The 121160-nt window shown below is 32.3% G+C and overlaps 18 protein-coding genes and 1 pseudogene across 25 annotated transcripts in view; 7 read left to right on the plus strand and 12 right to left on the minus strand.

The window, feature by feature from the left end:
• LOC114393390 (oligopeptide transporter 3-like) overlaps positions 1-73 on the minus strand; it is a 4317-nt gene extending 4244 nt beyond the window's left edge. The window contains exon 1 of the mRNA XM_028354718.1: positions 1-73. This exon is cut by the window's left edge and continues 558 nt beyond it. The gene's annotated coding sequence lies outside the window, so the exon portion shown is untranslated.
• A 16203-nt stretch (positions 74-16276) lies between these two features.
• On the minus strand, positions 16277-19785 carry LOC114391442 (heavy metal-associated isoprenylated plant protein 7-like). Its single transcript, XM_028352453.1, has 5 exons — positions 19586-19785; positions 19262-19415; positions 18751-18950; positions 17451-17541; positions 16277-16908 (listed from the first exon to the last, which is right to left on the minus strand). The coding sequence occupies exons 1-5, from the start codon at positions 19592-19594 to the stop codon at positions 16574-16576; spliced, it is 789 nt and encodes a 262-aa protein (XP_028208254.1). The 5' UTR covers positions 19595-19785; the 3' UTR covers positions 16277-16573.
• A 5665-nt stretch (positions 19786-25450) lies between these two features.
• Positions 25451-27328, plus strand: LOC114393943 (protein PYRICULARIA ORYZAE RESISTANCE 21). 2 transcript variants are annotated; one of them, XM_028355460.1, is made up of 4 exons: positions 25451-25598; positions 25773-25811; positions 26051-26132; positions 26313-27328. In XM_028355460.1, the coding sequence occupies exons 2-4, from the start codon at positions 25800-25802 to the stop codon at positions 26996-26998; spliced, it is 780 nt and encodes a 259-aa protein (XP_028211261.1). In that variant the 5' UTR covers positions 25451-25598; positions 25773-25799; the 3' UTR covers positions 26999-27328. The 2 variants fall into 2 exon arrangements, with proteins under 2 accessions (XP_028211261.1, XP_028211260.1); XM_028355459.1 differs by lacking the exon at positions 25451-25598 and having other exon boundaries at positions 25660-25811.
• Positions 27329-33593: 6265 nt separating this feature from the next.
• Positions 33594-36223, plus strand: LOC114393810 (pentatricopeptide repeat-containing protein At4g16390, chloroplastic-like). Its single transcript, XM_028355268.1, has one exon. The coding sequence runs from the start codon at positions 33640-33642 to the stop codon at positions 35776-35778; it is 2139 nt and encodes a 712-aa protein (XP_028211069.1). The 5' UTR covers positions 33594-33639; the 3' UTR covers positions 35779-36223.
• Positions 36224-37920: 1697 nt separating this feature from the next.
• Positions 37921-41993, minus strand: LOC114392971 (microtubule-associated protein 70-5-like). Its single transcript, XM_028354231.1, has 11 exons — positions 41542-41993; positions 41069-41154; positions 40733-40798; positions 40455-40625; positions 40172-40342; positions 39930-40085; positions 39688-39834; positions 39294-39365; positions 38616-39206; positions 38388-38536; positions 37921-38282 (listed from the first exon to the last, which is right to left on the minus strand). The coding sequence occupies exons 1-11, from the start codon at positions 41636-41638 to the stop codon at positions 38273-38275; spliced, it is 1716 nt and encodes a 571-aa protein (XP_028210032.1). The 5' UTR covers positions 41639-41993; the 3' UTR covers positions 37921-38272.
• A 4591-nt stretch (positions 41994-46584) lies between these two features.
• LOC114392412 (two-pore potassium channel 1-like) lies at positions 46585-49289 on the minus strand. Of its 4 annotated transcripts, none has more exons than XM_028353543.1 (3): positions 49081-49289; positions 47050-47988; positions 46585-46902 (listed from the first exon to the last, which is right to left on the minus strand). In XM_028353543.1, exons 2-3 carry the CDS (start codon positions 47949-47951, stop codon positions 46746-46748), a joined length of 1059 nt encoding a protein of 352 aa, XP_028209344.1. In that variant the 5' UTR covers positions 47952-47988; positions 49081-49289; the 3' UTR covers positions 46585-46745. The 4 variants fall into 4 exon arrangements, with proteins under 4 accessions (XP_028209344.1, XP_028209340.1, XP_028209343.1 ...); XM_028353539.1 differs by having other exon boundaries at positions 47050-48071; XM_028353542.1 differs by lacking the exon at positions 49081-49289 and adding an exon at positions 48166-49073 and having other exon boundaries at positions 47050-48071.
• Positions 49290-51472: 2183 nt separating this feature from the next.
• On the minus strand, positions 51473-52418 carry LOC114391824. Its single transcript, XM_028352806.1, has one exon. It carries the CDS (start codon positions 52399-52401, stop codon positions 51769-51771), a length of 633 nt encoding a protein of 210 aa, XP_028208607.1. The 5' UTR covers positions 52402-52418; the 3' UTR covers positions 51473-51768.
• Positions 52419-56281: 3863 nt separating this feature from the next.
• On the minus strand, positions 56282-56885 carry LOC114392816. The gene has a single exon (XM_028354041.1). It carries the CDS (start codon positions 56848-56850, stop codon positions 56347-56349), a length of 504 nt encoding a protein of 167 aa, XP_028209842.1. The 5' UTR covers positions 56851-56885; the 3' UTR covers positions 56282-56346.
• Positions 56886-58445: 1560 nt separating this feature from the next.
• On the plus strand, positions 58446-60365 carry LOC114393532 (cytochrome P450 71D8-like). The gene is made up of 2 exons (XM_028354885.1): positions 58446-59420; positions 59574-60365. The coding sequence occupies exons 1-2, from the start codon at positions 58536-58538 to the stop codon at positions 60207-60209; spliced, it is 1521 nt and encodes a 506-aa protein (XP_028210686.1). The 5' UTR covers positions 58446-58535; the 3' UTR covers positions 60210-60365.
• A 595-nt stretch (positions 60366-60960) lies between these two features.
• On the minus strand, positions 60961-67115 carry LOC114393533 (protein NAR1-like). The gene is made up of 11 exons (XM_028354886.1): positions 66682-67115; positions 66526-66596; positions 66136-66289; positions 64770-64956; positions 64208-64334; positions 63828-64005; positions 63677-63726; positions 63422-63593; positions 62191-62317; positions 61973-62064; positions 60961-61534 (listed from the first exon to the last, which is right to left on the minus strand). The coding sequence occupies exons 1-11, from the start codon at positions 66793-66795 to the stop codon at positions 61382-61384; spliced, it is 1425 nt and encodes a 474-aa protein (XP_028210687.1). The 5' UTR covers positions 66796-67115; the 3' UTR covers positions 60961-61381.
• Positions 67116-69400: 2285 nt separating this feature from the next.
• On the minus strand, positions 69401-71893 carry LOC114391915 (CASP-like protein 2B1). Its single transcript, XM_028352928.1, has 3 exons — positions 71406-71893; positions 71197-71329; positions 69401-69813 (listed from the first exon to the last, which is right to left on the minus strand). The coding sequence occupies exons 1-3, from the start codon at positions 71627-71629 to the stop codon at positions 69565-69567; spliced, it is 606 nt and encodes a 201-aa protein (XP_028208729.1). The 5' UTR covers positions 71630-71893; the 3' UTR covers positions 69401-69564.
• A 72-nt stretch (positions 71894-71965) lies between these two features.
• On the minus strand, positions 71966-74586 carry LOC114391916 (PLASMODESMATA CALLOSE-BINDING PROTEIN 5-like). Of its 2 annotated transcripts, none has more exons than XM_028352929.1 (3): positions 74241-74457; positions 73825-74073; positions 71966-72098 (listed from the first exon to the last, which is right to left on the minus strand). In XM_028352929.1, the coding sequence occupies exons 1-3, from the start codon at positions 74305-74307 to the stop codon at positions 72088-72090; spliced, it is 327 nt and encodes a 108-aa protein (XP_028208730.1). In that variant the 5' UTR covers positions 74308-74457; the 3' UTR covers positions 71966-72087. The 2 variants fall into 2 exon arrangements, with proteins under 2 accessions (XP_028208730.1, XP_028208731.1); XM_028352930.1 differs by lacking the exon at positions 71966-72098 and adding an exon at positions 73366-73638 and having other exon boundaries at positions 74241-74586.
• A 2126-nt stretch (positions 74587-76712) lies between these two features.
• On the minus strand, positions 76713-77123 carry LOC114393452. The gene has a single exon (XM_028354810.1). It carries the CDS (start codon positions 77121-77123, stop codon positions 76713-76715), a length of 411 nt encoding a protein of 136 aa, XP_028210611.1.
• A 9298-nt stretch (positions 77124-86421) lies between these two features.
• LOC114394008 (scarecrow-like protein 13) lies at positions 86422-89793 on the plus strand. The gene is made up of 2 exons (XM_028355547.1): positions 86422-86538; positions 87680-89793. Exon 2 carries the CDS (start codon positions 87864-87866, stop codon positions 89499-89501), a length of 1638 nt encoding a protein of 545 aa, XP_028211348.1. The 5' UTR covers positions 86422-86538; positions 87680-87863; the 3' UTR covers positions 89502-89793.
• A 3808-nt stretch (positions 89794-93601) lies between these two features.
• LOC114392272 lies at positions 93602-95569 on the plus strand. The gene is made up of 4 exons (XM_028353334.1): positions 93602-93824; positions 93916-94077; positions 94166-94273; positions 95346-95569. Exons 1-4 carry the CDS (start codon positions 93623-93625, stop codon positions 95375-95377), a joined length of 504 nt encoding a protein of 167 aa, XP_028209135.1. The 5' UTR covers positions 93602-93622; the 3' UTR covers positions 95378-95569.
• Positions 95570-97445: 1876 nt separating this feature from the next.
• On the plus strand, positions 97446-100734 carry LOC114393454 (annotated as a pseudogene).
• Positions 100735-102041: 1307 nt separating this feature from the next.
• Positions 102042-105020, minus strand: LOC114392198 (U-box domain-containing protein 4-like). 3 transcript variants are annotated; one of them, XR_003662261.1, is made up of 4 exons: positions 103686-105020; positions 103532-103594; positions 102612-102747; positions 102042-102386 (listed from the first exon to the last, which is right to left on the minus strand). XR_003662261.1 is itself a non-coding variant. In XM_028353249.1 (2 exons), the coding sequence occupies exons 1-2, from the start codon at positions 104898-104900 to the stop codon at positions 103532-103534; spliced, it is 1278 nt and encodes a 425-aa protein (XP_028209050.1). In that variant the 5' UTR covers positions 104901-105020; the 3' UTR covers positions 102042-103531. The 3 variants fall into 3 exon arrangements, 1 of the variants encoding a protein (XP_028209050.1); XR_003662262.1 differs by having other exon boundaries at positions 102612-102840; XM_028353249.1 differs by having other exon boundaries at positions 102042-103594.
• Positions 105021-109942: 4922 nt separating this feature from the next.
• LOC114394221 (cytochrome b561 and DOMON domain-containing protein At5g47530-like) lies at positions 109943-112183 on the plus strand. Its single transcript, XM_028355882.1, has 3 exons — positions 109943-110825; positions 111251-111505; positions 111590-112183. Exons 1-3 carry the CDS (start codon positions 110205-110207, stop codon positions 111914-111916), a joined length of 1203 nt encoding a protein of 400 aa, XP_028211683.1. The 5' UTR covers positions 109943-110204; the 3' UTR covers positions 111917-112183.
• A 2544-nt stretch (positions 112184-114727) lies between these two features.
• LOC114393930 (putative MO25-like protein At5g47540) lies at positions 114728-118791 on the minus strand. The gene is made up of 10 exons (XM_028355436.1): positions 118247-118791; positions 118026-118144; positions 117733-117807; positions 117269-117362; positions 117137-117196; positions 116249-116317; positions 115804-115902; positions 115416-115460; positions 115214-115316; positions 114728-115123 (listed from the first exon to the last, which is right to left on the minus strand). Exons 1-10 carry the CDS (start codon positions 118505-118507, stop codon positions 115047-115049), a joined length of 1002 nt encoding a protein of 333 aa, XP_028211237.1. The 5' UTR covers positions 118508-118791; the 3' UTR covers positions 114728-115046.
• Positions 118792-121160: the final 2369 nt, after the last annotated feature.

Raw genomic sequence — 121160 nt, forward strand, 5'->3', positions numbered from 1 at the left:
GCTCTGTTTCTGAGAGTGAGAGTTACTCTGTTTTTGTTTGTCTCTCCTGCTTCGTCGCTAACACATGGACAAAATGTCCCTCCGCGGTGCTTATAAAGGAATGAGGGATTTTCTGTGAAATCCCCAAAGTGTCCCTCATAAGGGAGAAGCTATTTATGTAAATTTTAATTCAAAAAATGGAATAACCTATATTTTTAGTCTTTAGAAATGTATAATGTTCTTGCATTGGTCTCTAAAAAATTAAATAAGTCTTTAAATAAAGCATACCTTTTTTTTCATTCCAAATATTACTAAATTTATTATACATAATAATTTACAATTAAATGATAATATAAAACTATCGATATGTAATTTTTTTCTCTCATATTTTTAGGACAAAATAGTAGTTTGCTCCTAAAAATATGAAGTTAATAAAATGGTAACACTGTTTATACTGTTGAGTATTTTACGAATTGAGATTCTCGAATTGAACTTTCAGCAGAATTCCTTAAATGCAGTTTCTATATATATGCATGCGTTTCCCAACTATGCTTGACCGCTGCTGCTGTGTGCAGTCTGCAGACTTCCTTGGCAGACATTACGATAAACTATTTTATCCTCCTATTTTAGAAATACAGATTAAAACTAGCTCAAGAGACTAGGAATTTTTATTTATTTATTTTAGTTAAATGTAAAAAAATCATAAATTAAATACTTGTGAGTTTAATTGTCATACCGCATAAAAAAATTACATTATTAATTAATACGAAATTAATTTTTAGATAATTTTTTACATACTATAAATGTTAATAAACTTACAATAAAAGTATGGATTTTTATAGACAATAATCGTGAATAACGTACGAATTTTGTCAATAAAAAATTAGATTTATTTAAGCATTATAAAAAAAATTCAAAAGTAAAAAGTGCTTCAAAATAAGAAATTGTTGCAATTAAATTTCTAATATTTCTCACACTGGATTAATTGCAGAAATAGTGCATATTAAATTTAATGCATTCATTAATTGCAGTAAAAAAAAATACATTTAATATTTTTCTAGTTAACTACAGGGGAGCAATGAATGCATTAATGTAGTGAAGATTTGATGCAGCGTGTGAATGACAGGTGCAGAGAAGAGTGTCACATGCTTACCTTCTAATCTCCGTCCTAAAGGAAGCTACCACGTTAGCTGAGTAGGGCCCACATGCCAACGTTGGCGCCAAATCAGACAACACTTCGAACTCCACGTTGGCACAATGCACCAAAGCTCGTGCTGGCCTCACGTTAAACGTTAGTGTTAGTGGGTTAAGTCCATGCTATTGTCCATTTATTTATTAAGAATGTTAAAGAACCCCCTAAGTCAAAACAATGGATATGATTTTGGTTTGGGACTTGAAATATATTATGATCAGCACCTACGTTTTACAGTTACAAATGTTTCAAAGATTTATTCCATTTATATACCGCGTCTTTTATTTTTTTGGGCTATTTTAGCTACTAAGGCATGTTTTAATAGTCTAAGGATAAGGATTTTGGAACTAAGTGAAGACTTTTGCCTATTTCCTCATTTCTATTAATTAAAAAAATTCACGGAGGAAAGTTTTCAAATCGTTAATTGTTTCTTTTTGCTTGAATTTGCTCGTAACAATTACAAGTGTATGGCGATGAAACATAAAGTTTATCATGTTCCAATCATTTGCGATATATGTGCCGTGCTCTCAAAACTCTTGATTTAGTCAAAAAGGTTACACTCCTAACTATTATAATAAAATAAATTTTATCTTGTGTTATGTAATTTCACGAGACATGTCTCTCTAAAAACAATTAAGTTTTTTTTAGTATGATTATTAGAAGTGTTTGTTATTTATTCAAACTCGATGAATTTAATAAACCAATCCCTTACTATTTTACTTAGTTTTTTCGTAAAAAAATATCTTTATTAATTCATATGGCTAGGTTTAAAATTAAATTGCTAAAATAATGATTCTCTCGCACTTATTAGCGTGGATAAAAAATAATTAAAAAATAAAAAGATATAATATTTGGTGTCAACAAAAAATATATAAAAAAAAATTATGTATGATAAATATAAAAGAAGAGGTTGTGAAAAAATTAAATTTATTTAAAATCATGTGTTTTTAGTGTATATTTTTTTCTTACACTTTTAATCAATAAAAAATTATCTTTTGTACAACTTTTAAAATACTCTTTCTATTTTAAAATACGTAACGACAACATATTGAATTAAGAAAACAATAAACCAATTAATGAATGAAACAATTTTAAAAGATAAAATCAATAAAGCGTAATTTGATATGTCTCCTCGATGATAACTTGCATAAAATTATTAACTTCATATTATTAAAACTTGAAGTTAGAAACTTTATATTTATAAATATAAAAGGCAAGTTAATATTGAGTAAATTTAATGAGTGGTACTTGAAAAATAAGAGAAAAAAAGACAAAAAAAATTATTTGGGGGACGAGAAATCATGTAGCGTATTAAAATAAAATAAATATAATTTTGATTTGCAATTAAAATTAATCCAGCATCCATTCTAATGCAGGTCTTTATGCTTTGCCAAAATTACTTTTACCTTAAAGATAATTTTTTACCAATTTCCAAATATATACTAAATTAATTAAGAGAAGTCATTATCATTCATCTCTTTATCGTCAATCACACAACTCGACTAGTTTGAAGTGTAACTATAAAAATGCACAAGCTCTAAATTTTAATCACGGCATTCGAGATTCAATGCAACTCAATCTAAACATATGAAATTAATATTCGATATTCTTAATTTATTTAAAATTTTAAAAAGTAACTTTAAAATAACCGTTTTTGATATAAATATTTATTTTTTAAAAAATAAACATAAATTTACTTTTTCTTTAAACTGAAATAATTTAAACAAACACACTAAAGAATAAAAAAAAATTATTTTTATTAAAAAAATATTTCTTTTAATAAATAAATTTAAATGAACTCAATATGTTCCAATTAAAAGAAAACTGGCTTATATGTGTTTCTCTCCGTGTAAATATGATTTAATTTAATTTTATTCTTTCAATTTTTTCTTTGTTGTCCGTTTTAGTCCTTGGTTTACTTTAAAATGTTTGAGAACTGCAAACTCAATCGTGACTTAGTGATGACATAATGGGGTGAGGTTGTTTAAATTTTTTAAAAATAAATTTAAAATAAATATATTTTTCTGTAAGTATTTTTTTTAAGAAGTAAATGAAATTTATTTCTTAAAATAAATAGAAAACTGTTTTTTTTATAGGATAAGCAGTCAAATAAACATACTAAAAAAACATAAAATTATTATTTTTTTAAATAAATATTTATTTCAACAAATAAGTTTAAACAAACTGATTTAATAGATTGTATTATTATTAATAATTATAAGATATATAAATACATATTAGCTAATTATCAATATAAAATTATTTAAATTTCTATTAATATCCATAATATATTTATACATATTGATATACAAAGCTACAACGATTATATTTGATAATGTATTTTAACTGATTTTTAATTATTTTTATTAACTATACTTATTTGGTTGTTGGATAAATAATCTTTTTTAATATTTTACGGGTAATTTTTAACATTTTTTGAAGCAGAACTTAAAAGTTAACTAATATTTTTTAAAAGTTGGCTTCTAGCGTATAAATTTTTATATTTTTTTCTTTTATCTTTAATATATTTATCAAATTTAATTTCATACTTAACCTTTTCATGTGTTTATTATTTTTAATCATTTTTATACTTTTTAATTATTTTAATATTTAATTTTATCAAACATTTATAATTTAATAAATTAATTTTTTTAACTGATTTTATTGAACATAACCTAATAATTTTTTTTGTTGAACTAAAAACTATTTTTTAATAAAAATAAAAATTAATTAAGAAATACATTATAATAATATAAAATTTTAATTTAATACTTATGCAAGATACGAATTATTACACTAGTTTATCTTAAAGGTTAAAAACACACTAATTATTAAGAGCATCTCCAGTACAAATGCTTAAATGAGTTGCTTAAAATTAAACAATGTAACTTAATAAAATTTTCTATTAGAACTAGTGACTTGCCAATGCGTTATTTAAGTGATTATTAAAAAGAGAATTTTTTTTTAATTTAAAATTTAATATGGTTCAAGTTAAATATTTGGTCAAACAAATTTCATTGAAGTAATTTTTTATATTAAATTCTTAAATCTATCTGTCACACTCACAAATTTAAAATAAATAACTTAAGTAAATAATCATGCATTTTTATATGCTCTAATATGGAATTTAAAAATATTTAATTATTCATCAGTATTATAAAATGATCATTAAAAAAATTGTTAAGAAAATAAAGAAGTCTCTTTTAGTCGGAGTTGTTAAAAAACAATATGTATACTCGGCTTAATGATTTTTACAAGAAATTATTGCTAAACTTCCAGCCACTTACAAGAAAAAATAATAAATAAATGCTAAATGTAAAAACTGGATATCAGTCGAACGTCATCAAAGAATCACCGATCCTGTTTCCAACGAAGGATAAGAAATGGTGTGTGCATTATATTATGCATGATATTAAAAAGGTATATACAAATTTATTTTCTTGCTTTTAATTAAAGAAATAAAAAAATTAATAGAACATTATTTTTAAATAATTAAAAATTTTAACACGTTCTCTCAGTAACTTTCAAAGACTGATCTAGTGTTTTGCAGCAGAAGAAATCGATGGTGTAATTAAGAAATAGATACAACGAGCTTTTTTTGCTGAATGAGATAGAACGAGTTGATCACGAATCATGGTTTCTGAGAGATTTTTTATGTCAATGTAATTTTTTTTTAAAAAAAATCCAACGGCAGCAACAATGATTTCCAATGGCATCAATGGTGGAGATTTATTTGTAAGGATTAGAAAAAAAAATAGTAGCTAGAGTCAAATATGAGAAATCAAAATAAATACATATCTCGCAGTAATATTATTGCATTCAGAGTTTATATTTTTTTTTATCTGTATGTCATTCAAAGTTTATATAGCTCAACTACCGTATCATTTGATGGAAAATGCAATTACAATTGTAACACACTAACACTTTCCACTGTCTTCACAATGTTCAAAGAAATGTTAAAAAAATATAAAATGGTTCAAATAGTTGAGAAACAATTGTCTAATATTCACTAGCCTGCTATTCAAGAAGGCATGCCGTAATATATAAAATACTAGTTAAGAAACAATTGTCTAATGTTCAATTTTTTAATTAAATACTTTTTATATCATTTCCTAATCATAATTAGAGTTTATCCTTCATAATTTAGGTTGACTTTCATTGTAAATTTTTATTGTACAAAGATAAAATTTCATTTTTAATTGAAAAAAATTAAATGACTTAAGAAACTGCATGTAATTTTTCAGTAAAATATATGAACATGTTTTTTTTTTAGAATAATATATATTACCATATTTAACTACTTATTTAAACAAAAAATTAATGAAAAATGTAATTTGAACGACTATCTATCAAGTATAAAGCGTGTCAGAGTGTGAGTTTCACCTGCTTGAATGCTTATATTATACATGTCATGGCCACGTAGGTTAAAAGGCTCGTGTGATGTCCTCATATCCAACTAAAAATGGTATCCATAAAAAATAAAAACTAAAAATGGTTACAACAACAACAAAATACTAATATGTGGTGAGACACTGGTATTGTGGTTGATGATTGCATCATCTTTACATTGAATTTGTATGATTTAATTTTGGATAAATAATCATATTTATCCTTAAAAAGTATGAGATATTAATAAATTGGTCATTAAAAAATAAAATATTTAAATTTAGTCTTTAAATATTTAAAATATGTGATAAATTAATCTTACAAACAATTTAATAATAAATTATTTTTTAAATTTTATAATTTAATGTAAAATTGATTTAAAAAAATTATAGCTTAATTATTGTCAAATTAATTTTGAACATTATAATTTAATGAAAAAATGATCTTACAGATTTAATAACAATATTAATTTATTATATTTTTTACACATTTAAAACTAAATTTATATTTTTTATTTTTCAGGATCAATTTATCACCACATCATACTTTCAATGACAAATTTGATTATTTATCCTTTAATTTTTACTTCTTTTGTAAACTTTAGCATATATAATTAAATTGAGATAGAGGGTCAATAGCTGAATTATCGACATCATTTGTACAAGTGAGTGCTACCATAGGGAAAAAAGACTGAAAATTGTAATTGAAACGCTCATTTTCTCTAAATTAAAATATTTGCATTGTAAACTTGACTTTAGTTTTGCTTTTCATTACAAGGGTAATTAATAAGAGACAGGAGTTTCTCTTATTATCAATATTTTTTTATTCATATAATACATCAGAGTTTTGAAGTCAACAATTAAAATAGATTTTAAAATATTTACAGGTTCGAAAAGTGAGATAAAAGTAATTTTTATTCAAAACTTTTTAATATATTTAATTTGTTTCACAAATAAAACATTTGCTTACCATTTTTAGTAATACTGTAAAATTGTTTTTCCTAATAATATGTTACAATTAAAAAGGTTAAATATAGTATTGGTCAATATAAAATAAATAAAAAATTGATTTTGGTCTTTTAAAATATAATTTCTTTTGTTTTCGTCACTTCAAGATTTAAAATTATTTTTAGTCCATATAAAATAAGTAAATTATAATTTTATTCTTGTTATTTTTTTTTCTTTAGTTTTCATATCTCTAAATTTTGAATTTGTGGCTCAGTTTTTATTTTTTTGGAGAAATATGTTTGCATGACATCACATGCACTTTATTTGGACTAACTCCAAATACACATATTTTCTAAATTTTAAATAATTCTATTATATTTTACTTGATAATTGCATTAAGGAATTAGTTTTCAAGATAAATATTCAGGCAATTATCTTAATACTCTAATAATTTTTAACTTTAATGGGTATTTTTGTTAGTGAGTTTGTAAATATATTAGAAGTTATAATTAGTCAACTAAGTAAGGTTGTTTTAATTTTGAATTCTGGTTAATTTCATGTAAAAAAAAAAAAAAAAAGGATCGGTGAATTTAAAAGTCCAACTCACGCTTAAGCACTTGTTCTTAAGCAGCAACATCAAAAGTTCCTCAATTCAAAGACAATGTGCACTTAAGCGGGCCATCTAGTATGCTTAAGCAAGAATTCTAGAAAGCATCACTTAACCACGCTTAAGCGTAGACTGCGTAGTTTCATTCTCACTTAAGTGTGGTAGTTCAAATTCTAGAAAAAAATCTCCGCTCACGCTTAGGCGTAATTCCTCCTACGCTTAAGTGCAACCAATGCTGTCAGCAAATTCTTCTTAGGTTTCGGTGCTTAAGTGAGATATAAGATGTAAATATGGAGATTTGTCATGGGACCTTCATCCATCTTTACCATCTCTTAATCAATTTTCTTCCTTGTTCTTGTTATGAGTAGCTAATTCCTCATGGTGCTTGCTTGGGGGTTGAAATGTAATTATACTAAACCTTATGTATTATCTTTGACTATTAATCTAAGTTTCATATTCCTTAATCATCTATCTTATTTTATGCTTTAATGTTCATTGTGGAGTGATCAACTACATATTGTGGATGCTGTTACATTGGGAAGTGTTGCTAAATCCATACATAAAATAAGGTAACTAAGGGTTTTTTTTCACTAGGAATAGTTTATAAACACTTAGCCTTCCTTTGACTATGAGATTTATGCAAATATCATCATAAATTACTAAGGAATTGGGACTTGATAATTACGTTTAGGACTAAATCACCATGGCACATTAGGATTTAGAAACTTTCATAGTGAGGATTGATTGTATGGAATGTGTTGCTTGTTTAATTGTCATTGACACACTTAGGTAAAGTTGGAATGAATTCCAACCCCAAACACTTTCTTTTATCCATTCTTAAGTTCATATAAGAAGAGGAAAAAAGCAAAAGAAGTTTCAGTTTATGTTATATTTCAATAGTTGTTGGTCTTAAATGCAAATTATTGATTCGTTCTCCTTAGTTAGCAATTAGTGTTTCAATTGATTTAATATTACGGAAGTTTCTTGGGAGATGAAAATCTCATAATACTTCGATACTTGTGCCATTGGTATATTTACCAAATCCCTAACAACACTCTATATTATCAATTAAGTTTTGTAAAATTCATCAATCCGGGCATTCTAGGAGTGGCCATTGAATTGTTGATATTACAAAATAAGCTCTGTTATTCTTTGTAAATTTTTTTCTTCATTGTCAGACCTTTGGCTCGGACAGACGGACATGCAGGCTGCTATAGCATGCATTTTCTCTCTCGCTCTTTGTTTTTCTTTGCCACGTCAACATAAGTGAAATTCTTAATATTCAGTGTTTTTTTAATCTTAGCTCTAAACATAGTGAAGTATAAATTATAATTTTTACACAAAAATATAGGAACAAAGAACTATGAAATACGAAGAAATAAAGGCATGCTTGTTTATTTTGGAGCAAAAAATTCCATTCCACATTTCCACGTGAATGAAAAAAGAGAGAGACAAAAATAACACATTGGAAAAGTCTTTTCTCATTTGTTTTCTTGGTCTTTACATATATAAATAAATATGAAGTGGAATGTCGAGAAAGTGATGAGCTTATTGATACAAGATAGATGTATATATATTTTTTAATATTCCACTAAAGGAACAGAAAGAGAAGACAAATTAATTAAATTTCTCAAGAAATAGCTGGGGCTAAAAGAAAAAAGAGAAAGGAACGTTTTAGAAAAGGGAGAAATTTGAGGAGAGCTGGTTGAAGGAGACTAAGGACTGCGTTAGAACCGAACGTTGATGCCTTGAATGTGAAGTGGTGGGTCCCAGGAAAGTTCAAACTAGATAGATAGGATAGAGATGGAAGAAGCTACTTATTTTGCGATCTTTAAATTAATTAACAAAGTTATTTTATTTTTCATCTCATTTTACTGGATAATTTATCATTTTCTCTCTCTTTTTGTTTTCACCTCCTATTGAAGCATAGAAACATAATAACTAATTTCTTACTTTCTCGAAAGATTAAGATCATGACTTTTACTTATGAAAATATATTAATTTCAGAAGAAGAAAAAAGAAATATCATAAGTTTAAAATTGAAGCTGCTAGGGAAATGCTCAACTCAAGTTTGAAGACAAATACGATCCCAATTCCAATAGTGAAGAGATTGCGTTGACATATTCTGATGCCGCGATCTAGCTAAAGTATGCCTAGGCCATCCAATGTGGGTATGGTCACACTTCTTCTTGTACCTCCACATAATGCATCCATCGTTTTTGCCTCCAAACCAAATTGGACAGACACCATCCTCTTCCTTTCACAACTAAAATATTACCTATATGTTATTCTTATTATTATACTCTGCTTATATCATTTTCTAATAAATATCAACATTTTTTTTTAAGAAAACAGTCCCGTTATTAAATCAATAAATATCCCTGTATCAGTAATTAATATAGACTTGATTACACTTTTTACTTCCAACATATCACTTATTTACTTCTTCTTCTTCTTTTTTACGAATTTTGTCCCCATTTTTTTTTATTTGTGCATTTTGTTCAACTTTTAACAATGTTGTGAATTTTGTCTTTCCGCCATATGCCTGTTAAATCCCAAATCACATTAACCTTTTTTTTACGTTTTTGAATCAGTACTAAGCTTATGCATTTAAAATAATTAATTTTGACATGGTGATGATTTTTAATTTTCACTATTGATGAATTTTAGTTTATTTTTGCTTGGCACCCGTACACTTACCGTTACATTTAGATTTTGAGCAAGAGTTTAATCATCTTTTGTTGACATGTTTGTCCTTGACGACTAAGACATGAATCATGTGGGAATCCTTAGACAATACATAATCAAAGGAAACGAGATTTCAATGGTTCCCTAAATAAATATATTAGATTTAGAATTTAGTAGACCAAAATAAATAAAATAAAAAAAATCATGCAAAAATTGAAGATTGGGCTTAACTTCTATATATGTTTTTTAAAAAATGGAACTAAGATTGCAATAAAAAAATAAAGTGACTAAAATTATGGATTAAAAATTAAAGAAACACTAAAATTGTAATTTAACCAAAACAATAAAATTCATAGAAATGGAACTAGAAATCAAGTCCCGTCAACACAAGTCTAACTTACATAAGGAAACTCACAAAATTTTAAAAATCACAAGACTAAAATTCTGAATTAAAAATTATAAGGGGTCAAAATATGTAATTTAGTCTATTATTTTTAATGTTAATAAAATATATGCACTTTTTAATCTTTACATATTATCATTGTAAATAATATATTATTTTTATACATACATTAAATAAGTTAAGTGTTTTAGGAACTTTCATCAGAGTTTTAAAACAAAAGATCTTGTGTTCAAATCCTATATTGAGGAGCATTTTTCATGATGTTCTAAATCATACATGATGGAAGGACTTCACTGAAAGTTGCGAGAGAAAAAAAATGGCGATGCAGTTCTTTTCGGTGAAATGATGGGGAAAACTCCGATAAACATTACAACCGGCGATAAAAATGAGTGATCAAAACTACACATTAAAAGCACTTTTTTTTAATAATAAAAATGTTAGGAAGAATGTACGTGATAGTAGTAAGGAAGAAACAAGATAGGGCTAGCTTCGGATGTACGGCCAAGAGTGGAATCTTGTTTTGCAGCTCTATGACCAGTTTGGTTTATTCACCACAGGAAGGAGAAATGGAAGATGGAAACACTTGCTATGGCATGCTACGTGTTGGTGTATGTGGAATGCTAGGAACAACATCGATATCATTTGTCCGGACCAACAGTTTGATGGCTCACAGATTTTAGAAAAAAGATCAAAGTTATTTCGTGGCAGTGATTTTTATACAAAAGGAAACACAAGTCTCTTATTTTCTTTTCCACTTGGTGCAACAATCATTTGTTCTGTCTTAACACATAGCACAACCAAACGGTTCTTTTTGGTATATATGATCTCACTTCTCACCTATATGAGATAGACACTTTTTGATGTAATTATGCATCGGTACTTCTTACCATATATATATCCCTTTAAAAAAATGATTTAAACTTAATTAGCAAATAATATTTATCGATAAAAAAATTATTTTCTTCCAATAATATTAAAGCATGTTTTTTTCTAATTAGTTTCTATTATCTACTCAACATATCAAATCAGAATTTGAATTTAATTAAATAAGAGTTGTTAAATAAGGAAATACTTGTCCTACTATTAAGGGATTTTTATATATGCGCTGAATCCTCTGAGAATTCGTTATATATTTAACTTGATTTTTTTGATGCAGATATTTAACTTGATTAGTTGCGCTTTCTGCAGATATAGACAAACATCATGAATTTGTTTTCATTAACGGAACTTTTTTTTTCCTTAGTATTTTAATAAATTTAAGAGAAGAGTGTCAAATTGAGTCAATGTCCCGTGACTCATGAGTTAACTGTGGGTGGGATAGTTTAAAAGAATAGCTCACCTAAGACCTCATATTAACTTAGTTCAACTCGATCATTTACATGGACTCAAGTCCGTTTATTAAATCAAGGCATTTTTTTAAATAGCTCAAAATAATTTCACTCCCTAACTTTCTTATCACGTGTGAAGTAAAAAGGTTTAAACAAATAATCTTTAATTTTCACTTTCATTTTCTTAATTTTTTGAGTTTGGTGAGTTAACTTGTTTAGTCATTAATTTGAGTGGATTGCCATAGGTTAACTTATTCTGTCATTATTAGTAACGAGTTTTTTTTTTTTTTTTAATGAGGATTATTTGTAACGAGGTTGCAGTCAATATGCTTTACAAAATTTCATTTCTATGTGGGAAAAAAATAAGAGGTCATATTCGATTCTTCTCTACTCTTCATCAAAGTAATGCCTTCGCAACATAATTAATAGTCAAGTGGGGTTAAAGAAAAAAATTATTTTTCTTTTATATGTCAAACACTGTAATAGTACACTGTAATAGTTTCAACACGTAGAGGACCAATTGATGTTGGACATCAATATATCTTCCACAGATTGCACTTCCAATCATTTGATTTGGGTACTTGGTTCGTGGGATTTTTTTTTTTTTTGTAGAATCCAATCCTCGAATTGTTGTCATTAAATAATACTAATGTTTAATTACTTTTATAAAAAAAATCTATGAGGTTCTTGTAATGTATTTGACTTAGACACGACATTCTTTAGAATATTTGTCATTTTCCCCCCTCCTAGATATCTATATATAGCCAAATTAGTTTGATGGAAAAAGTTGCGAAGATTAGATTTGCTTAGCATCTATTAGTGGTTTGATTTGGTAGAGTAATGATAACAACAAAGTAATGAATATTATTTTGAGTATGAAAATACATTTTTACAATAAATAAATGATCAAAATTAAATTGAAGAAAATAAATTACAAATAATACTGAGCATATTATAAAATTTTAAAAATCTAAATTGTTTACCAAGTTGCTAAATGTTTTCCAATAACCAAACAGGTTAAAGGATACATATATTCACCAAAGAAAATGATAAAACGAAGACAAATTAACGGAATTCAATACTAGTGTGATGTGGCATGTAATTGACTCAAACATCCCTGGAAATTTGACTGTGTCTCGGATGTGAATTAGATTCTTACTCTCAATGATTGAAATAAAAAATTTCCATGGTTTCACACCAATGGCCAAAAACTGTCCTAATCCCGAAGGCATATGACCTTGCACCAACCATACCAAAGGAGAACTTGTGGGCTCATTCACGGGGTCCCCTTTTAGACTTTTGTAAATTCATTATTATAAGTATAATTGTCTGTATAAGTTCATGAAGTACATTTTGCTGTTAAATTAATTATTAAATACATCATAAGATATATTTTAAATTTTGTTAAAAATATTTTTTAACTTGTTATGATATATTTAAGAGTAGATGATAAAAATTCCATTATATTATCGGAGAACAACCTAAAATTTAAAGTTGTTTTCAAGTCAAACAAAACAAATTTGTTATCGTTATCTAACAAGCAAATCTTGGGATAAATAGGTAGATAAATAGATTTTTTTCATACAAAACCCATCCCTAACTAAGTATGTTTCGGATATGGGTATCCTCACTAACATGCCTATTATTTTGAAAATGAAACTTGTGGTTGTTTTGATCACCTTGTGCATGCAGTGGCGGACCTACATTACTTTGAGGGTGTGCACTTGTACTCTCTCATTTATTAAAATTCATCAAATTTTTAAATAAAATCTTATATTTTTATATTATTTTATTTATATTTATATAATTGAATCTATTTATTTTATTTTTTATAATGTGCATCCACTGATTTAGGATCTTGAATCTGCCGGTGCTTGCATGTATGGACTGATGCACAACTTACAAGACTAGACAGTTGTTAACACCAGCTGTTCGACTACATCTTACTCCCTATATTTGTTTTAAATTCTTCAAGTTGAGTTATTGTTCTTTCACTAATGTTGTGATCCTGAAGTTTCAAATGGATGGATTAATTGACACAAGTTGTTTTAATTTAATTAGTTGTCTTGATTTTGAACTTATGTCATTCTCTATTGTTGATAATAATTTTATTTAGTTTGAACAAGATTATCTGGTATAAAAATATATCTATCAAAAACTAAAAAATATTATATTACAAGTTTACAACTTCTAGGGGTACTTTATGAGAGTCAACTTTGAGTCTACGAGGGACGATGAATTATTCGGCAAGGGACAAAAAGAACACATTAGTTATTACTAGATGCATTTCCACCAGAATAGATTATTGAAGGTTGAAGGCTCACGGCCTATTAGGGCATCCTGGCTTCGGCCCTTTTCTAAGATACAATGACGATGCACAACTTTATCAACTGGCCCACGCTTATAAATATTTTTTAAATTTTGGTTACATCACATTGGAAGGCACCTACGAATTGAAGAGACCCACATCTTAAAATCAATACGCAATCAGAAATAATTCTACATCACTTTTGCCCCTTCCTTTTTATTTACTGTGCCTGATATCAAGGTGATATTCCTACTATTCTGAGTTGTAGAAGTGGGCTCGACAACAACGGTTAGATGTATTATGAATGAAGCTAAATAACCTTTTTAAGTGCATGGATTCGAAACGTTCTGCAAAATACTTTTTAGCCACACCAAGCAAAGCTCATGCAAGTATTGCTTTTATACTCCAAAAAGTCTGTATTGGGAAATATAAATCCATAAAGGAGGTGAGAGGCACATTCTAAAAATCATTGTAATTTTTTTCCCTTGATTTTATTTGAATTTTTTTTTGCAGATTTTAAAGATATCTGAGTCGTAGTACTGGGATATATTTCATATCATAGAAATCTACTTTCATTTAAAATATTTTGTCTTTTTTAATAGATAACCAGTTCATTTTCTTTTATTATTCCTATAAATTTATTTAAGTGTAGGATATATATGTTGATTTATTTATTTTAAAAAATTAGTACATAATCTAAATATACTATGGAAATTTTCATGTATTCATAATGTTACTATATGTAAATAAGCTAAATTAAATATGTAAAAAAGTGAATGAGTTTCTCCAACTATAGTAAAAAAGATAAAGTTGAATTTTGATTTTTCATTCCCCATCTCTTTCTAAACAAACCCCTCCCCCCTCTTGATGAAAGTAATATTGGCCTATGTGATTTTTGATTGGGCCATACAATTTTGTTCTTAGAAAAAATTTTGGTGAATTAAAAGATGAGTGTTTATAAATATTTTTAGTCTCAATTTCTAAGCAATGTAAGATTTTTTTAGCATATCAAAACATATAAAAAAAGTATATAAACATGATAAGATAGATAGATTATCTTGATCTTGGATTACCCCCAATGATCATTGACCATTGACCATTTTGACTGATAACTTCTGCAGATTGCACCTATCATGCACGCAACTGCTTCATTAAAATGTGTGATTAATGGTTAGATCTAATGAACCCAAATCTATGTCATCCCCAGAGCACTAGGAATTCGAGAAGGATATATAGTGGGTTTCTTTTCAAAGGAAAATCTTCAAGTGAGATAATGCTTCAAGTTTGGACACAAAGGAAAGGCCATTAAGATGTGCATAGCACCTAGTCTGCCTTTGGCATTATTCTGTTCTGTTTTGTCTTGAGTCACGCACGGACACGGTACCACAACTCCAATATCAGTGTGATTAGGACCTGAATCGAACCAGTCTCCTTCACCTTTTTCCTTTTGTATGCCTGTGCTTGTCCCAGACTTCATTGTCTACTGTGTAAAATGTAAATGTAGTTCAACAATTGCCCTGTGGTCCAAGTACAAACATTTACCCAAAACCAAGAGATAAGGTTGCACTATTTCCTCTGATGTTATCAGCCTATATTATATATTCATTTGTACCACGCACTACATAAGCCTCTGCACTGTATCTTAAGTAAGCTGAGCAGTGAGTCTAGTATATGAAATCTGAAATTGTGATCACCAAGGTTTAGCTACAGGGTTGGTGTTAGTGTTTGCCTATAAGGACTGAAAAAAGTGTCAGTTCCTGAGGTTATCTCAATCTAGAGCAGGACTTAAGTTGCTAGGTCAACATGCAAGCAAGAGCCTCACTAGTCATTTCTTTAGGTGAGAAAGTGGATTTGGAATCTCAGGCTACTGACAGAAACATGGTAAGCCTTTTAACATTTTGTGTCAAGTCTTAATTAACCTGTAATGGTATGAGTTAATGGGCCACAACAAGAAGGGAATGTGATGATTCGGAAATTGGGACTAAGCCAAGCCACATGTTCTAAGCCTTCCAAATTCTGCCAATTATGTGTCAACATTTTGAACGCCTATAGCTTAAGTGTCTAGTCAAATCTCATCCAAATCAACTTGGCAGAAGTCAACATGGAACATTATGTGAAGGAGCCATGTCTTGTCTCTGGATAGCCTACCAAACCTTCCCTTTTGATCCCCCGTGTGATCCTTATTTAATGATTGCACAAATCACACAATACCTTTCGAGTTCCAAAACTAAAAACCTGTGGTATTCCTTTGTCACTTTGCAACATTCACCTATGAGTGAACCAACCCTATTCAACCAATGATAGAGTTATTGTGATTGAAAAGAGTTCTGAGATGAGAAGGTAATTCCAATTCCAACGAAGCCTATAATTTGAAGACTGAAATTTTGTATTGTAAACACAGGTACTTGCTAAAGGGAACCAATGACTATTTCGGAAAATTCTTAAAGAGAGACCATTGCATGCAATTTTCAACGTCAACATTCATGGGCAAAGAGATTTTAGGCCAAAATTCACTGAAGCATGTTAACACTTACACAAACTGATATGGCAACGAATATACTACTTGAAACCTCAAAAGCACAAGAAATAAGACATCTAACTTTGAGGGACGCTATGTAAAGGAACCAATATACCCTTAACATACTCACACTGGTACATATTCTTAGAAAAACATTGAAAAGAAAACTACTTCAGCTAATTACTGTTCCAACTGAAATACGGAATTACTTGCTGGTTTACATAACAGAGCAGGCATTTGGGTTCTCGTCGCTGAAAATCTCGGGGTCATAAGCATAGTCGATGTAGTTTTTGGATGGCCAGTATTCACTTCGTTTGATTTCAGTTTTGTTATCTTCTCCTCCCTTGTTTTCTTCTTCACCTCTTTTCTCTTCTTCTTTCTCTTCCTTTTTCTCCTCTTCTTTCTTTTCTTCTTCCTTCTTTTCTCCGTCCTTCACAATAGAGGCTTGCTTTTTGGTCCTCTTATATACATGATCAACAAGCTTGGCAGGGTCGACCACACCTTTTACTATAACTTGATCATTTGCCAAGTCTGTTTCCACTGATTCTACTCCTGCACATACAATTATTACTACACATTATTAGTATGACTCATATCACGTAGCAATTATTGATGTATCATTTATGGATTATGGATGTCAGTTTTTAGAGTGTTAAAGAGTAGGGCTTGGAATGTAATATCATTATGTATTTCTCACAAAGTTCAGAAACTTTCCATGAAGAAGTTCAGAAACTCTATCAAATAATAAAAAAGTGTTAAAAAAATGAAGTACCGAAAAGTATATTATCAGCTTTTTTCTTGTGATTTTAATATTCCATGTTAAACTTTTTTTTGGTGGGCGATTCCATGGTAAACTTGAACAAAGAAAGGTGTAAATCAAATTAAAGGGCAATTAATCATGCACTGCTGTTTTTTTTTTGGGATTCTCGTTAGTCATTACTATTTACTAGTAATTAGTAGTCATGATAATAAATAATGATTGGAGGACACAAACTCATGTAGGGCCTGGAATTTAGCATAATTGATCCAAACCGGGGTTGTTGTACTTGTAAGTGGCCGAGTGAAATAGAGAGAAAGAGGATGAATATTTGTACCTTTAATCTTGCGGATTCGCTTCTGTATAACTTGAGCACATGCTTCACAATGCATTCGAACTTTTAGGACAACTGTTACCACAGGAGGAGGCTGACGAGCAATTCAAGCAATCACAAGATAGGAATTAGATTACTGTCAAGTAATCAAGTGTCAACTTTGGTTTCACATGGATTATTTTACTTAATGATCGAGAATATCTTAAGCAGGAGCATTATTTAAAACTTAAAACCACAGCAGGAAAACACAACACAAGAAACACTCAGTACAAAATAATTAAAAGACCTTGTCTTGAATTTTATGTCTAAACCAAACCATGTTGTCACACAATAGAATAGACTATCTTATAATTTTTCAATTCAGGAACGAGCCATGGCATGGGGTTTCCAACTTCCATTTCAAGTGTTAACTAAAAAAATCCTAAAAGCAAACATTATCCACCTATGGGCTACGTATGGCCATTCCCCCGATTCACCCCAATTTGAAAATTCTCGAATACAACCCAATATACTATTGATCATGATATATTATTAAGAATGTATCAAAAATTTATTACTCTAATGCGCGAGTATTTGAAATTCTTTTCCCACCCTATCATTAGAGTACCAGCAGAGCAGAATAGTATTAATTGGATCAGACAAGTTAGTCTTACCATGTGAATCTCATCCATTGTATTATAATAAATAAATGGAATGAAGAGCGCCTGTAGTTTTAACATTTAACCTCCATAGCATACATACGTCACATGGTTATGTGGTGTGAAAGATTTACCGATGTGTGGAAGTGAATGTTATGAAAGTGGGACACGGTAAAACCAGGGGTACTGCACCCGTGAATCCAATTTTGCAGTGTCAAGTTGCAATTTGCAAAAAGGAGTGGGGTCAAACCCCTCTCATTTGTCACCGCCGTTCCCCTCGTTACGTGTGCCTTTCGGAGGGACATCACTTTGTTTCGTTACTTTCATGTCAGCACTCACCCTGGATTGGATTGCAATGCAAAACTGCACTGCACCAACAATACAATACAATACACCAAAATTGCAAAAAGCTAGCTACCCACTCACACTGCAACTGCAAGCAGGCAATGTGCCTCTTAATCTCCAAGTTAAATAAATAAATTATATAATTAACCAAACTTTTTTGGTATTTGTAACTTTAAGACTATGTTCTTATTTCTTGGGCCGGGGTTTGAAAGTTTTTTAATGAGAATGATTGACTGCAGTATCTTATCGTGCTTGCTGAATATTCATTGCACCTATGCAACAGATAGAACTTAGAAGCAAGCAAGAAGAGAATGATTTACCTCATATTTTTTCTCCTCTTTTGGTGGTTCTTCTTTGGGTGGTTCTTCTTTCTCCTCTGGAGGTTTTGGCAAGGGTGAAATCAGCTCCACTTTCTTACCACTTTTCTTTTGTAGCCTCTCACACACCTTTATGGGGTCTGCTGCCTTTCCTTTCACTACCACTTTGCTTGTCCTGCTATCCGCACTCACCTCTTCCACTCCTGTTTTACGAAAAGAAAAAGAGATTATATTAGAAACGTTAACACCACTTTATCAATCTTTTCCACCTCCTAAACAAACACCTTTACCTTTCTAAACTATGATCATCATTTGTCTCTAAAACAAATTTTTTTCAAAAGCAATCATGCAGATAACTAATTGATCCCTCTAACAAGGGGGAACAAAGAGAGGGAAACTAAAAGTTGAAGTACTAGCAAAACTGGCTACAGTATCAAATTGTCAATCAGCATAAGATTCCTCGGATTAGTTAGAAGTTAAGTAATTAAAAGAAACAAAATGCATGAAAGGTGACCTTGGAATCCTTTCAATGCTTTTGCAACTTTCCTTGCACAGGCCTCACAATGCATATCAACTTTGAGCACTATTTCCGGTGGTGGCTCCTCTTTCTTCTCTTCTTCCTTCTTTTCCTCTTTGGCTTCTTCTTTGTTTCCTTCGTCTTTCTTTTCCTTTGCAAAAAACAAAATATTCAAATAAGAAGACAACACAACCATAGAGTACTTAAGGGGAAAAAAAACTTGGAAGCAGCAGAGTTGAGAAGATGGGCGTAATAGCTGGAAAGAGGAAGAGGCAAAGAGAGAGATTGATTGTGAAATTGAGTGTAGAAGAGAAGTCTTACTTCACCCATGCCTGTGACAGTAGACAATGCCCTCTGCTTCAGAGATTTTAGTGGTTAACACAGATCTTAATGATGCCAATTTGAATGTTGAAACACTTGTTTTTATTTATTTATTTATGCACTCACAACACAACCCAACACGCACTCTCTCTCTCTCTCTCTCTCCCTGCCTTTCTGTCCATGGGAGCAATGTTGGGCTGAGCAGAAAATTTAACGTGTAGGGATTCTGTAAATCTGACGTGGGCACTTACTTTACTGCACAAACTACCGGAAATCTTTTTTAAAAAAGTATTTTTTATTTATTTATTAACTCATTTTTAGGTTAGGCCATGGTGTGAGTTCTAGAACATGCATGAGTACATTATACTCACACCATGTATGTTTTTTATTTTTATTTTTTAGTGAATTGTGCTCACAGGCCTCGGTTTTTCTCATCGACTATCCTACAATTTCAATTTGTGTTATGTGTTACATGTTACAGTAGCATAAATTAAGCAAATTATTGTTAAATGTTCTTGTAAGAGTTTTTTTTATTAATAAGAATCAAACTTAGATATAAAAAATTACAACAATTAGTCATGCGATATCTACGGGGGAATTCCTATAGGGACTAATCCTAGGAGGACGGAAATATAAAAGTCTGTTATCACAAAAGTAAAAAAAAAAGTTATCAATTTGGAAACACAAACACCTCTCTTTCGTGAGAAGAATTTATTTGATCAATTTAGTATTTGCTCATTTATTCTTATTTTTCTTGTCTTTATTTAAGGTCCCGAATTGTTAGGTTGTTGAGGAGGCTACAAAGGAGATTTTTATGGGATGGTGAGGAGGGTAGGGAGAAGATATGTTGGGTTAGTTGGTGGAAAATTTGCTCTCCTGAAGAGCATGGTAGTCTAGGAATTAAAGATATTTTCATTTTCAATTGTGCAATCCTTGCAAAATTGAAATGGAATTTATTTCATAGTAGAAGGAGTTAGGGGAGAAGGTACTTGGTTCAAAGTATTCGGGTTGGAGGGGGTTAGAGGAGGGAGATATAAAATCACATGAATCTATTTGGTGGAGGGATTTGAAGTTGACTTGTGGAGGGGGTAATGTGAGTTGGTTTGATACCTTAATCGAATGGAGGGTGGGTGATGGAAAAAATACATGGTTTTGGGAGGATAGGTGGTGTGGGGGGCATGCTTAAAAGATGATTATGTTAAGAGTTTTCCTTAATTCAGAGCAAAAGGGACAAGGGTAGGTGGATTAATGGCATATGGACTTGGGAGCTTAAATGGAGGAGAGAGCGGTTTGAATGAGAATGAGAAAACAATATGCTGAATGAATTCTATAATTCATTGCATGGATCGATAATTGGTAATTTTGGTGAGGATCATTGGCTTTGGATGGAGGATGAGTCCACTTTGTTTTCGGAAAAAACTGCATATCTGGCTTTGCACAACATGGAATTTGGTATTGGTGAAGTGGACATTTTCAAAACCTTGCGGAAATTAAAAATTCCACCTAAGGTGTCATTTCTACTTTGAAGGGTGTTCGGTGACAGGATCCCATCTAAGCTGAACTTATCCAAGAGGCAAATACATGTCGAAGACCAAGATTTATTATGTGTGTTTTGTCATGAGAGAGTGGAGGACACATCTCACGTGTTCTTTATTTACACTGTGACTCAACAACTTTGGTGGAGATGGTACAACTTGCTTGGCTTCTCAATGGCTCACCCTCAATCAGCCGAGGCACACTTTCGGCAGAATTCGTGTGGGCTCTTGGGAGCTAAATCTAAGGATTGAAGGGAAACTGTTTGATATTTAGCAAATGTGGCATAAAGTATTGTTTTACACTTGGTCGTGGCTTAAAGCATCTCAAAAGGACTTTCGCTTTAATTTCCAGCAGTGGCAAGTGAATACTAGTTGCTGCATCTCAGTTTGATTTTTCTATGTTTATCCTTGGTGTTTGTTTAGGAGAGTTGGTCTTTAGGAAGACATTTTATCTTCTCTTATGCAGTGCACGACTGTATAAGGAAAGATTCAGTCTCTGTTGAGGGGCTTCATTTTATTTTGATAGATTTACTCTCAAGTAGGTGTGTGTTGTTGTGGAGATATTGTTTCTCTTGGCAGATCGTGTGGGTATTGATGCAGTAGCTTCCTGCTACTTGCTATTTTCTGTTTTTAGCATCTTTGGTGCTTATTAATCAAATATCGTTGCTTTTAAAAAAAACATGTCCGATAACTACCCCCAGCACGTCCACTGGATGATGACAAATAATAGAGATGAAACTAGAACTCAAGTCCCTTCAGTTCACCGTCACCACTTAAACCACTAACTTCCTGCAAAAATAGCCAAAGAAACCACCCTTTTTTTTATGTTATTTGATCTTTCAAAAAATTTCTAATTGTTTTGTTTATAACTGTCTTTTCCCCTCTACATGCATATAATAATTTATAATTTATTTCATGATTTTTATTTGACTGGATTAATTTTATTTTAAAACATGATTAAGATTTAAGCGACATGATAAATCATATTAATTTATCATGGGCTTGAAGGCCATCCCAAGCCCTCACATAACATTGAACATATTAGTAGATATTAAGATGTGTATGGTAATTTCATGCCCACACACCAAATATGGCATTGTCCTAATATCAAATGGTAGGTAATACTTGCAGGCCCAAAACCTTGTTGGGGGCTGCTTATATGTTTGGCATGGAACCCCAACTGTAAATTGCAAAATACCTTAAAGATTTAATTTCAGGTTGACTTCCCTTTTTTTGCGGTAGGATTCAATAAAAGGTGTTGAATTGATATAGACTATAGAGTGGAACCTTGCAATTGCAAGCCATGCCACTGGCATTGATTGTAAATGCATACTATATCCCACTGTAATGGGTATTTATGTTTCTTCCTTTTGGGCCTCTTACCAATCCTATCAGGTTGTGACTTGTGACGAGAGAGATAAATAATAGTATTTTGCTATTAAATCTAACCGTGCACGCTAATTAAAAATAACGCTATAGAGAAACTTCAACACTCAATTGCTAACAGAGTTGCTTAAGTAACTTTTTAATGAGTCATACAAACCACTTCACACTTAAGAACCTTTGGTAGTTTTTTCTCCAACAGTGATAAGTTGCTTAAATGTTAATTTACATATATTTCATCATAATCTAAATGAAATGTTAAATTTTATAGTTAACGGTTACGCCACTAAGCATGTAAAAAGCAAGAAAGATGTCGAGTGCAAAGGATGGGTGAGTCTTAGAAGCTGACGCTGGCCTTAAATATAGTATATGATATGGTAAAAAATGATAAAAAAAAGGTTATAGAATGTCGAGTGGCAAATGGCAACCAATACCATTCACTGAACGCCACGCTTATAGACAAAGCGTCATCCAACAGAGTCTCCATTAGTATCAGTATTGTGGAAAACAAAATCGTTTACATACACGATGTGCTAATTGTAAGGCAAGGTTATGGTACGAGAAAAATAAAAATAAAGTTTTTGTCCTTAAAGTAAACTAGGTGAAGCCCCCTCCTAGTCCCACATAAAGAATCCGAATGAAGCCATACACGTAGGTACAAAATGAAATATTAATGTACAATGCACTTGCTGCACCAATGTTGAAGCAAATCTATTGTCAGTGTCACTCACATACCCACCTTTTATACACACTACCATCTTCTCTTTTGTATTTTTTGGTTCGCAAGCATCTTATGGCCATTGAATTAATCAATTGAATGACAATCAATGTGACATGATATCCCTATGGGGAAGGAAAAAATGCGGAACTCAAGTATTTCTTCTCTCTTTCAAATCTAAGACATGTAGAGAGAAATATTATATGCAACTTTGAAGAATAACATGATTTCTTCTTATTTTTATATGGTATGTGATTTGACTGTTGTTTAAATTTCATCTGAGATAATAACGCATACATATGTTATAATTTTTTTAAAAAAATATATTTAATTAATTTACAAATTAAAATACATGTGTAATTCATAAATATTTGATAATTATTGTAAAACTCCTGCTGCATTTCTTCGGTCATGAAAAATCCTCATGCCTAAATGAAGCAAAGTTGAGAACTCATGGGCTCGATTTTCTATTTCGGGCCATTAAAATTGAACAGAGAAATAAATAATACACCCTCTCTTTACTTTTTACACTCCCATTTTCTTTTTTGTTTATATTTTATTCCAAAAATACACTTTTAAAAAAAATTAAGAATACACTTTTCTACTCTAATTCTTTTCATTTCATCTCTATAAATATCAGTCGTCACACTCCCTCCTCTCACACCTTCACGCACATTCAGTTGACAAAATGTAGTACTGCCTTCAATAATCATGTCAACACCTTTATAACCACAGGCTTACAACACCACAACCGATGTAAGTTTAAAATCTTCCGTAAAGTCAAATCACAAATTACAAATGTATGTATCTCTTTTTTGGTTTGGAAATAGATAACCGTATTGCTAAATTCACTTCACTCAGAACCATTTTGGTAGCCATGGTCAACTTATCCCATCTTGGGCTCACACTTAAAGAGCCCAATCTAGTATGGGCTGGCGTGTTGTACAACCAATATGAATTGACTTAAACCAATTGCAAGTTCTAGGCCAACCCATCGACGTCTATAAAATTTTCAACAATTTTAATAAACTATTGAACCCTAAAATAAATAATAGAAGAGTTTAATTCCAAGGTACTGTGGGTGTAAAAAAATTATACTGTTAATTAACTAAAAATCATGATAAATGTAAGTTTTAAGAAGTTATAGTAAAAATCAATAAATTTATCATATGATAATTTATAATTGAATAATAACATATACTATTTGTTTTTAATAAAAAAAGGTTCACATTTATAAATCAATTATCATTAAATTTTAACACCATAAGGTTATATTCAAATTATAAATTTGTTTTTTCTCGTAATAAAGATCAAATTCCCGTGAAAGATATTCGTGATGCATATAAAAAAAACAAGACGTTCAATTTCTGAAGAGAAAAAAAGGTAAATGAACAAGTTTTGATCACAGTATTTGAATAAGATTCATTTCTCCTTAACTAAATTTATATGAATTTGGTTGAATTTAGTTAAATGCTCAAGACTAAACCTAAATTCGACCCAATAGGACTTATAATTTGTAATTCAAAGCAACTTAATGACTCAACTAATCAATAGTAAACTAACTGTTAAGCTAATTTAAAGCTAAGAAGTTAGTTGAAAGTTAGAAAATTAGTTAAAAATTGAAAGATAATAAGTTAGCTTATTTATCTAGAAGTGTTTTTGATAAAAGTTAGCTATCAAATATCGAAAGATAAAAATATATGTTTGCCTAAAAAGTTTTGTTTTTCTATTTTCCTTTTTTGGTCTCTAACGAGGGCAATCGGTCAAGGATTGGTTTCCAAGCTTTTATTCTGAATGAATGAAAAAGCACATATACGTTCTCGAGCCCACGGATTTGGACTATTCTCAGTTCCTACGAATGAGATAAATTCATATTGTTAGGTCGTACCGTCGCGTTAAAAACGTATTAACGCTGTTAAAAATGTTACAGTTAATTATTTATAGTTTAAAAAAATAAAAATTAATATATAAATAACAGAATGAATATAAAAATAAGAAGCTTAACAAACTTTTTTTCATTTTTACTGTTCATACTTTTTATAAAAAAAAAAATCTAAGTAATGAAGACGAACACTAGTGAGAATTATTGTCACTCTTATTAAATATATAGTTATAATTATTTAAAAAAAAATATAGTTTATATTTATTTTATTGGGTGGTGATGAGTGGTTAGGAAATGTCTAAAATGTTTGAAAATGTTAGTAGTAATTTGTTATTAGTATTTATGGGGATGAGCAATGGGAGTCAAAAGATGGAGCAGATGATGATGCGATGTGGTGAGTGAATTGCAGAGTCGGCAATGGTATGTGTATGAGCGTAGTCACACTTGAATTGAATTGAAGCTCTGTTCCTTCATGTGACGACAATCTCCAACGTCGTAAGTCGTAACACTACAATACGTGTTGTCATCGTATTGGTTTTAGTGTTTCAGCTGTTGCCTACTTAACCCGCCTCTATCTCTTCTTTGCTTTCCCATTTCATTTTTTTTATTTTTTTTTTATTTAGTTACTTACTCCTCACACTTTCTCTATCGTTTTCATCTCTGTTTCAGATCTGAGCTCTCGTATATTCCCCAGCCATGGCCGAAAAGGTATACCATGTAGCTAGGATATGCGTTCATTCTTAATTATCCTAATCATCATATTCTCTTCTCCAAATTTATTAATTCAATACTCTTTCGCTCACTTTGATATATAAGTATTTCATTTTTGTGTTCATTGTTATGTGCTGCTGCTTCTATCTCATGCAATTGAATTCTATGACCAGTATTATATATATGCGCAATCTTCAAGTTTTGATCAACATTTCTCTTGATAATCGATTGATCAGGTCACCATAATGAGGCTCAAGGTTGATCTTCAGTGCCACAAATGCTACAAGAAGGTCAAGAAGATTCTCTGCAAATTCCCTCGTGAGTTCTCAATCAATTACAACTTTAGTTTTATTGCTCTGGTGCTGCAGGAAACTTAATTGCATGCGATATATATAACTCACAAAAATTAAAGTAATATACATATGTATAGTGCTAAATGAAAAGAGAATCAAATTGAGTTGATTTTTTTTGGGTGATGAATATTTTTGTGAACAAGAGAAATCCGAGACCAGGTGTACGACGAGAAGAATAACATCGTGACCATCGCGGTGGTTTGCTGTAACCCTGAGAAGCTCAGGGACAAAATTTGCTGCAAAGGTTGTGGTACGATCAAAAGCATTGAAATTGTTGAGCCTCCCAAGCCCAAACCACCACCTCAACCAGAAAAGCCCAAGGAACCAGAGAAGCCAAAAGAGCCAGAGAAGCCGAAAGAGCCAGAGAAGCCGAAAGAGCCAGAGAAACCGAAGGAGCCACCGAAGCCTAAGGAACCTGAAAAACCAAAGGAACCAGAGAAGCCCAAAGAGCCTGAGAAGCCCAAGGAGCCAGAGAAGCCCAAAGAGCCCGAGAAGCCCAAGGAACCCGAGAAGCCCAAGGAGCCCGAGAAGCCCAAGCCTGAATGCCCTCCTCCGGTGCCGGTTTGTCCGGCACCGGTGCCAGTGTGTCCGCCACAGCCAACACCTCCGCCACCGGTGGTGGTTCCGATTGGGGTGTGCTGTGTTCCATGCTATGAAGGTCGGCCCGGTGGGCCATGCTTTGATGGGTACGGCGGTGGGCCCCCACCATGTTATGACGCTTATTATGGAAGGCCTGTTTATGATAGTTACGGTGGGAGCAGGCCTTGTTACGTGAGCCGTTGCGATGAATATTTCTGTGAAGAAAACACCTCTGCTTGCACAATTATGTGATCGATCGCATTATTACTTACTTACTTCATTCATCGAATCTCTCTCTCTTGTGCCGCCCATGCATGCAAGTTGTTGCAACGGCGCGTTCTTCCATCTTATTGTTGGAGCGATCATCACCCTCATCAATCCAAGGAATAATGATCTTTGTTTTTTTGTGTTTGGGAGTACAAAATGTTTCGTACGTGAAACAAATATAGATAATATGATATGATACCAGAGGCTAGCTAGCTAAAGAATAAATGTTTTTACTGTAATGTATGTAACTGATACTATATACTGTGATATCTTACATTTTCACAAGTTAATAAAGTTTCTTAATTTGTGTACGAATTAGTTACGCGCGATATGATCTAACTAATTAATTTTTTGCACACTGCAATATTTGCTTCTAAGTAAAGTGGATTTGTTTGCTTTGGTGCCGATGGGGACTTGAAGTGGGCAGCTAATCCCTATATAACAACGACTCCACGATGAATTATTTTGTTGACAAAACAAACAACTTTTCTAACTGCAATCACACCACCAATTAATATTGTTTAATTAGGTCAGTGTCATGATAAGGACTCCCAATTTTTTGTTTCTTTCTGTATATGATTACTTGATTACGGTGTAGAAATTTTGCACTTAATGAATGACGACGCGATGATGCTCATTTTCCTTATGAAACTACATTTGGTAAATTTCTTTTTGTTGTTTTCTCATTACAGCTAGACTTTGTATATGTATTAAAAAAAGAAGAAGATGGATAGACACTAATTTATTCACTTGTACGTATTTTGCTGAGGGAATTTTCGGTTAGGAAGGTGACAATTAAATGACCTTATCGCGTATGTACTTTCCTATGGACAAAGTTGAATAAGCTTTGCCTGCTCATGAGTCATGCATTGCATATTAGTGGTTATTGATCAATGACCTCAGTAGACAATGACAAGCTGACAACCATGATCCTCTTCTTTCCTACCAACAACTTATAATTAGCTTTTCCCACCCTATTATAGATCCATTACACAGAATCACCAACAATTAATAGGGAATTAGGGATATATATTACTATACAAGGTAATTAACTTTCCACAAAAATTAGGCTTCGTTTGAAAAGAAAGATTCGGTTGCTGTCTAAGTCTATCAGAACTGCATATATATATGGAACTCGATCGTTCATTAATATACATCAAGTTACAAGAAATATTATAGCCGGAAAGATGCAGCCGACATTCACTTTAATTTTGCCTCTTCAAACAGAGACGAAAGAAAAGTAAAACTTGAAGAAATGGTTTCTTATGGCTGAAGTGAAAATGACTCGACAATCTCCATCCAGAGATAAAAGTTGCTTTCATTTGAAGATAATGTTTAGTTTTTTGTTATTCACCACGTAGTTCATATAATTCAAAGCAAATCAATCAACATTAAATTATTAGCTACCAAAATGCATATCATTTCCTTTCCCCGATCTTCTGTCGTCCTAATTAATTAGTGCCAACTTTCATCTTTCAAGCAATGTGTGGTTACATCGATACAGTAGGAATATCATTATAAACCTTAATATGAACTTCCGACTCACATTTTCAATCTCAATGACCCAAAATATGATTATTTAGTGTTGAATGTAAAAGGAAACAAATGTCTTTAATTATGTTCAAATAATTAAACTAGTGGTGGGTGTTTGATTCTAGTGAAAAGGGTTAGTTTTGCCCAATATGTAACAAACTAAGATTCAAAAAATCTATCAAGAAAAATATTTCCATTTAGTGTTCAATCTACTGCAAAGACTGTATTCGACAAAAAATACATGAAAAAAAAACAAAATTCAAATAATTAAGATAATATACAATAATATATATAAATTTTGTATTACTTATTTTATCATTTTTATACCCATAAAAAAGAAACAACTCTAATATCGTATTTTATTGTAGGCAAAAACCTTCTTTTTCTTTTCAAAAGCCTTCTTCAGTTCTTCATTTGTTAGTGGAGGTCTATTTCCTTTAATAGTTTTATTTCTCCCTTTTTTTAAACACTGATAAAATATTCCACGTAACGATAGCTTTTTGGCTTTTGGATTTTTGCCAAAAAGCAAAGCAGAAGAGTTATAAAAACTTTTTAATTGGTACGGTTAATCCTATATGCAACATGATTAATAATTTTAAGATTTAATGTGACTTTTGATTTGTTATTTTTTGTAATTTTTTATTATTTCAATACATTAAATTTTAAAAATTTTAATTTAATTCTTTATGTTTTTAAAATATAAGTTCATTTTTTCATTTTCCAAGTTTTCGTTTGAAATGTTAATGTTCTGTTAATATTTAAATTTAAAAACAATTAAGTTAACATAATAACGATTAAGAATTATTATTATCCAAACGAGACCCCCACACACAACCCACTCAGGTCCACCACCATACGTGCTGGCATATTCATGTGCCACCATTGCGATAGTGAACAAGGCTTTTTGATCTGAAATATGGAGTCGAGTGGAGTGATGAGGACAATTATGGTGGTGTCGTTTTTGTTTCTGGATTTGGAGCCACCGCAACTTCCTATTGTCGATTTCCAAACCCAAGGCGAAGACTTCTCTTCATGCATGCAGCAAAATCCGTCGCTGATGGCTCACAGAATTTCACGAGATCTGGATTCAGTGTCCAATAGCAAAGGGTTTGTGCTCACACAGTGGCAAGGAAGGAGATTAGGGTTTGAACACAAAAGAATTGGGGAATAAAAAAAGACCAGAAGAAGGATGGTTGTTTGTCACTTTGGATCAGATTCGCTTGATCTCTTAGATCTGGATTCCTTTTCATTTCAACGTCTTCGATCTCCTTTCGTTCTTTGTTTTTATTTATTATTATTCTTCTTTTGTGGCCAATGTTTTATGGATGATTCTTATTTTATCGTTAGTGTCATGAATCATTTGTTGAATCTCTCATATCTAGATGTGGTGCAACGATGGTGAGAAGCTTTGCTCTATTTGTTGGTTTATATTTTTGATTGAATCATGTTTGAAACTTATGTTTAGTGGTAAAATAAAAATAAAATTGGTGGTGATTTTTAATCATTATTATTTTAAATTAGTTATTTTAAAATTTTAAGCTAACAGAATCACCAATTACTAACAGAATTTGGAAAAAAAGATCAAAATATTATATTTTCAAAACATAAAAGCACCAGAATAAAATTTTGTAAATTTAGTGTGCCAAAATAAAATAATTATTAAATATAATGAATTAAGCCTAATTTTAAACAATTGTAAGGTTACCTTCTCTTCTTCCTCTTGACGTGTGAAGACTAAATCTAATAATTTCTCTTTCTCTTTAAATTATTAAAGGAGACACCAAATTGGCATATGGCAAGCATGCACGTGAAACGTAGAGGGCTATGCAACACGGGTCCAATGGCAAAGGAAAACAGATATTTTTCTTTTTATCAATAAGAAAAATAGATATCTTAATTATTAATTAAGCAATGCTACGTACCAAGTTTGGTGGGATGATTAAGAAGAAAGAAAAAGTACAAAATTTCGTGGGGATTTTTTTTTATATTTTAAACAGTAAATAGAGATTTAATTTTTTGGTACATCATTTAATAGGTTGTCATTATTTAATTAGAAATTATAAAAAATTACGACGAAATTTTGAATAAAGAATAACAATATTTTATTTATCTAAAAATTAATAGTAATATCAACTCATTCTGAAATGAATTTTAAAAAGAAAACTCAGTTGATAATATATAAATAATTATTAATGCATGCAGCCATCGGAAAGCAACGGACCTTATAAGGTGATGATGATGACCCACAGCAATGACAGCACACAATCATCTTAAAATTATTTGCAATGTACTATGATTCCACTGCTATTTTTGTCACGTTCGTGAACATACAGTATAATTATTAGTTTATTACCTACCAAAATGCATATAATTTCCTTCCTCTGTTCTTTCCTAATTAGTGCCAACTTTCATCTTATCGAGCAATAATTTTAGATACATTAGAATATCGTTACAAATCTCAATATGAACTTCAAAATCTCATTTGAATCTCAATAACCCAAAATAAAATGTCTTTCTTAAAATAAATTTATTATTTAAGCATAAAATAATTAACATCGTATATGATACCATAATCTGAATATCAATGACCAAACAAATTTTTTTCAGAAAGATATTCACAGGTGAATGGATTCAAATATTAGCAATGGTTTATTTGCTAATTGTGTTAACTGGAGTAAACTTTTCGGGGTTGCTCTGGATCGCAAATTAATTCATTTTTTCGAGGGAAATGAATGGCCACAGTTTGTGGCATTGCTGATATTTGTTGTCTGGTGCTTGATATTAATAGAGAGATGAGCAACTTAATATATATGTTGCAGCCTGATGTGATTTTGGGAAAGGCTGAAGAGTCTACTTGCAGGGATGAACAGTGCACGAATAGTTTCAAGCTAAGTTATGGGGCTGCAACCTTGGCCTCTTGTGTTGTTATTCGTGATGGACATGGAGAGTTTATCAAGAAGCTGAAATTTGGGCAATCATTTATGGGTTGCAATTAGCTGTTGAGGTTTTTAATTTATAATTCACAATTTTTATGTTTCTGCTCAGTCTGATAACATATATAGTTTGATCAGATAATTATTTCCGCTCAGTCTGAAAGTTGTTATGCCTTGGTCTGATAGTTATTTTCGCTCAGTCTAAGAGCAATTTTGCTTAGTGTTCTAGATAAAACTTTTATCCTTTTCTCACCTGCAATACTTTAACACTAGCACTTCGCACAACCGTTTTCATACACATGCTGAATGAGATAGAAACATTGAAGTAGTCTTTCTAGCACTGCATTTCCGTGTACATTCGTAGGGAAAACAGTACGTCGGTTGATTCTTTAGCTAAACATGGGTTATGTTTAACCACCCATTGTTGTTTTTATGTTTCTTTTCCTAATTGTTTTCAATTCCTACATGGAAGTTGTAATCAACTTTGATCCCTTTGGTGGGCTAATTTAATTTTGTGTCTCTGGGAGGGCAGACCAAGGATAAAGTAACTACAACATATAAATTTTAGGCCTACTAATAAAAATATTTTTTTTTAGTTTTTGTAAAACAAAAAAGGTCATTTATTAAAAAAATGTAACATATGTTAAAAAAAAGCTAATATATAATTTTCTCATTTAAAATAAAATATTTCTATTAAAATTTATTTTAGGTCTCATTTTTTATTTGTTTTGATTTTTGAGACTTTCTTTATCTTGAACATTAAAAAAAATTAACATAAATAAATTATTTTTATTATTTATTTATTTTATCATTTTTATATCCTTACATCTAAAAATATTTCGTAAGGTTTAAAGAAATAACTTTCTTATCTTATTTTATTGTGATAAATTTTTTTCTTCTAAACTCTCCCTGTAGGGATGTCTGTAACATTATATTTAATTTGAAGAGAGAAATAAATGATAAAAATAGTTGAGAGATAATTAAAGAAAAAAATAGAAACAAAATAGAATGTTGAGTTGTATGATTTAAGTGAAAAAATAAAATAAAGTAAAAATAAAATGATAAAATTATAAAAATACTATTATATCTTTATCAACATGCATGCCTCTTTAGTAAATGTGGGTTAACTTTGTTATTCAAAACATTTAAAAAAGGCATCCAAAGTTAACCCACATTTAACAATAAATTTCACTTAAATTTTTATTTATAGTACTTTTATTCATAAATGTATTTTCTGTAAATATAATAATAAATTTATAAATCATTATTAAAATATAGTTATATCAATGTTTAATTTGTTTATAATAAAAGTTATGAACATCTATATCTTTTATATTTTACTAATTTTGAGAAAATAATATAAACGATTTTTACCCCGTGATTTAGGCCAATTTGTTTCAGATTAAAAAAGAATTGATTATTCCACTTTTAAAAAATTTATGATTTTAGTTCTCTAGTTTGTAATTGAGATATTTCATTCTTTACTTTTAAAATTTTTACAATTTTAATTATTATGACCAATTTTAAATATTAATTTATGTGCTTTATAAATGTTAAATGAAACGTGTCTATTTATTATGTATATTACAAATATTTTTTTAATTATTTAATTTTTAACAAGTTTAGTTTATTAAAAAAATACATAGTAAAAAATAAAATGTCTCAATTAAAAAAATAAAAAGACTAAAATTATAAATTTTTAAAAAGTGAAAAACAAAATATTTCAATTAAAAATATGAGACGAAAATCACTGATTTAAAAAAATAGAAAAACAAATTGTATTTTAGCATATAATATAAAATAATCTAGTAATTATAATCTGTTGATTATATTATAATATAATATAATATAAAACAAGCATAAAAATTAAATATTTATTATTTTATCACCATTCAAATAATTTATATCAACTAAAATAATTTTTTAGTGTACTTTCAATTTGATATTTTTACATATTTTACAAAACACTTATATTTACTCTTTTTTTGATATAATTAAATGCACATTAAAGAGAACACAAATAATAGAGATCCTACCAACATAATATAATATAATTAATATTATTCTTTAAAATACGTGATTAAGAGTTGTATCTGTTCTTCACCTTCACCTTGACTTGAGGGATGTAAATGATGGTCCTTGTATCCCGGAATTGTTTAAATGCTAATTTTACCATTCCACCTTTGGATATTTGTTGTAGATGTTAGTCTCAGCTCAGAGGGTGCTAAAATGGCTTACAATCTTTGCTCCTCCCCTTCTTCTCTCTTCCATGACCTTCCTTCCATTTCTTCTTCTTCTTCTTCTTGTCGTAAGTTCAAACTTCGAAACTCGTCCTCTTTCTTTCAACCCTCTCCTTCTCCCACCCCCCATTCCAAAACCCTTCTCCATGTCTCCTTGCACGAACCCATTCCCGAACACCTACCACCCCACGCAAATTCCTCGTCTTCGTCGAAAAGTAATTACATCTGGGTCAACCCCCGAAGCCCCAGGGCCAAACAACTCGAGAGAAGATCCTACGATGCCAGGTACACTTCTCTTGTAAACCTCGCCCTCTCCTTGGACTCTTGCAATCCCTCTCAGGAGGATGTGTCTCTTGTTTTGAAGGATTTATGGGGTAGGGTCATAGAGCAAGACGCTGTAATTGTCATCAACAACATGTCCAATCCTCGCGTTGTACCCTTTGTTCTCAATTACTTTCAGCGTAGGATTAGACCCACCAGAGAGGTCATTCTCTACAACGTTACCCTCAAGGTGTTTAGAAAGAGCAAGGATTTGGATGCAATGGAGAAGCTGTTTGATGAAATGCTCCAGAGAGGGGTGAGGCCTGATAATGTCTCTTTCTCCACTATAATTAGCTGCGCTAGGATTTGTTCTTTGCCCAATAAGGCTGTGGAGTGGTTTGAAAAGATGCCATCATTCAGGTGTGAGCCTGATGATGTTACCTACTCGGCTATGATTGATGCTTATGGCAGGGCTGGTAATATTGACATGGCTTTGCGCCTGTATGATCGTGCAAGGACCGAGAAGTGGCGACTTGATAGTGTTACCTTCTCCACCTTGATTAAGATGTATGGTTTGGCAGGGAATTATGATGGATGCTTGAATGTCTACCAAGAGATGAAGGCTCTTGGTGTTAAGTCTAACATGGTTATTTATAACACTCTGTTGGATGCCATGGGGAGAGCTAAGAGGCCTTGGCAGGCCAAGAGTATATACACGGAGATGACTAATAATGGATTTTTGCCGAATTGGGCAACTTATGCGTCTCTCTTAAGGGCCTATGGAAGAGGGCGCTACAGCGAAGATGCTCTTTTTGTTTATAAGGAAATGAAGGAGAAGGGAATGGAGATGAACACTCATCTTTATAACACCCTTTTGGCCATGTGTGCCGATCTTGGCCTAGCCGATGATGCATTTAAGATTTTTGAAGACATGAAAAGTTCTGCAACTTGCCTTTGTGACAGTTGGACGTTCTCATCCTTGATTACTATATATTCTTGCAGTGGGAACGTTTCGGAAGCTGAAAGAATGTTGAATGAAATGATTGAGTCTGGCTTTCAGCCTACTATTTTTGTTCTGACATCGCTTGTCCAGTGCTATGGGAAGGTTGGACGTACTGATGATGTTTTGAAGACATTTAATCAACTCTTGGATTTGGGCATCAGTCCAGACGACCGTTTCTGTGGTTGTCTTCTGAATGTTATGACCCAAACACCAAAAGAAGAGCTTGGTAAGCTAAATGATTGTGTGGAGAAGGCTAATCCAAAGCTTGGGTCTGTGCTAAGATATTTGGTGGAAGGGCTGGAGGAGGGTGATGGGGAGTTTAGGAAAGAAGCATCTGAACTCTTTAATTCAATTGCTGATGAAGTAAAGAAGCCCTTTTGCAATTCTCTGATTGATCTTTGTGTCAACCTGAATTTGTTGGACAAAGCATGTGAACTTCTGGACCTGGGGTTGACACTTGAAATATATACGGATATACAGTCCAAGTCTCAAACTCAGTGGTCTCTACATCTAAAGAGTCTCTCGCTTGGAGCTTCGCTGACTGCATTACATGCTTGGATAAATGACTTGTCCAAGACTTTGGAATCAGGAGAGGATCTTCCACCACTGCTTGGAATTAATACCGGTCATGGGAAACACAGGTATTCGGACAAAGGTTTGGCAAATGTTGTCGAATCACATTTGAACGAACTCAATGCTCCATTCCATGAGGCTCCGGATAAGGCTGGCTGGTTTTTGACTACACAGGTAGCAGCAAAGTCATGGCTGGAGTCTCGGAAATTGGTTACTGCATAATTTCTGATCTCTATGGTTTTTAGGTAGGCCAACAGCTTTTCTCCATTGATAATGTAATTTCAGGGAATGATATGCCATGCAGTTTTTATGCATTTTCCTTTGTCTTTTGAGGAATTTTTTGTATGCCTTATAGAGTAAATGAAGGTTCTAGTATGGTGGCTACTGGCTAGGTTCTTTGCTTTGTGATGTAGGAAATTGTGAATTTCTTCTAAATAAAGGCAAACCCCATGGGGCGTCCGCTTTTTAGAAGTTACTGCATGGGTTAGGAAAATAAAGGCGATTGATGGGTTTAGCTTTATTTTGCAAAATGTGTGAAAGTGAATGTTCACATAAATGGATAAATGTAAAAAACTTGTTGGCACAACAGAATTGTCAAAAATTCCTATTGATGGCTGTTAGAAGCGTTGATTGAGTAAACATGCAAGTGGAAGTGATAGTTGGCATAGACCGGTACACAAGGTAAAATATGGCCTTCTGTCTTCTTATATGCATTGTTGCATGTGTTCCTCGTTTTATGGAAAGATCGATGTGGCACATGTTCTAAATAGAAGGTAAAGACAGGAAGAAAAATGCCCTCCAAGCTTGTGAAGAAGAGTAATTCAACAACACACCGAGTGTTCTATTTACGAACATAATGCAAGTGATTTTCCTGTTTAACTTCTTTCTTTTCTTTTATTTTCTCGGTAACTTAAGAGAAGAGAAAAGGAAGAGAATGAAAGGCGTGGTTAAGACAATTAGGCTGAGCATATTTTACAGTCATAATGGTTGACCTTATTTCAATTAATTACGTGGGCGGTGAGTGGGATTGACTTTGGTTTAGATTAAAATTTGTATTCTTTTTGAAAAAAGACGAGTTAAACGACAATGGTAGGGCTCCTGGAGCTCATGCTATCACATTGAGAGTTCAAGTCCCTCCTTCGAGTACATGGCGTCATTTACTTTTTCTGTCGAAAGAAACCCTTTTCTGTGTTTTTTAAACAAGTCAATTAGAATGAATGCAGTGTGATGGTTTGCACGTTAGTTTTATTCAACTTAATTAACCAATAGATACCTATATATAACGAGTCTTAAGTTCATTTGATCAATGCACAATGGGAAATTATATGACTTTTCAGTTTCAACTAGACATCATGGCAAGAAAATCCGTACCCGTGGGTACCCGTCCGAATCCGTCTCGACTTTGACGGGTAATACCCGAATTGACCGGATATGGGTACGGGTTCGGGTTTTCCCCGATAACCAAAAGTCGGGTACGGGTATGGGTATGGGATTACTAGATCCGTCCCGACCTCGAACCCGAATCCATCCCGCCACTTAAAATTTTTAGAATTTTTGCATAATTTAATCAAAATGCATATAATTTTTATTACTAGTTAATTTTATTTTAAAATTTTTACATAATTTAATATTATTTTCTTAACTATTTATGTAGACACACGCATTATAATAAATTTATTGATATATAAGTAGTTAAAAATAAATGTTTAACAATCAATTTATTTTTTTCTAAAATCAAATTTTTAATATTTTTTTACAAAAAAAAAATATTTTTCTAAATGGTGTATGGAACGGGGTTGGGGATACCCGATACCCAACGGGTACCCGACGGGTACGGGGATGAGACAATAAACTCAAACCCGTCGGGTATCGGATACGGGTATGGGGATATGTTGAGAAGTCGGGGTAAGGGATTGGGGAGACAATACCCGTACCCGACCCACCCCATTGCCATGTCTAGTTTCAACCAAAGAAGGAAACCAGTGCCCAGTGGTTCTCTGCTTGAAGGAAGAGAAACAAAGTTCAATGCTGGTTATAAAGATGAACTCTGTTTATTTTAAACGCTACATGCTGGTGTGCCATGCCTGACACAATCTGTTGAGCCTTTGGTATCTCGTAGGAAAACTTACAACAGAAATGTGAAGACGAGGAAAGTGAGCATTGTAATGAGGAAAGTAAGGAGCGCTTGCAATTGCTGTTAACTGGAGCAGTAAAGTCTGGAAATAATATTTTATTTATTTTCAAAACACTTCTTTTGGAAATAATTTTTAATATTTAATAGATTTTGAATGAGAAATTGATTGCTGAGTACTGTGAGATTGTTTTAGAAAACAATTTTTAATATTTATAACCAAAAAATGAGAATGGAATCAAATAGGCCCTAAATCTTTTACAACTTAATGAGGACTATACAATCCACTTGTTTCCTCATGTTTCATGTCGCTGAAGCATGTGACCAACTTGGTTACTGTGTAAAACTCACTTCACAAAACATGTCATTTATCCAAATATAGAGGAAGATGTTGAACGCTAATGTTTGTACAGAAACTGATTCTCAAACTTCCTTTCCACAGCGGAAATTTATTTCAGGATACTACCTCACCAAATGTTTTGTGTTTACAGAGAAAAATCACAAGATGCCATTTGATAAATAAATTGCCTTCAACTATCTCCAAATAAAGAATTCTCAGCGCTCTTTCAGCGCCCTGTAACAATTTTATATCGCCCTGTAGTAATTTTTACAAAATTGTTACGGTTAGTCTTAAAACGGACTGAAGAAACTTGACATTTAACAGTTATTAGCCACACTACAGAAAGTGAAGTTAAAGAACCTTTTAGAGGAGTTTCCGCTTCTTTTTTTCCTGTTATCATCTGACTTTGTTGATGAAGCCTCCTTCTCTCTAGCAGCTGCTTCTCTTTTCATTTTCTTCCACTCTACTTCCATGGCCTTTGTCAGTACATCGACTTTCTTTATAAGCATCTGAAAAAACAAAATCATCTTTACTTTAATGTGAGAATGGGTAGTAGGGTGGGGAATGGTTGTTACTTGTTACTATTACCTTAATTTCTTCATCTTTAGCCAGTAAACTACTGTCTTTAATTTCACAAGACTTCCTCAAATTGATGACCTCTTTTTGCAGCTTATCATATAGAAAACCTGAAACCACATCATCCCTGCTTGAACCGTTTGGTTTCTTGCTTTCGGCATCTTCATCCAAATTAACAATGGTTTTAATTTCTGTTGCTTCACTTTCATCAGTGTATCTGTTTAAAGTCATGTCTGTCTTCACCTGCATTTCATTTTCCTTTTCACCATTATTAGCAACTTTACTTCTTAATGCCCACATACCTTTCTTCAACATATTTTCTGTAGAACCATATTTCTTAGTAGGGCTCCCCAGCTTTAAATTCCCAGCTACGATGTCTGTGTTGTTTTTTATATTTGGTGTCTGGAACAAAGAGCTTCCAACCGAAGATGCCCTTGGTTGTGATGTGGATCTCTTTCTAAGTCCACCATTGGTTGTTAGGAAAGCTAGTATGTTAGACTTTTCTGCTTTTGGAGATGCATAAGACACATTCAAAGTGATTGGATAACTGGAGAAATGCTTTAAGCCTTCCTCTAGTGTTCTAAGCCTCAACTTCAGTTTATCCTGGAGTTAAAACACCACATAACGTTAGTAATAAGTTAAAAATTGATTTAGATGCTTACATGGAGGACAAAAAAGTAGGATGAATACCTTCAATTGTGACTCTGCCCTAGCTGTTCTCTCTGATATAGCTAGCTTGTCTTTCAACTGTTGAATCTCTCCCTACATATTCAAGGACATACACTTGATGAAGAAAGTTCTTGCTCAATATTTTGAATAAGTATAAGGAGAGAAAATGTATTTGAATTGTTTTTGCCAATTTTCCTCACTACAGTTAGGACAAGAGTAATAGCTTATCTTGATTGGACTCCTAATATAGGATAAGTATCGGTTTACACCCTCTTAAACTGAGATTCTCTTGGAATACATGGTTATTGTAGTTATCTGGTGTAAAACTATATGACTAATAGAATAGATTCGTAGTATTTTGGGTGTGAAAACAGGACCATATGATCTCCAAAGATTTTCAAAGGAAGATATATACCTGCATAATCCTTCTTTCTTCCAGCCATTGCCTGACAGGCATGACCTTATCATTTTCGTCCTTCCACTCATTAGCCACAACATTTGCAATTCTGTTGGCTGAAACTTTTACCCTTGCTAGCTCCCTCTCTAATGTCCTCTTCTCTTCCTAAAAAAACATGCAAAATCAGATAACAATAATCAAAAAATCATTATAGCTGACGATAACTTCAGAATTCTAATAACTCCTTAAGATATGCGTACTTGCAATTCAGAAATCTGTCGCTGACAATCACGGACAGCATTAGCAGTAGCTCCACTAGCTAAGATGACTTCCTCAAGTTGTTGAATGGTTTTGCTAAGCTTTTCAACTTCCAAAATCTTTTGACGATGGTTTTTCTCCAAGAGTTTCTTCTCCACCTGTTTATGGTAGTTGTAAATTGGCTGAACCACTTACACTTCACTATAGAAATCAAATATGAAAAAGCAAACATAGAAAGTCATGCCTGGCAGATCTCAATCTGTCTCTTCAAGTCAATGTTCTGATTTCGAACCTCCTCAACTACTAGAGCTCTCTCTAGAGCACTTCGCAGAATCCTCTCTGCTTCTAGCAATGCTGACTCTTTTGATTTAGTGAGTTGTTCCAAAGCTTTCTTATCTTCTTGAAGTGCAGTGATCTATGAAGCCAAATTGGAATGTTATTTGTTAGTATTGTCAGTAAGCACAATTCACTTAGATTTTTTTATTTCCTTGTAAATACATCCTTGTTGGAAATTGCATCATCTGTACCTCATTCCTATACATTTTGATCTCAGCTTCAAGAGGAGCAATGACACTCTCAATTGGAACAAAATCTTCATCCTTTTGATTTGCATGTACCCTTCTAAGTGTTGCTTCTGCAGCATATTGTGAAGCCAATGCATCTTTCTTTTCATCTGTCAGTTTCTTGATTTCTAGATTCTGCATATGAATATACTTTAAAAACACCATGCATTTTAAAGTCTAGCATTGCTGGACATCGTTCCAACTTTCAACTTCCAAGAAATACTAGTACCACAACAGTGTACCTTTTGTTTAAGATGATCCTCTGTAACTCTAAGTCTTTCGTCCAGTTTACTGGCTCCATTTCTCAACTGGAAATGGAGAACGAGAAATACAGCTAATATTAGTACTGACTATGGATAAATTTATATACTTTGTCATTTAATGAAAATAGATATATATTTGCATAATTTTCTATGTTGACTTGCATGGCATAGTAGTCCTAAGGCATCAAGCTTCTTATGATATTATGCCATATGCTTTATTTTAGATAATGAGTTTTTCATCTTAAATTCCAAGACAGTTTTAGGTGGGTGGTATGTATACAAGGGAGAGTTTGTAACTGCATTCAAAAGAAGTACCTCTTCTATGGCCTTATCCTTCAGAGCTTCAGTTGACCTTAAGGCTTTCATTTCACCCTGACAAGTCGCTAGTTCTTTATCTTTTTCTGCAATGATGATCAAATTGAGTTATTAGTTATTACAAGGTCTATAAATGAACCACTGATATGAAGATACTAAAATTGGACGCCCTCAAACTGTATTCAACTCATTCATTTTGGGTTGCAAGAAGAAAACTATGATTTCTTGAGAACAAGGTATTGCACGCAAATGCAATCTATGAAAAGAAAACATATCAATATGACACATAAACAATAGGAATCAAACACAGACAATTCATTTAAGAGGTCCCCACAAGATTTCAGTTTCTATAGAACTAGGAACATCAATGCCATTGGTATAGTGTTTCACACCTGATCAACAGTCTGTAAAGAAAGAAAGGAACTGAAAACTAAGGGAGGAATGGTGAAACAAGAACAAAACAGAATAAGAACCTTTGAGTTGGTTTTGCAAACGATTAATCTCCAACGCCACCGGGTCTGGTTGGACAAGTGTAAGCTTTTCTCCATATTTCTCTTCACAGCTCACCATTTCTCCTTTCGGCGTTGGGAAATGCACACAGATAGATTGACAAACAGATGGGAGGACTCAGTGGCTAAAATGAATATCTCTACACGATGCTTTGGAATTGGTTCGGTTCCTTTCCTTTTTAGGTGCTACTAAATGACAAGGTAGGATGAGTCCAAAAGCATCAACAACAAAATGAAGGCTCTCATGAAAACACACACACACACACACACATATATATAATAATTACAGAGATGTTCAAAGGCAGAAAATGAAAGATTGTATTCGTTTCGTATAAGGAATTGACCGCGGAGAGAGGCATGAGATGATGACCTTCTCCTTTGGTGAAGCAAATGAAATGCATAACAGTAACAGGCCGTCCTAGCCGGCTACTCTTTTAAATTGTACCTTAATATACTGGACTAACGGTCACTTTCTCCATGTTATTATATCTTTAAATTCCAGTCTTAGCTGTTATGATAATGAAATAATGACCTTTATTTTTATTAGATTAGATCCTGTTAGGTAGGCTTTTAAACAAGGGAAACGGATAAAGGATGTTACGTGCCGTTGAACCCTTATAGGAAACTACTTCCAAACAAATGTCCCAAACAAAAGCCACCCCAGAACTGTTTCCTTCCCTCTTCATGTAAAACAAACAAAGTATAATTTGTACTTGATTTAACGCAATAGGCTTAATTATAAAGTTACTTTTGGTTTCTGAAACCAATAATAATAACAATAATTTTGCCCTACCTAATACATCTTTTCATTGCACCGGGGGAACAATAAAGTTCAGCATCAATCATATTGCTATTGCAAAGTAACCAGATAATGCATTAGCTGATGACAGAGGTTGCATTAGCTGACACCGTTTGCTTCAATCTTCAACATTAATCAGTGGTGAGATACACAACATCCTTACTTACCAATCGGGTTTTAGGATTAATGTAAAGTGAACATAATTACAAGGTCTAATAGAATGTTGATCGAGGATAGATATCATTTAACTCTTGAAAGGAAAAAATTATTATTTAATGTGAATTTTTTTTAACTAGCTCACTATTCAGCAATTCATTCATCATTCTTTTTAATGGGGAAACTAAACTATTCACCAACTTTAGTGGAAAATATATCACTTTGGTCTAGTAAATTGCTTAATCGCAATAATAGTTCTGAGATAATTTCTCTTTTTACTCGGATAAGATTGCGACTATAACAAACGAAATGAGTGCACTCATGATCGTGATCAAATTTGAAAACGACAAACTAAAGTGACTTTGAAGAACAAATAAATTTGGATCAATATTTAGACAACTTCTCATCTTTGCTTAAAAGTATAATACATATATAATTAAATCAAATGTTCATTGTTCGCAGCTCCAGCTGTTTGTGTACGTACAAAAGGCCAAAGCCAAATGGCAATCCTTGGTATGTAGGCCCTGTTTTGTTTTGATGGAAGGCTTTACCAATCTACAAAGCCATTAAAAGAGTTTTCCGGTGAAAGTGGGATCAAGCTAAGCTTCAGGTGCTCCTCTTTGCGGTCTATATTTTATGCTGGTTTGAGTTGCTAGATTTTTAAAAATATAATGTTCCAAACTAAATTTAAAAAAAAAAGAAAAAATCCATGTAAATGTTTACTAATTTGACGTTTCATCCAATTTAATTACAATCTTTCTATATTGCCTTTTAAAATGCGTGTCCAATGTACGACGATCGACTAAATTAACAAGTAACGAATTCATAATTTTATGAATGAACATAATAATTTTACATACTCACTACAGAAAAGGATAAGGATGTAATACTATATATATATATATATATAATATATAAATATGTTTATCATTTAATGTTAATAATTATATATATATATATATATATATATATATATATATATATATATATATATATATATATATAAATAGATAAATGAGGCTTATAATAATATAAAAAACATAGTTAGCCTAGATAATACCAATTGATAAAAAATCATAAAAATGTCATTCTTATCAGATTATTAATTAGTATATATATCTTTTTTGAGTTATATTATATTTAGTGATAATATATATTATTAAAAATATTGGTATTTTTATTATTAAAAATATTATTATAACGTATTAATTTTCAGATTTATTAATTAATATTTATTTATTTTTATTTTACTGTAAGTAGTATTTAATTATTAATTATTACATATGTTATTAATAATATTTTTTTAAAAAAAAATTATTATATATTATGGTTGAAAGAAGTTTGAGTGAGGGAGGCTAAAGTCTTTTGTCTCCTTATAAATCCGTCTTGATCATTGTTACTCCGATCATTGTTGATATCTTTATTGTTGTCACTACTGCTGAAATTATCATCATTATTATTATCGTTACCACAATACAAAAATACTCCTAAACTAGTTTTAATACAATATGAAACTTGTAAAAATGAGTTTATTTAAAATTAATTATATTTTAAAAACTATTTTTTTTTAAATTAAATGGATGTGATGGTAACACTAATAATGATGGTGATAGCAATATTGGTGATAATGGTGATAGTGATAGCGGTGCTAGTGTTCATGGTGGTGAGAGCCGGCTATGATAGTGACAATGATGACGATGATGACAATGGTGTGAGGGTCGTAATCACTGCGGTGGTTGAAGTGACAATGACCATGGTAGTTAAATAAATGTTTTTCTAATGTAATCAGTGATAGTACTAACAAAATGTGTCATTATCAAATGTAGAAATGTATATTTTTTTAAGCTAAAAATTAAATTAACAAAATATTTTTTTCTTAATTTTAAAAATGAGTGTAAAAATATTTCAAAATTAATTTAAAAATTATTTTAACTTCATTTTTGCTAAACACATCTTATTTTTAAAATTACATATGAAACCCAAAAACCAAAAACTAACCACACCCAAGTAGTTAAATAACTGTTTTTCTAAGGGCATAGAGCAACAAGTCATGTATTTATTTAGCCTTGGGCAGACCCTGTTTCTTTCATTAAATAACGATGTCAAGGCTAGAGTTGTTGGCCACGTGGAGGGAGACAGTATCCATGTTTGGTTTAAAGAAACATTAAATTCAAAGGAAGAATAAGTTTAGCCCATAGGACTCTCAAATCTCAAACGGTCATTGATTAATTTGTCTTTTCTTGTCTTGCTGATACTCATGACGACATCACCACAAAGAAGAATAAGAATCTGTGCGTTTCCTGTGCATTTAGTCTTCATATTCCATATTTCCAATTGAAACTCGGCATTTCCAATTTCAAAATAGCACTACCAATCTATACCAGAAAGTTTATGTCAGCTTGTTTTACTGACTAACATGGTCTTCATAGGTGTAAAAAACTTAATATCTATCGCATTTGAGGTAAAATATTGTGGTGGAATTATGGTCATTTTAGGAAGAATTTTTCAATTACACGGGTTCTATATATTCAGGTGACTTTGAATGTCTAAAATTATATTCTGTAAATTAAATGTATTGAACTGCCAAAAATAAATATTTAGCATGACCACCTATTTTATTCGTAAGAGGACTGTTTAAGAAACATCTTGGCCTTTTTTTAGAAGAATAAGTGGCAGATGGGACAAACAAGCTCTCAGAATCATTTCCAAATAGAGAATCTCTTGAGAATATAAACAGCAAACTCGTTAATGGATTGGAGATATAACCATACTTTTATTCCCTCCGTCCCTCAATTCTCTCTTCCTTTGGATTAATTCTCATTCAAGGGGTCATGGATGTACCAAGAATGCTTGTGCAGTATAGATACCATATCACCATAGCAATAGCATTTTCACTGTCCCTTTCCTTGCTGTTATATGCACCACCACGAATTATGATCATTCTGGCGTATTTTTGGCCTTTGATAGCTTCAACTACAGTGTTTTTGGCTGCAATAATAGCTTTGGGAGGGGTATCCAAATTCTCTACTGAAGGTCATGGACATGGTGAAAAAGCTGGTGAAGGGCTCTTGGATTATGTAACAGGCATGCCAGAACATACTGAGGAGGCTCGAAACTTCTAAGTGCATGAAGGGTGTTCAAACTTCAAATTTCAAGCTTTGTTTTCAAAACAATGATCTATAATATATAGATTCATGCCCAAATGACAGTTGTATTAGTTCTGTACAATGAATCAGCAGTATGAACGAAAATAAAAGTATTAACTTCTGGAAATTATTAGTGTCTTATTTGATATTTATCTCTATATCTTATGCCTGCTTTGGCAGAAATAGTGAAATGTATATGATTATGAACTTACATTAACTTTGATCAACTTAGAAAACAGCTTCTTGTTGCCATTAGTTTTTTCTTGGAATCTATTCTATCGTCATTTTTATTTGTATTAGAAAATGTGAAATATTGGTTTGCTCGAGGAGCTTCCCTTTGAAACAATTTTTGGATTTTAAAATTTTATTCCATTTCAAGTATAAGAAATTCTTTTATTCAAAATGTGGCCCTCCTGTGCTTTTTTAGTCGGGCTATATATCATCACTCTTACAAAATGCACCTTCCAATGCTTTCCTAGATTTTAACTAGGTCATTAATTTTATCCACTTAAAAATTTAAGTTGCTATTGATATGTTATTACAATCGAGTAATGTAACCATTTTTTTAGAAACAAGGTATAACACGAAAAAAGTTATCTGAATCAGTTTTAAAAATTATGAAGTGGCAAATTGAATGAATCTTCTTAATCACAAGTTGAGATAAGAGGCTAATATTAAATACAATTATATTCTAAGATGAAAAATTGAGATATAGTGGATATCATGGTTTTAAATTGCAATTAGGGTTACGACTGCGTTACATTATATTGAATCAGAAAATCTTTGTATCGCGGGGAATCGTGAGAATAGTATATCGGTCATAAGACACGGACTTCACAATAGGTAGATGACTGAGATTCGTTCCTCTCTAACGCTTTCATCTCTCACATGATATGCTCCGTAATGTGTGTGCGCACGCTAACATCATATATCCTTGTAGCTTACAGAGAGTATAGTTCCTACAGGAACACTTTGAAATACCTCAATACAGTGTATATAAAAGATGATACAGATGACAAAGTTTAAAATGAAAATTGAAATTCATGATGTACTAGGCTGGCCTAGGGCTATGGTTTAGATGATTCAGAATATTTTAGATCAGCTTCTGTCAGGGTTCCTGATTTATCAACATCTAGTTTTCTAAAAATGTCCATCACAACTAAAATATCTTCTTGGTTGATCTTTCCCATTTCCTTCAACTTGTATAATACGAACTCTGTGGCACTGAGAAAATGAAAAATGTTGAATGTGAGCATTTAATGACTTAACTCGGCTAAATATTGGAACAATCTATGAATGCTAGAAAAATATATATGAACTTACTGCGTCTCTTGGTGCAAATGGTTACCAAGAGTAATTGTTCTACCTTACCTGACAACATGGTCTCCATCAAGATCAGCCGCCTCAAGATCAAGGAGTGACAACTTTCGTGTAAGAACTATTTTAGCCATTGCTTTCTGTCTTTCTTCAGTATAAAATTCAGCAAGATAAGCAAAAGACTGAGCTAAGCAAATGGTACTGCTCAATATCCAGAACACAGCAAAAGCACGGCCAATAGTAGTCGAGAAGCTCTTATCCCCATAACCTAAAGTAGTGACTGTGGAACAAACACAATATAGGGCATCAACAAAATCTAGATTTTCAATATAATGCAGAAAAATAGTCCCTGAAATCATAAGCACCAAAAAGACGGATGCTGCGAGAATGAATTTGTATTTTGCTTTGTTAGTTTCGACCTCTTTGGAAAGCTCTTCTGGACCAAAATTTTCACCCTTGAATAAGGTTCTAACTAGAAATATTTCCTGCTTTTCAACAATGTAATCTGCTGCCTTGCTAAGAATTAACCCTACAAGAGCCATGCCTGTGAAGACATAAATGCATGCAAGAAGTTTTGCCAATTGGCTATCTGGCACAAGATCTCCATATCCAACAGTAGTCATCGTCACAACACAGAAGTAAATGGCATCAAGAAACCCATTGGTTTTAATGCCCTTGATCTGATGACTTGTGAGAAGGAAGCATAGTGTTCCTCCTCCTAGGTATGCAGCTAGCCACAACAACACTGTCTTGAAATGGAATTCTGCTTCTTGTTTTGGATCTATATATTGAGAGTGTAAAGGGTTTTGGACCACATTTTTTTCTTTGAGGTTGTTCTCTTTATCTGAAGATTTACCACGCCGTGGCCTTCTCCTCTGGAGGTCACTTATCTCATTGAGATGAGAATGATCTCTTGCTTCTGAAAGCAACGATTCTCGACTCTCATCACCACCCATCAGCTTACTAAAAAAGCTTCATATGTCAGCAGACCATCTAAAAAGAGGTTGAAGTTGTGAGGGACTTAATTTGCTCCTTGAATAGATTTATGAAACTACTACTAGCAGTTGCAGATTTTCCTTCATTAACAAGAGAAAACATTGTGGTTATTCAAATTTTAAATGATCAATATAAAATTGATTGCCCAAACTAGTTTCCTTCCTCTCCAATTACCTGATAATTTGTTGTTTTGAGATAGTTCTATGATTGTCTGAATTGTTAGCAAACTTTGAAAATATATTGTTCCTGGAAGTTACTCCACAGAACATATGGCATACAATGAGTTGTAAAACCCTCTTGTGCTATAATTAGTAGACAACACTCACCAACAATTCACCATAGTTCATTATAGAAGCCAATGTGCTAATACTTAATACAATAATATAAAGAGAATCAGGGGGCTGAAATGAAGGTTGTACAGGCTATATAAATCAGTCTAAAGTCTGAACTGAACAGTGGTAACCATTACGTTCATTTGAACCAATTGAGAAACCATTCAAAAGTAATTGTTCTAAAGACGTATTATTTTAATATTAAGTCCAAAAAAGCACTAATCTGATTTTCCTTTTTCCTTTTCGCAAAATTACTTGACAACACATGGCATTTAGTTGCTAAACCATCTTTCTGGGCCCATCTGAACATTAGGGAAATCAAACACTTCAAAGGCCAATAAGCAGAAAATTAAGAGCATAGCAGATTAACTTTTAACTACCTGAGAGGGCTGTTTCTAGTAGATCAACAACTTGTTCAGAAAAGAAATGGATGATCATAACTTCTTCAAATTCTGTTAGATTAACCGAAAATGACAATTCTATTTTTTTGTCCCCATTTAAGTAAGTTCAGAATTCATTAAAAATAGCCAATAATGTCTCTCATCCTTCCAAATGGACATTTTACAACCATAAAATATCTACTTTCCCTTTCCCTTTTACCGTTTACCATTCCATAAAACCCAAGTTGATTTACTGACAAGCCAAGTGCCACTGATGCATTTTTAGTTGAGATTATATTTCAAAACATTATTTATTTTTAAAAATCAAATATCTCACAAAAAGTTATAAAAAAATGGTAAATAATTTCATAACTAACCTTCAGTCAAGCTATACCCGTAACGCAGTCTTTAAGACTTCAACTGGATTTGGAATGGCCTGATAAACAAACAGGCCCAGTGTCATACCATAGCGTTCCCTCATTTTTCATCAAGCTGTGAAGGAAATGCTGGGTAGCACCTACAACTGTTATCTTGTCCCGTTGGAATTAGTGGACAGGAACCGCTACAGAGGTAATGTTTTTGTCGTAAATATTATGAGACGGGAAGAGAAGCTTATATGGAAAGGTTAACGAGATAAAGGATAATTTAGAACAATTTTTTTTAACTAGATCGTAGAGGTGTTCACGTGCAGCACTGATATCTATCAATTAGTTAAATTTGTTAATTTTTATTAATAATATTATATATTGACATTATTTTTTTTAATACAGTATAATATTTTAAAATGCTTTTGTTTTTTGAAAATATTTTAATTAAATCTTCAAAAACCATGCAATGCGCGCACGAGGTAAATAGTTGTTTTTATCTTGGAAATAAAAAGAAGGAAGGAAGAAACGATGTTTCGTAACGTATACTTAACTAGTGACCTACAATATCTCTTAAACGCCTCTCGCATTATTTGGACACATCCACGTGACTGACTGCATGTATAATTATGAATGAACTTAGGGTGTGGATAGTTTTGCTTGCATATATTCTTTTCTTTTTTTTAACCTTTGACTCACGTGAGTATTTTTTTTTAATAAAATTTATGTCATATTCAATAATGAATCAAAATTTAAACCTGAACAACTTAATAAGTGACACAAATTGTTATCAAAATCTTAATGATTGTATTCTTACTTTATAATGATCATAACATAATGCCGTGCTGAAACCAATGACAATTCACAATTGTATAACGCTCATATATTTGTCCTAACTTGCAGACAGAAATGATATCTTTTTCTTCATTTTTGTGAGAGCTAGGTGTAAATATATTAGATATGATTAATTTGTTTCAGTTCCCTTGTTGCAAAGGCATCAAGCCAAGCCATGCCAGGGTCCATGTCCATGACCCTGCTTCTAGAATTATCTTTTGGAGGCCATGGCATTAATTTGGACAGTAAATATTTGATTTGAAAGATTGAAAAGGGATTCTGTCTTAATATTACTTCTTAGCCACGAATGTAGAAGCCTGATTGAGCACTCGGTATCTGATACTGATACTGATACTGATACAGTACATGGCGAAAATGGTAACGCAATGCTCGCATGATATTTGATATTTTTGGTGCACCACACGCTGATTATGATCGAAAATGTATAGTGATGGCAGGAATCGCTGAGGTTTTGAATGCATAGAAATGGAACTACGTGGAAAGTTTGTGGCTACAGTTGATTTATTAATACAGAAATACTATACTATTCAAAATGCTTGATTAGAATGAACAAACCTTAATTATTTGTATAGCTTTATACCCAATAATATATAATATACATAGAATTAATATACTACAATTTAACTTGAGCCATATATTTTACTAAAAACTCTACTTCAAACCAAACCTGACAATAAATTTGTTGGCCAAAAGGAATTAATTAACAACAGCAACATTTCTATTTTTAGGAAAGCGACTGTCAATTTTAATAATTTATACAAATACCTTATTTACTGAGAACCGTGAACGTATGCTTTCTTAATTTTAAAATGTTTTGATCATTTTTATATGGTTAAATATTAATTTTAATTTCTTTATTTTTTTTAAATTCATAAGTTTGGTTATTGGATTTTAATTATAACATTTAATTATAAATTATTAATAAATAATTCTGATTAATTAAGTTATTAGATTAATTATAAATTAATTAAAACCATTAATTATTAAAAATTAATAAAAAATTATTAATCATAATTTCAACATTACATAAGGTTAATCATCTTTTGTTAATTTTTTAATGATTAATCATTTTTATTTAATTTATAATTAATTTAATATCTCTAATAATCATTGTTATTAGTTAATACTCGTATTAATAATGTACGAGTAGGAACAAAATTATCAATTTATATTATTAAAAGATTAAATGTTATAATTAAAAATTAAGAGGATTAAAATTATAAAATTGAAAAACTTGGATACCAAAATTATAATTGATCGTTTTTATATTTACCCCACTAAAATATTTGTGTGAACGAACTTTATAAATTCTGGTTCTGTGTAGAATTTTCTACATACATATGAACAGGATCTGTCTCGTTTAATGTTTGGAATATATACGCTCTAGAATCTAGTGCTCTCTGCTAAAAATGAAAAGTGCTCGATCTCTAGCTATTTTCTTTGTGCTCCAATATGTCTCTCTTTGTTAAGATATTGAATATATGACATTGATCTTCAATTCACATATATTCAACGTACTTTAATTTCATCGATCGGTAAGGCCATTCAAGGTAGTGAATATAAAAATTAATAAAAAGTAGCTAAGGGGTAATAAAGCTAGAAGGCAAGAAGAGAAGGGAATACAATATAATTTAAACAAAAAAACGAAAGCAGCATGATAGAGCTTAACAGATTGAAAAAGAAAGAAACTAGGAGGAAAAAGATGTACGTGCTAACATACAAATAAAAATGATTAAAAAAGGACCACACCATAAGGCTTTGTCATTTTAAAAGTAAGACTAAAGCACTAATTAGTTATTCCTCGTGTTTTACAACATAACATGCAGATGCGTAATCATGCATGTACTAGACTGCAATTGGTTGTTTTTGTGCCTCAATCCTCATCTCCTCCTTCATTTTCCTTATGAATTCTTCAATCTTTCTGTTGAGTTCATCTGTATTTGCCAGTTCTTCGTTTGTTTCCATTTCCATTGCTGTTTCTGCTACTAATTCATCATCATCTTGTGCTACAATAACTCCAGTACTACTTCCTGTGCCTCCTCCTGCTCCTTCTTCTTCTGCATTAGAAACTTTACTAACTAGTCTTCCTTCGTTTTCTTCAGCTTGTGATATATGTTGATCAGGATATTCTTCATGCCTTTTTGCTTCTTCTTCAACCATAAGAGGAGCATTCTCTAGCAAGCGAAAAGCACCAAGTGGTTCTTCAGAAACCCGTAAGTCAAAATGAGGTGACATGGCTAGAAGAGCAAGGATGGCGTTACAGATGAGAAACATGTATTTCCTTTCAAGAGTGCGAGTAAGCATGGAGAAAAGACACGAGGAGAAGTATGCATTGAAACACTGAGGGAGTATGGAGAAGCCAGAAGAGTACCATACAAAGAAAGAAAATACAGAAACTGATAAAACAAACTGCAGAGTACTTTTCAAAAACTTGTTGAATTTCTTCTTTATATCATCCTGATCATATTCTTTGTCCATCGTACGCAGTAGCCTATGAAATTGGATATCGTCAATAAATAATTGAAGGGGCTGCAATCAATTTACCAAAATGGCCTAGATTTTATTATGATATGGATAAGCACTAGAAAGGTTATGATATGGTTCAAGTGGAATTTTCCAGCAAGCCATTAAAAGTGGGTCAACTAATTGGAAGAGGGAATCCAACGTAAAGAATGGGAGGAGATGCTGTCATTAATGAAAGAAGTTTCTAGTTGTGACCAGTCTCCGCCGGCCACAAGTACAACTATGCATGCATCAACACTCTAACACGATAAATTAAGAAACAAAAATTATCCAGAAAATTAATTTAGACCGCGTGAAATTTATATCCATAAAAGATTATCCGAAAAAAAATTAGTTTACTTACACACCTACGCCAAGTAATTTATTTTGAAATTAAGTTTTGATATTACATTAAAAAATTAACATCACACTTATTTTAAGATTAAATATTATTATATGTATAAAAAATTAATCGACGATAAATCCTGAAATTTTGTTGCAAGGGTCCTCGATCTTTCAGAGGTTAATTATTTTTGTAAAATAATTATTTTTTCATCTATTTTTTTGTGTAAAACAAGTTATTTTTGAGACAGAGGGAGTATGAGGTATAGATAAGTACAACTAAACTATGATAAATAAAAAAACAAACAATCATTTTAGCCTTAAGTGCGTTGCTCTCACAAATTTGTTTTTGAAAAATAAAAAAGTAAAATTTAATTCCTAAAAATATAAAAAGTGAGACAAATTCATTCCATTAAAATACATCTCTAATTTTCATTTTTCAATTATATAACTTATTAAAAAACATATCCATAAAATATATAAACCTAATTAGTTAACATCAATACAAAATACATGTACCAATAACATATTAGACTTAAAGTTTCTGATTTTGTTATTGCATAACCTGAAATTATAATCCATATTATAATCTATTACTTTTTTCTTTGATATCTATTATAGTTATATAGGTGGTCACTAACTAAGAGAAATTATAAAATATCAATTGTTAAACATTTCATATTTGTTTTCTTCTATTTGGGAATGATTCATTTAAGATTTGTCAAATTAAATTTTTATTTGATAACCTACTCACATCTTGTCTCCTCTTGAGTCTTATTCCAATGTGATAAGTTGACATTATAAATATAATTATAATACATTATAATAAAATTTGCAATCTAATATGTTGTTGGTGCATATATTTTGTTATTGATGTCAACTAATTAAGTTTATATATTTCGTTGATATATTTATCTATATGTTGTATACTTGAAAGACGAAAGTATTAATAAATTGTTGAATTAGAAATATATTTGTGAGTAATTTTAATTTTTATATTCATGTGAGCATCAATTTCGTGATATTTTTATTTCTATGTGTCACAGTGGTGAGTTCTTAATGAATTAATGTTAATGATAAAACAAATTTATCTGATTTTATGAAATTAAATTAAATTTTTTTTATATTCCAGATACAAATTTATCGGTTCTATACAGATTGTGAAACAAAAATCACTATTTATTGTAAATAAAATAAAGATAGTGTAGGTGCGGTGGTGTGGTGGGCAAGGAGTAGCGTGAGAAAGATGAGAGATGGTAAATGAATGATGAGTTAAAGGGTAGTAAATCACGCCGCATATCAAAAGCCAAAAGCCAGGCAGTGGGCATGCCTCATAAATTAAATGCTTCTCTGACTCATGAGGACCATTTTTCACTGCTCTTTTTTCCCCTACCTACCTGCATACGATGTTATCTACTTCTACTTTACAAGCTTCATTGATCTCACTTCAACTGCTTCAATTCAGATGGTAATAACTAATAACTCTCGATCGAGAGCCAAATAATGTTTTGAGTTCAGTTTCACCATGCACCATGCCCATCTGTTTTCGTAATTTGATGGATCTAAGAAGCAACTTTGCTCTGTTTTTTACTGTATACGTGACAGAGAAGTAAACACGCACTTGATCCAATTCCTTTCGTGGAAATCAACAGTAGTAGCAACAATAAAACATATATGCTAACGTTGTCAATTGATGGCTTTGATTTGGATCGAGTCTTACTGGAAAAATTTACAATGTCAACGCTCGTCTACGCATTGCCATATAATTAAAAGAAAAAGATCAATTTAAACTCAAATAATCCATCTTGGACATGCTCAAATAAGAGAGCATAGTTCAAGATCCAATTCTTTAAGAATAGGAATCTCCCCATTTTGGGCCTTATTTTCTTTCTTTTGGTTCATTTTAACCGGCAATTGAGTTCTTATGTCTCCCTTTAATTAATCCATTCAGCGAAAAGAAAGCCGTAAATTTAACTAATGAAACAGAGCTTCTTTAGCAAGATGGGACATTGAGTCCGAGGCTCTGAGTTATAATTAAATCATAAATTCTAGCATGTTTTGACAAGTACCGAGTAATTTTACTTTTCTTTTTCCTCGCATTTCGAAGGACTAGTATTTAAACTACGAAGCTTCAGGCCTTCATCACACTAAAAACTTTTCAAGACAAGATATCGTTAGTTTACTTATTGGTTCTAACTCCTCTCTCCCTCTACATTAACTTGCATTCTATGTATGCGCTGGCTTGCTTCTCTGGTACTCAAACATGTGTGCTTCTTTCTCCAGCACTTGCAGGTTAGTTGGAAGCAGATTGGGAGCATTTAAGAAATCAGAATGAAAGTTGCGTTACAAAGTACCAAAGCTCGAAGCTTTTGCATGGTCTCGGTTGCCTCGCTCGTGGCCCCTCTCTTAACCGTGCTTTTGGGTAATACCCTGAACTTAATAACACATATTACATAGTCTTTATCCTATTGTAACAGCAATGTCACACATGCATGCCAATCGGGTGCTACACTCATAAAATAAACTCTTCGAGCAGTTTGCGTTACTCACCCGTTGACTTTTTCCTTCCTTTATACTGACTTGACAAGCCAGTACACTTTGATTTATTTGTCTGAATGCATTAAGATAACAAGATATTGGTATGGTTCTTGTTTAATTGTTCGGCTTTGATACAATGTACTAATTGCTGACTTTGTAGATTGGTTTGGAGTAGTTATTATTACATTTCTGATTAATTCCTTTTGTTTCCCATCAATATCCATTCTCAATTTTTTTTAAAGTTTTCATATATGGTATAATGAGTCACTGATATTGCTGTTTGCAATGCAGTGGGGGATGTACTAATTCACAAGGAAGGTAGGATTGATGCTGGCATTGAAGAGATGTTCTTTTCCAGAGGAAACAGAACAGTGATCACCTTTCGGAAGCTGCTGCAATCTGGTGGTATGAAGAACCCTTTTTTTAGGTAATAATAAAAAGTAAACAAATTGCATGGTTGAAAAAGTGGGTTGCATTGCAGATGAAGGGGTTGGAGTGTACAAGTGTGAGGTGATATCTCATCTAGGGTAGAAGTAGAACCTCGGGTAGAAGTAAAAAAGTTGAATATTATATAAGTGATAAGTGAGAAGAAGACCTATAAATTTGAACATTAAAGTTTTGGGTTAAAATGTGATATCAAATTTACTTGTTTGATTGCATACTCCTTGATGTAAAACTCTCCATATTCCTTGATGTAAATCTCCCCGTGTATCATATGTTGTAAGCAACTTGGAACATGGATAAAAGATGGGAAGGAAATATAATTCGATGGAGGTATGTTACCTCGTCCCGTGGTTTGTTCTTTTTTAGTTTTTGACTTTTGGTAGGTACAGAAAAGCTAGACTATTAAATCAGCCATCAGTTGGTGGTTCACTTATTAAGTTTTCAACGGAATCAGATAATGTTTTTGCTATGGAAGAAACATAATCGGTTATCGATCCCACTCAGAATTGATTGACAGGATGCATGCAGTGGATTGATGAAAGAGTAAAAATAAAAAAGGATTTATTTTGCATATAATATAATTGGAGGTAGTGTAGGCTAGTATCCAAAGTCGTAAGAAAATTCAGAAACACCAACCATGGCAGAGAGAACTTGAGAAACAATGAAGAAGGAAGCCCCGAAAAGAAGAAGGATGAAAATTGCAGAAATGGGATTCTTGAGAAGTTCCACTATAGGGCGGAAGATGGTGTAAAGGGCACCTGTGCTGACGGTGAGAGCGTAGAGTCCATATCTCCTCACGTTGTCCCAGAACTCTTCCACAAGTGGGCCTTCTGGGCCCAAAGCCAAGGCCTTTTCCTCGCTCAGAACCACCACCAAAATTCCCACACACACCGCTCCCATCATCACAATGCTAGAATCATGTTTCAGTAATGGCAAAGTTGTTGTGTGCTCTCTATGAGTCATTGCCAATTTCGAAGCTGGATGTTTCAACTTTTTCCCATACGATGATACTACCACTAGTTTTATTGGTTTGACACATGATGGAGGGTTTGAAGAACAAATTGGAATGTGAAGCTCTAGTCTCAGGCTAACACTTTTCATCTTCTCACATTAACTCAACCAATACGACTTTATCTTCATTTTTATTTTATTTGATACCCTATCTATCTTCCAAGTGTGTGGTGTGTGTGGGCCTATGCTTGGTTTTTATCTGCAAATTTTACATGCCCAGCCCATGTTGGGACCCTCGCAACCCTCCAACTTAGAAACTAAGCTTAGAGCTTCCAATATTGTTACGCTGGGTTACAAAGTTATTATTATTATTATTATTATTATTATTATTATTATTATTATTAAGATACACGGACACATGATCTTTCTTTCAAAGTTATCCTTTTTTGTCTAATTCTCAATTATATGTTGATATTTTTACTTAACAGCTGTTTAATAATGTGTTAGTATTGTGATAAGTTAAAAATTAACACTTAACAATTAAAAAACTAATTAATTATAAAAATAAAAAGAAATAAACATATACAATAACAAAGATTGAATCAAAATTGTAAATTTTTTAATATTTAGGAACTAAAATCACAAGAAAAAAATGAAGATAAAAATTAAATAGAGATAAAAAAAATTTACAATTTAACCATTTTTTCTTCTAAATTACACTTATGGTCTTCCAATTTTTAATTTCATGATTTTAGTATCCCAATTTAGTAAAATATGTAATTTTAGTTCAAATGTTCAGTGTTTGTTGAATGTTAAAACTGTAACATTGATCATGATATGACATTAAGTAGATAATATCAGAAATAATATTCAAGCTAAAAGACCCAACTAAAAGTTCTCAAATAGTTCACGAAACTATAAATTAATTTAACCAAAATTTTATAGAAGATAGTACCTCTATAACTATACATATAAGCAGAGTTTCAACGTCAGCATTGTCCTGTACGGGGAAATCATAATTTATTTTCTTTCGATTTGGATTATATTATATTATATTAGAGTAAAATAATTGCAGTTGTAATTTATGACTTATTTTGATATAACATAAAACCAACTCATTATATCATGTTGATGTAAATCATGTCATCAAGTGTTCATTTAAAAATCGTCATCATAGTGGTTAGTGAGTTTCCACTGTAAGCACTATTTGTCCAACCCACCAGGATTTGTTTCTAATGCTAAGGTATCTTGAGTGAAAATTTGAAAGCATCTCATTATTATATAATTATTTAAGTTTACTGCATGACAACAGTTTTTTGTTTGTTTTTGCAACTCACCAATTCCTGAAAGCTGTGGGAGCAGACTGGAATATATAGAAACATCAGTTTCAAACAATAGCCTTTCATTCATGCCATGGAACTCCAACCTTCCTTCCTGGTTATTACTTCATTCCTCTTGTTGCTGCTTTGGCTTGCAAGGAATTACAAGCAAAAAATCAAAGTAAGGGAGTGTGGTTCATAAGCTTCCCCCAGGTTAAGGAATGGCAAACTATGTTACGTTGGTTAAGGAATTACTAGCTGTTGTACAAAAACATAAAAACGAATGGCAAACTATGTTACGTTGGTTAAGGAATTTGTCTTATTTGGATCGATTCTTTGCACAAGAAAATTGGTTCGTCAAGCATTAAATAGATTCGTTTTTTGTACTAAATGATTCAAGTAGATGATGTCACCAACGATGGTTGGTTGTATATATAACATTCAAAAGAAAGAAAACTCAAAGAAGCTTATCAAAATTACATACATTTTTTTAAAAATAAAAGTCCTTCCCAAACAATGGCAGTCCTATCTTCCTTGGCAGTCATCACCTTCTTCCTTTCACTCTTGGTGCTTTTTCTTGCAAAGAACTACAAGCAAAAGAGTCTCCATAAACTGCCACCAGGGCCATGGAAGCTACCTATTATAGGGAACCTGCTTCAACTAGCAGCAGCAAGTTCACTTCCTCATCATGCTATCAGAGAATTAGCTAAAAAATATGGACCCTTGATGCACTTGCAACTAGGTGAGATTTCTGCAGTGATTGTATCATCTCCCAACATGGCCAAGGAAATAATGAAAACACATGATCTTGCTTTTGCACAGAGGCCAAAATTTCTTGCTTCTGATATCATGGGCTATGGATCAGTTGACATTGCCTTCGCTCCATATGGAGATTATTGGAGACAAATGAGGAAAATATGTACGTTGGAGCTACTAAGTGCAAAGAAGGTTCAGTCTTTCTCCAATATTAGAGAACAGGAGATAGCTAAGCTCATTGAAAAAATTCAGTCATCTGCAGGTGCACCAATCAATCTCACCAGCATGATTAACTCTTTCATAAGTACCTTTGTTTCTAGAACAGCATTCGGTAACATAACTGACGACCATGAAGAATTTTTATTGATCACAAGGGAAGCAATAGAAGTGGCAGATGGCTTTGATCTTGCAGATATGTTTCCTTCTTTCAAACCTATGCATCTCATAACCGGGTTGAAAGCCAAAATGGATAAGATGCATAAGAAGGTTGACAAGATCTTAGACAAGATCATAAAGGAGAATCAAGCAAATAAAGGCATGGGAGAAGAAAAGAACGAAAATCTTGTTGAGGTTCTTTTAAGAGTCCAACACAGTGGCAACCTTGATACCCCAATTACAACCAACAACATCAAAGCTGTGATTTGGGTTAGTATCTCTGCCGTGACGTTCATCTAATTTTAAATTCTGTTTGAGATGATCCACATATATGATTCAAACAAGTATGTTCGAAAAATCAATGTGATTTTCTTGTTCTTGTTATGATTTTAAATATGTGAAACTATATTCAACATTATACAGGACATATTTGCTGCTGGAACGGATACATCAGCAAAAGTAATAGATTGGGCAATGTCAGAAATGATGAGAAACCCAAGAGTAAGGGAGAAGGCACAAGCTGAGATGAGAGGAAAGGAAACAATCCGTGAGAGCAACCTAGGAGAACTTAGCTACCTCAAGGCAGTAATAAAAGAAACCATGAGGTTACACCCACCTCTTCCTTTGTTGCTTCCAAGAGAATGCATAGAAGCATGCAGGATTGATGGATATGATTTACCCACCAAGACCAAAGTCATAGTGAACGCATGGGCAATTGGAAGAGATCCTGAGAACTGGCATGATGCAGACAGCTTTATACCAGAAAGATTCCACGGTGCATCTATTGATTTCAAAGGAATAGACTTTGAGTACATCCCTTTTGGGGCAGGAAGGAGAATGTGCCCGGGCATTTCATTTGGTATAGCCAATGTGGAGTTTGCTCTAGCCAAATTACTCTATCACTTCAATTGGGAACTCCAACAAGGAACGAAACCAGAGGAGTTTGACATGGATGAATCATTTGGAGCTGTGGTTGGAAGGAAAAACAACCTTCACTTGATTCCCATTCCTTATGATCCTTCAATCCATGATAATGGCAAAGGAGGCACCTTCATTTAATTCAGAATAGAATAAAATATAAACTGCAACTTTCACTTGATTCCTATTCCTTACTTATTATTATTATGAAGGAAATGCTTTTCGGCTTTTTGGAGACCGAAATAGCTCTAGTTTGTCATCTTTTTTAATCAAAATCATGACCAAGTTTGCAGGGCACTGAGACCTCGTACTGTTTTTTTTTTTTTGTACAGATGACATAACCTCGTACCGTATAAATACTTTTGCACCCCTTGTTTAAGAAATTCTAAACTGAAAGCATATACAACTAGTTTAATTTTCCCCAAATCAGTAAAAGAATCTTGTTAGTATAATAGCCCTTTAGAATTTTCAGTCAAAATCGAAAGAAGAAAAGAACTCCGATGGTGAGTTTTCAATTTCCAAGTTAATGGATATAAATTGGATTGGTGATGAAGACAGGAAGAGGGAGGTCATGGGTTCAAAACCCTCATCAACAAAACTAACAATTAACATTGTCTATTAAAAAAATCCAAGTTAATGGAATTCAGCTCTTACGAGATGTAGTTATCCAGAAATCCTGACAGTTGCCAAAACGGAGCAACAGCAATGAATCATGTGAAACAACGCCAGATAAAGTCCTGATGAAGCAAAATCAGGCAATGGTGGTAGAATAAAACATCAACTTACGTAAATAACATCAATAATTTGTTCCTTGTTGAGATTTATTATCTCAGCTACTTGTTACCATCGCTCAATTTAGCCGCATACCACGCAATAACCACAACAAAGGAAATCAGAGAAATATTTGTTGCTTCATTCAAATTTAAGAGTGCATAAATGTAAAGCGGACAATTTGTGCTCCAACAATTGTCACTGTCACTCTCGTCCTCTCACCTACTCGGTCACTCACACCAACACGTGTAATGAAGGAATATTTTATTGAGAACCTAGATCCTAAAAATAATAGAGGACCCGCAGGAACAACAAAACCGAGGTCCAGATGGTAAATTACAAAATGTGATTCTTTCTATCTATATGGGTGCAGATCAAGGATCTATATACATCAAAAAAATCTGTTCAACGCCAAAATTGGACGACTCCAATATGCAAACATATCCACAAGGAGCCATAGCAAAAGGATTAAAGTACTCTTCCGCCTAATACCACAAAATGACCTTGAGAAGAAACAATATGAAAAGTTCAGTTTCAACACCTCACCAATTATGCAACTGAGAAGTAATGCTTTTTTCAACAGGATGATATTGTGTGTGCATGTATCTCCCAGCTTTCACAGAACCAGGCTGCTCAAGCCACTTGTCATATAAGCCTTTAACGATGGGATTGTCAAACGGTGATGCTACCAAAACCTAGCATATAAAGAAACATAATCAGTCCCTAATAAAGATTCTGATAGCAGAAAAGAGCAAAATGGTACAACAAACTCCACTAACGCTACTCACAAACTAACATGTTTGATGCGAGAAACAATTAATTACTAATACAGTTAAAAAAAAGTTTTCAATATCCAAAAGTTGTTCCACAATAACCAAAAAAAGGGTAAAACCACCGATGACAAATTATTTGTAGTGCCTAGAGGCAATGAAGCAAATATGGTAGAGCATCAATACAGATACAGACTAACAATTGTTTGTAATTTTGTCCTACAAGAATCTATGCAGTGTTCAGACTTTTGATGCTCCCACTAATGCAGAAGTAGACAAACACTTACGCATCTTTATGCAAGTCAAACTTTTAAAGAAGAGTGCAACTTAAAATACTAGCTTCTCTGAGATAATACTACTTACATTTTCCATGTAAACTGATTCTAACAACTGACTTAGTTCTTTAGGAGATTGCCCTGAACTTGGTTTAATTTGACCTCCCCCATTTAAGCAACCTGCATTGAGGGAACATTCTTTTTCAGTTCAATACCTACCAATTTTATGGGCCTTGTGAAAAAATATTGATAACTAACAAAAACCAACAAATAAATAAAATTTATGAAAAAGGAAAAACACGGTACCTGAAGGGCATGCCATGATTTCTAGGAAATGATAATCACATTTCCCAGTTTTAAGTTTTCGTACAATGTTCTGCAGGTTCCGGAAACCATAACAGAGAGCAAATTTCAACACTGTTTTTCCCTCCACCTGCACAGACAGATGTAGAACAGTAAGCAAGAGTACTCTTCGAAGTCCTCTTAGGAATAATTCTTAATCCTCCTACAAATCCTCTTACTAGCTTTTATGGTAAGGTTTAAATATACTTTATACTTCCAAGACAATAAATGCTTTTACTTTTCATTCAATATTTACCATAAAAGGTAGTAGGAGGATTTAGCATTACTTATCCTCTTAGCTTTGGCAGGGTACTCAATGGTAAGCAAGAGTACTCCTCCAACTCCAAGTCCTCTTGGCTTTGGCAGGGTACTCCCTTTAATTAGGATCCACAAACTCTCCAAAGGAAACAAAATATCAAGACTACCCAAAAAGTGAATCAACTGTTTATACTATGGTTTATTTATAGACCCAACATAGTGATACATCCTAATCTAATAATCCTATTTTGAGCCAGAATGAGATAATCCAAAATAACAAATAACAATAAATAATCCCAAATCAAAACCAATTTTGAAAAATAAATCTAGATGACATATCAAAAACTAATAGCCCATTCTATCTACATCATGATATAGCATGGCATTATATCATATATACCCAGATAAACAAACTCTAGCTAAACAAGGCACAACAAACCCCTAAATTATCTTCAAGTTAATGCATAACTTTGTCCTAAAAGCGGTAACTTGTTGGTTTTTTCCTTGAAGAGGCTCTATACTTGCTAAAAGTTTATCTTACAAAATTGTCAACTTGTAAACAATTTCATCCCTCAGAGAACTAATTTGTGCAGATGAAAACATTCATTCAGGGACCAAAGCAACATAAATTGCCACTGCAGGATGAAAGAATGATAACAGCAAAGGTTGCTGGTGAAGGGATAATCATGGACTCATTCATGAAAGAATGATGACTTCAAAGAAATAATGAGAGAAATTAAATAAAACACATAACAACCAGAAACTGTGTTGGAAATTTATCCCATCAAGAAATGGCTCTTAAAAACTACTTATTGTCCATTTTGTTACAATGCATAAATACTCAACATTTTATAGTTAGATACAGCACACAAAAGATACTAATAACAACCTTCCTCACGAGCATAAAAATAATATTATAAAGTTCAAAAGGACTTGCCTCCAGAGTAACTTCCTGAAAATCTGAATTCCTGATGTTTTTGAAGGTCAAAGGGCCATCAATCTGTCTTCCAAAAAGTGTTTTAGCAGCATATTGGAAAATTGTTTCCGCATAACCACCTGAGCTTCCACTGACCCCATAAAGGTATCCATCTTCATTAATATTTGTTAGTCTGCAAGCACCATACTACATCTGAACACCATTGTTCGACAAAAACATGAAATTAAATAATGGAAGCAAAAGTTAGTTTCATACATTTTGTCCAGAGTAGTCTCATCTAGGCTTTTAAAATCAACTTCTTTTGACTGTAAGATTGAACTCAAATGTGCATTAGTATACATATCATAAGTTAAATTAGAAGAGGAAAAAAATCACAAAAAAAGAGGGAATGCATTAAACTTATAACCTGAATCAATTCCAAAACTTCTCCAGTTGTCAATACTGAATCTACCTCTGAAATCATGTTAATTTCACTCTCACGCCCTTCAGCATGGGACTCAAATTGGAAAACAAAGTCATCCCTAGCAGCCTCAAGCTTTTTGTCATAACAAGGCATCACGGTGACATGGTAAACTTCTTCTGGCCTGTTAAAACTTTAAACAGTCATTCAAGTGTTTTACTGTGCATATAACTCTCTGGAAATTGCATCATGCCAAAATATATCATGAGTATATGAATAACAACTGAGGCATCATAATCATCAAAAGATTAAGTGGCCTCCCTCATCTTCAAGGTAAATGTATGTTTCTTTCCATCTCAAATTATAATTTGGAACTAATATGCAACCTGAGTCCTAATTCTTGGCACACATAGTTCTTTATGATAACTCCAATTGTTTGCTGTGGACTCTTTACTGATGAAATATAAGGTAGAACAAAGGATCCAAGTTGCTTTTCAGCATAGCATATCCAACCTGCACATAGATGTTCATATCAATAACCAGAACCTATTCTGCACATTGAAAAGTAGTTCTGGTCCACAACCCTATATTTCTAACACAATGAAATAGTACGAAGCAATCACAAGTCACAACAGAAACAAGGAAAAACACAGACCATAGTCAACACAACATCCTGAAATTTCAGCTTACATTTCTACTTCAAAAGTCAGAATAAAAAAACTTCATCCAACTTTTTTTCAAGATCTTCGACACAAGTTCATTTAACACATCACATATAACCCTTAAACATGTGCTTATTGACAACTTAATATGTTATATAATTTTTAATACACTTAACTTTGTTGTGTTCTTATATTTTGGATTTTGCCGAGTCATTATTCATGTGTCAAGTCATGTCACAGACACAATTTGCCAATACTATGATCTTGATAAGTTTAACTTCTATACCTGGGCAAGCTGATGCAATCATAGGTAGACTTGATTTACTCCTCTCATCTTCAACCACTTGATTTTGTCTATACCTTGTGATGAACTCCACACAAGATTCGACAAGGGTCAAATCTCTACTACAACTTGTATCAAAAATTGCCTTCACTCCCAAGGATTTAAAAAATCTTGTCAGCTTTTTGAAAGCCTGCAATGGCAAGAGTTTGACTTTCAGCCAGGGGAAACAAGAAGAAATTTGGATTTTTCTTCCCAAATTTATTTCAAGTGAGAACCCTGTAAAAATATTTTGAAAGGGTTAAATATATTTTTAGCCCCTGTTAAACAAATGCATTTTGGTTTTGGTCCCTATAATTTCTTTGAAGGTTTTCATCCCTCTCGAATTTGAAATCACCATATTTAGTCCCTACCGTTAACAAGATTCTATTAAGTGTTGACATGGCTAATGGAAATCCACATAGGCATCCCCATTGGCAATCGGCAATTGGCATGTGTCACTCACTTTCCACCTCAAATTGACTTTTCCAAAATTTTCCTCAAATCATGAAAACAAATGCGTAGACTTTGTAAATTAGCCAGAAAACATTATTTCGTTAGACAATGGCTAGTCGGCCAAGATAGAAGGGGAGAATGAGATGGTGACGTTGGTTTTTAGGTAATGGAGACAGAGGAGAGAGGGGGTGGCACAGGGCAGAGAAGGAAGAAGGAGAGGTGGTGTGTGATTCTTGTGTCCCAGAAAAGGGTGCAGCATATAGTGCAGAGGGGTGAGAATCAAATGGGTAAAACAGAACCAGATTATGATGGGAAAGATAGAAGAATAGGGGGCGACTATGGTTAGCATGACACTATAGAAGGTGAGACATGGGGAGGCTTTCTTATGATTAAAACTTGGAGTGGAAATGGAGAAGGAAAGCCCACCGTTGCGTGTGGAATAATTTTTTGGTTCAGAAAAAAAAAATTGGTGAGGTGGCAAGTGAGTTCTATGTGTGCATTACTATATGCCAAGTGGAATGCCTATAAGGACTTCTGTTAGCCACATCAGCACTTAATGAAAGTCCATTAGCAACAGGGACTAAATGTGGTTTTTAGAGTTTGGAGGGATTAAAAAGAAAATTAGCGTACCCTGGTGCTAGAAGGCTCCTCGCTATGCAAAGGTATGGGGGAAGGTCATTGTAGGCAGCTTTACCCTTGCATATGCAAAGACACTGTTTTCAAATTCGAACCAATGACCAACTAATCACCGGTGCACAACTTTACTGCTGCACCAGAGATTGCCCTCTCAATTTTATTTTATTTTTCATTTTAGAGGTACCAAAAACATATTTAACCCCAAAAAATATAACGAGCAAAGCAACATGTAAAGTGTCACCTGAATTGGAGAAATGCCAAAATGAAAAGCAATAGAAGCCCTTGACTGGGGAGAAAGAGACACAATCACGGCCTTTCCTGAATTAATATTGTTCAGAAACTCATCCAAACTTTGCTTCTCCAGCATAACTGTCTCTGCTGATGTGACGCATCCACTGCATTACCAGACAAATAAATGATGATTCCAAATAAAAGTTGCACTTTGACATTATCAACAGCATCCCCATAAGAAACACAATCTTTTAATGTAAAGTATTTTTTCCCTCTGCAATGCAACAATATCATTAACCATTTACTAAACACAGAAACAAGTACAGCAGCCAAATACATCCGTTGACTTGTAAAACTAGGGGTACTAAGCAGAGAAAGAGAAAGAAATACAAAGACAAACCTGCATGCCAAACAATCCTTAAGCGAAATTTTAACAGGTTCAAACTTGACCTGCTTGATAGCATTTGATACCTAGAGTGAAATTAAATGTGAACAAGAAGGGTTTGACAAAAGTATTGTGATTATTATTCCGATGAAGAGAAGGAAACGAAAATACCTCCGGTTTATCATTCTTTTTCAATCCTTTGAGGGAGACTATGCATGCCTGCGAAGGAGCGATGAAATCGTTGAGATCTCCAATCCGAAGTGCTGCCGAGAATTTTTCCGACATCTCTGACTCTCACAATTTAATAGCTAGCAGCAAATTAATGAACAAAAAATCAATCGAAGGATATAGTTAGGGTTTTGAATTTTGATTGGGGAAAAGGAAGGAAATTAGGCCACAGCCATAAATAAAAGTTGTGTTTGTTCGGTTCCCTCGTTAAGTCAAAGGAAGGGCGCAGGAGAGAGATGAACACTGTGAACAGTGAATTTGTGTTTAGGCTGTGTTCCGAATTGCGACTACCAACGGAGGTCGTGTCCTCAATCCTGAATCTTTCCCTTTCCAAATTCTCTTCTTCTTCTTTTTTTTCAATTTCCAAAATCCATCTATAGTCTACTAGCACTTTCTAGTTTTTTTTTTTCGGGAAGTACTTTCTAGTTGTATAATAAAATCTATAAAAAAAATTTACAGAATCTATACAGTATAAAATATGTATTTTTATGTCTCTGATTATAAAATATTATTAATTATTCATAAATATTAAAAACTGATTAATTTTGTTATAATTATAATATTTTTTGAAAAAATTATCCTTGAATAATTTATATATGGAGAAAGAATAATAGTAGTGAAGTTTTAATTTCAAAACTAAATTCTTTTATTTTTTTTAAAAGAGACAATTCATAATATTTATTTTTTATGAAATAAAATAATTAACAATATTTTTATCAAAATATAATTAATACAACAAAATAATTAGAAAAGAGTCTTATATCAGGATAAATAAATTTTAAAGTAATATTTTATAAAAAGGAACGAATTAAGTATAATTAAAAAATTTGGTGATGTTTTTTTTTTTGTGAAGAAGTATAATTTAAATAAGTTAAAATATACTTTTTTTTATATCCTTTATCATATTTAATTTGACAGTTCAATTTAACATTTAATATTTTGAGAACTGTCTCATCGGAGTAAGTCCAATGAATAACTGAAAAATAGTTATAAACATGATAAGAATAACTTAAAAAGTAAATCCAAGCAACCCAAAAAATAAAAAATTTAATATCATTTTTTTCAATTGCTAATGAAATTTATTTTTCACATTATTTTCATCATATTACATTCTTTTTTTGGTTTAATTGAGTTTCATAATTTTATACAAATGAATTTATTTAAGCAAGTTACAACTTTCAAATGAGTTTAAAGAGTTCAAAATGGTAACCCAAAACTCATAATGTTTTTTCAGAAATTATTTTACGTTATTTTAAAAACATAAATAAATAAATTGAATTTTTGGATGAATCGAAGTATTCCTTAACCAAAAATAAGAAATAGTTCCTTAATATATTAAGATTTCTTTAAAAGTTTGACATTTTTCATGTTTTTTTTTTTCATACATATGGATCAAAGATTTTGATTGAATTTTTCAACACATGTTTAAGAAATAAGATAATTAAAAATATATTCTATCCATTTAAATATAATTAATGACGTAAATGATTAAATCTCTAATCACATAATGTACCAATCATATTACACAATGGTGACAATGATTATATTTGACAAGATATTTCATTAGTTTTAAATTTTTTTTTAGTTAAAGAGTTTGTTTTATTATTTGATAAATAATTTTTTTTAATAATTTTTTATTAGTTGTTGGTATTTCTTGAAATGTTACTGGCAGTCATATTTCTTTAAAATAGTTTCTAGCTTTTTATACTTTTTTTCTTTTTATCTTTAATATATTTATTAAATTTTCTTATTAACCTTTTAAATAAATAATTATTTTATTATATTTCTATCATTTTATATTTTTCAATTACTTTAATAAATAGTTTTTATCGAATATTTATAATTTAATAAATTAATTTTTCAATTTAAAGTTATCAACTTTCGACAGTTAACTTTTGAGTAAAAAATAACAATACTGGTAAAAGTGTAAAAGTATATTATACTAATTATACTAAAAAATATAAATGATTAAAAGTATATTTCATCCATTTAAATATTAAACCCTAATTTTCAAAGTGGACTATTTATTATTTTCCTTTTATTTTAGTTGTACAGTAACTTGATAGCGATATTTTTTAAAATCTTTTTCAATCATATTGATAATTACATATTGAGATGCAATGCATATATAATAATTAATATATTTTTTTATTATTAGTACAACAATTTCCATAACATTATTTTTGTGTTTATTGTTTTCTGCCCCATCTTTTATCATTTATTTATTACGTTTCAAAGTTTTTTCTTTTTCACTTAGTTTGATAGAGTAGAAACCCCGCAAAAGAGAAATGAAAAGCAAAAAAGAATTGTACAAATTTAATTCATTTGGTAGCCTTGCAATAGTAGATAACTTTAAAAAATACATAATTATGAATATTTTATATAATTTATTATTTGTATATTTATCAAATAAAATTGATTTATTTTCGTTGGTCCCTCATAAATTTTAAACCTACTTTTGTTGATATCTAACTCAAATATTCAAACATGTGAATTATTTTAAACTCTTTAATAGTATTAAAGTTTGACTCCATTTAAATTTTTTTTATGTGCGACTCCATTTAAATTAAAAAAGAAAATAAGTCAACTTTTTTTCCTTTTTGTTGTTATCTGATTGTCAAAGAGAAAGGCACAACGTCACAAGCATGAAATGGTAAATCAGTGACAGCCGAAATGCACATATTTGCGTCATAATTCATAATTCACTATAACAAAGAGCCTTACAAATTAGAAAGCTACTACTATGTTGATCAAGAAAGAGTGGTAAGTGGAGTAGGTTGGTTGTTAACTTGAAGAAACCATGGTGATGGTAGCTCCCAATAGTACCTACCAACCTGCATATTTGTTTTTGTTGGTGCCATACAAACGGAAGAGACTAAAAGCAGAAATACATGAGAGGACCACCATACTAAGGCTAACCACAAAAGCACTTGCTATCCCTTCTCCCATTTGGTTGCAGAATTTCCCATACATGTTGCACACCTTCATCCACTGAAGTTCTGCTTGCCCTGTCCTTCCAAGCACCCCAGATTGCAATGCAGCCGCCACTGCAGCCACCGTCACATATGCCATCACCTGTACAAATAGATATTCAATTACACTTGTAGTGTGTTTAGATTCACTCTCACACTGGAAGCAACTCAGTCCTCCAGTCAAGTCAAACCAAACATGTTATTATTGTTGTCATGTTGTGTAGTACAAATACTCCTTATTAAACTTATCAATTATGATCTATTTTTAATGTTTCTTTAGGATCCAGAATTCATTTCCTTAAACTGAAATAAACATAAAATACTGTCTGTGTCCCCCCAAAGAATAGAAGAAAGGTCAATAATACTATAACGCGTGGTCCTATAAGTGCTTGGGTGATTTCAGACAAAAAATTAATTCTCAACAACTTCATATGTGATCCCAAAGGGGATTAAGTATGAATCTACGATATATGTGGTGAGTGTCTCCCCTGTACGACGGTTTTCATGAGGTCCCGCAGCAGTGGTTCCCAGTTCCTCAGGCTTCACGGGGCAAAACTGAGATAATTATGAATTATGAATTGCTATACAAATTTGACTATATGAGCCCCGACTTCAACAAAACAAAACCAACCCGACCCCACTCTCAGATTCTGACACAGGTATTTATGTATATAGCAAAATGCTTAGGGCAGGATCAAATGTTTCAAGGGAAAGTCGATCACTCCCTCCTTTGGTGGATTTGCCTGATTAGTTTTACATGGACTCACAATTCTAAGAGATATAAGGTTGGTTTGTTGATAAAGAGTGAAGAGATAGGTGACAGGTTCAAATCCCCCGCTAACGAAAAACCAACAAACTAATGATTAACATTTGCGGATAAATAAAAATGGACTCACCATTCCATTCATTGATCAATTTGATGCATTCATTTAAAAAGTTTGAGAACTTGGGATGAACTCCTTGAAAGAAAGAAAGAAAGAAAAAATGAATAGTACCACATAGTCTAGATTCAGCTTTGGGCAGTTGCTACATTAGCTGCTACCAAGAAGATCCCAAAAAGTATTGATACTTGGCTTTTGGACATGGTGCAGTGCTAAGGAAATTATACACTTGGTATGTATTTGAGTGGATTTTTGTGTATGGCTTGGCGTTGAAATCACAGAAAAAAAGTGAGAAAGTTAAAGACCTAAAGCTATACAGAGTTGTTTCATTACTGATGTAGAAAAGTGAATTGATTCTCTTTAAAGGATCGCAAAATCAAACATACTATATAAAATTGATTTTGAATTGAAATTATTTATGTTTATATGCTTTTATCTTGAGAGTAACTTTGATGTAAAACTTGAAGTAAAATTTTCAATATAATGCATAATCAATTTGTATCTATTTTAAGATTACATTTGACGGAAGAGAAAACAAATTGTGATACTTTTAGCCGTGAAACAAACCACACAAGCGAGAAGAGTGAAATATAATATGCAGGTACCTGATCACCAGAGAAAATGAGCCAAGCTAAGGGCTTGCTGAAAAGTACATTTCCCCTAACCATACTCACAACACAGCGCAACCCTTGAATTAAGGAGTAGCCAACAGTTAGTCCGTTCGCAACTACCAAGAACCTGCAAAGAATATTATATTAGGATTAGGAGAGAAGAAAACCATTTTCAGACCGAAAGTGAAGAAACAAGAGCTCACACTAAAGCCTTCATGTCTGTAAATTTAGCTTTCTTCTGAAAGGAGAAAAACTCTTTGACTTGGGAATCAGTCACCACAAGAACAATTGCAACAACTCCAAGACCAAGGCTCACACACCTTAACACCAGCTCTGTTATCCTCACCCTCCTATCCAACACTTTAAGTTTTGTTCCATGGTACACTGGAACAGTACCTGGACTAACACCCAAACCCAAGTAACTCATTTTCCCCTTTAAGATCAACACTGAGATATACGAGAAAACAAAAACAAGTGAACAACCGAGGTGTCCACTATTATATAGTACTAGTTGAACACAAAAGGGTGATGGTTGAAAATGCAACGTAGCGTAGCGTGCCAAGTGGTCAAAGCTGAGAAGACAAAGGAAACTCAGCTATCCTAACAGTACAAAGATGGGGTCATTTATTAAGGACTCTGCTATCATTTCTGGTTCTGCATTTATTTATGGACTACTAAATGGCAAGAAAAATGTGGTTTTTAGAGCTCCTTCTCCTTTCTAGAAATGATGAACAGTTCTTGTCCCAATATTGTGTCTAATTGACTAGGTAAGGTAAGGAGTGCCTTTAATTCTGGTCATTTAAGGCCGCATGGTTCAGTTTTTTTGTGCCCATTGCCCCATTTCTTTTGCCTAGGCCTTAACAAACACATGTGACCGATACCGAATCAAAAGTAATCTGTGGACACCACAAATCAATTTACTTTAATACAAGTAAAAGTAAGAGATAAAAAAGAATAAAAATATAAATATAATAAGCGGCATCATATGATAAAAAAATAATATAAAAAAGTTGAATGTTAATGAAGTATTTGAAATAAATAAATGTTTATGTATTATTATTGTCTCTTATTTAATTTATTTTTATTCTAATGCTTCACACATACTTTAATGAGTTATTTTTTTCTATATCTATTTATAAGATATTTTCAATCAATTCATATTCTTTAAGAATCCAATTAGATTTGATAATTATTTATATTATTATTATTATAAAATTATTCATTTCTTATCTTTATCTATTTAAGTGATTCTCATTAATATTTAAGGAGAAAAATTAAGAGTATGTGAAAAAAAAATAATTAATATATCTAAAAATTAGAAAATAATTTTATAAAAAAAAAATTCGAAAGATGTTATAATTAAGAAAGGAGGAGGATGTATCATAAATCTAATTTTACTCTATAAAGTTTCTTTTGGAGTTTGCAAATAATGCTGTTTCGGCAAATATTATTCTCTTTCGTGGAAATGGTTGAAATTTGAAGAGCATAAGAAAGGCAGGAAATGGAAGAAGCAATTATTAACGATATCTAGATGATTGATTTATTTGTATGTTATGGTGGAGCATGTGCTAGCAGGTTTGCGTTTGTGGTTTTTTTTAGTTCACACGTTAACATCTCACCAAAATTTGTACATTATCATTAGGCTCATAAAATGAGAGTTCAGCCGCGCACTGCCAAGTGTATTAAAGGAGGATAAAGCATGTGTGTGGCCGATGAGATGACCCACTTCATTCCACTAAGCACACCACTCTCCTAACCTAACTTTCAAAAGTGGTTGCTTTGCTCTCCTATGTGTAATTCAAAATGATGTCAGTCACTCTATCAGCATGATATAATCAATATAAGCGATTAAATCATAATTCTTCACAACTTTAATGGCTGGCACTTTGCCCTAGTATAGTGTTAGTAATCCTAAGCTCATGTTTGGTTATGCTCAATTTTTGTTTTAAGAATAAATTTCGCTAATGACTCGCTCCTCCGCCCATTTAGGCCCAACTTTTATAAAGTAACTCAATGTGGCATTGATTAAAATAAATCCAAAACAAAAATAAAATATGCGTGACCATTAAGTAAGAACACTATTGATCTTATTTATGAGACATAAAATGAGTTAATTTTATGTGAATGATGAAACTGTAAAATTAAAAAAAAAAAATCTCATTATTATAAAAACAGAAATTATAATTTGATAATTTAAACTAAATAGAAGAATTCAACGTCATTTCGCCATGGTATAGTTTCACTTTGATATCAAGACTCAAGAGATGGAACAATAACTCAATGAGAATTTAAGAAACGCGGACAAAAAGAAGGACCGACTCCATTACTCCCTCCGAAGTTCAACCGCAAAATATGTTCTTATTGTCTTTGATGAAAGAAAATATGTTACTTCAAACTTTATTCAAGGAACAAACTCATACTTGCATGAGCCATGACCTGCCATTGATATTACAAAATGATCAAATTCAAGCTACTTGTGCCCCATTGGGCATTGGGTATTCAATGTCTTTGTAATTGTTACTATAAATGAAAGGATAAAACATTCAGACAATTGTAAATACTAAATCATTGTTATATCTAAAGATGAGTTATGAGAGATTATCTAGAAATCTAAGATCTTACTTGGGTCAAGATCAGTGGTGATTGCAGCAGAATTGAAATAGCAAGAGCCTCCTTTGTTTTTGAACCTCTGATAGTAGTTGTTGAAAGCATAAGAGGCATGGTCCTTCAAGGTATTTGGAAGGTAACAGGGTTGGTTCACTTGTATCTTGCTGCAATCTGCCCCACCCTTTCCACAAGCCCACTCCATGGCCCTCTGTAACTCCTCATCTGGGGTCTGCTCATCTGCTATGCACCATTCCTCAAATTGTCCTGAAATTTTCCACTAACTCAATAAGATACTACACTAGTCTTTGGCTTCTAACACAAAACTAAATTAATGGTTTTAGTTTAGTTTCCATAACAATGGCCACAATGATTTATTTCCTTTTAATAAGGCAAAAATCAATCAAACTTAGCAGAGGTAATGCTGATTTTACCATATGCTTGAAAAGATAGAGACAAAAGGAGCTGAGCCATCAAAATTTTGAGCATTGTTGAAGTCATTTCTCTTCAGGAGCTTCTTATCTAACCTTCATCTATGTTTCATGTAATGGCTGAAAAATATTCTTATAAGTGCTACTCTCTTTATAAAGTTTCCTTCTGAAGAGAGAAAAGCTCAGAGCCTCAGACTATAATATAGACACACCTTCTTTCTTCAAAGACGGAGACACCAAGCTATATGGTCCTACTTCCATGTCTTCGTTGTCAAGATAACTTCAAACTTTGCTTTTCTTTTGAATGTCTCTATCACCGTGATTTTGTCTTACCAAATTTTCACTTTTCTTATACCCCGATGTTAGATATGGACATTCCAAATATGGTATATTTAGATCTTTTTTAAATCCCCTGATAACTTGCCTTATACGAGTAGAGAATTGCAGATGCTACAGAAAGTAAATTAAGAGGACCTTCACGGCAGTACTTATAGGGATCAATAATTCTGTGGAGTAGCCGTAGGATAAAACAAATTAAATTATCTTATGTAATTCTAGTTTTGGTTAAGATACTGTTTTTAGCTTTCATTGTACAAGATAAGAAGAACAAACAGTTCAGTAGGTCCATTCCAAGCATATTTTCTTTTGCAATGAGGAATCTAGATGACCAATTTACGAAGCAAGCTATCAGGCCAGAAAGCAAATAAAGAAGTGATTTCTTTTCATTGTTTATGCCTTCTCAATAGACCCAACAGAGTTCTTACCAAGCCACTCCATCTAGTTCAATCATTTGTCTCATTTCCATGCTGGGACCCTTGTTGCCTAAAGGATTTATAATAACTCCAAAATGATTAGGGTTAGGAATAAAGATCCAGGAGGAGGGATTTCTTTTTTGAACAATGCACAAATCGTTGCAGCAAATATTTGCTCTAGTTCTGTGATCAAATGCCATGGAATCAATGCAATAATAAAATATAATACTAGATGAATAACAGAAAGAAAGAATACAATAGTTGAGACTTGATAATGCATCACATAACATAGATATAAATTAGCATTGTTTATTTGCAACCCTGGCATCAAATACCTATCCGTTAGTGCTCCCATGTCAGAAAGGATTTTCAATTTCCTAATACCTATTTCGAACCATTATGTTTTAACACAGGAAACTTTTTGCTTACCAATAATCAGCTTTTTGTTAATTACTACATTTAGTTTTTGGTTTGAATTTCTTTTGAATTTTTCTGGAGCAGAACTCTGCATTTTTTGCAGTAAATCCTGGCACCAGTATTGAAGATTGGATTAATACACCACATCCTCTCTAAAACAGTAAAATGAATTTATATATGTTAATATGCAAAAAAGAAAGACCATCTAGCTTAGAAGTATATGCTAATGATAATTAATTATGATACTATACAAACAAATAATCAATTTGGTATCTCAAATATTATTTTCTCTCTTAAGTAGTCCCTAAAATAATAAAATTATATAACTAGCTTTCAAAGTATTGAATATCCACTAGTTTAGTCTCTAAGTTGACATATTTTACTGACCAATTTGAAAAAAAAATTCAACATTTAAGTGACTACTTAGCATGATTTCTAGTACTCGGTGGATTATTTATAATATTTTTTTACTCTATGGATTATTAAGGGGAGAAAAAGGCAAAGCTTTAAGGATGAATTTGATGGTTTATTCGATACTGTTATAATGTATTCGGTTCAACATCGGGAGTGTCTCATACGGTACAGAAACATACAGAAAAGACAATTTCGATTGGTTCATCTTTGAAGTTATCTTGTGTTGTTATAATTTGGTAAACCTGGTTGCATGAAAACCTCTTACTAGTTCAGCGTGATATATTCTTGTATGTACTTATTATAATAATTTAGCCAGCACTATTTTTCTTCTCGGTCCTTCAGTATTTTCCTGAGGCATCACAAATTCACAATAATCAGCGACTAGTTTCCCCGTTGGGGCAATGTCCATGATCATTTAGCTCTAGTGCAAAAATTCCCACTTTCCAGTAGGGTTGGATTTAAGCACAATTTGGTTGCATTAAACATAGACTGATTCCCTATATAAAAAAAAAAAAAAAGTTACTAAGCAGATTGACATGTTAAGGACTGATGTCAACTAAAAAGTACACTAAACTAGATTATAGATATTCAAGGATGGTTCATAGATTGATAACAACATGTCAAGGACCGAATCAAAGAAACCTATAACCAACCTAGAAAAACAAGACAGATGGTTCATAGATATTCAAGGACTCACTACCAAACACCCTCCCCACTCCCCAGTTCATGTTGTTTCAAATCTAATCGTTGAATCTACTAGCTAGTCATCGTTACAAATAGTGATAATATGCTGATTAATAATTAATAACTAATTAAGTGCCAAGAAAAGAGGTCAGGTGGTTATGTATGAAGCTGCATTAGAACTTATAAGACAAGTATATTTATGTAAATGTTACAGGTGAAGAGAAGTATCAACACTAGAGTCAGAGCCCGAATCCCAATCATAGATGTTCTTGCATGAAGCCTGAATGGACTGATTATGTGTAGAATCTATGGAGAGCATGTTATTTAAGACTGGGGCCTCAATAGTGCTTTTGTTGTACTCTTGCATGCACCGTGAAGTTGGCCCTAGAGAAAGAGAAACATGAGGAGGAGATGACCTTGATGCGATGATCAATTCAGGGTGGAAAAACTGCCTCATAGTGGGGTTGGAATTGAAAGGTTTAGGTTCACTAGTAGTGAGCATTTTCAGCAGTTCTCTCTTCTTTCTCATTTCTTTCACTCTCTGCAACTGTCTAAATCTCTCTTGTAGCAAAACGATGGAAGAGCGAAACACGGTGGGGTGATGGATTTTCCTTCTCATTATGAGCTGTGTAGTAGAAGTATGTGGTTGTGGCTTCAAAAAAGCAGAATTGTGGCTAGCAATAGGAATGAGCTCTGAGGTGTGAGGAGGAATGAATTGCTTTACGTGTGTACTATTTATAGAGTGATGGCATGGTTAGGATTTTCTAATGCAATAAATTATTCACTTTTATTCCCTCAATAAAATTCTTGATGATTAAAAAAGAAATGAGAATCGGCAACTAAGCTACAAAATCCAAAAAGATGTTGATTGGCCAATATAACCGTTTTTGTAGCCTGTGAATGTGCCTAAGTAGGGGAATGACATAAGCATATCTTTTTCTTTTCTTTTTCGGTACAAAGAGGCAAAAGCATTGGTAAGGCAGAAAATGACTCACAGAATAGTCCAAGAGAATGTCGAAACTAGCACATGGAAGGATGTGTTTGGAGGAATAATAAGTCGGTTGATGCTTTGTCAGTTTGTCAATATGTCCAAAAGCCCTATTCTTCAGGTTTGTGCTTTGGGGTTAGTGGAGTCTTTTTGGTGGGCTTTATTGGTATCTCATATATATTTTATTTCTTTCTTTGTAATACTCTAGTAACTCCGCTAAGCTTTTCCTTTTGTTGGGAGAAGGGGAAGTTGAACGGTTGGGCAATAAGGACAAGGGCTTTTAGCTAGGAGGGAGGAATTAATGATCTTTGTCTGGTCATATCATTCTTTGATCAAGCAATTGTGTATGACAAGGACAAACATACACCAACATTCTTCTCTCAACCATCTCTATGCAACTTCTTTGTCTTCAAGTGTTTGGATGTGAATGGCATGCAGAAATGAAAGGGCAGATGCCACTATTGCTTGGATTGATGCTTCTCTTATGCAGCATAATAACCACCCGCCCCTTATCATATCGTCTATAAGTCCTTCAAGTTTGAAACATGTACTGGCCAATGAAGGTTATATTAGCCTGCTTAGGCAAGGCGTGCATTATAAATCCTACTATTATATTTCTTTGCCCATTAAGTTAAATATAGCAGCTTTTGTTTTGGAGAAAGGAATCACGCCAAATTAGCAACAAACAAGGATAAAAAAGCTGAGTCAATACAGGTTAATGGGCAATATATGATTGTCTCTATTAAGACTATAACCATAATGAGTGCTGGCTAGTTAGTGCTAGTGTGTTTGTTACTACGAGAAGTGCCGCGTTGTGGCCACTGGCCAATAAAGCAAAAGGCACTTGGGTCTCAGTTAGAATGGACGTAACAGCTTCAGAAGAGGTTAAATGACTTCAAATTTGTCAGAAAAATGTGATAAGTTTAACAAAAGCATGCTACACTTGCAGTCAAACAACAGTTATTCTAAGTTTCCACAGCTCATGATGCACATTTGAGTGCATTATTGGGGAGAATATATATATTGGAATGTGTCTCTTTTAGTCCATGTCTACACATGCGGTCAAATGTGTTAACGCCAGTTCACTGTTCTGAATCCAATGATTAGTTACATTGTCAGATATGTCTGTTTCATTTCAAATTAATGATAATGATCATAGAAAAGAGTTGTCATTCTTTGCAGCTGTCCTTTTCATTTACATCAATTTTTACATTGTTTTACTGATAGCAAACTTATTTTCATGTACATAAATGCACATATAGTAAATAAAATTTGGCTTTATTTATCACTTGTTTAAGCAATCAATACTGACTATTAATTCAAAATAATACTTGACTCAGTTTGATTGTTTTGTTTCCCACTAGTTTACGAATGTGACCTCTTCTACTAGTCTTACAAAATCTTCTCAATACAATAATAATTAAACTATTTTAAACCTAAACTTTCAGTGTTCACCGCTTTTTTTTTAGCAAAAAATAACCTGTCAGATTTTAAAAACTTTTTGATAATGGGATAAATCGCCCACAGAAATTGCTTGAATGAGTTTTGGTCAAGGTGCCAAATTTTGTCATTTTGATATTAAAGATGATTTGAGGTAAAGGGATGAGTTGTAAAGAAATACTTGTGACAACATAATGTGCAGTCACACAACACAAGCATGGGACCGACATTAAGGGCGTGTTATTTTTATTTCTAAAATTAATTCTTCTCGCCTAGTACATAGATTCAATTTATGGCTAAAATTGAGTAGAACTTGAACACGTATTTTCAATACAAAATTCTTTCTCAACTTTTACAAAAAATAATTCTATCTAGTATCCAACTCTGCTACACCCAAATTCCAACGTGCTTAATTAGGACGAGGGTGTTTGCCTAACAACGCATTAAAATGGCAAGTACTAAATCTACGGCGTTCATGATGCTAATCGATAATTATAGAATGCATAGTCAGATTTTAATTATATTATGAGAGAGTTAATTAAACTGAATTATATGTCAAATTAATATTGACCGAGATTATAATTATGCTGAACTGTATAATAATTTTTGACAAGCTTGGGATACGCCTAGACTTTTATATGAAAATTTGTTTGTGGCATAACAAGTTCCTACAAGCCAAGCTATTAGGCACGTTAACGTTCACGTTCACCAATCCATTGATTCACTCTAATACTAGGTAGTTTTCCGATTTCCTGCCCGACACGTTGACGCGCATGCTCAAAGCCCACGAGGATCCGTTACCTTTTTCTTCCGTTGTGATAATGTTTCGGCCTCTCATTGGTTTTTCAGGCACGTGGGAAGGAGATTATTGGATTGGGAAAATGATTGAAAGATACAGACCCATATGCTTTGAATGGAAAATTAAATGTTCGACAGTGGTATGCCTAAAGAGACTTGTTTTTTCTTGGAATACCATCGGTCATGGCTATCAATGCTTTTTATAAGTGCATGTATGCAGCCATCCATATTGGATTTTGGTTGACATGGGATGGCAATGCTTCCAATAATCATTAATCAAATCATTATTACATTGTTTATGATTATGCGATCCATTGCATCAATCTCCATGTGACATATAACCATATATTTTAATTTATAAATAAAAATTAATAGCATGTCACATGTAATAATTTTTAAAAACTAAAAACAGATTTTGAAAATCTTGATACTTCTCTTTGTTGTGTCATTAGCTCACCTGTATTGCCAAGCTCAATTTGAGTCTTTGAAAATTCAGAATAATCAATCACATTGGAGGATACAAACGAATCCTGTATTCGGGGAGAAGAATACATCAAAACGAATCCTGTATTTGGGGACAAGAATATGTCATAGGTGTGGGAAATAGTGTGGATTGAACCACTAAGCCATGATGAAAAATTGTTTATGCTTAATAAATAGAGAGACTAAGTTTCTTTTCACGTCATCTCATTAGTTGTTAACTAGGATTTGTTACATTAAGAACTCTAGAGTTTAAGTGTATGTGATCAGTAGAAAAAAATTTATAGACAATTATTTTGATCATGTTTTCAACAAATAAATAAATTTATTGGTGTTCTAAATTTCATATAAAGTGTTTGATAAATTATTTATCTTACAAAAAGCACTTCTAAATTCTGTTTGTCTAAAAAATACAGGGGCATAAAAAAGAGATCGGTTTTTTTGGAAATTTTATTAAAGAATTCTACAGTTGAGACCTCGTTCAGCTCTGGCCTTAATGAGGAATGAGGATATGCTGCAATTGATAATTAATTAGCCTCTCTCTCTCTCTGCATATAATGTCTTTTTTGGTATTTTTCTATTATCTATAGTTGTACCTTTGGTTGGATCTTGCTTTTCTTTTTTATCTCATATTGGCATTTAAAAATTGTTTCAAACTTCTTATAGTCACAAAATTTTACATTGTTTAAGAGTAAAAGTCACGAGTTATTTATAAACAGTCTTTCCTCTCATCCTATTGAGATATTTTTTATAAGAATAAAATTGTGACTGTTATCAAACATCTTAATAAATAATATCTCATATAAAAATTTTAAGTCGAAACATTGGTGATACTAAAAGGATGAGTTAAGTTATTCTAGTCCCTTAATCTCAACTGAAAACTTATTTCAATAATTATAAAATCTCACATCGAGGACCCGTTTTGAAATGGAATGGTGAGAGTGTGTCTATTGTTATGCCTTATTTCTCTTTATTATTAGGCTTTCTTCTGTTTGGGGAAATGTCCAAATTAATTAATTAACTACATTTAATATCCACCAAAGAGTTTGTAATACGTGAGATGTTCAGCCTCCGACATAGGAACAGAGTCATAGAACACTAGCTCCAGCTAAAAATTGATCGGAATAATACCATCAAGCATCAAAAGACATGTGAGAAAACTAGATTTGTTCCCTGTGACTTAACGTTTGTTCACGTCTAGACAAACTTGGCAATTGTGTTATCAAATATACAACTTGCTATTGCCTGCTTCACAGATAGATACAGGATATGGATATCATACGATGATTTGACAAACACTAGATACAGTAAAATTTTAAAAATATAAGTCACGCACGGTTTTAATATGATATATAAAAATAACTTACCATCCATGCGTAGATAAATTATCACAAGATTAATTGTTCTAGTTTAATCAGTAATTTTAAACTCAGTTGGGTGTGTGCAATCCCAATTTATCCATAACTTGATGCAATATCAAGGAAAGTGAGGAAATTGCGACTCTGACTGCAATTTAAAATTTTATTTACGTGTAATATTAAATGCTAATTTTTTCATCAGCAATTGAGAATTCATATTTCTAAAAAGTCTCTGAAGATGAATGATATCGAATCTTGATAGTGGCCTTGCTTCTTAACTTGCAAATATACTTCACTGCCACCAATGGATGAAAGGGTAAAAATAAGGAAATATCGACCCTACTCACAATTTTGGCAAATCCCGCGTTTCATCAACTATCTGACTCTTAACTATTCGCGTCTAAAGAGTGATCCATGTGAGGTTTAATTAATTAGCTTGTGTTGCACGATTGACAAATTAAAGTTACTTTTTCTATATGTACTATATCTGCACACCATGTGCTGTGTCACGAATTCAGAATATTAATTACAATTTCAATTTGACTCTATTTTTTCTTCTTCTTTGGATGATTTAAACTATTGACCTGCCCTTGTAACTTCTTGCAATCCTAAAATGTAAAATGAGAGGAGATCAAAATCAGAATTTGGTCAATAATAACCTGATCATCAATTCCATGGCAAATTAATTTAAACAGAAGTAGAATCACATTCACTTTTATTTCTGTCAATATTTTTAGATTGTACACTCATGACTCATGTCAACGTGCAAGCGACTTGAATTGAGGCATAAAAACTAAAATAATTAAATACAAGATAGAGAGAATTGCTTAGTGCGTTCTGCTGTTGTGTTGCCTATTAGAAAAGTTTCTGATAAACTACGTTTCATTTTCACTGGAATCAGTGCGTCTAAGACCTTTCTATTAAAACATTTTTTTCGAGTAGTTTTATATTATTATCTAATTATAATTTATGATTATATGATTTTTTAATATAATTATAATTAAAATTAATAAACTCATCATATTACACATAACAATTTTTTTAATACTATACTTAATAATATATGATTAAATATCGGTGTATATTTAGCATCGTTACTTTTAGGACAACTTCCCTTGTATCACTATAAACTATATAGAAGGCACTTCATTATTTTTATTTAAGTCTAACTGCTTTATCAAAATTAATTATAAATGAATTAAAAATCATTAATTACTTTAAAAAATTATAATTAATTTAAATAATTCTATTAATTGTAATTATTAATTAATAATTTTAAAAAATAATCAAAATCATTAATTTATAAAATTAGGAGAACAAATATTATAATTTAGTCAAATATGAGTGAAATTCTCGATATAAAAATTACTGTTATTCTCATTTATTAATCATATTTATTATTTAGTGTCGAATTCTAACTTAAGCTTTTGAGTATGTGTTGCAAATATCTCAATCCTCAAAAAACTAAACATCTGGATACTAAAAAATAAGACTCTTGGAGTAAAAGAAATATTCAGTAATTGGCTAACTAACTTCGACAGGTACAAGACATTTATTAAACTTATAATTCATGGTTTTTTCTATTTTTTTCTTTGTTTTCCTAAAAAAATCATTTATTGTCTTGATTAATTTTATATATATATATATATATATATATATATATATATATATATATATATATATATTATAGAGTTTATCTCAAAATTAATTAACTTTGAGTGAAGTTGTTTAACAAGCGAGCACCAGCCTATTAGAATAAATGATTTATCAAGATGAATTATAGTTTTTTTTAATAAACTATAGATTCTGAACCTATTAAATAAGATTCTTTTTGAAAACCATTGCATCCCAACAATTGAGGCCGACAACGTGTGACTTTCCAGCAATATGATTTAATATTATATTATGTTATTGTCTTGCATAGAAATACAATACAGCTCCCATATATACATATTTGAGGTGTAGAAAAATATTTTTGATGAGAAAAGCGAATTGAATGTTTCGTAGAAACAGGAAAAGAAGAAAGAAAGAAGGGAAGCGATAGTCACACCAATATTGTTCGAGTTGAAAGTTTTTAGATTTTGGAATTGGAATAGAATGTGTTTCATTCGATGAAAGAAAAAGGGAAAGGTGATTCCACAAAGCACTGAAGATACAGGGAAAGATCAAAGTCGGTGAAAGGAAAGTCTCTTTTGTTTAGTTGGGAAGGATAAGATCACCACAAATCTTTTTTATCAATGCATTGTCCCACTCTGTCCTTTAATTAATTACTCCCATAATTTTTTTTATAAATATAGAGTATTTATTTTCTCCTTTTTATCTTTTATCTTGTCACTTATTATTAGAATTTTTCTTTCCATTTAACTATTCTATATATTTTTTCATGTCAGATAAAGAAAGAAATGGTGATCTGGTCTCCCCGACGTGACGTCTTACTCCTTGCTGACGTTGTTTGGCTGGCCCCACCTTTTGTGTGACGCGCGATAATATTTGATTTTTGCTTTTGTGTTAATTTTAGGTTGGTGGATGTAACGTGCAATAGAATCTCACAAATCATAACCTTTCTCCAGTTCTCCCTACACCTGCTTCTGTTTGATGGCTGTAGAGACAATAGAGGTTGGAAAAATAACATCCAGACTTTTACGGTCAAACACTCTTTGGATTTGTTGCAAGTTCACCAAAAAATTAAATAAAAAACAAGCACGCACGCACGCACGCAATGATTTGTAAATGAAAGAATGACTTGATCAATTGGAGTAGAATAGCGTTGGTCTATATTGTTTCTTAAGTAAAGTATCTATTAATGATTATTTTTTAAGATGATAATTTAACTGATTTTTAATAAAATCTTACTTTTAATGTACGTATAGATTTAGACATGTTATGAATATTTTTTATTTATTTATAGAAAACACATGTATTATCCACAATTCAAGTATTCCATGAGTTATTTGTTTTAGTGATAGTAATTACTAGTTAGGTGGCACTATTAAGTATCCATTTATTTTAAATTTAAACAAAAATTATTCTAATAAAATTGTATTCAAAATAATATACATAATTGAAATATATGCTTAAGTTAATTTTAATTATAAAATTGCATTAAATTATGAGTCATAATATATATATATATATATATATATATATGAGAAATTAATATTATTTTTTTGTTAAATGAACATTAATTAAGGGGTGGTGATAGAGAAGATATAAGATTGACTTGGTAGTTTGGCAATAGAGGATAATAAAGAAAGGGGTATGTAGTAAATTCGAGTTTTTTCAAAAATAAAAATTAATAATTAATATTTATTGGAAAAAAAGAGTGATGATGGATTTGATTATTAAAAAAAAAAAAGTGACATAACTATTTCTTTCTTGGAAGAATGAAAGAAGGCACCAAGATTCTCTGTATGCTTTCCCCACATTTTTTTCATGAACAGCCTTGTTTTAGTTGTTTACCTCTGAACCTATACTAGTAGTAATTAAATGGACCATTGTTTCATTATTGTATTAAGTTTGATCCTGCGCTTGAGTTGAGGTGAGGTGAGAAAAAGCAGTTTTATAAATTTATCAAATTTTAAAATTGAATTAGTTATTGGACAGGTGAAATATTAATTATCGGTTTGTTGATTTAAACAATTTATATGAATTGGCGTAGAATAATTTATTTGAATTGAAGCAATAAAGTACCATACATGAATATGTGAAGCTTGAGCATAATTGGCACAATACATGAGTTTGGATTCTTTCCGATTACTAGTTTTTCTAATAGGAGAGAGAAACACACAAAGAGTTTAACAGCAAGTTTTTTGTGTTTTTTTTTTCTCTTCTGTAAAATTCCAATACATGAATAGGATTTTTTTTTTCTGCAACAGACAAAGGTGTCTGTAGATAGGTTATAATACAAAATTGTTGAAAACTTCTTATAATGCTACAACTTCTCAACTTTCAATAGAAACTTCACACCCAATATCCAGACTCCTCCAGAGGCATCCCTTAAAACACCAACATAACCAGTATGTCGCCCTCAATGTCTAATTGAACCATTGTATTTAACCCAGCTGTGTGGAGGGAATCTCCATTGCAAATTTTTTTTTAATGATAGTTTCTTCTTGATGCAATTCCAATCCAATCCATTCTAAATGAATTGCTATTACGTTTCAGATTGGATTGAAGGCCATGAACACTCTAGCAAAATCAAAATTATTAAGATAAATAACTAGTTAGGAAATATAATGTTGATTTGGCGATGAAAAAAGAAGGATGAAGGGAAAAATTATAAGTTTAAATTTTCTTAATAACAAAAACTAATAACTAATATTTATTAACAAATAAATAATTGAGATGGTTTTATAATTATTCATTAGTATGCTAGTAATAAGTTGACTGAAAATAAATAAATTAAAAGATCAACGAGGACAAAATTGAAACTCAAGATGTGTTTTTTTTAAAACATAAGTAATAGGAAGCTTAAAATGTTTGAGAACTCGTTTTCCTATTATATTTGTATTTGCAATTCATTGATTTTATTTATTTTTCTTTTGAGTACCATATTGAAACCAAACAAATAAAGAAATAGTGGAGTAAAGAAAATACTTACCGTGTCAAAGGCATATTGGAAAGAGCATAACTGAGGTGGCAATGAAGGAATAGATAATGATTTCTGGTTTGTCAGAAGGCACATGGGATGAGAAGAAGATTCTATGTGTTGTTGAATAGTACCGTACATTACACTGGTCGGTATTCGCAGCTGAGCTGACTTTCCTTGTTCCTTCCTCAGCAGAGTGATGATAGTGAATCACAACGTGTAATTTTCACTTCTTAATTAATAAATACTACTACTATTCGCTACCAACCTTTTAACTATAAAATTATAACTCAGCGACTACAAATCCATATAAGATTAGTTGCTGGCATTGGCAAGCAATCTGGTTTCTCTCTCCTCTCTCTCTCTCTGCTCTGAGTCACAGGTATGCTCTCGCTGGACACTTACTTCCTTCATGCCTCTTGCTTTTCTTCTTCTTGTCTCATTCAGCTCAAACTCCCATTTCTCTCTCATTTTCCATTTTCCGGTTTTATCGACAATCCCCACACAAACTCCCATTTCTGTCTCAAATACCCGTTGGCCAACCGACCTCTTTACCATTCAATTTCGTCCAGTTTCAGCAACTACTTCGATTTTTTTTTTTAATTATTAGTTTCATGGTTAAGTCTCTCTCTTCTGTTACTAGCCAGTCTTGTGCTGAACTTTTAAAACCTCGAACTTTCCTTAGAGGTTGGCGATTTTGCGATTTTGGCACCCAAAGGGGTTGAATTTTTTGGCATGTATGGTCTTTCCTTGTGCATTTATTCTTCTTCCCTTATTGACTCGTTGAGTCAAATGCTTTCTTTTTCTTTTCTTTTTTTTACGGAACAGAGCCTTTCGGTTATGTAGTATAATTTGTGTGTATGTTTCCGCAATCTTAAAATTCGCGTTACTGCTAGCGTATCCGATCAAAAGTTCTTTCCTCGGGAACCATGACACGAGTAATATAAACTTTTTCATTTTTTTCTGTTTTACTCGTCTATTTATTCTTTTATATTCTTTTTCTGTAGTTTCTGGTTACCTTATTAATGTCAGGAGTTCTTCTATGATCTTTTATTATTTGATGAAGTCTCAGTTGCGAGATTTAACTGGTTACTAGTGGATGATAATTTAAAGTGTATTGAACCTATTGATGTCTATCTATAAATATTGCGAGATTTATTTTAGCTCCTTGATTGATCATTCAGATTCTAAAAATTAACACCACCTCCTTCCACCCAAAAAGAAATCCTAGTTCCATATGAGAGTGAGTCTGCATCTCATGTCTCTGGAGAAGGTGTACAGCTCTCAGGATGTTTTTAATCATATATTTCTTACATTACATGAATTCATGCGAGAATCTCTTCCGTAGTCTGGATTTTTTTTTCTTTTTCCCTTTATATATTTTTGAAGTTTGAATTTACTTTTCTTTAGCTCATCTTAATTATTTTTAGATCTTCATATGTAAACCTGTTTGAACATATTTCTTTGCTTTATTTAATCACCGTTAACTGCTCTTAATAATTCTATCTAATTTTATTATGCAGGTTGTGAACCGTTGTTGGCACTTGGCAGATAATTATTGCATCTAATGAGTCATCTGCAAAAATTGTGTCTCTGAATGACCATCAAGTGATCCAGTGCGATTGGAAAGAACCTTCCCAATTACAAAGATTGACTACTTGTTATTCTCATTGATTTTTCTTGGCGGAGTGAATACTTCTTTTCTAGATGCAAACGTCTCAGAAGCACCCTAGTTCAGCTGGTGCCCATTTCTATCACCAGCCTGTGCAAGGCATTTACCAAATGTTGCAAAGCAATCTATGCCAAGATAGCAGCAGCCAGGGAACAAGTGTTTCATTTGAAACCTGTAAGGAGCAATACTTTACTCTGGAATCATGCCCAGCACCCACTAATGATTTCATGGATTGTGATGATTCTCCTTCCTATGCCAGTGTATCATCTAAAAGGACTCCATTTTCTCCACAAGGTTCTCAGTCATGCTATTCAGATCACCACCAGTCCTCTGACAACACCTATGGTTCGCCAATAAGTGGCTTGTCTAGTGTTGATGACCGGCATCAACTAAAGCACAAGCTAAGAGAACTAGAGATTTCATTGTTGGCGCCTGAGGAATCAGACATTACAGACAGTTGCGGCTGCTGCGTCGTCAAGGGTGGCCTCCATGGATCATCTCAGTTGGCCAAACATAACTGGGATCAGATAGCAGAAAATATTGCACAATTTGACTTGAAAGGAGCCCTCAAGGTATGTGCACAGGCTGTGTCTGACGATGATGTTCCGACAGCAAGAGGCTGGATAGATAATGTACTGGGGAAATTGGTATCAGTCTCTGGTGATCCAATCCAGAGGTTGGGTGCTTACTTGTTAGAGGGGCTTAGAGCAAGGTTGGAATCATCAGGGAATCTCATCTACAAATCCCTTAAGTGTGAACAACCAACAAGCAAAGAGCTAATGAGTTACATGCACATTTTGTACCAGATTTGCCCATACTGGAAGTTTGCATACATATCTGCAAATGCTATCATCCAAGAAACAATGGCAAATGAGTCAAGGATTCATATAATTGATTTTCAAATTGCGCAGGGCACACAGTGGCATTTACTTATCCAGGCTCTTGCACATAGGCCAGGGGGACCCCCCTCCCTTCGTGTGACCGGTGTTGATGACTCACAGTCGACTCATGCACGAGGTGGAGGACTTTGGATTGTTGGAGAAAGGCTTTCAGATTTTGCCAGGTCTTGTGGAGTTCCATTTGAATTCCACAGTGCTGCAATATCTGGCTGTGAGGTTGTACGAGGAAATATTGAAATCCGAGCAGGGGAAGCTCTGGCTGTAAACTTTCCTTATGTTTTGCACCACATGCCAGATGAGAGTGTGAGCACCGAAAATCACAGGGATAGATTGTTGAGGTTGGTTAAGAGCTTGTCTCCCAAGGTTGTTACCTTTGTTGAGCAAGAATCCAACACCAACACTTCTCCTTTCTTTCAGAGGTTTGTTGAGACCTTGGATTATTATACTGCAATGTTTGAATCTATAGATGTGGCTTGCCCCAGAGATGATAAGAAGAGGATTAGCGCAGAGCAGCACTGCGTGGCACGAGACATGGTCAACATGATAGCTTGTGAGGGGGTTGAGAGGGTGGAGAGGCATGAACTTTTTGGAAAGTGGAGGTCAAGACTTTCCATGGCTGGATTTAAACAGTGTCAATTGAGTTCTTCAGTGATGGTTGCTACCCAAAATCTCCTAAAGGAGTTCAGTCAAAATTATAGGCTTGAACATAGAGATGGTGCTCTTTATCTTGGCTGGATGAACAGACATATGGCCACCTCTTCTGCTTGGAGATGAAACTGACTGGTTCGAGCGTTTGCCTCCTTTTTGACTTTTAATTGAGCAAGTAGTCTCTCCATAGGACTTGAGATTTACCTCTGTTCTATAATGCATTTTGTAGAATCTCAAAGCTCGTTGTAAATGCTAATACATAAATGAAAGAAAAAGAAACGTCTGGTATGACTTCAGCGTTATTTTCCTGCCCTCTTCCACGGGCTTTAGTTTTATTTAACTCGTGATATGAGTAGGATACTCAGCTTGTTTCCTCGTTTAGTTCCTTGTAGTGACTGAAATGAGAAACCTTACACCACACTACAGATGTACATTAAGCTCAAGGTTTTGGTCTACTACTCTACTATATATTACCCTGTAGTTGTTTCCTGAGTCATAATAGATACATAATTCTACGCATGCATAAGTTTATTTATTTGCTTTGTAGAAGTAGCACTTACCTGAACGTATATTGTGTAAGCCGTGAGTTCTCCCAAGAATCTTGTTCTTCTAAAACTTTTCACATTATTGTCCCTAATTAATGGATGTTCACGTTTAAATATTGATTCAAGTGGTAACTGAGTTAATCTTAAGATATAATTAATTGTATAATTTGACCCACAGAAGTAATAGCTTCATTATGCATATGAAAATTAGTTTTGAAAAAGGCCAAGATATTTACCTCCTAGAGCATATGTGGCAGCAGAACAATATCCTCGATGTCCCGGGCTGAATGCAGAGAGGATAAAGGAAGAGGCTTGGAAGCAAAGGAATCGATAGAAACAGAGATTAGCGCTGTAATTTCCATTCAAATTTTCAATTAAAACTACCCATTAGCTTATTCTTAAACTAAAGAACAACCACACCATTTCGGATGTGGTTTGAACTATTTTCACACTTTCTACAGCATTTGCTCTTTGTCAGATATCTATTATAGTACTGTACTACTGTCTAACTAATTAGTGTAAGATCTATATTGTTTTTTTCCAACTAGTTAGGACCTATATGATGCCTAGCCTTTTCCAGCTAGGCTCACACTCAACTTCTCTGTCACAATTTATGTTCATGACATTAATTACTTTTATACGTACTCTTTATTTGCTTAAGGCTATCAAGTTGCCATTAATCACTACCAGAGTCCTAACCTTACAAGCTATCATAGGTTCAACATTCACAGAATTAAACAATTTTCCACCATCCAAATTCAAAGTACCTCACGAATTGAACATTACCCTCTTCAATCAGCACTAACCTTTCACGGTTATCCCTCTCGGGGGTCAACAACTGCAGTGCCCCTTACTACTTTCACTGCCCATAAACAAAAAATGATTCTTGTTGATGCCTATCTATGCCATTATTTGCTACTATTTATACTTTTAGGAAGTCCAAGATTGACTATCAAACAAGATTTGTCAATGATCTCTACATGTATATGCCTAACAACTGCCATCGATAAGTACGCAGTGCAATGAAGATAAGTAAAATAGAAAGAAAAAAACTAGGAATTGTTTCTATAAATTTTTCTAGAAGTATTTTTAAAAGAAATGAACTTAATTCATAGAAATTAACTTATCTATAAATTAATTTATAGAAATTTTCTGATATAACTTCTAGATAATTTTTAATTCATGCATAAATTAATTTTAACTTATAAAAAAATATTTTATTTTTTTTCGTTGTTAGAAGGACTTAACTTATCTAAACAAGTGCTTACATCAGCAAAAATAAAATAAAATCTAAACAAGTGCGTAACTTATCTAAGCATGCTCTGCTCTGATTAGGAATGGCAAAGGCAATAAAAAGGGTGACCTAAGGTCGTGTTTGGTAGATGAGCAAACACCAAACTTTAGGAAAAAGGTGAAGCCACGCCCACGCCTCTAAATCAACAAGAAGGCTTTGATGCTTTAAAACGTGCTGATGTTGATGTTCCGGGACTCTAAAACGTGTCAAGAAAAAAACATGAAATTGATGATCATAATCAAATTTGGAGCAGACACGTTGTTCATCTGTGTCTGATGGCTGAAATCAAGTCTCTCATGCTGACCATTTTGATTAAGGGAGCACCGTCCACTGGTAATAAATACTTTGCACACGCGCTACAACATTCCGCTGGCCCAATCAAATGTCCAAATTCTAAAAACTAAAATCAACACACACAATACAATTTATTTAAGTCTAAGACTGTGACAAATGCATAAGTACGTTTGGGTTGTAACACGTGGCCTAAACAATGAATCCCCAATTGCTGAAAAAATATTCAGCACAAAAGATTAAATGGTTACAAACTAAGTAATATTTTGCAATTAAGATTTTAAATAAGCGAAATAAATGAACGAAATTATAAATAATATGAAAAATAAAAATTAATAAAGTCCCAAATTGATCAATTACGAGAGAGGAGAAAATTTGATTTAAATTTTCAAAATTTATTAGAAATAAACTAATTTAGATTATTTTCAAAGCTTAATTCTGTATTTCTAAAAAACTCAATAAAACAAAATTTGAGTGTGTGACAACTTCAACGGTAGCGTTATCTATTCAATATTTATGCATATAAACAAACCATATAAAAACAAGATTACTTATATTGTATAAATTGTTTGAATTTTTTACTTCTGTTTCTTTTATTAAATTTTCATTTATACACATTTCTTGATTTTTCATATTTTCAAACTCAAATTGAACTTGTATTTTTTTGGTTATTTTTAATTTTTAAAATAAACAGAAATTAAGTTTACATTAATTTTGTTAAATTAAAATATTATTTTATTATTTCAATCATAAATTGAGAAAAAAAACTTATATATATATATTCATATAATATTATTAATAGTATTTTTATTTATTTTGAAATTATATTATATTTTAATCTTTCATGTCTAATTGAGATCCTCTTTTATTTTTTTCAAGTCATAAATATTTTCTATCTTAGAAAATTAATAAAAATAATATTAAAAATCCCTAGATTGCCGCAAGACATCTTTTTACATAATTTCTAATTTTTAATATTTTCAATTCAATTACTTCACGTAAATTTTTTATTAGCTTTTAATTTGTGTCATCTTTATGGTTATTAAACTTTCTTGTTTCCAAACTTTACATATTAAGCGATGACATTGACCATTGACCATTCACGGTATATCAAATTAAACTCTAACATATATTATAATTAAATTTATTAAAATAAAAATTGTCACATGATGGCATTTTTTTTATGTAATTTTAATTTTAATTCATTTACTATACTAACATTGATTTTTCATGCTTCCAAACTTTTATTAAACCACATCTGACATAAAAGCTACACACATAGTGCATGTTTGGAGATCAATTGGGAAGCCGGCGAACGAACGTTCACCAACGGATCTCTTTCTTCCTTTTACGAACGATCGTTGGATGAATCTCGTAAGTTATAATGCATGCAGCCGAAAATCCAACGGAAAAACAAACGTAACCATATACAGATATACTTTTGGAGACATGGATCAATATTGTTAACGTGAAGAGTAACCAAATACGTATGTATTAAGTGATTACATTGATCATTATATTGACCTTTAACATATATCAAATTAAACTCTAAAATATATTATAGTTAAGAATATTAAAGTAAGAATTGATGCATGCCATTTTTATGTAATTTTTAACTTTTAATCTGTTTTTTCAATTCAATGACTTTATTGAATTCTTTTTATTAACATTTAATTCGTTACATGAATATGCTTATGAATGAGTAAATGATCCTTTTGGTCATTGAATTTCTTATGCGCTATCACATTTGTCATTGAATTGTAAAAATTTAAAAAAATAATAAAAACATAAATCAACAAAATGAAAAACTAATAGTATTCGCCTCTAATTGCGCCATTTCCTTATTTCTTTAGAACTAAATTCTATTGCCTAATGATCCTAGCTGGCACCTTAAAGAATTTGAAAGAAAATCAATTCTAGCTGAATTTTATTTCACGATTGTCGCGTGGCATGTGCTTGACTGCGATTAACTCAGCCAGATTCTCCGGGATTCTCCATAAATACCGTTTCTTACTTGCATTTTGATATCATATAAAACGTAATCTGGGTTTATTCTTTAGTCATCGATGATTATTTAAGAAGAAAACAATGGAATGAGTGTTTTGTATTTAAGCAGAATGGAGCGGGAGGAAGAGAGGGAACGGCGTCGTGTACGTGACAAGCAGAGGAGACAATCGATGAATAAAGAACAGAGGGAACGACACCTTGCACGACGCCGCAGAAACTACCAGCTTCGAAGACAGAGATCTGCAAATAATGCTCCATTAATGGCTGAAGCCTTGTCCACTCCTTCTAACTCATCATTTCAAATTCTTCAAGGTCATCTCTAGTTAATGTTAATTTATCATATTTATTCAGTTACTTGATGGTTCTTTCATTTTGTTAATTGTGCTAATTAATCGACAAACAGGATCGTCAATTCCGCTGGAAGCTTTTCCGAGAAGGTTGCGTCTAAATGCAATTAAACGCCTTGCACGAAACCTGGGAACTCCAATGACTGTGCCACCTTCCATTGCCAACCACCCCGTCGCACCAGACTTGATATCACTATCAGCTTCAAGTGCTGATGATGGTCAGTAAATATTATTATAGTATTTCTTTTGGGGAAAAATATGTTAGTATATTTTAGGGTTGACACCTTTTGTCTCTCTCTCTCTCAGGTAGCATAATAACAAAATCAAAACCCTTACGTTTGAATTGTGTCAAACGCCTTGCTCGATCATTAAGTTTTCCAGCGGAAAAGACAGCACCACAGAATAACCACAATGGTATTATTGTTACTATGACGTTTTCAGAAAGTTGTTACTTTACACCATTTGTTTCTTCTTGTGTAATGGCTATTCAATAGAACAGAATAGGACACACTAGAATATAATCAAACACAAATCCCTGGCCTTTGTACAATCAAATCTTTGTACAATCGAATAGTATTCAAATCTTTATTCTTTATTTTTACTAATTTTAAGAACTTTAATTATTTTTTATTTGACAATATCGCTAAGGTAAAAGTTCCTAAAGTGCTGTATGAGTTATAACTCTTCAAAGTTGAAATTAAACTCCAACAGGAGGCACTAACTTTATCAATTACACTAGCACGTTATTTGAGTTATCTTGTTTATTATGCGTTTAATCATCCTATGTAGTAATATTCTTATGGGATGACATTCCATGAGTATCCTCCCCTAATTTACTCTTAGCCTCCTTATTCTCATTCTCTCAATTAAATATTTATAATATTATATTTTTTTATATGCAATTTACATGTTATTCCTTCAATTGGCCTAATTAAACATTTCTTCTAAACCATTTCATATTTTTTTTATCTTATTATATTTTAATTTTTTAACCGCTTATCCCATTTAATTTACTTTATTTTATCTTTTTCTTTAAATTGAATTTTAATGTTTTTTTAGGAAATTATTAATAGTATTTTATATCAAAATAAAAGTAGTCATTAAGAATCTGAAATCTAATTTATATATTTGAGTATATTTTTATTATGATTTTTAATTATAAATCAATTTATATATTAATTCTTTATTCTTTATATTTTTTGGGTCGTTAATTGATTTTTATGAATATTTTCTCCTCAACCAAAAATTTCCAAATCAATTACTAGATTAGATCTTACAATTTCATAAATCACACCAAGTTTTAATGAAATAAATAAATAGAGTCTCAAAATAAATAGCATTGGTCTTTTTAATTATTCTAAGATGATGTTAATGGACTATTGTGTCTTATTCCTTTCATAAGAGCATATATTACCTGCACTATTACGTTCTTGCTACAATTCTATATAGCTGATTGTTGCTATATTTCACATTATTTTCTTTTCAGTGAATGGGATGGAGAATGGGGAAGGTATATGAGTGGCAACAACTTCTTGAAAATCATTTGTTGAAGCTCGTCACCAGTCACAAACAATGTTAGAAATTAAATGGAATTGGGAGGAAGAAAAGTTTTTATTCAGCCCATGTGTATTGTTTATACACAGTGGATTGGATAGGGGGAAAAAAGTTAGAACATGGGCTGAATAATTATAGATGCTGTTAATAATTTAAATCTATAAATTATAGATGCAATAATTTTTATATTCCAATCTAAATTTCATTAAATATAATTAATTAATCAATTAAATGATACAAAATAAATTTTATTTTTCTATTCTAAAAAATGTACATGTCTATTTTTATCTTTTCTCAATTAATTAAAAATGCCATATCCTCTTAATTAAAAAAATACAGCAAGTATTAATTAAAAATGAAATTGTTTTATATAATAGGAATATTAAAAAAATATAGCAGTTATCTTGTTTAAGTCTCTCCTAAAATAAGTATACCTTTTTTTTGTGAAAGAGAAAAAAAGTATGCTAAAATATATATTATTCATAATACGTCTATCGTATTCTGTAAAAAAAAAAGTCTGCTGTAACCAGCTCTTTGAACCTAAACACGGTGAGTAAATAAAATGTCTGTATTCCACCTCCACTGTTTTCATCCTTATCTATTAGCCTTTATAAATTAACACTTTGTAGTTTGTAGACGAGCAGACATACAACATAACTGAAAAATTAAAAATATACTAAAACTGGGCAAACACTTAACTAATACACAAAGATCCCCTATTTTTGTATACCTAAAACAGGCAAAGCACTTATTTAATATATTTCATTTCATTTTGACCGGATAAGTTTCTTTTCTTTTTATTTCTTTCTTATCGCATTATCATATAATATCATTAATCATATCAATAACCTTTCTTCATGTGTTTCTGAATATCTACACCAAGAGGTGCAACTAATTAATCTTATCGGGAGACAAATTTCAACGGAAGAAAAGGCGGAGTGGATTTACGTGTAAAATTTCTCACGATGCTTTCAGTTACGTAACATGTTTTCAGCATTCTAAATGTTCATAAATTTTCATCATATTGAGTTAAATTCCTAAATATTTCACTTTCATTCTCTCTGTATCCCTAATCACGACGTCATGATCATCAGCATCTTCGATGAAAATTTGATGCACGTGGTCGGATGCATGTTTGCTTGGGCATTTTGTACGTACGTGCATTGCTCCAATTTTTTTCAGGTCTCAATTGTGTGGAAGCTACAAGGAGCTGCTTCCATTTGACGTGAAGAATTGCATTACATAATTCAAACCAAACATGCTACTGATAAATGTTTTAAACATACTTTTGAGTGCTATATAGAGAAGATAAGACTAGGATTTTATTTAACAATTCAGTACTTTATAAAAGATGTGTATATATAAAGTACAAGAGAATAACAAACCACAAGTTATCTACTAAATTATTTGTAACTTAAATTAAGTTTGAAATTAAATGACAACAAATTAAAAAAATAAACTTAAATTATTATGTCAACAGTTCAATGCACATCCTCATGCAAGATGATGATGGTGAAAACAACGCTAATTTACTCCATCAGAAATTTGTGGTGTTAAGACACACGAACTTTGACGAGGAGGTCAACATGCTGATGATTGGATGGAACATATGAGACTCGGAGTTGACTACTAGATCTCGCACAAAGTGATAGCCAATTGCAAGATGTTTCATAGGCTAGTGAAATAATGGATTTGCACAAATATATGTTGCTTTGATACCATATAGAGAATATAAGATTAGGATTTTATTCAATAATTTAATATGTGTACAAGAGATGTATATATAGAGTACAAGAAAACAACAAATCCTAAGTTATTTACTAAACTATATATAACTTAAATTTAATTTAAATTTAAATGACAACAAATTAAAAGATAAACTTAAATCATCATGTGAATAATTGAATACGCTAAACATATTTTTGAAAGACTTCAACCATAATCTAAACATATTTAGAGTTTATTTCTTTCACCTAGTAAATTTGAATAGTTTAGCACAAAAATGTGTACACCCACCTCAGTGGTAGTGAAAATGGGTTTGCACTTTGTTTTCAATATATATAAGTACGGCTAAACATATTTTGATTGGGGTGGGGACAATTTTGGTAATGCTGATATTTGTTTCCCCCTGCTCCCACACCTATTAAATTATAAAAGTATCCTTTATATATATATATATATTATAAGAAGGAAACCTTAATTTCAATTCTCACTCTCAATTTGATTCTGAGTTCTGGTCTAGCTTCTTTCTTCCACCACTCACTCACAATACGAAGCCTTCACTTCACTCGTTCCCTCTCACAATCATGCATCGTCACCTGCCACTAGCAAACCGCCACCACACACGGCACACCGCACTGGTACCACTGTCCACGCATCATCGGTTTTTATGCTAATATTGTCATTTTAAAAGGTTAACGGTAACAAGTTCCATGCCATCTATCACTAGGAGTATATTTATTTGTGAGATTAATTTTTTGTTTTTTGCATAACATATTATAAAATTAACATGTTCTCCACGTCTTAAAAGGAATTATAAACTTCACACCAAAAAAATAATTATAAACTAATATTGTCTTCTTTTTTACTGATAAAGTAATTTTGTCTTGTAAACTCCATTTTGTATAAAGATATTACAAACTAATGTATATAAATCATGGATGGATGACATCAATTCAATTTACGCTTTCATTTTAAATTTCAATATGGATAGAATCTGTGTTCAACGTACACACCATATTCATCAATGACAGTTTATTTTTGTCAGGCAAACTCTTGTGATTGTTATTCTGACTTTTTTGTTACTAAAGACGGGAACAATAAATAGAAGCTGCCACCCGGCAGATTCGAATTTAATCTTTTTATCCAAAAAGGGGGATTGAGATTATCTACAATAGAACTGCATCAATCTAGTTCTTGATCTATTTTATGAAAAGAGAATTTTACTGTTTAAAGTTAAATATAAAATTTTAAACGGTGGAATACATAAATGCGTGTAAGGGAAAGAAAAGGCGAAATGCTTCATAATTTTCTGAATCTGCCCTTTAGACATGCAACAACCAAATAACTTTCAGAAAGTTGTTTTATGCTTTCACATGACTGTCACTAAATTGGATAAGGGGTTGAAATTAAGCATGATTTGGTCGTTGGTTTCACAAACGATACCTCTCCCTTTTTAGTTGTGTTCGGACACATTTTTAACATCAAACACAGTTAAGCATTTGTTTAACATTTCGTATTAAATATTTAATTTAAAAATTATTTTTGTTAGCTTAAATACTTAAATAGTCACCTTTACACATCTTATACAGTTGAAAAAACATAAAATATTGATCTTAAAAGATGGATGTATCGTCAGTTTAGATATTTGGTTATAAGTTACTCACATTTTATTTTATTAAAATCTTTATGATTATATATGTGTATGTGATATCTCCATGTCTTAAATTTTAGACATTAGGCATGTGCTTCTGTGTGCGTGGTTCATAGAACGTTTACAATATAGTAGTATGTGTGTAATGTGTCCTTACTTATATTTCAATTTTGCGAGTAGCTCTAGTCTGTGTCAATGGTATGCTTCTAACAGGAGGCCAATTTCTGTCCTACCTTATCAATTTGGCATTCACCAGGGTATACATTATGCATAGATAGGAAATGAAAAGGTCTAAAACTTTTGGATAACAATAACATTGTCAGATTCTAAATGCTCAATTTGATGTGTTTTAGGCACCTGGAACCAGGCGATGGATGCTTGGGGTGGCAGGAATTCCCGCTTTACTTGGGTTCATATTAATGTTGTCCCTCCCTGAGTCACCCAGATGGCTCTACATTAAGGTAATAATATTCGAAAGAAGACCAGTGATTGTTCAATAGCATAAATATGAATGATCAAGTAATTAATTAACATGTAAAGTTTTGTATCTCGGGAAGAAAGAGGAGGCAGAGGAGATCCTGTTGAGAATCTATCGGCCTAGCGAAATTGAAGAGGAGATGAGAGCGATGCAAGATTCGGTTGAGACTGAGAAGGAGGAAGAAGAGTTGAATGGGAAGTTGAGCTTAACGCAGAAACTAAAGGGTGCTTTTAAGAATGATGTAGTTCGAAGAGGTTCAAGTTGCTCAGCAGTTTGTGGGCATCAACACTCTCATGTATTACAGCCCAACCATTTTTCAGTTTGCTGGAATTGCCTCCAACTCCACAGCTCTTGCACTGTCTTGAGTATGGTTTTCATTGATAGATATGGAAGGAGAAGACTAATGCTCGTTTCCATGGTTGGGATCATTGTTTGCCTCGTCGTTTCTAGTGCTATATTTTTACCAGGCAGCTCAAAATGCTCCTTGTATTAGTAACCATGACACCTCGCTTTTGGTCGAAACTCTACGTGCTAGGCTTACCCAAATGCCCCTACTCTCTCTTCATGGAACTGCATGCAATGCTTACAGGCAGATTGTGCCAACAGTGATAATCAAGTATATAATAAGTTAACTTCTTCCAACCTCCTCTTATCATTTTCTTAACCCGCTCTCATCATCACTAGTTAACTTAACTTACATAAATATGTCCTCATGCATGTACCAGAAATTATTATATGGTTCACAAGTACCATGATATGACTAATTTCCATATAATATATAATTGAGTTTTTTTTTTAAAACAAAAAAAAAAACTATAGAATTGAGAAACTCACTATATATTATATAGAAATCAGTCACGACCATGGACACGTAATGATTTGAGACTATCTAATATAGTAATTTCTCTTGCTAAGAATTTGTATAGATTAAGCTGAACATTGTGCAAGGAATTGATTGAACAAAACTGTGTGTTTTGTTATCCAGTTTCCTCCGGGAGCATGCTTGGCTGCAGAAAAGAGTGTAAGAGGTGTGTGCCGTGCAGGTAAACGAGTATGGTTTTCTCAGGGTTGCCCAAGCAAAATTGGAATCCTAGCTGTTGTAGTGTTGGGATTGTATATCATAGCATATGCTACTGGAATGGGAACAGTGCCTTGGGTTCTGAACTCAGAGATATACCCACTGAGATACAGAGGTCTTGGTGGAGGTATAGCTGCAGTTTCCAACTGGTGTGCTAATCTCATAATGAGTAACTCATTCTTAAGCATGACAGAGTCTTTAGGCGCGGCTGGCACATTCCTCCTCTTTGCTGGCTTCTCCTTGGTTCCAATCGTAGCAATCTATTTATTAGTGCCAGAAACCAAAGGCCTTCAGTTCGAGGAGGTTGAGAAGTTGCTTCAAGATGGCTTAGACCTTTCCCATTTGACAAGAAGAACAACGAAATCAAGAAAAAGGAGGATGACACCAAGTAATTAAGAAGATCAAAAATAGCATTAATGCTATAGGAATTTTTCTTCTTGTTCAACAAAAACATCATCTCTTCTCTTCCTCTCTCTGAAAATAATAAATGAAACTACATTATATTTATTTGAATTTATTTTGTTATGGTACTGTACGTAAATCAGTAAATGGTGATACTAAAGGGTCTAATTTATCTGTTTATGATATTGTGAAATGCCCCTGATAAAGGAAAAGAAAATTATAAGGGAAAAAGAAACAAACGGAAATGACCAAAAAGAGGATGAAGAAAGGGAAAAAAAAAAAAGAATAGAAAAAAAAGTCTATTTGTCTATTTTGTTATAAACTTCACTTTTCCATTTATGCTTTAAAATGACATTCTAAATTGTTCATCCAATAGAAAAAGTCCTTGAAGGTAATCAATGAATAGAGGAAATTAGTAAGTTACCTTTCAAGTTTGTGGTAAGACATTTGCTAACAAAAATTTGGGAGTTTCTCAAATTTAACCCTTAAATTCTTTGAGAGGAAAGAAAGATGAGTATCTAATTCATAATGAAATTAATTTTAAGGGACTTGAGCTTCTAATTGGATTAACTGTTATACTAACCCTTGAAACTCGCAACTTGACTATACTTTTCACTAGGATTCACTTCATATTTGAAAGTTCTTACTTAATGATTTTTTTTCTATCCTTTTCAAATTATTTGTATCTGTGTGCCTCATCTGGAAATCACTCATATAATAATCATGTTTTTAGGGAATTTGCATTTAGGTTGCATTGGTATAATTAATTCATCAACAACAAAATCGTACATCTTTTTAAAAAATAAAGGTTAACAAGCTTGGTTGAATTTCTTGATAGCACTGACTTAAATATTTTCATATTTATCACATCTTCATTGATCATGTATTGTGGTTTGGTAAATTAAGATTATTTTTTATCGTACTGGTTGGTTGGTTGATTGATTGTGCTGCTTGGCTAAAATGTGGAAAATTAAGATTATTTAACAATATCATGATCACGCATTAATTAAATTAGATAAATATTGCCCATTATTTTGTCTTTATGCCATATGAATAATAATATGTTAAAATATATTCCTTATATTTATTGCATAATTGGTTTATCATGCCACTTAAATTGATAAATCTTGGCAAGTACTAGATTATTCTAGCACATGATTGATTATCTATGTTGTTTTCGTATTTAATGAGCATTAGGGAATGCAATAAAATTGTCTTTGCCATTAAAAACATGAGCATTAGGGATTGTAATAATTGATTTTCGAGTTAAATAATAAATTATAACAACACAGCAGAGTTCTTGTGTAACTTTAAATACATTTAATTTACTAAAAATATACTGTGTGGAATAACATAATCACACGTCGTATTTGATTAAATCTAAATATCATACAATAAAAATTTAAACCAAATCTAAACCGTTTACAGTTACCCCTCTTTCTGATCGTGTATATTAAAAAAAAATCAGTTCGAATGTTGAGTAGAAATTTGTTTGATCGTAAAGCCTTAGTATATGGAAGGAAGAGAGAATTCAACCACTAGCTTTTGAAGGTTTCTGTATGTCTCAGCAACTCACACTTCTGCGTGAGAGAAAGCAGTGTCTCTCACCCAACAGCTCTTCACCTTTGGTGCAATCCTCAACCTAATGTGTAGAAAACCTATGGTTAAATGTTACGAGTGAACTAAAGCTGAAAACACCGACAGCTGATTATTCGAAACTTCAAATTATTATCCAAATAAACAGAAGCACGGAAAATACCTGCTGTGCCAGCTAATTGGTGATTATTAATTTATTATAGGGGACAAGATGATTTGAAAAAGGAAGAAAAAATAAATAAAAATGAAGATATGTGAGGAGAATTGGTACCAAAGAGATGTATTCTGTTGTGTGGTGGGGTTGACCTGCATGGTGGCTGTGGGGCACACTGATGCAACTTGTTACCGCAAATGAAAGCTTGAGAGCGGCGAGTCGCTTTACAACAAAGAGAAGCAGCTTCACGGGCCTACACCACCATCATATTCAAATGAATCAACACCCTCCAAACCACGTCTTTATCTTCATCCTAATTCGACTACCACCTAACATTTCCCTATATCTGGGATTTTATGCATTAACAAAATGGAAACAGATGAAGGTGATATAATGGCCTATGGCCAATGCAATACATTCGACAGTATCAAAGTAACTAAATTAAAAACTCCAAGTTCACCAAAATAAAAAATTATGACCTAACATATTCAGCGTGGTAGTGCATTTATTACAACCTCTACTTTCATAGTTTCACTACAAGACAGTCAAAAACACAAAAAACTCAGCAAGCCTTTTCAACAAAAACTGGAAGTTTTCAAAACAAAAAAAAAAAATGAGCAAAATAAAAGAGACTAATGATCAACAGAAACTAACACCAAGACCAAGCCTTTTCTGCAAAAACTGGACGTTTTCAAAACAAAAAGATTAAGAGAAAAATGAGAGATTAATCAACAAGAAACTAACACCAAGACCAAGCCTTTTCTGCAAAAACTGGAAGTTTCCAAAACAAAAAGATTAAGAGAAAAATGAGAGATTAACCAACAAGAAACTAACACCACAACACAACTCCTGGAAACATAACAAACTGAACAAGGGAAATAGGGAAAGGAAAATCACCGAACCTATCTTTAAATCATCAAGGGTCAGAGTATTGATATGCTGGCTAGCTTCTAATCCAAAAAATCCAAAGTGTACAAAGTTACGAACCAAAAAAGCACTATATGTACAACAACCAATTACATTATATAATTCCCTACCTACGGACTTGAACATGAAGCTTCATGTCTTGATTCTCTCAAATATCCAAGGAGTGTCTCAGCCTGCAAAAGCAACGAGAAACTTCAATAAAAGGTAGTCAAAGATTACAGTGTTTGGAGTTGCACAATCCAACAGCTTGATCAGTTTTATTACCTTGAGCTTAGCTCGAACAGGGGAGCTCTGAGAAAGAGCAACGAGAGGCGGAATCCCTCCCTCCCTGACGAGAAGGGCTCTGTTGGTAACGGTTTCAGCACAGAGTTGATAAAGAGTCAAAACAGCGAACTCCTTCCCCTTCACCGACCCAACCTCAATCGCTTCCACAAGCGCAGCAATCCCACCTTCTTCCACAATGGCCTCCTTCCCCTCCTCAATCCCCGCCAAGCTGTTCAGCACCACCATCGCCTTCTCCGCCATCCCGCTCCCCTGCTCCGCCACCAGCTCCACCAGCGGCCTCACCGCCCCGGCACTCACCGCCCTCTCCTTGTTCTGCCTCACTGAACACAGCTTGTACAGCGTCGTCAGCGCGTCCTTCTTCCCTCTCTGGGACCCACCCAACAGCAGCGCCACCAGCGGTGGTATCGCCCCGCAAGTCCCGATCGACCTCTTGTTCTCTTCCACCAGCGCCAGACTCATGAGCGCGCACGCCGCGTTCTGCTTGGAAGTCTCCGTCCCTCTTTTCAGCACGTATATCAGCGACTTCACCGCACCCGCATTCGTTATAAGCGCCTTGTTCTCTTCCAGAAGAGACAGGTTCAGCAACGCCGTCACCGCGTGTTCCTGCGTCCACGGATCGCTGCACCGGAGCAGCGGAACCAGAGCAGCCACCGCACCGGACTCGCCGATGAGAGCGCGGTTGTCGGCTCGGTTCTTCGCCAACAGCCTCAGCTTGGCCGCCGCCGATCGCTTCACGGCCAACGACGGCGAGAGAAGTCCGTCGACGCAGATCTTGACCGTCGGCTGAAGATCCTCCGGCGAGATACTCTCGATGATCTCAGTGGAGAAGCTCTCCCTCTGGAGAAACCCTAGGCACGGCTCGGGCTCAGGTTGGGGTTGGCCGTGGATGTCAGCAGCAGCAGCAGGAGGTTGGGAGGAGGAGACGGTGGCGAGTCTCTGGAGCTCCCCGGAGATATCGCTGCTACAGGCGGAGAAATCGCTCAGAGCTTGAGAGAGCTCGAGGAGTTGCTCCTCCGTAATTGAAGACTTAACGGATTTGTTGTTTCGCGATGCGAGTTCCATTAGCGAACCGGTTAAGTTGTCGGAGACGCACGTGGCGTGGTCGTGTTGGAATATTTTGGAGCGCACCGTTCGCATGGACTTCCCGATGATGGTTCGATGAGTTTCATTGGAATCTTTCTCCGCGGAAACCATTCTGACGGATAAGCCTCTTTAATACTGCAACTGATATTTGATATATGCTGCCACGCAGAGATAGAGAAAGAGAGTGAAGAAGAAGAAGAAGAGTGCTTTTATATTAAATTGATTATGTTGTGTCTGGGGGCTCTTATAGCTAACAGATTTTACTTGGTTGGTATTTATTATTATATGAAAGCAGTAGGTCGTTTTCTAGACAAACATATTTTACATTAAAAGTCTAAAATAAAAAAAATAAATTTAATCAATCTTCTGATCTTTATAATATGTATACCAATTTTTTGTTTTATTCTTTATACTTAAAAAAATTAAGTTTTAATTCTTATACGAATAACTTTTTATATTCTGGTTTTTTTTAGTTTCTGGCAGTATGGAACTGCTATAAAATGAAGAAATAATAATTAAAATATAAAATAAATGTTTATGTAAAGACTAAAAGGTAAAAAATTAGACGTAGAAACTAAAACAAAAATTTAACAAAAGATATAGAAACCAAAAGATTAATAAAAAAAAAAAGACGATAGAGTACTGCTTTCGCATTACGTAGTTGATCGAGTTACAACGTCGATGATTTGCATGCACAATTAATATATACTACCGGCCATCAAAATAAATATACAATAATATTATAGAGTCAATATTTAGTGGGTAAGAAAGATCTATCACGAGATAAAAATTTATTTATAATGTGTAATAGGCATTTCTGTTGACTAAAATACAATAATTTAATTATTATGTTGTGTAACGATATAACAGTCTATATGAGTTGTACAAAGCACCGATATATAATTATATATAGGTCTTAAAAGATTGGGCATGTTCGTACTTGCATGTACCTTGTCTCTTCTCACTTTTTTTTTAAAAAAAAAAAGATTTATATCTATACTCTTTTTGTTTTGGGTGAATAGATTTATATCTGTACGTTACAGATTAAAGAAATGAATATCAAATTAGATGTCAGTATGAACACAAAAGAATAACAGTTGACGAAAATGAAATTATAATTAAATCAAGTGTGGAGCAAATTGGGTGTGCAAGAGCAAGACTAACAACATCTGGTCAAGTATGAGGTATATTTGTTGTTAATTGGGATTTGCACCAATAGAACAATATTGCATTTGACACTATACATAAGCTCATTCCAGTTTCATCGTTAAACCATGTTCAGACTCTTAGATTATTGAATATTTAATTTCATCTTATCAAGGGTTGAATTCCAACCTTTGATCGAGTATTTAACATTTGGGTAAATCTCAACTCTCAAGTCTAATGCCAATAATTAAGTAAGCAAATCACATTTAAGGAAAATCTCCAGGTCGGGGTGTTATGGACCGTCTTGAGCTCTTAAGCCATGGGGTCAGGGTAACATCATGGATGAGCAAGTTGCTGAGAAGCAGTGGAAGAAGTACAGAAAGAGGAAGTCATCAAGCTGGACTGAGTTATATAAATACATGGTTTGGAAAGAAAAATAAAATTATCTGTATGAAATATATTTTTAAATATTTGTTTTCATAGTTTCAAATAATCTGTCCAATTGTTATCGATATTTGAAGTATAATTGATGCGTGAATCAACTCACATATCTCCCAGAATAAGATATTTAAAGTAAATCTGACACAAAAAGTTTCCGTCCTATAATATTGATATAAACTATAAAAAATAATGCTTATTGATTAATCATGTATATATTCTACTTATTAGAAAACAAAAGTGGAAGTCATCAATTGAGTTTCTCTATTAACATTTTTAAGAGAGAGAAAAATGAATCTTTCTATAAATTAAAATGAGCTCTCAATTAGTTAGTCACTAATTAATTTATAAAAGTTTTTTAATATAACTTTTTTAAAAGATAAAATAATATCTATAAATTAAATTATTAAGAAATTTATCTTTTTTTTTCATAAAAGTAGTTCTAAAAAAGCCTATCCAAATATCTTTGTTGGTGTTTTTACTGACAAAGGAATGCGAAGTTTTGGTTGCTTTGGATCAATTGAAGTAATAAGCCGGGAAGCTTGGTTTGGAAAGATCATGTGTTTATCGGACCTCTTGTTTGAAAACATCTCATGCCAAATCCAATTCACATTGCAGGCTTAGCGTGAAGGAGTCCAAACCACAATGGTGTTTCGTTTTTTGTCATGCTTATCGCTTGTTTTTGTATTGGCTTTATTTTTAGGATACCTGTGTTGTATTTTTTGTCTAAGACCCATTTCAGCATTTTATGTAACCAATATACGCCTACATATAGGCCCAATAATGTTTTAACAATAAAGATTGCTAATGAACTGTATAGGAAACGTAATTTTTTTTCTTTCCACTTCCCAATACAAGTTCTGATAAAAGTTTAATGCATTTTTTTTTAAATTGTGGATTGAAACCTCTAGGAAATAAGGATACTGATTAAAAGTAAAGCTTATAAATGAAAAAGAGGGGAGGGAAATTTTTTATATTTAAATTAAAAATATATAATATTTACAAAAATGAACAAATATGTAAATTACGTATAATTTTATATACATGATCATCGTGATAATTAATATAGCCTAACTCAACAATTTTTTTTTTACAGTAACATTTGTATTGATTAAATTTGCTTCTAATAAAAAGAATTATTGAAAATATTATTTTACTAAATTTAACATATGATGTCACTTGATGCTGTATCTCTATATATTGGCACGTTATAAATATATAATACGATTAAAAGATGGCCCTTCTCATTGACTCATCTTTACTAAACCATAAATTTTCATTTTTTTTTTATTTTAAAATATATAAGTATTTTTTTTCTTCATTTTTTATTGCATTTATATTACTTCAACACCTCTCTTTATGAAGGCATTGCATTTTTTAATGCATGCATTTTTTTTATATTGAAGACCACACCGTGTTTATACACTTCATACAATTTTTTTTTCAATTGAGTTACGAGAATCTTTTTATTATTACTTGTTTAAAATCCTCATAGTAAGTATATTTAAAAATAATACTAAGGAGCTATTTTTAGTTATTTTAAGACATGTTGACAGATTTTTGTTAGCTGTCATTTTATTTTCTTTACTAACTAACATTTTTGTTTTTTTCTTCTGAAGTAACGTGTTGTTGTATATAAATATAAATCTATTTCGTGTTGTTAGGATAGGAATGAGGTGCAATGAACTATCTTTTATTATTAATATAACATTTATTTTATACGGTTGTTCATCAAATAATTAAAATATATTTAAAGATGTGTCACAATCATGGTACACCACAAATGATTTTTTTTTTATTACATGACTTCTTTATAATTCTTTTTTATGAATGGGAAAGAAACTTAGTAATCCTTTGGATAATAAGTGTCTAACAGTATTTTTAATAAAAAAAATTGAGTTGGACTCTTAATCTTAAGAATTCCTGATCACTATATTTATCATTATTTTTATTTAAAAATTCTGCCTACTACGGTTGAATTCTATGAAAAAATCTCCTAATAATTTTTTTTTTTCAAAAAATGGTTTTTTTAATATTTCTCCCTAACTAATTTTAAAGGAAAGCAACAGAAAAATGAAAGAGGAGAAGAAAAGAACCACAAGTCAGATCAACAGAAGGGATTCAAAATTACAAGAATAGATCAAAGAAGTCATGGGTTGATCCACAGGCGCGTGTTTGGGACCAAGGAGAGAAAAGAAGAAAAGAGGTCGTGAGGAGAGAAAGAAGAGAAAGGGGGGAAGTTGTGTCATTTTTCATTAGCGTCTCTTAGAGTGTGCTTCCCTTTTAAATGGTGTGGAGTGTGATTTGCACACAGCATTCTGGAACCCTTTATCCTTTATGGTGTTGGTCATGAACCCACTGCCCTTCATGCTTCCATCTAACAAGACCATTTTTATGCTTAGCCAAAGACGACCTAAAAATTAAGAGGAATTCTTCATAATTTAAGTTCACGTGTGAAATATGTATTTAAGCAACTAGTAAGAAAATATAACAAGAAATAACAACGTAAAGAGAAGAAGAAACGACAGCGTAAAGACAAGTCGCAGAGGGTGTACCTGGGTCCCACAGCGAAAAGATCAACCGTTTGACTCAGGGTGGGTCCTCTTCCACACGCCAACGTGTTTCCAGTTTTGACCCTCTCTTAAATAAATCAAGTATATGAAAAATAAAAAATAAAAAAAGAGTGGTTTAAGATTAATGAAACATATTTTTTAAAACTAATTATTAAATCAAATTAAAATTAATAAATATATTTGAAAAGCATAAAAAAATTAAAAATTAAATGTTCAATATATAGAATTAGGATGAAATATGTTATTGAATGAAAGTAACAATAATTCTTCAAAATACTATTGTTATCTTCCTCATTCAAGAATAATTCCTAAAAAACTCTTATTCAAGGAAAGATTTTAAATTAATTTACAATATAATACTAGATCTTGAGGAAAACATTATCAAGCTTTCTCCCTGTCATTTTTAGTTTACACATTCTTGTTAATTTTTCACTAATTATCTTATTTTACATTAAAAAATTAAATATATGCCTATGTTATAAATTTAAATTATCACTCTTGAATAAGAGAGTCTTTAGAGATTATTCTTGAATGGAAGCGTTAATAAAATTGTTACTTATTATTAATATACATGATGCATGTTTAACCAAATTTTCATGTCAACATGAAACAAAAGCAACTAAGAGTTGTTTGTGTGATTCGTTATTTGTTTATAAAAATATTTTCCAAAAGTTTAATTAAGAGTTGACAATAACAACAAAATTTTAATTAAATTCAATGAATAGAAATAAAAGGCAATTAATTCGTATTTATCTGGAGGTTCAGATTATGGAGCCACCTCATGCACCTACTCTGAAACGTCAGGGTAAACCGACTAAAACACTCTGGTCTTCTACAAAATCAAGCATGTAAGTTTGATGTATAAGTTGCACCAATATTCTCTTTGCCAAATCAATTATTATTAGTTAGAGGCAATGGTTGGTTTAAAAAAATGGTAGATAAAAGCTGTCAGCCAGGGGAAGTAGGAATATAGATTATTCTTCCTGGAAAAAATCAAAACACCTTAACAAGGAAGCTTCCGAACTGTGGGCGGGGATAGTTAATTCTTATGATTGGTGTGGAAGATTTCATAAAAGGCATTATTCCGAACGGTGGGCGGGGAAGTGTTTAATTAGTCAATAACTTAACAACTCAACCAGCAAGAGCCACCAACTCTTATACTGTTATAAATAAAGTAACCCTCTCATTCCCTCCACTACCTGCTCCATTGTTTACATCACGAGAAACAACGCCACGCTGAAATCCCTTTTTTGTGTCCATGGGCAGCAGCATGCTGAGGCTAGTGTTGGGCTTGTCTGTTTTGAGTTGTGTGCTTGTGACATCCTCAGCTCAAACGTGCAGAAACCAAACATTCTCAAACAGGGTGTTTGCCACATGTCGTGATCTTCCACAGTTGACGGCTTACCTGCACTGGACATACGACCAGGCGAGTGGGAGGTTGGAGATAGCATTCAAACACGCTGGAATCACCTCGACCAACAGGTGGGTTGCATGGGCCATCAATCCCAGAAACACCCTCGACCCAGCCATGATTGGGGCCCAGGCCCTGGTGGCTATCCCTCAGTCAAATGGAAGCCCAAGGGCCTATGCCTCGTCCATAACCAGCACCAGCACAACTTTGGAAGAGGGAGCTATCAGTTATCCCCTGTCCGGGTTGAGTGCTACGTTTGAGAACAACGAGGTCACCATTTTCGCCACTCTCACACTTCCAAACGGGACCACCTCCTTTGTCCACGTCTGGCAAGATGGCCCTCTCTCTGGAACTACCCCACGAGAGCATAGCCACGAGACTTCCCACCAAAACTCCAAGGAAATCTTGGATCTTCTCTCTGGTTCCTCCACTCAGCCAACCGGAAATTCACGCCAAAGAAGAAGAAACGTAAGCACCAATTAATCTTTTCTTATGCCCGTCTTCAAAGTTAAAATATAACACACTATGTCTCTCTTTGCTTCATGCTTTTCATCATAACATACATGACACCTTTAATGTTCATCTATAAAAAAATACCTGTTTTCAAATACAAATTTCTATTTTTAAAATTCATTTGACTAGTGGGTATATTTGAAAATGTCTGTCTAGTGAGTTCATTCTGTTTTTTAAAATTTTCTTTTTGAGCATTTGAACACAACACTAAAAGAAAACAGAAGAGGATGATAAAACATCTTTCAGTTGTATTGTTTTGGAAACAATTTTCAAAAATTATAATTGATTGTTAGGAAGTAGTTTTTATTTATATAGGAAAAAAAAAGTTGATGGAATGAAACAGGCTCCTATAGATTGACAGTGGAGAATATTAATTTCAGACCCATGGAGTGCTAAATGCTGTGAGCTGGGGCATATTGATGCCAACGGGTGCCATAATCGCAAGGTACTTGAAGGTGTTCAAGTCTGCAGACCCTACTTGGTTTTATCTCCACATCACCTGCCAAGCCTCTGCCTACATAGTTGGTGTTTCTGGATTAGGCACCGGTCTCAAACTCGGCAGTGACTCAGAGGGTGTTGACTATGACACCCACAGAGCACTTGGTATTGTCCTCGTCTGCCTTGGAACTCTTCAGGTACCATGTGTTCATCTTTTACTTAATTATATATGAAACCATTTACTCCATGCTTAAGTTATGCCATTTTTCTGTTTTCTTTAGGTGTTTGCGCTGTTCTTGAGGCCCAACAAGGACCATAAGTACAGAGTGTACTGGAATGTGTACCACCACTTGGTCGGATATGCTACCATAATCATCAGTGTCGTCAACATTTTCGAAGGGTTCGAAACCATAGAAAAATACGTAGGGGATCGCTACAATAGCTGGAAGCATGCGTACATTGGTATTATTGGAGCATTGGCTGGCATTGCTGTCTTTTTGGAAGCTTTCACATGGATCATAGTCTTCAAGAGGAGGAAGTCAGAGAACAAGATTCCACACGGAGCAAATGGTGCTAATGGGTATGGTTCTAGGCCACAACAGGTGTAGGATACGATGTGTAGCCAGATAAATATTGGTTTCTTTTGTAATTTTATGCCTTTTTACTCCTAGACGTGTGTATTTTATTGTATAATGTTGAGGGTATTTAAGGTTACTCCAGCTGCTTAGAGTCTCTTTTTTGAGGTAATTCTTTCATAGGGTTTTAGGTTCTGCTTTTATCCATACTGTTACTACAGGGTATAGCATTGTATTGGTTTCTGTTTGAAGAATTTTTGTATTAATTATTTTTTACTTATGTCTTACTTTTTCTACATATCTTCAGTTTCAAATAGAATCTTTTACGTTCTACTGGAGCAACCTTTCTCTTTCTTTAAACAAGGAAATTTGACCATGAATTTGGTATAAAAATACTTCTGAAAACTACCTAATATTTATTGCAGTACTTTAACATTATTTTCCCGAGAAACAATGTGATCTGGGACACATGCATAACGGGTCAGGATTCTCATTTTGAGGGATCCTATAATTTATAAAAAATCTAAAAAAAAATTATTAACGTGAACTTTTTAATAGGTGAGAATTTTATGTATTATTTTTTTTTATGATTAAATTTATAAATTCATAAAAAAAAATCGATAAATTATTTATAAGATACGTTTGAGTTCTTTAGGGTCTCTTTCTTAGATTTTGTTTCAGACTCCAAAAATATGAGACCACACTACTACCAAGAAACTTAGACTCGATTTTGAAAAACTAGGTCAGGGATCAAAGCGTAAGAACTCAGGCTATAATTTGATTGTTTCAACTCACTTTGATAAAGCATCAGAAATAAGAGAACAACATAATAAGAAATGGCCGAAGCGAAAAATATAAAGATGTAACTGATTGAAACAACTCTTCTGACTCAATTTTAATAAAAGTTACTTAACGTTAATTATAGTCGTAAAGAAAAGTTCAAACGTTAAAGCATACAGCTCAGATTCCTTGAACATGGTACATTTAGGGGCACAATCATTGACCCATCCTCAATTAGAATAGAATTGGTCAGACTAAAGCAAAGCATCGAGTTCTTTTATCCAATTTCCCCTCACCATCCACCATGAAAACTGGATTTTTATAATACTTTCTTATCTCAACACAATTCTCTTCAAACTTGTCTTTCCTCTGTACCAAACCAATAATTTTGTATTATATAATCATCGGTGTTCATATATTATGAAATGGTAAACCAAACACGGTCCACCGGGAAGCAGACACGCACGCCAACACACTTAGTAGATGATTTACCGCTTGTAATTTTCTCATATTTCTGTCAATTATTTTATTTGTAAGATCATACCAACTGCCTAAAAAATACTACCAACTACAAATGACTCAGCCATCTAATAATGAAATTCAAAATTGAGTTACGGATGAGAAGAAACAGAGCATAGTCAAGTTGGGGCAGCATCTCATAAAAAGGATTCATGACAGATAATAAATTAAAATATAATTTTTTTAAAGTAGTTATTTGACAAATAATTTTTAACTAGTAATATGAAAACGACCTATTTTTTAGATATAAAAAATATTAAAATCATATATTATTGATATTTTGTAATCTATAATTAATATATATATATATATATATATATATATATATATATATAACATGTTATATATTTTTTCACTCTTCCATTTAATATTATCTAGACCCAAAATATATATATCTCACAATTTAATCTTGTTGGATTCTTCACTCTTTTAGTTTTGTCTAGATATTAAATGTACACATCTTAACTCTTTAATTTTATCTTTAATATTATTTTATTAATCTAGTTTACTTGGTTAAATATGATAAATTGTAAGTTATTGTAAATTTTAAATATTATTTTTTTATTCCTACCATTAAAAAAATATCTTATTGATTTAATGTATTTTTATTTTGAATGAGAAATCATCTAAATAAATATGATAAAGTTTCTTAAGTCTATATAAAAGTAAATTACATATATGTTCATCAAGTTATTTTAATTAACTTTTAATTTTTTTTACAAGTTTATAAATTTATTTGATCAAATAAAAGTGTTTGTGAAATTTTTTTCTTATTAACTTATAAGATTTGTTTTTAATATAACTTAAATTTACCATTACTATTTTTATTTTTAATAAAATAATAAAAAATATCATTTTATCTTAAATTAAATATTTATTTTGATAAAACTACTCCTTATCATTTAACTATAAAATTATTTTTTAGATTGACTTAAATATGTTTTTCATATCTAAAAAATAAATCATGTTCATATTACTACCTAAAAATTTATTTTTTATCAAATAACTACCTAAAAAAATTGTTTCAATTTATTATCTACTCCTCTACCATTAAGTGATAATGCAAAATGTCATGTCTTCAAGTCTAATGATGTCAATTATAAGACATGACACTTCACTTAATGGATGGAGAATAATGACATGTAATAAATTAAAACAATTTTTTTTAAAATATTTAGTTGAAAAAAATGATAGATAATAATGTGAAATAACTTACTATACAAACAATCAATCAAAAGTCTTCATTGATATATTTTTTTAATTAATTATTATAAAAATCAATAAAATTATCATATAATATATAATAATTTGTTAATAAATAGCAATGTAAATAATCATTACATTGTCAGTATATAAATTATTTAATCAAAATGACGTTTAAGCATTTTTCATTGTTTCAATATTTTGCCGGTTTTTACCCGTTCATTATATGGTTTATTTGAGCCAAAAACTAGTTCACAGATTTTCTAGTCCAACTGACCAATTTAGTATATTTTTCAGAACACGGGTAAAAATTAAAACACACCAGTCATGTTAGCCATCATGAAGAAGTAATAGAACAAATTTGACATACAAATTGTAGACCGTAAGAATATAACTTGGCATCGTATAATTTATAAACTAACTGCTAGGCAAGCAAAGCTTTCTAACACCATGAAAGCCGAATACTGCCACTGCATGTAGCTCTTTCAGCAATTTATTCATCTAGGAATTACAGAACCGAAATGAAAATTCAGAAAGAAAACACTGGAATTTGTGTTGAATGTTAGTCTCATCTTGATGAAGACTAAAAGAACTATAACAATAGACAATTAAATAAGGTAAAATGCCACAATGCAACTTGTTACTCGACACAAACTGAAGCTCAAGCGAGGTCCCTAGGTTCAAGAGCCGCAATTTCTTTTATAACTTGAGCTTTATCAGCTTCGAACTGTTCATCCTCTGCACAATCCCAGTAAATATGATATCATAGGAACATAATACCAGAAAAAAGCAAGTACAAATTCATAAGAAATTACATCACCTCCTTACCTTTATCGGTTTTTAAGTCACCCAAAAGTCTAAGAAGCTTGCTTCTGTTTGCAACAAATATGCTGATGATATCAGCTGGTTTCTTTTGGTTAGCAGCAAACAGCTGCATGACAAGATAAAATCAATATAAAGAAGAAAAACACGGGATGTCAAAGTTTAAGAATAACATTTTAAAATGTGGGCCATTATGTAACTATAATACCTTGAAAACATGAAATGCTTCTATCTGTATGCTCTTGCTTGACTCCTGCAGAAAAATATCAGCAATGACCCATTAAATGCTTGTATAAACATAACTCTAACTTCTGAATTTTCTGTTCAATTTAAAAATGTATGCTCATCAGAAACTGAACATTGAACATATCAGTGTTCAGCAATTCCGTACGTTTAGACATGGGTGGAACAGTAACAAGGCGCGTAAGTATTTTAACAAAGCAAATACATTTTCGGGCACAAAAACAGAAACTAAATAGTTCAACATTATCAAAGTTCATATAATTTTTTTCCCTTTTTTTAGTTTTTGTGTGGGAGAGGACACAAGAAAGGAAGGAGAGAAGACATGTCATGAAGTTTTAAAGAAAGGACCATACACGTAGAAGATTCATTAAAATCCTTAAGTTGTCTCGTGAGCTGACATATCTTGTCATTACTGCTGAATTTGTGCGATCAAGTAACATATCTCCCAGCAACTGTAACCAAAAACCACTCAACAAATATACATGCATTAATTCAACTATAGAACTATAATAAAAGTAGCCATAATAGTGCATTGACATATTATTGCAAAGATTAGTTATCCTAAATTCAGCAGGGAAAAAAACAAAACAAGAAAATAATTGCTATAACAAGGTAATTGTTGACTACTTGGGATGGCTTGTTTATTTTTAAGTCAAATGAATCCAAATCTACTTTAAACAAACAAGCAAAGAATTATGAAAACATATTCAAGAGGATAACCTCAGAAGCCCAGACTTCCCATTCTTGCGTCATCCAATAATCTAACAGTTGAGATAAATACCAAAACTTAAATCATACCTTGACAGCTTGGCGCCTTGTAATATAATTGGAAGATTCCAACAGTTTAGAGTTATATTCATCAAAAAACTGAAAGTAAAAACAAAGACAATGAGTAATGGATGGTAACCAACTATAATGAGATAAACCCAACACAATTTAAAGCACTACAAGATAAACTGATAGGCTCACTAAAAAAAAATATGCAACTAACTGAAAGTATCACCCCCCCCCCCCCCCAACACACACAAAAAAATGTTAAAAAGCGATTGTTTTAGATGAGTAAACAAACTTGAGTGGTTAATAATCATTAAAAAATGTGATTATGCATTCACAGCTGTACTAAATAGAAAATGTGCCCATCCACCTTATCCTGGAAAAAAGTTATATTCCACCATATTTTAAGAATTGTTTTTTCTAACAGCAAGTTTGGTACAACTTAAATTTGAAGAAATAATCACTTAATTTTCAAAATCCCTCTAAGAAAACTAACAAAATAAGCCATTATTTCTACAAAATAAGTTGAATCAAACACGCATTAAGTGCAATGTTTTAATCTATGAAAGCAAAGAAACAAAAAGAGATGGATCTATTTATAAAATATCAACTAATAAGAATGGGAAGATTAAAATAATAGTCAGAACTATATATGATAAAATTACCTTTTTCAATACATCATTTATATCAGATAACCAGAGGTCCAGAATAAGAGTTACCACACAACAAAAATCATAATCTAAACGGGCCCCCATTACCAAGCTACATACTAATTATTACATAAAAACCTTCACAAATCAAGCATAACACCCATGCTAAGAATATGACGAAAAGTGGCATCTCAATAGACAAGTGTCAGAACTAAAATAACATCTATTTTCCATATAATTTGAGAGGCGACGGGGAACCTACCCATTCATAATAATTGCTAAGGAAATCAGCTACAGTAGATTTATGCCTTGTCATTAGCTCCTGCAACAATAAAAACATATATAACTTTCAACTTTCCCAAAAAAATGGGTATGGTACCGAAAAAAAATATACCTTAAAAGTTGCTGCGGCATCTGCAGCTATGTCAAAATTTGGAAGCTGAATGTAGTCAAAAAACTTCTTCATATGAGGTGAGTCCAGAACATATCTGATATAAAGCCAATAATAATTACAGCATCACAAGTCACAACTCACAAAAGTCATACTAGAAAGAAAGATCATACCTAGGCTGTCTTTTATTCTACAACATATATCTATGCTTCAGTTTTTATATGAGCTATCTACACTGTACGCTACTCATGTGGCAATTAACATATATCTCTAAAGGTGGCAACTGTATGGAAGTATTGGAACCAATAGCACCAGCAATGTATGACTTCAAGATATAAAACTACTCTAACATGACCTAAAACCATGACCAAAATGATTGCGTTTCCACCTTTCAACATTGACTGATTTAAATTTGAAATTAAAAGAGAAAAACACAAAATTGAATTGATTTGGTCGTTCCCCCTTACTTTGCAACAATCTGGTGTCTTATGCACTCCCTCAACATTGCACCGTAGTGTAAAGCCATGTCTGTGTTTTCATATCTACAAAATGAAACAATGTTCAGTCAATAGCATACTAGAATCGACCCAAGGGAAAGCATAATTTCACAAAGAGCACAACAATATACAGAAGTCACATTCACATAGTAAGCTATGAACACGCAATATGACAATAAAAAGTAGCAATGAAGAACAATAGACTAGAATCCACAGACATTAGAAAATGAAATTTAGAGTTGGTCCAAAATGTTGGTGCTTACCCAGATACCAAGACATCCATAAGATCCAAATTAGTATCCAAGTAATCAGAGGCGATGAGCTTGGACTGAACCTGCTGCCTCTGTAAATTTGCAACAATCTGAGTGGCATCTTTTCTAGCCTGCAAAAATCGCATCGCAGCATCAACACAAAAGAAACAGGAGCCACGCAATTAAAAAAAAATAAAAATAAAAAAAATGTCATGTCTGTGTTAATGAATTGCCTCCAAGTTGAGTTTGGGAAGATATTGGATAAGGAGGCGTAAGGTGTTGTCGGCGAAGAATTCCTGAGTGAGCTGTGCACAAGCTTCGGGGACGGGTTCGGATTCACTGTTACCATAGAGGATTGACTTTAAGTCCCTGAGGTTTTTGGTCAAGTCGGGCATGTTATCGTCATCTCGGGAGGTGAGACGGAGAAGAAGATCTCGCGTTTGTTTGACGATATCGGAAGGAGTGCGGGGCTTGGGCTTGAAGAGGCTCTTCATGGTGGGGGAATCCGGAGGGGAATATAGCACCGCCTCCGATGAAGAGCCCCTCCGAAGCCCCTTGGGTTTGGAGGCGCACACTCCTATCTCCGCTTCTTTAAGGGTATCCGATTCTAATATTCAGGCTCTTCTCTCCTCACATTCACGCCATTCTCATTTTTCTCCTACCATCCCTCTTTCATTCATTCCTTTCTTTCTTTCTCCGACGTCGCTCTGTCTGTCTCTTTCGATATTTCCGTCCCCTGCCGATTTCAACAACCAAACCTCAATGCAAAAAGGCATTAATATGTTGCTGCCTTGTCTTATTTATTTATTTATTCATTATTCCCTTCAGTTCTCATTCTAATCATTTCTTTCCATTATTAATCAAATTAAAAAATTAAATTATAATTTTAATCTCTTATGATTTCAAATGTATGATTAACAGGCCGAGTTTGGCCCTCCCCCGTAATGCAAGGTGATATGAGTATGTAAAAAAAGACCATTTAAAACTTTAATATCCATTCACATTCTTGTTGGATTTCATCAGATTTGAGTATACATGTGGATAGCCTATTATACTATTTTATAGTTTTACTTTACTTATATGTTTTAAATAAATTATATATTAAATTTTTAATTATACTTTAATTAAAACAACTTATAAATATGATGAATAAAAAAATTAAAATAAAAAAATTAAGAATTCAATTATATTTATAATTAAATGTATTTTTTAAGTTTGTTATTTAATTATTTAACTATTATGCTAATTGATTTTAAAAAATTATAACAATAAAATATTTAATATATATTATGTATATATATGTTTTGATAAAAAAAAAGGATATAATACTGACATTACATTTACATATATAATTTGACACGCAGGTACGAGTTATTTATCATGTCTATTCACTCTTTCTAAACTAAAACATTTATTTTTTTATTTTTTCAAAATAAAAATTTTTGATCCTTTTATCATTAAGCGTCTAAATTCAAACATTGACTTCAATATAACATATTGATGTTGACCAAAAAATTATGTGAATAATTTACATATTAATTTCTGAAATTTAATTATAAATTGGCAAAATAAAAAAATGTGAACTATTTAAAATAAAAACATATAAAATGACATACAAAATTATAAATTTTGATATTTTTTATAAAAAAAATAATAATTATTGGCTAATGATACATAGAAAAAAAATGTCAATGTGTTTAACTAAACAAAACAAGTGTATTAATGATTTATTGCATTGTCTATTAATAAATGATCACTTAAATTTTAAAAAATATGTACGTTCAATTATATATATATATATATATATAATTCCTTTGAGAACACTATCTTATATGTGAGAAAATGAAAGCAACTAATAATAAACATTAGATCAAGATTCAAAACAATAAATGATTGAAATTAAAATATTTAAAATTTCAAATCATCAATTTTCTAAAAGATTGACCAACCAACAAATAAATCTAAAAAGATCTAAATTATCATTTCTTAAAATATCTCAATTAATTCATTACCATCATGATTGACGTTATCATTACCATGAGCATCCTTGCATTCATCACCATAAATCATCATTGTCATCACCTCTGTCACCATCACCTTTTTGTCATCATCGTCGTTGTCATCAACTGTCACCATCATTATCGTTGCTATCGTCATTACCGCCATCACAACAACAATGACAAGATCATGACGGTGGAGATGTTGATCGACTTACAAAATTATAAGAATATCTTTCTAAAAATAACTACTTATAAACTTTTTAATTTCATGCCTCCAATAATAATTTTCAAAATCACATCATGCATAATAATAATAAAATCAACTAATAATATGAAACCACATATATAACAACAATTATATATGTAATATAGTAACTAAGACATATAATAATTGCAATGGCTAGAATATAACACACATACCTACAAATTAGTTTTGATCCCAAAGGTTAAACTATATATTCATTAATTTAATGATTAAATCCTTTAGATAACCTCTCTCTCTCTCTTTCTCTTTATATATATATATATATATATATGCAAGTTTAGAAAAAAAATATTTTACTCACCTCTTGAAGCAAGACATTTACATTTTCGTTATTTTTCTTTTTTTTATCAATTGTATCAAAAGAATTTCCATTTTTTTTTCATTCCTTGAACAACCCATTAATATAAAGAAAGATAGTTTATGGTGTGATTCTAAGGGAAGAAATTATCTATCCTTATATAAAAATGATATATAATTTAAAATTTGTTTAACTAATATTTATTTATCTATTATTTCTATTATCTTTAATTATAATTATTTTTAATCAATCTTATATAATTTTATACTAACATCTATTTAAAATAAAAAATATAATATATTAAAACAATTTAATTTATATTTTTTTTCACTCAAAAATATATTTAAATATTTTAATCTATATAATTATTAGATTATTTTGAAATGTTACATCTTCTACATTCCCACCAATATTCCCACCAATATGAGGTTGACACCTGTCCCCGTGAGACTCTGGCGGTGGCAGACGCTGCAGGATCCCCTTCGCCACCGGCATCATCAAGCTTTTTGAGTTTTGACACTTTTATAATATATATATATATATATATATATATATATATTAAAGCTCAAAAGATAATATTATTA

Source organism: Glycine soja, chromosome 17 (assembly GCF_004193775.1).
Source record: "Glycine soja cultivar W05 chromosome 17, ASM419377v2, whole genome shotgun sequence".
Classification (NCBI taxonomy): domain Eukaryota; kingdom Viridiplantae; phylum Streptophyta; class Magnoliopsida; order Fabales; family Fabaceae; genus Glycine; species Glycine soja.

Bases quoted from the DNA above. Each gene is read 5' to 3' on its own strand.
- LOC114391442 (XM_028352453.1), bottom strand. The intron at 17,542-18,750 runs GTAAATCATTCT...ATTGCTCGTCAG, and splicing joins AAGAGGAGAAAAAATATGAG to CCTCCTCCTGTGGTAACAGT. The intron at 16,909-17,450 runs GTACAAATATTC...TTGTATGTGCAG, and splicing joins GCGAATCCGCAAGATTAAAG to GAGTAGAATCAGTGGAAACA.
- LOC114393943 (XM_028355460.1), top strand. The intron at 26,133-26,312 runs GTGAGTTCTCAA...TGTGAACAAGAG, and splicing joins GATTCTCTGCAAATTCCCTC to AAATCCGAGACCAGGTGTAC.
- LOC114393810 (XM_028355268.1), top strand. From the start codon at position 33,640: ATGCTAATTTTACCATTCCACCTTTGGATATTTGTTGTAGATGTTAGT.
- LOC114392971 (XM_028354231.1), bottom strand. From the start codon at position 41,638: ATGGTGAGCTGTGAAGAGAAATATGGAGAAAAGCTTACACTTGTCCAA. The intron at 40,086-40,171 runs GCATGACTTTCT...TACCATAAACAG, and splicing joins GACAGATTGAGATCTGCCAG to GTGGAGAAGAAACTCTTGGA. The intron at 39,835-39,929 runs GTACGCATATCT...ATGTTTTTTTAG, and splicing joins GACAGATTTCTGAATTGCAA to GAAGAGAAGAGGACATTAGA.
- LOC114392412 (XM_028353543.1), bottom strand. From the start codon at position 47,951: ATGGGTGGTGATGAGAGTCGAGAATCGTTGCTTTCAGAAGCAAGAGAT. The intron at 46,903-47,049 runs GTAAGGTAGAAC...TCATTTTCTCAG, and splicing joins GATGGAGACCATGTTGTCAG to TGCCACAGAGTTCGTATTAT.
- LOC114391824 (XM_028352806.1), bottom strand. From the start codon at position 52,401: ATGGACAAAGAATATGATCAGGATGATATAAAGAAGAAATTCAACAAG.
- LOC114392816 (XM_028354041.1), bottom strand. From the start codon at position 56,850: ATGAAAAGTGTTAGCCTGAGACTAGAGCTTCACATTCCAATTTGTTCT.
- LOC114393532 (XM_028354885.1), top strand. From the start codon at position 58,536: ATGGCAGTCCTATCTTCCTTGGCAGTCATCACCTTCTTCCTTTCACTC. The intron at 59,421-59,573 runs GTTAGTATCTCT...AACATTATACAG, and splicing joins ACATCAAAGCTGTGATTTGG to GACATATTTGCTGCTGGAAC.
- LOC114393533 (XM_028354886.1), bottom strand. From the start codon at position 66,795: ATGTCGGAAAAATTCTCGGCAGCACTTCGGATTGGAGATCTCAACGAT. The intron at 63,727-63,827 runs GTTATAAGTTTA...TCAATCTTACAG, and splicing joins AAGTTTTGGAATTGATTCAG to TCAAAAGAAGTTGATTTTAA. The intron at 61,535-61,972 runs GTAAGTAGTATT...TTTATATGCTAG, and splicing joins AATCAGTTTACATGGAAAAT to GTTTTGGTAGCATCACCGTT.
- LOC114391915 (XM_028352928.1), bottom strand. From the start codon at position 71,629: ATGAGTTACTTGGGTTTGGGTGTTAGTCCAGGTACTGTTCCAGTGTAC. The intron at 71,330-71,405 runs GTGAGCTCTTGT...TATTCTTTGCAG, and splicing joins ACAGACATGAAGGCTTTAGT to GTTCTTGGTAGTTGCGAACG. The intron at 69,814-71,196 runs GTACCTGCATAT...CTATTTGTACAG, and splicing joins TCATTTTCTCTGGTGATCAG to GTGATGGCATATGTGACGGT.
- LOC114391916 (XM_028352930.1), bottom strand. From the start codon at position 74,307: ATGACTTCAACAATGCTCAAAATTTTGATGGCTCAGCTCCTTTTGTCT. The intron at 74,074-74,240 runs GTAAAATCAGCA...GGAAAATTTCAG, and splicing joins TCTATCTTTTCAAGCATATG to GACAATTTGAGGAATGGTGC. The intron at 73,639-73,824 runs GTAAGATCTTAG...TATCAATGGCAG, and splicing joins CACCACTGATCTTGACCCAA to GTCATGGCTCATGCAAGTAT.
- LOC114393452 (XM_028354810.1), bottom strand. From the start codon at position 77,123: ATGAGAAGGAAAATCCATCACCCCACCGTGTTTCGCTCTTCCATCGTT.
- LOC114394008 (XM_028355547.1), top strand. From the start codon at position 87,864: ATGCAAACGTCTCAGAAGCACCCTAGTTCAGCTGGTGCCCATTTCTAT.
- LOC114392272 (XM_028353334.1), top strand. From the start codon at position 93,623: ATGGAGCGGGAGGAAGAGAGGGAACGGCGTCGTGTACGTGACAAGCAG. The intron at 94,078-94,165 runs GTCAGTAAATAT...TCTCTCTCTCAG, and splicing joins AGCTTCAAGTGCTGATGATG to GTAGCATAATAACAAAATCA. The intron at 94,274-95,345 runs GTATTATTGTTA...TTTTCTTTTCAG, and splicing joins ACCACAGAATAACCACAATG to TGAATGGGATGGAGAATGGG.
- LOC114392198 (XM_028353249.1), bottom strand. From the start codon at position 104,900: ATGGTTTCCGCGGAGAAAGATTCCAATGAAACTCATCGAACCATCATC. The intron at 103,595-103,685 runs GTAATAAAACTG...TTGCTTTTGCAG, and splicing joins CTGTTCGAGCTAAGCTCAAG to GCTGAGACACTCCTTGGATA.
- LOC114394221 (XM_028355882.1), top strand. From the start codon at position 110,205: ATGGGCAGCAGCATGCTGAGGCTAGTGTTGGGCTTGTCTGTTTTGAGT. The intron at 110,826-111,250 runs GTAAGCACCAAT...TATTAATTTCAG, and splicing joins CACGCCAAAGAAGAAGAAAC to ACCCATGGAGTGCTAAATGC. The intron at 111,506-111,589 runs GTACCATGTGTT...TGTTTTCTTTAG, and splicing joins TCTGCCTTGGAACTCTTCAG to GTGTTTGCGCTGTTCTTGAG.
- LOC114393930 (XM_028355436.1), bottom strand. From the start codon at position 118,507: ATGAAGAGCCTCTTCAAGCCCAAGCCCCGCACTCCTTCCGATATCGTC. The intron at 117,363-117,732 runs GTAAGGGGGAAC...GCTTTATATCAG, and splicing joins AGACACCAGATTGTTGCAAA to ATATGTTCTGGACTCACCTC. The intron at 115,317-115,415 runs GTATTATAGTTA...CTTGTCATGCAG, and splicing joins AAGCATTTCATGTTTTCAAG to CTGTTTGCTGCTAACCAAAA.